Here is a 115525-nt window from a genome sequence, read left to right as displayed (position 1 = left end):
AACGAAAGGGTTATTCCTTTCAAGCTGGCCTGTAACTTTCAATCTGCAGTTCTTGCAACAGCAAAGCCAAGTGAATATCAGATTACTATCAGACTGTTTTCAGGTCTGCTTTAGCTCAATTCTGAATACGACCTTTATTGCATCGTGCACGTTCTGTCTCCTTGTTTCTTGCGAGGCTGCGCAGTCGTCCTAAGTACAGTAGCTAGAAGAAATGCAGCCCAAGAGGAAGGGCCACTTTGTTGGCATTTTCTTCTGCTGGTCCCAAGGACAGATGGTAGCCAGTATTTATGAGAAGCAATGATAGCTGACCTTAGAATAGTTCTACATTTGACTGGAAAATGGCAAGAGTTGAATGTTTGTACCATAAGACTTTGTGCTACTGTCAATTTTGGACTTCCAGGAGAAGATGATTTATCCCTGGTAGGTTAGCTTTGATATGGTGAAACGGTGAATAAAGAATTGATCTAGCTCCAATTCACTATATGGCGTATAGTTACTTTGACCATTTCATCCAGGACAAAGCTGTTGTGATCCGGTCTTGGGATTAACCTGATAAAAGGTCTACTTCTTCGGACCTGATGAAAAGTAAAAAATTCAACATGACGAGTATCAGCATTTCTTGAATCGGTCCTGAAATTGATCCAAGCTACGGCTTGTTCCTTAGTTGCATGCAAATTACTGCAGAAACTGGAGCTTTGATATTGTTTATAAATTGTATCTCCTTCGGATTTCCAACTAATGACAACAACTGCAATCACTTCATATTTGTGCAGCTCCTATTGAAATGTGAATCAAAGATTCATTAACCAACCAGCTTGCTATTAGGCGTTACTCTTCACCTTAGAAGAACTATGCTATGAATTATGAAATCAATCTGTCATCAGAAGCTTCGGCGCACGTCAACATTATTCAAGGAGTTGAATGAGTCGCTTGCGGTCTTTACGGGTTCTTTCATAGCGATGTTAGTTAATGAAGCTAATGCAAACCTTATGTGTGAAGTATGTCTCCTACTCTATAGTGATAACGACTATTGACACTATGAAAATGAGAATTATGAATTGATTTCGATATAGTGATACCTCCTGTCGATGACATAGGAACTAGGGGTCCCCGAGTCTCGAGGTCAGGATAGCAGAGTGCCACGTGGCGCCTTCCCTTAGAGATTATCTCCCCGAGGTCCGAGAAGATCAAGTTCCAGGAGAGCGTGCTCGTGGTTATGAACAGTGGTCCCCGAGCACCTGAGTTCCCCGATGGCCCGAGAATAGGGGTGGAAATGGATTGAATACGCATGGAATCGAATTCGAATAGTACGATTTACCACATTTTAATTCGAATGCGAATACAGATCCGGATACTCTCGGATGCGAATACAAAATGGATAGTCCGAATTCGAATTCGCATTCGGATATCTACTCAATCTTCGAAATTCATGTTTGGAATTTAAATTTTTGATAAAATTTGAATGAAATTTGGTAAAACTTGACTAAAATTTATTCTAATTTGATTGGGATAGAATTTTAGAAATTTGGTTCGAAATTCATGTCGAAAATTTAAACTTTTGACCAAATTTGACTGGAATTTGATCAAATTTGACTGAAATTTGTTCCAATTTGATTGGGCCAGAATTTCGCTTACCTCTAAAATTTCTAAAACTTTAGCAAAATTTGGTTCCCTGGTTGGCGGATACGGATACGAATCAGATATATCTCGAATTCGGATATCCACATTTGAATCTAAATCTCCATAAACGAATTTGGATGTATCCATTTTAGTATCCATTTCACAAACGAATACGGATATGGATATCCATATTCATATTTTAACGGATAAGGATATCAGATAATTCGGATACACAGCCATCCATTTCCACCCCTACCTGAGAAGACCAAGTTCCGGGAGAGGGCGCTCGGGGCCATGAACAGTGGTCCCCGAGCACCCGAGTTTCCCGATGACCCGAGCAGACACAGTTCCGGGAGAGGACGCTCGGGATCATGAACAGTGGTCCCCGAGTACCTGAGTTCCCCGAGGACCAAGAAAAGGAATATCCGGGAGAGAGTGCTCGGGACTATGAACAGTAGTCCCCGAGCACTCATAGTTCCCCGAGGACCTGAGAAGTCTTTCGTCGGTGGTCTCCACAAGGGCTTAGCGGCGAGGTGTCATTTGGTGAGAGGTCCGATGCTGCATTTAAGAGGGTGCGTGGCCTGTCACTTCCAACCACTCCTCCCACACCTGCTGTCAGTCCCTGCCACTGCCTGGAAGGGAGGCGTGGAGACATTTAATGCGGCGGGTCCCATCGCGCATCATTCAGCGCGTCTCAGGATAACGTTGCAGGGATCGAGGCATATTGGACGTGCACGCGGGGTTGCCGGTGGCTGCCCGGCGGGCCCTCCCCGCAGCACCCGCTGAAAAGCGGGATGATGACGACAAGACCGGACGGAGGCGCGTTCTCAACCCTCCCCGTAACATCAAGCTGCAACCTATGATGGTTGCTTTTCATTTATGGTGCATTGGAACTCGCGTCATCTTTTCTGAGCACGCTACCCGCCCCGACGAGGTATAAAAGAGGGACGGGCTCCCCGGAGAAGAACAACTCTGAAAAGGAGATCGAGTCCTAAAAGACACACAGAAGACAACGGCTTCTTCAAGACCGAGACAAGCTAATGAAGCTCTAGACTTAGACAAACATACTTGTAACATGAGGGATCCTCAGAGAGGCATTCCATGAGCATTTATAGCATACATATAGGAGTAGAGTATTACGCTCCGTGCGGCCCGAACTTATCTAAAATCCCCTGAGCATTTATTTCCTCCTGCATCCGATCATTCATTCCACCTGCATCTCATTTACTTACATTTATTTCACGTATGAGGTAGATTCAGAATCATCCTCCGGCCGAATCTCAAAGGGTCCCTCCAGATCCCCGCTTGTGGAGTTCATCCTCCGAAAAAAAAAAAACCACTATCTCCTTTTTCAAACACATGTATTCTTAACTTTCGAATATTATTCCAAATACATATCATTCTGCAAATCCATGAAGATTGCTATGCCACTTTTCATCCTTATATACCCCTTTCATTATCTACGTGTATTTGCAAGGCACTGTCTACATAGAATAATCCGCACGACCCAACACAAAAATTGAACCTAATGAAGGCTTTGAATGAGGATAATTTGGGCTTTGCAGATGTGATTTAGCTTCCATGATCCTTGCATTTGACTGTGATGTTCGTACTTTTGAAGGCATTAACTTGCTACCTCAGGTCACTTTTCTTCTATTAATTGAATCATCAGAACTCCTACCTTCAGTTCAAAAAAAGTACGCCAGAAAACCGCACCTTGAGACGTGAAGCTTCGACACGCTTGAAGGTTATAAATGAGGAGTTGGAAGGTTGATGCAGATCGCCTGCGGTCTTTCCAGGTTCCTTCAAAATTCAGAGTACACTTACTGAAGAGAGTTCATACAATCTCTTGGACAGCAATGCCTGCTATGCTATGCTCAAGAGAAGCTTCGACACCGCAACAATGTCAATGATTGTGTTGATTTGGAAATTCTGTGGTCATCTTGGGACCTTCTGGTCCTACAGGGACCAACCTAGGTGGCTTGTTCAAGAGCTTTTAATGCAGTACCATTTCCATTCTTCGTCAGTACCATTTCCATTCTCGAAGAAACAAGGTTGACGAATCTCAGAACAAACATAAGATCATCTAGGGCGGCTGAGATACATTTTGGGTGTGTTTGTTTCCTCGAATCACCCCGATCCTGACCTAGTAGATGTATAGAATTTTAAAAAGAAACCCATTTAGTTGCCTCCAGCTTAGCCGACGGGTGCAAATATACGATCTCATCATGGTCCGAGAGTTCGAATTTCACTCTGCAGTCAGAGTATACACCTGCTTATGCAGGCGGATCTACTTGTCAGTGTCACAAAATCTTCACACGAGTAACTAATTACAATTTTAACTCTTGTATCCGCTTATTAAGCCTCGACTCTACCTATCTAGACAGATACAACCAATTAAACACTCTTTTTTCAACAAATATAACTCCGTCCAGCCTATTTCTACAATACAACTCTACAAAACCTCATCCGCTCAACCTGTTTCTACAATACAGATCTACGAAACCTTATCCGAGAAACCAAACACATCCTTTCTTTCTGAATATGACATCTTGTGAGAAGCCTCAGTTCATTGCATCTTGTGAATGCTTTATAATTTCTCAACACATGCCAGCATATGACATGATTGCAATAGTCTACTACCCATAATAATGTATCCACACTGATTAGGACATGCATGCAGACAGTACGTACAAAAAATAACCCGACAAAATCATCTTAGAAGGGAGCACAACCAATTGCCACAACAGTTACCAGAGGTTCAAGAAATAGAGATGGAAGACAAGAATTGGATGCTGTGGGAAACATGGTTACTCTTTTCAATTGGCTCAACAGAACAAGACTACAAGTTACTTCAGTTCTGTAACTAGTATCTTTGTTAAGATCAAGGTACAATCAGCACAACATTTGTTAACAAAGGTGAAAACGAATTACTGTCTCATCCTTTCCTTCAGAAAAGTTACGATCACACAATGATCACCGCAAAATGAGCATCATTTCATTTGTATACTGACTAAAAGACGGAAGACCCGGACTTTCCTTTCCCCATCAGAATGTCCTTTGCCTCGTTTATCTTCAAGGCAACGTAATGGCTGCCACCAGCATCAGGATGGTTCGCTACCATGACCCTCTTGTGAGCCTCCTTGATCTTGTCCATTGCAGCACGTTCTCTGGAACAACCAGGGAAAAAAATATCGATGATTAGCGACAACGATAGAGAAACGCAGTACTTCTCCATCTCTCTTCTCCACAAAAATGACTAAAGATCATTTCAGTTGACAAGCACAGGCATTGAAGAAAAATATCACCTTACGCCAAGGATCAATGCTGCCTCTCTTCTAGTCATCTCGTTCTGAAATCCACCAGGATAGAATCGGCGCACTCGTGGCATTGCTGCCCGGGTCCGAAAGGCTTGCCATGCTTGAAACATGTATCTGCTACCCAATGCGGCAGCAGCTACTGACAATCCAGCAACCAAGGGAGTAGCCTGTTGGTATCAGAGAATGTTCCAGCACAGCTATCAGATGACAATACCAAATTCAGAGCTTACTGACGAAAACACGCACACAAAAGTATGCAGAGCTGAAGACACTTTCGAGAAGAAACTAAATGAGGAATTGGCATTAAGAATTAACATAATCATCTAGCAATGGCCTAAACTGCAGTTCATCTCTGCTTCCCAAAATCTCAGTCTGATAGGGAAACCAGAGACACCCTGTTACTAAAGTTTAACCTTCAGAGTTCAGACGCTACAAACACTAGGTGAATAAGTGTACGATTGTGTAAGAACAAGCCGGTGGATTCTTCTGGTTTATGTTAAATCAAGCATCATCCGAACAAAAGACAATGTAAAAATTCCATCTTGGCATCTTGCCATCCTCTCAACCGCACCCAGCCAATTAATTCGATAAAACCACACGGACACCCCTATTACTATCAGGCACCCTATCCGGCTATCCCCGAGCTCCTGGCCCCAGCGACAACAACAATATTCACGAACATTTAGCGATTAGGACAAGACTACCATTGCGCCACTGGTATTTGGACGGGACCAAGCACAGAGCAAGCATCATATATTGCAACAGCACGGAAGAGACGACAAGCCAGTTTCAAACTTCGGATTGGGTCGCGGTACTCCGAGTTTCCGATCATGCAAGTGCGGCCACAGCGCGAAATCGAAAGAGAGAAAACGAGAACGCCGCGGAGCGAGTAGAGCATCGTACCATATCGAAATCGCCGGATCGAGCCGCGCGCCGACCGGTGTCCAGTCCCAACACGCGGAGCAAGCGGGCAACAGGTGGATTGGACACCCGCCGGGATTCGGGGAAGGCGGCAGGAGGAGCAAAGCTGGAAGGGTGGCGGCACGCGGTGGACGGACTGATCCGCGGGCGGGCGGGCGGACGGCGGCGGTAGATAAAGCGGCGCGCGTTCTTGCGCGGCAAGAAAGGGGAGGATTGGAGAGCGAGGCGGGTCCCGGTTGCAAGTTGGGGTTGGTTTCGTATTCTTCTTCTTGGGGAGGAAGAAGAGGAGGCGAGAGAGAGCGGAGCGGGCCCAGCTACGTATCAGACCGGAATTGTGCCGTGCGCCGTGTGGACTCCAGACGGTTCTGGAGAAGACGGTGGGTTCCGTTCCGTTCCGTTCCGCCTCACGTGGTCCCGACCTAGTCGTTTTTGGGAGTCTAAGGCCCAGTTTGTACCGTTTGGGCCGCGCTGGAGTACGAAGCGAGACTACGAAATGTTCCGAATGGGCCGGGGAGGAAGGGGCCCATAGCGGGTTCCATGTTAGGATAATGCCCTCTGTAAGGTAAACCATGTTTGTTTTTTATTCAGATTTTAGATTCTAGCTAAAAACAAGTAAAAATAAATGAAATGTTTTTTAAGTAAAAAAATATGAAATGAGAATTTTATTTATATTATGGGATTATATGATAAATAAACGAGATGTTAATTATACATACCGCTAATGCAGCGTCCTCGTCTCAATACCCTGGGTAGGCTTCCGTAGTCAACGCGACGTGCTGACAGACAGTATCTGGAGTGTAGTTGACTTGTTTACGTGTACGCGGGACGTACCACCGTAGGTACTCTTCGAAGCTCGGCTCGATGAAAGGACGAGGCTCCTCAACGATATCCTCAAGGGCATAGGTCCACGCCGAGACGTATGGTGCCAAGCGATCTACCCAGAGGTGCCACCCGGCTGGTCCTTTCTTGTATACCTGCAAGTCAACCACATTATTTATTTGATTTTAGTTACCTGTGGACCTGGCCCGGAACCGTGCAAACGTTGACGAGAGGGAAAGCCTAGAAGCGTCCGAACTACCTCATTACGTGATGGGGTGATTACTCCTCGACGTAGATGTCAAAAATGAGTGGCTTCTTCATAAGTTAGTACTCCTCATCGCGGCTACACAACGGAGACAGACCGACACACGCACGGGCTTAGATGAACAAGTGGTTGTAGGGGGTCCAAACCACGTCGTCTGGACGTAGACGGTCGAACTATGACCTAAAAAGCTCGTACGCATTGTGGGCCTGCTCGTGCGCCCAGTGCGGCTGTGGAGAAAAATAGTAAGAAACCAGAACTAAAACATGTGGCAAGTGAAGCATAGCTATATTTCATACGTACCCCGTACCCGGCGTCGACACCACAGCGAACCCATGGTGGGCCTGTCCTCCTCGAGTTCGTCGTACCATTCCTCAGGGTACGAGGACTGGTCCACAATGGGCGGACCAATCGCAAACTGCTCTTAAGACCACAGTTGCAGTAGTAGTGGGCACCCAGCAAATGTGGCTAATGGCTCATTTTTTGTGTATGCGTCGCACAAGGCCCGATATGTCACAGCACGGACAGCGGAGGCCTTGCTCAACTTGGGGACATCATCAGGCTCCACATCTACGATCCACCTCGCGTACGGAACAAGGGTTCTCGACACCAGGTGGCCTTGGCCGCTGGTGAACATAACCCAGCCGAATAACCAAAGCAGATAGGCCTCCAAGTACCTCGAGATCTAGTATAAGACGACCTTCGGGTGGATATATGTAGGCTACAAGTAATGCAAATGATGATGAGTAAAATTTCTTTAAAATCGTAAAGTAAATGAGAAGGTATATTGCAAGGTACATGGAACTGGAGAATCCACTTCTTTGTGGGCCCTCACGTATCCGATAGGAACTCGAGCACGTAGGCAGGTGCGTCGTCCGTTCGCTGAACAGGAGCAAACCATTGATGCATGACGTTGATCCAGTCTACATCCACGTCAACAACTCCAACAGCAGCTCCGACGCAAGGTAAGCCTAATATGTAGGCTACGTCCTGCAACGTCGGAGCCATCTCGCTACAGGGTAGGTGCAAAGTGTGGGTCTCAGGTCTCCACCAGTCAACCAGTGCAGCGATCAGCGAGCGATCGAAATAGAATCTCCTCGCTGCTGCCTCAGGGTTCTCTGTCGCTCAAGCCTCCACCAAATGACACAGCGGTAGGAGTCTAGATGCCGCCAACCTACACTATTTGGAATATAAAGTGAATGTAGGGCATGCAATAAATAAATAAACTGGCACATACGTAGCTAATTAGCGACATACCGTTGCTTCCAACGACCGTCGATCGTAAGTAGCTCCCCAGGGCCACGTGGTTGAAAAACCGCTAACTCCATCTGGTGAACGGCAGACAAGAAGATGCGGTGCTTCTTGTCCACTGCAGGGTCAAGAAGCTCGGGGGTCGATAGGTGTGCCATATCTGCATTGAAACAAAATATAAACAGTCTGTTACATGAAAATATACGCACAGTTACGTGAACAATATATAACATACACATACACAAATTTACATAAATATATTACAACATGTAGGTACACAATCAAATACAAATTTAAGGTCCAAATGCAACGTACATAACTAAGGTAAATACCTCACAAATATAACATCAAGATACGTTAAATACATTCACACTTGACCGCCATCATGACCCCACCTACACACCAGGTACATTTTTTGGACGGTACTTGTATATGTAACATGTTTCATCACACTTGCTGCATCGCTTCACCCTTAGACCCGCTTTGGATTCATCCATATCGTTTCGAATCCGCCGAGTTTGTCGATGTCACGGTGTGTACTTCATCCTCTCAAAGTATGGCACATAAATTCGTGAGGGACCTAGATTACTTATAAATGTATTAACAATGTTGTAGCCGTATAGCTCATGTTTTCATATGTTCAGTATCTGATCTTTTATAAAGTACTTAGAAACATATTGTCTGGGTAGCCTATTGTGCTCCCCACATGCAGCTATGACGTGTGTATACGGCATGTGTAACAATTGTGGCTTCTGGCATGTACAGATGCATGTTCCAATCCTAAGCACGCACTTTTGCATATGATGCTCACGTCTGCCACCCATTTGACCCTTATTACGGCACAAGACACTAAACATGCGCTCCGCGGTTCCCTCCTGATTGGCGCGGTACATATGTGCCTTCTTTATGGCCTTCTCCATGTACTCACATAGCATCGATCCCTACAGCATACGGTTATCTTCTATTGCCTTCGAAGCAGCTGTGTAGAAAATCAATAAAATATCTACAAGTCTCATGCAATATGCCTTCAACAATTCCAATAAGTGGGAGGGACCTCATACCCTGCATGACCTAGTTGTATATCTCAGCAAGATCAATTATCATTATCTCATACCTTGGCCCTCCAATATCGTACATCAATGCACATTTCTCTCTTGGCTTATTTTCTATCCACTGCGAAAAGTTCCTAAGAGCTGATCCTGACCTCCTTACTATTTAGGGAGTATCTGTTGGGAGTGGTCCAAGAGCAATTGGGTCATCTCTTGTGGCTCCTAGCTCCGCTGTCTACTTCGTGGTTAGTTTATCTAGTCTTGCCTATAGGGCGTTGGACTTTTTTTACTGATTTTGGCTGCACAATTTCTTGAAAAGATTCATCATGTCCTTATTTTTGAATTATCTGTAAAAGTTTGCACCCATATGCCTCATGCACCACTTGCTCTTCAAGTCGGACCACTTTGCTGTAACACACTGTCGAACACTGTCATATTGCATATCCAGCAAAGCCTGCAACAACCCTGCATGTCTATCATGAATCAAACAAACATTAGGCCAGTTCAGAACAATAACATGCTTCACCTGCTCAAGGAACCAATATCAGCTGTCCCTGTTCTCACTCTCCACGAAGGCAATCCCTAGTGGCAGTACTTGGTTGTTCCCATCTATCTCAATTACAGACAATATCTGTCCTTTATACTTCTCAGTGAGGAGCGTCCCATCCAAGAAAATGATAAGTCGACAATGCCTAAATGCTTTGATGGTTGCCGCAAATGCAAAGAAAACACGCTGCAATACTCGCTTCCCGATATACTTCACATCAGTCGAGGGGTAATATTTGATGTTATAGTAACCTTAAGGGTTTCTCACACATATTGTGGCTAGTTGACGTGGTAGGTTGTCATATGAATCTTCGTATGTCTCAAACCTCATCTCAATATCCTTCTGTTTCGCCCTCCATACCTTGGCGTAGTTTATTGTGTACTAGAACCTTTCCTCAATAGCACGAATTATTGATCGTAGCTCATACTTTCGGTTGTCCACAATATCCTCGTACATAACATTGACAACGAAAGTAGATGACAGATTCTGGTGGGAGAACTCTATTTCCTCAATGTGATAATTATGCTCCATAACTATTAAGCACTCCCAATAGTCAACCCACTTCCCACTGAATGCGTGCACCCATCATGGACAATCAAACACCAAAGGCTTGGCATTGTACTCCCTTTTACTCGATTTCACAACCTTGAACTGCCTCCGAAGAGACAGCGATAAGAATTTTACTACATCAATAATAACCTCTTTACTATGGTATATAGCACCATAGGACACCTCATTCTCATAATATCCCCACGGTGTCCTATGAGCCTCACTGACCACTATCTTTGAAAATTCCTAATTCCTCCACTCTGTAAGAACAGGAGCATTTCCCTACTCGTCGAATGAATTCTCATCGGCAATAGCTTCCTCTAACTCTTGATCCTCCATCTCAGTCTCTTCAATTATGCTAGGGATGTGCTCCCCCTCATGCACATCCCAACATCTTGCTCGTCCCCCACATTTGTCGAGTCTGCTTCATCCACTACTGCCTGACTTGTTCCTGCTACTGCTTCCGTAAAGTTTATCTCTCTTGGATCCTTCTGGTATGTCTCAACTAGCAGCACAAGAAAAAGATCATGTTTACATGATATATCTACATAGTGCCTCCAAGTAGATATTGTATTAATCGAGACGAGCTCACCAAAGTACCCATACTTAGCACAACTCTCAACTTAAGCTCATGTTCCTAGGGATCCAGTTAAAAATGACGCATCAGCCACTTGCACATGCCCACTATGGTCCTCTTATTGGCTCTACTAAGTCCCTTGACGACATGCTGAAATCCAGATAAATCTGCACCGCTAGGATCATAACTAATTTGATCTTCACCATAATATATCTGAAAATATAATTTATCGAACATCCCTAGAAACATCCGAAAATATATCCAATGTTAATATCGAAAAACTATATTTCTGATTATCAAAACTCTAACAAAATTACCGACATCGATGATCACCTAACAATATATTTATTTAATATTACTCCTAAGCAAACTAACCAAATTAAACTAATTAATCATCTATCTATTTAATAAAGTTTCTAATTAGCAATAATTATTACTTATATCATTACTATGTAAAATCTAGATAATCAAAACTACCACACTCTAAATACTATTATGCATCTGATGGCTATTCTACCATGTCAAAATTGATCTTTATAATATACTACAAAATACAACATATCCTATTTTTTAAAACCCTAGATCGCATATAATATAACTACTGTTATGCTGCTAAATCCTAGATCTGGTAGTACTTTAATTACTAATAAAAACATAAGTCTAAAAAAATTATAGGAAAACGAGATCCAAAATCTACAGATAAAAATAGTAGAGCTTCACCGCGCTGCCTCCCTTTCCTCTCCTCTCCTCTCCTCTTCTCTCCCTCCTCTCCTCTCCTCTCCCTTTCTTTTTCTTTCCATATTATAATGGGCATTTTAGCTGATTTTCAGCCATTTTATAGTGGTGGAGGGGGGGTGAGGGCGGCCGCTAACCACCTCTTGAGAGAGTGATAAGGGGGGCTAACCGCTCTCTTAGAGAACGGTAAGGATGACGGGCACGGACAAGGTTCCTACCCGTCCTCTGAGAGAGCGGCAGAGGGCGGGTAAGGGGTGATGATGCCATCATGGCATCCTTACCAATGTCTGAGGTGGTAGACACCTAATTCTGTAAATCTTACCATAAAAATCTATTTATTTAAATATTTGATATAAAAATATATAAAAAAACTCCGAGACGGACATAGGTCTGATTTGGGCCGGAGGGAAGCTATCCCATATCCCCTCACAGACGAGATAGAAGCCGTCCATGGTGTCTAACCGTGCCAGCCAGCAGCTTCAGGTAAGTTGAAGCCTGCTATAGATTTTAAACTTTCGAACTCTGAATTCCATATCCTTATCTGACACAAATTCGATCGGCTTCAGCTATTCCCCAAGAAAATGATGTGATGCTACCAAACAAGAGTATTCCGTAGCTGCGCTTCTGAGCAAGCAGAAGTTAAGATTGAACTGAGAAACAATGCCCTCGATGGAATACTTGCATGAAAACCCTCCGTTTGATTTCAGGGGCAGATTAGTGGAGCTCAGGTTGCTGCAGGAAGCACACGACAGCCACAGACTAGAACGCTTGCTCAAAAGATCAAAAAAATTCAATGAAGTATCCACCATGAGGATATTCGGAAGGGCTAAACATTTGTCGAATGGTTTTTGCACATGAACCATGCATATGCATAGCCAGTTAGCGCCACTGGCAAAGAAACCAAAAGGATTCAGAAACGTTTCATGCCTTGGAGCAAAGATACCGGGTCTATCTCGGTCAAGAACGCCAGCACCGCGTCTATGTTGTCACGGTCGCTGCACCTCCGGAGCACGAGGGCCTTCTTTGTCGCAAGGTTGAGCTGGACGAGCCCAACCCTGTCTATCCAGAAGAGCACGGTGCCACTCCTCTCCCCGAACCCCACGAACCGGATCCTTTGGAATGCCTCCGGACCGGCGGTGAGCTGCCTGTCGATCTCTCGCCTGCGGATCACCACCTGCCGGCTCCATCTGTTTGCTCCCCCGTCCGGCGATAGCGTCCACATCGATATCTCAAGGATCTCCCCAACCACCAGGCTCAGCCTCGTCCCTTCTGCAGTGGCGGCCAGGATGAGCCCCTCGGCTGGGCTTACCAGCCTGGTGCAACTCTCCATGCTTGTAAGACAACCTTGCGGCAGCTCGATCGCCGTGGACTGTGCTGCGTTGGCGTGCAAGGCGAGGATGATCAATTCGTGATTGCGGTGGGACGCCGGCTCCAGTGCCGACAAGCAGAGCCAGTGCACCGCACGCCTGATGAAGACGGGGGCAGCAGACGTCGCCGAGATACGCCGATGGCCCTGGGGCAGGTGAACTTTACGGACATCGCCCCACTCACCTTCCTCTGATGAGAAGGTCTGGGTCCGGAAGTGCTGATCAATGAAAAGCATCTCTTCCATGACAAGCAGCTGGAAGGAGCGGCGGGCACCGTCCACCGTAAGCAAGGCGGGCCGGTGGATGCCTTGGGCACCACAATCTTGTGCGAGGTCCATGCGTGGAAGGGAGGTGACATGGCCGGTGAAGGTGTTGCAGACGCGTAGCTCAACGTCAAGTTCATCCCCCATGCCTGGGCCGTTGCGGAGTACCATATCCCGGCAGAGGACGAGGATCCCGTCGCGGAATGACGCGGGCTCGAACGACCGCAAGAGGCTGGTATCGAAGCGGAGGCGCCGGGATGGCTGGACAACGACGCTGCCGTGGTGGCCGAGCTGGTAGGAGACTGCCATGAGGAGAGCGGGGTTGAAGCCGTCGTTGGCCGTGGAGCGGAGGGCGAGGCGGCGGCGGAAGTCCGGGTCGAGGATGGCGCGGCGGAGGGGCTTGGAGGCTGCGGCGCAGCGGACCACGGTCGCGACGTCGTCCGAGCGAGCGGCGATCTCGAGCTGGAGATCTACCGGGAGGGGCTGCCGCGGCGGCGGCTCTATAGTCGGCGCACATACGAGCTTGCTTGACGCCGCCGGGTTGTTTGAACCCGTGAGGTCGTGCTCGCGTGCCGTGGACATGGCCGATTAGCTCATCTGCACGCAAATGCAAGTGGTTCAGTGATTCGAGCTCACGTGATTGCAGAAGGATTTGGCATTTCGGCTCACCTCCTGGATTCAAGCTCCTGCTCTGTTCCTGCACGGCGCACACCTCTTCCTGTTGGTGTTGACCACCGGCGCCACCGCACCGGCCTCTTGAGCTCAACGGCCGCGCGTGCGCTCAATGGTCTTCCTCTTCCCTTCCCGTTCCTTCCCGTTATGGAAATAAAATCAACTGGAAACAAAACTGGAAACGTTTCAAGTTACTCAGCCATCCTTCCTTGAGCTTCCCCATTTCTCGTTCCTTCCGGTTACAGCAATAAAATCAATCGGAAACAAAAATGAAAAAAATTCAAGCTGAATAATAAAGATTGACGTTGAAAAAAAATTCAAGCCAGTAGGAAAAAGCTTCAAGTTGGAGCAAGAGTCCCAAATAAAATTGAAAAAAAATCAAGATGGCAAAAGTTTGAAAAAAATCAATTTGAAAAAAAAACAAATAGAAAAACAAAAAAAGGAAACTAAGGTTAGGTACCGGCGACGGTGTGGCCTCCTCCTCCACCGATGGATGTGGTGATGTTGGCCTAGGATTCTCCGAAGAAGAAGAGCGGTAGCACTCCTCCGTGGTAGTGTGCAAGCAGTGGCACTGATGGTGGGAAGGTGAAATCAAGTGACAAGATCGAGAGAGACAGATCAACGGGGAAGATAGCGAAAAGGGAAAGGGAAGGAGAAAAATGGAATGCGGATTAGGTATAGTGGGATTCCATATTGGAAAATAAAAACATATCTAACCGCGTCACCTGAGCAGTCGAGCACACATCGAATAAGAGTTTTACTCTGAGCTGCCGACAGGCCCGTCCTTCAGATGTTGGTGGTGGGTGGTGACTTGAGAGGAAGAGAGAGATAGGAGTGAGAGTGAGAGTGAGTGTGAGAGGGGCAAGGGATTGAATTTGGAAAAGGGGAATTAGGGTTCGCTGATCGATTCAAAAGGGCTCTCGAGGCCTGACGTAATCACAAGGGACTCGAGGTTGGGTCTCTAGTGATTTGAATGGGCCGGTATAGGTGTTGGCCCAATGCTGATAGGAGCTAAGAAGTCGGCACACTTCTGTAGAAAGATTGGAGTGGCAGCGTTCCTCTCAAAGAAAAGAAGATTGAAGTGGTGGCGAGGAGGCAAAGGTCCACAACGAAGGATTATATAGTCCCGGCAACTAGGGTTATCGGTATCCTGGCCGTCTAGAGCTGTACCGAGATGTGAGCCAGATGTCATAAGGAAACAAATACACACAATAACCTATACTAATACGCGGGACCCACCATACATGTACTGGTTGGGTACAAAATAAAGGGACATACCCTCTCTCCTCTCACCCACTTTGACGATCTCGCTGTCCTCTCCATGGTGCTAAGCTCGCTGCCAGCGAGCTGGTATGGAGCCATGCAAGAAGAGGCGTGCTAGGGCTGAGGTACACCGTGCATGGCAGCAGAGGTCGAGAGGCTGCCCTCGGCCATGCGCGACGGTGGAGACCGGGAGGTCACCCCCGACCATGCGACAGCAGCGCAGCGTAGCGGGCGGACGGCGATGACGGTGTGCCTCACTGGCGCAAGCGACCAGATCCACCCCTCCCCTCGCGATGTGCCTTGCCGGATTCGTGCAGGACAGCCTCAAGATGGTTGGATCCATATGTCCCCTCACCAGATCTGTGCGGGACTGCCTCACGAGGGACGGATCCACTCCTCTCATCATTGGATCTGCACCTCCCCTCATCAGATCTGTGCGGGATGGCATCACAAGGGATGGATCCGCTTCCTCCTTGTTGGATCCATGCAGGACAGGATATCCACGGAGAGATCCTCCACCACAATGACTTTCCCCAGGATGAGCTCCTCCACCACAGCGACCTGCTCCACCATGACGATTGAATCTATGGTAGCTGGTTCCACTTCGACTATATCCATGGCGGTGGCCTGCAGGACAACAAGCTGCTCCACCATGGCTGCCTCCGCTTGCCGGGAGGGACCCAGGAGCCCCAGAAGAGGGGAACAAAAGTGAAACTTTGGTTCTTTCCTTTGCGCTGCTAGCTTCTCCTTGCTTGGGCTTGGTGACCTCCGCCCTCAGGACGAGGTCCCTTGCTAGTTTAGAGATGGGTGTTGATGGTAGGAACGACGGTGTGATGCAGTACATCAGATCCAAGGAGCCCAGGTGGACCGTCGAGTTCCACCGCAGCTTCCTGCAAGCCATAGATTTGGGTTATGTGTACCTTGTTAGTGCTCGATTTGAGTTAGGTGTACTTTGTTCCTAATGGTACCTAGGAGGTACAAGCCCCCAACATTCATTGATTTAGTAAGTTTTTGTATTTTTTATAAGTATTAATGGAGTGGCACCTAGGTGAAACTGGTACATAGTTGGTGCATAACCCATTTCTTTAAATATCAATAGGTGGTACATATCTCATTTCTTCAAATTTCAATAATTCAAGACATATTAGTATTATGTATTCAAATTCTTCATGCGCCATGTACCATGTACGTGTGAACCAAGACTTCATGCATCATGTAACAGAACAACTTAAATTTAAAAACTCATATGACAAAAAAAAAGATCAATAATAGGCTATTTGTTAATGGAAATAACGAGGCTTTTAGTTTTCTAGCGGTACAGATTGTGTTTGTTCCACTTTTGAACATTCATGTTTAAATAACTTTTTTATATGTACAATCTTGTTTGTTATGATCATGATCAATACATGTTCGTCTTATTTTAAATTTAAGCTTGGACATGTTTAATGACACGATTCTGTACCTAAATACAAGCTTGGACATGTTCAATGGCATGATTCTGTACCTGAACACAAGCTTGGACATGTTCAATGGCATGATTCTGTACCTGAACACAAGCTTGGACATGTTTAATGGCATGATTATGTACCTCAAAAATAGCTCTCTCCGGCAATAAATGATTTAAAATTCAAAAAATTATATAATCTATATGATAAAAGTACATCAGACATAGCATTATATCATAGGTTGGATAGTACTAGTGGAGAAAAAGATCAATAAAGACATGAGTGGTAAACTTGTCATGGTTGTGGTTCAAAATACAAAAGTGGATTGCCTAGTACCTTGATCCTCCTCAACCATCACAAGATAAAGAAGTATGACGCTCTGTGTCTGACTCTATTGGTCATAGTTCCTTGCTGTTGCGGCCGGTGCTCGTTTGCGCGCGTGTGAACCACCAGATCATAAGGAAAGATGCCTCTCGGGGCATCTGAGAATGATTCGAGCCGTTCAGACACATGGCAGCATCAGGTTCACATCTTCCATCTTTTCGTTACCCGTGTTAGGATGTGACTTTAATTTAAAATTCAAAAATGCATTGAATATCTTGATAAGAATCTCCCTGCTCTACTAATCTCCACCTACTCTCTGACATTCTCACCTCTTTTATGTCCTATCGTATCTGTTATGATACAGTTAAAAAAATACAATACAACCGAAATATAAAGTGCATAACTTAGCTGGAACTAATCTCAATATGGCTTGGACGGACAGTATACTAGGCACACGAGTTGTCAGGAACATAATTGATTTTTCGTCCACAACGTCCATGGTTTGCTAATCTGCCGGCTAGATTTGGGTAAGTTAAAGCCATAAATATTTTAAACCTTTTGAATTCAGAAATTTTTATATCCGTATCCATCGTTGGCCTGGTTACGGCACAAGAAAAATTATAAGTACTAACAAATTGCAGGGTTCTACGTGAACGAGCCAGAGGCTTGGTGGTAGCGCTGGCTGTTGCCCAGCCTACCCACCCGCACTCAAGTGTCGTACCGGACTATTTCCCAAATAGCATCCGGATTAGTCTGGTTTAGATTAAGATACACGTATGAGTATTTAGTGTTACTATGTGTTGCTGCACACCGGAGATATAGTGTCTCACAATTGCTTCCTTATCGTATATATGGATGTATACATGTGTATACATATGATGTGAGTACGAAGTATGTGTGTAATATATGTTCTCGTTATATGCTCTTAAAAAATTGCATGATTCTACAACAATATAAATTAAATAAGAAAAAGATAAATAGAGCTAAGAAATAGAAGCCACCTCCTACAAATTTTGTGACGTATGCAAGGCAAAAATAAGGTGGAAGTAAATTTTATAGTAACATGTCCTATGAAAGATCATTTTTTATATGATGATATATGTCCACTCTTTCCCTCTCCTTTTCAACACAACCATTAAATCACAGAATAGATAATATGGATAAAATTTTATAATAATTTTTCTAAATAAGATCGTATAAAATTTGCTTCCAAATCAGATGGTAACCCGTAGACTTGAATAATAGGGACCTGTATCCAGATATCCATACGCCTTTATCCATATGCGCAAAACCCCATGCCTGTATCCATATATTCGTACAAGTAGGGGCCTGGCCATGCTTGGCTATTAATTCACTTGTACGAATTGTCTTCCTCTCCATTTGTTCAGTGCCAATTAACTACTTTGGCCCCCTCAAGAATCCCTGGCTAATAATAGGCTCGAGAAGCTGAAGCGCAACAATTTTCAGCCTCTTGTTTTAGTTGGCCTAAGAGGAATAAAATAATTGATCGTTTTCTCAAAATGGTTGTTTCAAGCTCCAAGCCTACTGCTAAACTTTCTATTCAACCAATGTGCGTACATACTGATACAAGCAAAAAGGAGTGAGTAAATTTAAATAAACTCACATGTAACTTTCTTCTATGTTTGGGGCATTTGGAGAAAAAGATCTATGCTTCCATGTTTAGTTGTCCGTGCAATATTGGATCAAACTAACTAGGCATATTATTTTCCAACTTCCATTGCAATACATATGTCACAATACTTATTACATATTATATTAGTGTCGACATATATTCTACGACATCTCTTTCCAATTTTCCATCTACTTGGCTCTCCATCCTCAAATCTTGGCTCCGCCCCTCTCGAACACAAAGTTGCCACTTTTCCCTAAATTTGTATTTAACAGATATTAAGAGTACTTTGACTATAGTTGTTATATATATTAACTCCATTCTATGTCCATATCTTAATCTATAATGAATAATATTTTTAATTAAACATGTAACTATTAATAATTATGTATACTAGCTAGTAAGTGGCAATGTACTAATAGCCCACGCGACACAATACTCATAATTACACGAGCAACCGAGTCAGTAAGTTAATTACAGTGCACTTATCGCTTCACATAGCACATAAACCTGGAAACTATAGCACTGGAGTTATTATGGAAAGCACTTTAAAATATTTTTATATATCGAATTAAAGTACTCCTGTATTTGTTTATTGTTAATGTTGCTTAAGCTACGACTGTTTCAGACGATGTTTTCATTGGGTGCCCTTCAATGTCTCCACCGATGACTTCACCAGTTCGAGGTTAGAGATGCACTAGAGGGTGGGGTTAAGATTAGGGTTCAGGTTCACACGAGTCTAACCCTAAGATGAAGGGACGGGCAGCGAAGGTCCAAACGCTAGCCATAGGTTGTAGGAGGACAACAATGATAGCATTGAAGACGAAGGGGAAGGATGAGAGAGAGATCGACCACGCCAGAGAAGATGGAAGCGACAGTGGATGAGGAGGCTGACAAAGTAGTGCCATTGAGGCGATGAGTGGAGGACATGGGGGATGCAGCAGTGTCAGTGGTTAGAGGTTGGACTGTTGGAATTAGTTTTAGGGAGGATGGAATTTATATGAGATTGCAATAGTTGGATCTTGATCTATTGGTTAGAAGTGATTGAGTTTTTGCTTTCCATGAGGTGAAACATAGATTAACCCAGAAATCAGACAGCCATACTCATATATGGAATTGCACAAGTATATCTTTCTTAAATATTAATTTTGGTCATAAATATTTGTCGTTTTGATTAAGATCGGTCAAAATTTTAAAACTTTAACCTTTAAAAGGTTCTAAAATTTTAGTTTGGAAATATAAAGAGGGTGTTTGATTGAAGGAATATTTCTAGATAAAAGATGACTATCTATTTTTTTAAAATGTTTGGTTGAAAAACAAGATAGACGAGGTGACCACCCAGAGAAATATTGCAAACAGATCCTGCATGGATGAGCTTCGGATGAAGCCATCCACCAACTCCCACGCCTCCCCTGTTTCCTCTCACCTCCCCGCGTTTCCACCCAACACAGGTCCTCACCGCCCCCTACCACCTCGAGTTCCTGGCAGAGCAGCGGCGGCCGGAGCCGGACAGAGGGGAAGGGGAAGGAGGGGTTGAGCTGGTTGCGGAGGACTGGAGGCTGAGCCAGTTCTTGTACGACGAGCGCACCGCGCAGACGCTGGTGGAGGAGGTCATCCACCTCGTCTCCCCCTCCGACACGGGCTTGGCCACCGCTGCCTGTGCCGTGGCCCGCGTCGCGTGCCCGACGCTCTACGCCTACCTGAAGAAGCGCGACCCGGGCGTGCCCGCGCAGCTGCTGGAGTACGCGAGCAGTTCGGGCAGTACGGCGGCGACTTCACCTTCTACTACTACAGCCGGCCGGAGGAGCTGTCGCCGGCGATGAAGCACACCTACCGTGTCGTCATCGCCGACCCTCCTTACCTGGTATGGTTTCTACTTGAGGTTACTAATTACTGTTAATTAGTTCTTGATTTTTGAGATGAGAGTACAATTTGAGGAGAAACGGTGATTTGCTGGCTGTTGGTGCAGAGTAAGGAGTGCTTGGAGAAGGTTGCCAAGACGGTGTCTTTCCTCGCGTAGCCTGAAGGCTCATTCCTGCTGTTGCTCACAGGTAATTGGAGCTTGTGACAATTCTATGTCAAGTGAATGCAAGTGTCAAATCGTGAATTGTCGTTCTATCGAGTGTCAGATAACAAATTCTCCCATTACCCCCCGGCAGTGTTCTTTCGAAATGAAATAGAATTGCTGCATCATATTCCCTGTTTGATCCTTCATGAACTTGTAAGGCTTCTAGTAGTAAAAAAATGCTGCTTTGATAGTTCGAAGTTGTTTTTCGATCGATTGTAAGCGTTAGTGTCTAACTTTATGATCATTTCATCTTTAGTGTTGCCAGGAGGTCTTTTGGTTGATGACTGGAACTTAATACTGTTTTGTTGCTTTTGGTAGGATGATCCATCGGTATTAGTGTGTCTTAATTAGAGTAGAAATTGGACGCAAGGAATTGGAACTACTACAGCATTCACAATGACATCATCTGCTTCTACTTGTATGCAGCTGCAGATGCTCTAGCTTAAACAATTGTAGCATCAGCTGTGCAGTTGATTTAAATTTTATCGCAAATCTTCTTAGTCATGCCTGCTAAACATCATGATAGCAATATGTTGGACAGCATGTCTTCTTTCATGAGATCTTGTGATACTATACCGAAACGCATAATTTATCCCATGTTGTTTTTCTCTAACAAAATTCACATTATGCTCACTTCTATTGCCAAGGGAAATTCAAAAGGACAGGGCATTGGAGCTACTAAATGTTTGCCCCTGTGGTTTCAAGTCTCAACACTCGAATAAATCGGACAACGAGTTCAGATTGTTCACAAATCATTACATCTATTTTTATTCATCCAACCAAATAAAAAATCGATTCGTCTCATCTATCCAACCAAACAAAAAATTGAATCATCTCATAAAACAACAAGAATGACATTGTTCTATCTAACCTTGCCCTACAATAAAACACACCTATAAAACATATATGTAGATTTATCTTGAAAAATATTTTCATAATATTTTATTTTTATTATATATTATAACTATATTCTAATATAAAATAATAATCAAAATTGTATATCGAAGATTGTAAAAAATCAAAAGTGATAAATATTTATGATCAGAGAAAGTATCAGTGTACCACGATGATATTTTCGCTTGTAGACCATACATAGCCACAAATTTGTTTCATGCCTCTTGGAGCAAAGAAACCAAATCTATTTCATGCAAGCACGCCGGCGCGACCCCGCTCTTGTCACCTTCGTTGCACACGATGGCCTTCTTTGTTCCCAGGTTGAGCTGGACGAGCCCGACCCCCTCGATCCACAAGAGCATGGCGCCGCTCCACTCCGCGAACCCCACGAAGCAGACATCCATGCCGGGCGTGATCTGCCTGTTGACCTCCCGCTTGCTGATCACCACCTCTCGGCTCCACCCCTCCACCGATAGCGTCCACATCGATATCACTTCAGTCTCTGGGACGACCACGCTCAGCTTCCCGTCCGCTGTGGCAGCAAGGGTACAGCTCCCTATGCTGCCAAGACAGCCCTGCGGCAGCTCAATCGACGTGGCCGGTGCTGCGTCGGCATGCAGAGCGAGGATGAACATGTCGGCACTCCGCGTCGAGCGGGAGATCCAGTGGACGTTGCGCCCGATGACGGCAGGGGAGGTATGCATGGCCTGCTCGATGACGCACCAGTTGTTATGGTCCGGGGGCGGCTTTACAACACGGATAGGGCCCCACTCGCCGTTCTTTGACGAGAAGATGCGGGTCCGCAGACACACATCCATGACGAGCAGCTCGAAGGAGCGGCCGGCGCCGTCGACGGTGAGCAAGGCGGGATGGTAGATGCCGCCGTTGCCCCATTTTCCTTCGACGTCCATGCGAGGAAGGGAGGTGACATGGCCGGTGAAGGTGTTGCAGACGCGTAGCTCAGGCTCGGGTTCTTGCCGCCAGAGGACGAGGAGCCCGTTGCGCGAGGACACGGGCTCGAACGTCGAACGCAAGAGGCTGGTGTCAAAGCGGAGGCGCCGGGATGGCTGGACGATGCCGTCGCTTCCGTACTCTGTGGACGCGTGGGAGACGCCGAGGAGGAGGGCGAGGTCGAAGCCGGCGTTGACCGCGGCGCGGAGGGCGAAGCGGCGCCGGGGAAGGAAGCCCGAGCCGAAGATGGCTTTGCGGAGGGGCTTGGTGGCGGCGGCGCAGCGGAGGATGGTCGCGGCGTCGTCCAAGTGCGCGACGATCTCGACCTGGAGATCTACCGGAAGGGGTTCCCTTGGCAGCGGCGCCTCCATCGTCGGCTTGTCGCGTCGTCGGCGGCGGCGCCTGCGTTGGCTGCGGCACCCCACCATCGGCTCGTCGCGTGTGATAAACCCTAGCCGTGCGTAGGCGTGCGCTTGGCCAACGCGGTTGGTGGGTTTATTCGAGTCCATGATGAGATCGTGCTCGCGTTAGTTTCGGTGGACATGCCCGGTTAAGTGCGTATCGTGCCGTATATACGATAGCACGTGCAGGATCGGCATTGCAGGTGATCCCGGCTGGCTCCCCTCGTGTCCAACTCGTGGACCAACAGGACTCGTAAGCGACGAGCAAAATTACGCAACGTTCAAACGCGTCACGGCCTGGGCAAGTGCAGGGAGGCTGCTTGCTATAAGACCATCTTTAAACATATTCTTTTTATTTCGTTCACTTTTCAATTCTCTTCTCCATTTTTATTCTTTTTATTTTCTCTCATCTCTAACAGCTTACTTTCGAGGGAATCGTGAAGAAAAAGAAGAGAAAATCTCATCCTAAAGTGAATAATCTTGAAAATCCCTTCGTAACAGAAATCGTAAAAAAAATCGTTAAAGCACTAAAGAGAAAAAAAATTCCTTCATAACAAAAATTTCATTCCTGAAGAAAAAACCGTTGGCAGTGGCCTAAAGGCCGGGAAGAGGTAGCCGAGCAAACTGCCCCAACACAAACCCAGTTGGCATGGCATGCATTGCCGATTCGAAATTTGCCACCCACTTCATCTCACAGGCCCGTAGCCCAGCTTCCCACGGGCCTCAATTGGCGCCTCATCCCACAGCCCAGCGCCCCCACGGAATGCATGCGGCGCGATGCTTCCCACGTTGCTACGTGAGCTGATGGAATGGCAGGCGATGGCACCATGGGACTGCGTGGTTGCACCACAGCATCGGTCGCTCCCACAGCCCGGCGCTAGCAGCTGCCGTCAAGACCGAGCCGAGAGCTCGTCGTCGTTACTCGCTGAACAAGCCCCCGCTCGTAGTGGCGAAGCTTGAGCCGAATGTCAGTAGGGGCCGATGAAGTTAACTGGATTGCAGGGGCCGAGCTCAAAGAAATTCTCGAGAAAATTGATAGATTGAATTTAAAAAATGAACTACAAAATAAAAAAGCTATTGCACCAGAAAGGGTCACGGCCCACCTAGGTCACTAAGAAGCTTCGCCCCTGCCCGCTCGTGTTCTCTTCTTTTTTTTCCATTCCCATAATGTATCCTCCCATTTAAATTTCTATTTCTTTATTGCAATCATATGTACTACTCAATAATTTAAAAGATATAATACAACAATTGTTGAAACCTGATTTAACCACTGGGAAGACCTTACTTAACATTTTTTAGCCTATGCAACATTTTGAAAGACTTGGTGCATCAATTTGTAAAACTTAATCCGATACATGTGAGATTTTTTTTTGATCGGACAATACAATTGAGATTCACGCCACAGCAATAAACATGCGCATATTCAAAGATGGATCACGACGTCTTCAGCATCTTCTCTGAACGGAGATCAATCTCCTCTACATTATCTTCTGCATCAACATCGTGGAGTCTTCAGCATCTTCTCCAAAGTGAGGTTAATATACTCCTACAGCTTCTCCTTCTGCAAAAGATCGGTACACTCACTGCCATCATAATTTTTTTTTATGCCTCTCATGATCTGTTTTCTGTTATTCTTGTCATCGAGTATATTAGAGAGATATTTATGCAATATTGTTACATACATGTTTAGAGTATGCTCCTCCTATATGATCATGTTAGCTTATCTGTTCGAGTTCATGATTTATTTATAAATTAAATTAAACCTAAAAGTCCTGAATTTTCCAACAAAAGTATCTGTGTGATTTAGATTTGTATTTTCTAGTCTTTTGTCTGCCTTCAACCTATCGAAATACTCAATTCATCATTTTGGAATAACTCGTTCAGCTTTTGAATGTGAATTGTCGAAACAACATAATTGCATAGTTGAAACTGTGCATTCAAATTGTTGAATTTTTCAAATAAAAAGAGGCAAAATTACTCAATAAGCATTTTGAACAACACCATGCTTCCCCGTACAACGTGGCCGGTAAATTCTTCCTCGCAATGCGATACTTGGTGGCCCGGCTCTGAAATCTGGCTTCTTCATCGAAGCCGGAAAAAGCGGGCAGGGCAAACACTTCACGACTCACGCTTTGAATCTCGGCTTCAGGAAAGCCCGGCTCCTCTGTAGCACAAAGTGTGTATACTATACTAGCATGTGGTAGGTAATGTACTATTAGCCCATGCTACACAACTATACGTGCAATTGAGTCAGCTAGTTAATTAGAGTTACATGACACCCAGAAAACTGTATCATTTTAGAGTTGCTACCGAAAGTGGTACTTATGCAAATATTTATCTATTTCAAATTAAAACACTATTACAAAATTCGATGCTTACTAGCAATGACGGATCAAGCAGGGGCTGGGTGGGTTTAAGCCCCCTTACTGGCTTCTTCTCTCCATTGGATAGAAGTGGCGCGAAGGAGGAGAAGGAAGAGAAAAAAGAAGAAGGTGGAGGAAGATAAGAATGAGCCCCCTTACGATTTGAGTCTGCGTCCACCACTGACTAGAGATTGTTTATTGTCCAAATAGTCACGTATTCTCATTCTCATCGGTCGTCCTTGGATGTCTCCAGCATTGATATTACTTGTGGGCTCCGTAGCGGCAGGGTGAGATTAGGGCTGGGGTTCACACGAACCCTAACCTTAGGGAGTGAGAGGCGGTGGAGGCCCAACGATGGCGAGGCAATGGCAACTCCGCCGGCCATGGGTCAAAGGAGGATGGTGTGGAGTTATGAGGTAGTGGCGGTAGCTGATGCCGAAGATGAAGAGGGAAGGTGCTTGTGTGCCGTTAGGAAGTGTTCATGTCAGAGAAGTTGGAGGGTAGATGAGAACTGTTGGATATTGATCCATTGGCTCTAAGTGACCGAATTTTTGTAAATTTCAATCAAATGAAATATAAGACCCATGAGTTAATATATCTGAGCAACTAGTATATCAACCAACCAAAAGGATATTTGAACGCGGACCATGACAGGCAAAAAATTAAAATCCAAAAGAACTTCAAAACATTGATCAAATGGTCTTGGGCTCTAAGACGTAGCAAGATCTGAGGAGGTCCAAGTCCATGAGAAAATAGAGCCGGTCTCGTAGGATTTTTCTCCGCAAATTCCCTCTCGCGGCGCCAGCGCGATGCTTCCCAGGTTCCAACCAAAGTGATCATTCAGATGCACCACCGCATCCAAGCCCGGCCGGCCGGGCGGCGCTCGCTGCTGCACCGTCAAGACCGAGACTAGCAGCAGTCCACGACGAAAGCAAGCAACCTAGGGTAACCCACTCCAGACGCCAACCCACCACTGTTGCATTCTTCTTGTCGTGGATACGCGCATTGACCCCTCCGGCGCGTCAACGGCGAATCCCTACCCGCGCGATCCTATACCTTGGCCACTACGAAAACGAAACAGCCGTGAAATTTCCACAATCCCGCATCCATTCCCCGGCCGTCGACTCACGAGCTGTGATCCGATCGAGTTAGCTACAAGCCGGTTGCAGCGTCCGCGCCCCGCGGCCGTCGAGGACCGAGCAGGAGACGGCGATCACCACCGGCCATGTCCGGCGACACGTTGAGCAGCGAGGGCGACCAGCTGCGGGCGTTCCGTGAGGCGGCGCGGCGGCGGCTGCGCGAGCGCGTGGGGGCGATCCTGCGCGCCATCCGGACGCCGCTTGCCGACGTGATCCGGGAGCACGCGCTCGTGCACCTCCCGCCAGCCGCCGCTGCGCGCCTCCGCCTCGTGCACATGTCCTGGGCACGCACGATGGCTTCCCCTCTCTTCGCCGTCGCGCACGCCGCCGCCCCGCGCCAGATCTCGGGGCTCTTCGCGCCCTCTGTGGGGTTCCTCCCCTTCGACGGCACCGACACGGTGCGGTCGCCGAAGCTCTCCTTCGTGCCCGCGTCGTCGGCCCTCGCAGTGCTCTCCTCCTCACACGGGCTCGCGTGCTGCTTCTCGCCGGCCGACGACGAGTTCTTCGTCTGCAACCCGGCGACGGCGTCATGGGAGGGCGTCCCGTGCCCACCGCGCCGGACCTGGCCGCGCCCCGCGATTGTGGTCGTCTTCGACGCCGGCGTATACAACTTCCGCGGCGACTACACGCTCGTCTGCGCCTTCGAGTCGGCTCCGGGCTCCGGCACCTACTGCTTCGCGGTGTTCACATCGGGGACCGGCGCGTGGTGGGTCGCCGACGCGGTCGCGCCCGCCGAGGGGCTCGTCCCCGCGTCGGGCGTGGCGGCCGCCGGGACGGCGTGGTGGCGGACCAGCATCGGCACGGCGGTTGGGTACAACCCGGTCACGGGGAGCGTCGAGCTGGCGCTGTGCCCCGGCGACAGTGGCCAGTGGGAGATCGGCTCGGCCGCGGGCAGACTCCACTGCGCAGTGCGCGCCGACGGCGACGTCGTGGTGTTCCGGCTCGACAGGCACAGTGACTGGGAAGAGGCCGCGAGGGTGGCCGTTGCGGAGATAGTGCAATATCGGCAACCAGAGCCCGTCCACGAGCAGACCGAGGCAGAGGCTGAGGCCGACGACGAGGTGGAGGCGAACATAGTAAATGCGCCGGACGACGACGTGCGGCTGCTGCCGTTCCAGGGCTCGGAGGTGGAGGTGGTGGTGCTGTTCGGCAGGCGCGTGGTGGCGTTCGACACCGTAACGCGGCGGCGGCGCGAGGCCGCCCTGCCGGATCAGCCGGACACCGAGTGGAGCGCCGCGGAGTACGTCGCGCACACCAACACGCTCGCGATGGTCGCGCCCTCGGTGCTCACCCGAGAGCCGTCGCCGGTCATGGAGCCGCCGGACGATCGGGAGGTCGCGTTTTCTTGAGCGAATTTCAGTGCCTCGCGTGCGCTGCGCGCACACATGCTTTGCCATATTATTCGATCGAGAGAATAATCAAGCTTGTGCTTGTGCTTGTGCTTGTTTTCGTCGGAGAAACCAACTGTGTGAGCTATTTACTGTACATAATTATTCCGAACTTGCTTGTGCTAATTTTCGGGCAAATTCTAGGTAATCTTACTAGGATAATCTCACATTCTCACTAGGCAGTTAACAATTCATAATCTCACTAGGTGACTAGGATGGGGAAGCTCGTCGGTTCCTATGATTCGTTCAAAGAGACAAGATCGATGTGACATTTCTTTTTTTTAGGGTCAAAAAAAGACATTTCATTTTTTAAGATCGGTATGATCGACCGTCGACGAGACTTCACAAAAGCCCGTTGTGCCGTGAAAGACGGTTTCTACGACTTCCGACTTTCCGAGTCATGCTGCCGTTTCCTTGCATCGATTCTGCTAACACTCGCCGCGAAAAGAATGTGGGCACCGGATGTCACCGGTTGATGTTGCTATCACGAAACAACCACTGATTGGCACCAGCGGCCGCTACCAGTGTCAGGGTGGCCTCCTCTCATTTGTGGATAAAAATAGAATTCAAGGACTAAATAAGATTTTTTTATGATTCTTAATAGATACTCGTGAAAATATAACTCTGTAAAGACGTATGTCTTTACGCACATATATTTTATCTGAAACATCTATTCCTCACATCTTATATTTATTTATATGTTGACTTGTGATTTTTTTTTTCACAAAACAGGCTTTGTACCTGTCTATTGTCTCATCAGCGTTTCTCTTAATTTTATAGACCCATTTACCGTCAATAAGATTTCTTCTAGTCTTTGGTGGAACCAAGTGCCATGTCTTTTTTTTTTATAAGAGCACCAAACTCGTTATCCATAGCAACCTTCCAATTATCGTCACATAAAGCATCTTGCAAATTTTCAGGTTCACCAGTGATGGCTAAAGCACCATAACCATACCTTATCGTGCTGTCAGTATAGGTCTTAGGCTTGGTAATCTCCTTCTGCTACAGTGTCACTAGTCTCAGCACTGGTGATGGCGCTGGTGGTGTAGACGATCCAGGAGAGCCCTAAGGCACTGTCATGGTCTAGTCAACATGCCCCTCTCTGCCCAACACCGTGCCAGGCAGAGGAGAAGTAGTATCAATGAAACTCGATGAGAACCCGTCCGCGATATTCCTCGGATTGACATGCAAATCAGCCTGGGGATTGGCACCAAGCTGTATCCCGCTAGAGGGCATTATTGCGTGCAAACCACCACCAAATTCTCCAGGAAATTCACCGCTAGCAACAGGGTTAGCAGGAGTATTAGTAGTTGGTCATAAGAATGTTGCCCCCCCCCCCCCCCCGTGATCAATACTGCTGCTATTGGGATAAAAGGAGGTAAAAGAAGAAGTTGGGAACGGAGTTGGGTGTCGGCATTGGGATAAAGTTTGGAGAAGGGAAAAACATGTTCATCAAAAGTTACATCTCGAGAAATATAAACTTGGCCAGTGGGAACATCTAAACACTCGAAACATTTGTGCAAGTTGCTATAGCCAAGGAAGACGTATTGCTTAGAACGAAATTGAAGTTTTCGGGTGTTATAAGGACGGAGATTAGGCCAACACCCACTATGCATGGCCCCCAAGCGCCCTCTTCCCGGCACTTGATCTTCTCGGGTCATCGGGGAACCCGAGCACTCAGGGACCACCGCTCATGGCCCCGAGCACCCTCTCCCGGAACTTGGTCTTCTCGTACCTCGGGGAGATAACTCCCGAGGGAGGGCGCCACGTGGCACTCTGTTGTTCTGGCCTCTGAACTTGGGGACCCCCGGTTCCTGTGTCACCGACAGCGACGCTGTCGTGTCCACGCTGCCGCCGACCGCCCTTTCTCCCCCAACCATCATCGGCCATCCGTTTTGTCACGTGCAGTCGAGATTAGAAGCCCGGATACCCTTTCACGCTTTAAATCTCAGCCGTCCAATCTAGATCGTGTGTCTTAGATTTAAATAACCAAATCCCAATCGGCCTTGCCACGTGTGCGTGCCACGCGTGCACCTTCGTCCCACGTGGCACGGCCACATCACCCTTTTTAGCCCAGTCAGCATGCTGACACAATAATTAGGATTTTTAATATAAAAATAATTCATTTATTCTCTAAAATTAGGTAATTTTACATATAGCCCCCCAAACTTTTCTGTTTTCATAGTTATGCCCCTAGTTAGTACTGTTATTTTACTTTTAGCCCCCTGAACTTTTGTATATTTATAAATAGGTCCCTGAACTTTACAAATAAGTCTCTAAAACTTTCTATTTTTACAATTTAGCCCTTGTACTTTTTCAAAAAAGCCATTATAGCTTAAAACCCTCACAACTTTTTCATACGAGCTCCGATTTAGACGATTCTTGCACTCTCGCGATCGTAGCAACGAGTACTATCCGTTAGTAATCTTTTTATAGTGCCTTGCTACTATTTTGTGGACTGTTATTTGATATTTGTGTTTGTTTATTTTTAGTATGCACGATTGCAATAGGAGACGAGTAGTTTGTAAACCTGCAGGACCAGATGTTCGAGGAGTTTGAACAACCCGCGGTTGAAGGCAAGTGTCCTTGATCACTTTGATCTCATTGTAGGAAAGTGTAGGTTTTATTTTTCTAGATGCATGCTTATCAATATGAATCTCATGTTTAGGGTTTACTAGTACTTTCCCTATTGTCCTTGTCGCAACTAAGCGTGTTATAGTGTGAGTGTCAAGGGTATAAATGCTTAGTTGCGTTGTCAAGTCGGGTGGGTTAAGTGTTAATCTGAATAATGTTCTATACAACATGCACCGGTTTGGGTAATTTTTGTAGCAACTTTGATCATAAGGATCTAGGCAGGTTGGTTTGATTGGTATGGTTGTTGTGTGCGCATTGGGTGGTGTGCAAGTACCTACTGTAGATCCTAAGGACCGGTTTCTAAAGCTTGTAACCCGGTATAACAGCGCAACCACGAGGCTTATATGGGTACGGGCTGCCAATTAATTAGATGTCCTTCTTATTTTGTACGCACCAGTGGACGGTTGAGTGGCACTAGAGGGGGTCTCTGCAGTGGATGGAATTCCTGTATGCGGTGAAACCTTAGTGGGTGCATATGGATTTAGGGGTGCTTTTGTAAAGGCCTTGTAGTGAGACCCTGGCTCTACACCTCGGAAGTGTGAAGCCAAATGGGAATCACGACTCATGGGTAAAGTGTGTAACTCTGCATAGTGTAAAACTGATCGATCAGCCGTGCTCACGGTCAAGAACAGGCTTGGACTTTTCATAATTGGTGGGGATCTTGGATGGTTGGTTTTGGGTAGTCAGGTGGTAGAACCCCGATGAGTTAGTAGCCGGATATGGGATATCTGGTGAGTCTGTTAGTCAAATGGAATCCGATGAGCTATCCGTTTAATGTTGGTGTTGTCACACATAGTAAATAGGATTACTATGTCTTTTAAGTCCTAGATTAGATTGGCATAGTTACAGTCAACCTGAGTCAAGCCTTTCTTGCCTTAATCCTTCATGTCATGTTTTTCCACACTTGTTGAGTACTTCATGTACCCACGCTTGCTTTCTCCCAACCTCTTTATGCTGCTCAGAAGGTGAGGATTTCGAAGACATCCCGGCCGATGGAGCTGAGTTCTAGGCGAAAGAAGATGTCAATATGAAGACCATGTCGTAGGCTGGCGCTCCCCCGGACAACGCCTGTGGATGGATGGAAGACATGGTATCGCTGAAAGTTATCATACTGTTTTCTTTAAGACTTACGGGTCCTTTTGTAATGAACCTTATCGTTATGTAATGATACTGTTATGTTATCACTTATGAAGTCACCGTATGTATGGAAACTTGATACTGGTATACATGTGAAATGCATCTGTTCTTTTGAAAATCGGGTGTGACAGGCAAGCAAAGCCAACGAGCATGATGAGGACGAGAGCGAGCACGGCTTCATAGACATTGTCCCCTCCTCGGGGCGTGCTAAGACCATTGACAACGGCAAGACAGTGTGCATTGCTTGTGATGACGGAGACGCGTACGGGCACAACGCCGAGGTTAAGGCCACGGTCAGTGGCGGTGTGAAGGAGTGCCAGGACCCTGTTCGCTGTTTCTACAACTGTGACAACATTGATAGTCCTCCTGACTCAGCAGAGAGCAACTACGACATTGCTGATGACAGCCACAAGGTGTGCAGTTGAAATCCTGAGATTAAGGCCGCAACCAGCGGGGTCGAAGAAGAGCGCCTGAAACCCGTTCATCACAAGTATGATGACATTGATACTCCCGACACGGAAGAGAGCGACTGCGATGAGGACGATGCTGTTGGAGCATGTAATTCATTTCCTTAGCCAAGAAGTAGTTTTAGAGTTAACTAGTACATGTAGCCTTGTCTCAAAAGTCAAAAATCTAGTCCTGCTCTTATACATTCTAGCTAGTAGTTTTTACTGAGCTCATGCATGTTCTAGTGATAGTAGTAGATAAGAAAGGATGGGAGAGTTATGGAGCACTCTAGCTCCATAAATAGATCGGTTAGGAGTCCTATAAATATGAAGTACCTCATGCATGTAATGATGATTGTAGTATAACAAAGGAAGTTGTAAGCCGGTTAGCTAGCTTGTCCTCTGCTCTGCTCGTGAGCTCCTCTGTCCGTGAAAAACTTCTCTGTTCCTTGCTTCATTTTTGCTCTCTAACACTAACATCTGGTATCAAGAGCTCATGTTCGAGTCAGGTGTAGCGAAGTAGCACAGCGCATCAAAGCTGTTCGTCGGGGCCAAGGCAATGGCTTCAAGTTCGGGCGTCGGAATGGCGCAAACTATGGTGCCTGTGTTTGCAGGTGATAATTATGATATTTGGAGTATCAAGATGCGTACATTGCTACTATCGCAGGGATTATGGAATATTATGGAGGAGGGCTACAGGACGTATGGCGATGAAGATGTTCTTTCGACAGAGCAAAAGAAAGCTCTAGCGAAGGACCAAATGACAGATGCCAAAGCCTTGTTTCTAATTCAACAAGGTGTCACGGAAAGTTTATTTTCGCGAATTATTAGTGCCAAGACGTCAAAGGAGGCATGGGACAAGTTAAAGGAGGAGTTTCAAGGATCAGCAAAGGTACTTGCCGTGAAGCTACAAACCTTGCGAAGACAATTTCAGAATCTACAAATGAAGGAGACTGAGAAGGTAAAAGACTACTTCTCAAGAGTTATTGAGGTGGTAAACCAGATGCGTACTTATGGCGAGGATATCAATGATCAAAAGATAGTTGAGAAAATTCTGATTAGTTTGCCTGAAAAATATGAGTACATTGTTGCTGCCATTGAGGAATCGAAAGATTTGTCGACCCTCACTGTTCAGCAACTAATGAGCTCATTAGAGTCTCATGAAGAAAGGAAGCTGCAACGTCAAGAAAGCTCCATGGAGAGCGCATTTCAATCAAAACTGAGCTTCAGGCCAAAAAATCCAAAGTTTCATGGGAATTTTCAGAAGAAGGAAAATCCAAGGCAAGACATGCAAGAGGGGCCGGCCCAAGAAAAAAGAGAAAAAGGTACGTCCAATTCAAATATGTGGTGTGAAATTTGTGAAAAATCAAATCATACTACATATAGATGTTGGAAGAAGAAGACATGCAACAAATGCAAGAGGAAAGGTCATATTGCTAAATTTTGTAGAACTAGAGATGACAATCATGCAAATTTTTCTAAAGCAAATGATAAATCAGAAGAGTTGGCTTATTCTTGTCATACCGCATATGGAGAAAATGATGAGGTTTGGGTCATTGACAGTGGTTGCACTAACCACATGGCTGCTGACCCAAAAATATTTCGGGATGTTGATTCATCTCATCAAGCAAAGATTCGCATGGGAAATGGTTCTATAGAACAAGGAGAAGGTAAGGGCACGATTGCTATTCAAACTGAAGATGGTCCAAAATTTATTAAAGACGTACTGCTTGTACCTGATCTAAAGCAGAATTTGCTAAGTGTTGGGCAACTGCTAGAACATGGGTACGTAGTTTATTTTGAAGATTTTTTTTGCAAGATTTTGGACTATAAAAATGGAAATCATCTTGTTGCCAAAGTGAATATGGAGAAAAATAGGAACTTTTTGTTAAAAATAAATTATCCAACTCAGTTGGCTTACAAAAGTGAGGTCAGTTACAACTCAGATTTATGGCATAAGAGATTTTGGCCATCTCAATTTCAGAGCCTTGAAGTTGCTCAGAACAAAAGGTATGGTCCATGCCTTACCCTTTATTAATTTGAAGTCTGACACTTGTGAAGGCTGTATTTTTGGAAAACAAATCCGGTTATCTTTTCCACGTAGTGGAGCATGGAGAGCAAGTGCACCTTTGGAGTTGGTGCACAGTGATATAGTTGGTAAGCTACCAACAATGTCTGAAGGAAATCACAGGTATTTCATCACTTTTATTGATGATTATACAAGAATGATTTAGGTATATTTTCTAAAAGAGAGATCTGAAGCACTTGATGTCTTTAAGAAATATAAAGCTATGGTGGAAAATCAAAGCAATAAGAAAATTAAGGTGCTTCGTAGTGATCGAGGTGGAGAATATATTTCCCATGAATTTGAAAGCTACTGTGCAAATGTTGGAATTCAAAGGCAATTAACAACAGCCTATAGTGCTCAGCAAAATGGAGTTGCTAAGAGGAAAAATAGAACGATTGATGATATGGCTAACTCTATGCTCGAGGAAAAAGGTATGCCTAAATCTTTTTGGGCTGAAGTTGGTAATACTGCAGTTTATATTTTAAATAGAAGTCCAACCAAGGCTGTTCCAAATCGTACCCCTTTTGAAGCTTGGTATGGACAAAAGCCTGTCATCGGCCATATGAAGATATTTGGTTGTATTTGTTATGCCCAAGTGCTAGTTCAAAAGAGATTAAAATTTGATACTAAGAGTGAGCGATGCATATTTGTCGACTATGCTGATGGTACTAAAGGCTATCGACTTTATAATTTGGAGAAAAAGAAAATTATTATCAGCAGAGATGTTATTTTTTATGAGAAGGCTTCCTGGGACTGGAATAGTGCCAAGGTCCAAAAGGACCATTTAATGCCTACAAGTACCATCACAGTAGGCCAGCCACACGTTCAGGATGAGCACCAGGAGCAAAGTGATGTCCCAAGTCAAGATGGATCATACTTAAGTCCTAGTTCTAGCCCGAGTGCTAGTGAGCTGATACCTTCAACCCCGGTAAGGCTAAAACCTTTAGCTGAGATTTATGAGTCATGCAATTTCTCTGTTGTTGAACCACAACATTTTGAAGAAGCTATGAAACTTGATAATTGGGTAAAAGCCATGGAAGATGAAATTCACATGATTGAGAAAAATAATACTTGGGAATTGGTTGATCGTCCCAAGGACCGTGAAGTAATTGGAGTTAAATGGGTCTTTAAGACCAAACTAAATCCAGATGGCTCAGTTCAAAAATATAAAGCAAGGCTTGTTGCTAAAGGTTTCAAACAAAAGCTAGGTATTGACTATTATGAGACTTATGCTCCAGTTGCAAGACTTGAGACAATTCGTACAATAATTGCTCTAGCAGCTCAAAAGAAATGGAGGTTATTTCAACTTGATGTTAAATCAGCATTTCTTAATGGCTATCTTGAAGAAGAATTATATGTTGAGCAGCCTGAACGTTTTTCAGTTGAAGGGGGAGACAATAAGGTCTTCAAGCTTAAGAAGGCATTATACGGTCTCAAGCAGGCGCCAAGAGCGTGGTACAGTCAAATTGACAAATACTTCATGAAGAATGGATTCGAGAAGAGCAAGAGCGAGCCAACTTTATACATCAAGAAAAAAGGTACGAATATTCTAATAGTCTCTTTATATGTTGATGACTTAATATACACAAGCAATAGTGAAAAAATGATGCAAGACTTCAAAAAGGATATGATGAAGACATATGAGATGAGTGATCTTGGCTTGCTATATTATTTTCTTGTCATGGAGGTATATCAAAGTGATAAAGGTATTTTCATATCTCAAAAGAAATATGCAGAAAGTATACTGAAGAAATTTAAAATGCATGATTGCAAATCAGTTACAACCCCCTTAATGCCTAATGAGAAACAAAAGATATGTGACGGAGCAAGTAAGGCTGATCCAACAATTTATAGAAGTCTGGTTGGAAGCTTATTATATTTGACCGCTACACGACCAGATATTATGTTTGCAGCCAGTTTGTTATCAAGATACATGAGTAGTCCAAGTCAACTGAATTATTCCACTGCAAAAAGAGTTCTACGTTATATTAAAGGGACTACAGATTTTGGGATTTATTATAAGCCAGTTCAAGACTCAAGATTGATTGTGTCAGTGTATCAGGAACCGGGGGTCCCTGAGTCCCGAGGCCAGGCCAGCCGTCCGCCAAGTGTCATCATCCCACGAGGTCCCTCTTGCGAAGTGAGGAAAGTCTAAGTTCCGGGAGAAGGTGCTCGGGGCCACAGTCCCTGGTCCCCAAACACCCCAGTTCCCCGATGACCCGCAGAGTCTAAGTACCGGGAAGAAAGTGCTCGGGGAGGTGCCCGGTCACCCCCGAGCACCCTAGTCCCCCGACGATCAGAAGAGCTAAGTTCCGGGAGAGAGTGCTCGGGACTGCGTGCAGCAGCCCCCGAGCGCACGGTTCCCCGAGGGCCAGTGTGAGAGTACTCGGGAGAGAGTGCTCGGGGACTGCGCGCCGCAGTCCCCTAGCTCTTGGTTCCCCGAAAGATCTGTGCAAAAGTGCTCGGGAGAGAGTGCTCGGGGTTGCACGTGGCAGGCCTCGGGCTTTCGGTTCCCTGAAGGTTCGTACAAGGATAAGCATTCTCGGGAGAGAGTGCTCGGGGATGTGAACAGTACCCCCGAGCACCCGGTACCCCGAAGACAAAGATAGGCATTCCCGGGAGAGAGTGCTCGGGGATGTGAACAGTACCCCCGAGCACCCGGTACCCCGAAGACAAAGATAGGCATTCCCGGGAGAGAATGCCCGGGGAGGTGAACAGTACCCCCTAGCACTCGGTTCCCCGACGACCCAGAAAGGCCCCTGAGGGGCCCACCGATGAGGTGTCCGCCAGTCAGAGGCCGAAGTCGCATTTAATGAGCGTGCGTGGCCTGACACATCCAACTGCTCCCACCGCAGCGTCAGTCCCTGTCATGCTTTGGCAGAGGGGCGTGGGGCTATTAATTGCACGGGTCCCATCCCGTATCGCCGGTCTCATCGCGAGGATCGCGTTCCGTCTACCGCCCTACTGTGGCAGAGGAACAAGACAGGGCGGGCACGCCGGGTTGCTCTGCGGCTGCCCGGTGGGCCCCTTCCATGGCGCCCGTTGCCAGGGCGTCCGCAGTGACAGGTGACTGGGCGGGCGGCGTTTTTCCACCCTCCGGTCACTTCGCCCAGAGAAATGATGACGCCTTTCCCAGTGATGGTGTCTTGGAATTTGTGCCCCCCTCCTTCCCGTTCGGGGCATGGCGTAGCCGGCAAGTGTTTAAAAGAGCCGGCAACACAGAAGCAAAAAGAGAGAGCTCTGGGCTGGACGCGAGTTGACTGACGAAGAAGACCAACCCCACAACGAACCAAGTCAACAAAGAGAGACATTGTGAGCAAGCTTGAGGACAGCTCCAGCCGAAGAACAAGGGGCCTCAAGCTCTTAGTTAGACACAATATTCTTGTAATCAGCAACATCCTTGAGGGACTTCCTCAAGACAGTTATTACATCCACACAGGAGTAGGGTATTACGCCCCCGTGCGGCTCGAACCTGTCTAAACTCCGGTGCATTTACTTCTTTCTGCACTAGGTCATCATCCCCCACCACCGGCCGTTGCATTTACTCTCATTCATTTCTCCGACGAACTTATTCAGGATCATCCCCCCGGCCGAATCTCTAAAAAGGGATCTCTCGGGATCCCTGCGACATGAGTTAATCCTCCGACAGATTGGCTTCACAGACAGTGATTGGGCTGGATGTCTTGATGATATGAAAAGCACATCAGGCTATGCTTTCTCGCTTGGATCAGGTATGTGCTCTTGGTCTACAAAGAAACAAATATTGTTGCTCTATCTTCAGCAGAAGCAGAATATGTAGCAGCAACATGAGCCGTTTCACAAGCAGTATGGCTGAGAAGAATAATTGAAGACATAGGCGAGAAGCAAGATGAGCCAACTACAATTTATTGTGATAGCAGGTCTGCTATTGCAATAAGTGAGAATCCAGTCAATCATGAACGGACCAAGCATATTGCAATCAAGTATCATTATATCAAAGAAGTAGTGGAGCACCGTGAAATTAAAATGGAATTTTGCCGAACAAATCAACAATTGGCAGACATATTTACGAAGGCATTGCCAAGAGAGAAATTCATACATAACAGGAAGATGATCGGTGTCACAAGGAAATGAATTAAGGGGGAGTTTGTTGGAGCATGTAATTCATTTCCTTAGCCAAGAAGTAGTTCTAGAGTTAACTAGTACATGTAGCCTTGTCTCAAAAGTCAAAAAACTAGTCCTGCTCTTGTACATTCTAGCTAGTAGTTTTTACTGAGCTCATGCATGTTCTAGTGATAGCAGTAGACAAGAAAGGATGGGAGAGTTATGGAGAACACTAGCTCCATAAATAGATCGGTTAGGAGTCCTATAAATATGAAGTACCTCATGCATGTAATGATGATTGTAGTATAACAAAGGAAGTTGTAAGCCAGTTAGCTAGCTTGTCCTCTGCTCTGCTCGTGAGCTCCTGTGTCCGTGAAAAACTTCTCTGTTCCTTGCTTCATTTTTGCTCTCTAACACTAACAGATGCATGGTAATTCTAAGGCAGAAGATAGTTTTGACGTGGAAGAGAGTGACTATGATGACAATTCCGATATGGAAGAGAGCGACTATGATGAGGAAGATGACATTGATAGTTTCGATGCGGAAGAGAGCGATTGTGTCGAGGAAGACAATGGTGAAAGTTCTGAGGCGAAAGAGAGTGACAATGAGGTTGCTTACAATGTCAATGTGGCATATGAACATAACGCTCAACGGAGGGCCACAACCAGCGGGTCCAAAATGAGCATACGAAGTTCGTTGGTCGCAACTTCAAGTACAACAACATTGACTCTTCCGACATGGAAGAGAGCGACTCTGATGTGAATGACAATGATGATAGTTTCGAGGCAGAAGATAGTTCCGACAACAGCATGGAAGAGAGTGACTGCGATGAGGACGATGGCACTGACAGTGGAGACGATGAAGAGAGCGACTATGAGGTTCCTTATGATGCCAGTGTGCCCGATGATCATAACGCGGAGCCGAGGGCCACAACTAGCAGCGTCGAAAAGGATCGCGTGAAGTCCGTTGGTCTCAAGTACGACAACATTGATAGCTTCGACGATGAAAAGAGCAACTACAACAACGTCACTAGTGCTGAAGCGGAAGAGAGCATCGACGACGCTATCTATGATATTTGCGGGGTGTGCGGGCACATTCTTGAACTGAAGGCCGGCGGCGGCGCCCGGAGGCGCCCCCTGTGTTCGGCAGTGGCAACTACGAAGGATTCTTTGACCCTCTAGCCGTCGTGAGGCAAGCGGAGATCATCTGCAAGAAGGGCAAGGCAATGTGCATCGCTTATGACGAATTGACGACGACAAGCTGTACGTCTACATCCCCAGGCCAGAGGCCTCAGCCAGCGGCGTAGCGATGGAGCACGTGGGGCCCTTTTGTACCACGTACGACGACATCGACACGGACATAGAAGAGGCTGCTGGCGATGTATATAGCTTGCGCAGACTGCGGAATCCCAGTTCACGGCGTAGGCAGTACGGGAGAAGGAGCAGGAGCTGGCGCTGGAGGAGATGGAGCGGAGGGAGATAGCACTGGACCACGAGCTGGTGCGAGTGGCTGCAGAGGCGTTCGAGGGGGCGCTCCAGAAGTACGACGACATGGATACGTCAGAGAGTGACTACGCCGTCTTTTCCGATGGCAGCGAGGTATGCGGCCGCAATGCCGAGTTGAATGCAATGGCCAGCGACATAGAAGAGGCGTCCGACGTGTCCGACACGGCCGACACAAAGAGCCCGAGGGATCCGGCAGGGAGCTGTGCACTGACGGCGTAGGTGGCGTGGGAGAAGGAGCAGGTGCTATCACCGGAGGAGATGAAGTGGCAGGAGGTTGCGCAAGTGACGCTTGACCAAGCGCTGGCGGGAGTGGCGGCAGCAGCGGCCAAGGCGTTGGAGTCGGTGCTGGACGGCACGTCTGCCACCACCCCACAGGCCGCACCCGAGCCCAGTGGCGTAATGCGGCGCGTCGTGGCCGCGCCCAGTGCCATCGCCAATGCGGGCGCGGCCCTGAGCGATGCGGCGCCAGCCTCGCCGGCACACGTCCAGGAGCGCTGCGGCCAACGCGGTGGCTCGCGGGCGACCGACTCGACGGCCTTTGACTTCATCGTTTATGTGCTCGTATTTCTTATTGTTTCATATCTGTTTTCTTGGATGTACATATTTTGCAGTAGTAACGTGGGAGCGTGTGCTGCCAGCAAGCGGTAGAACGTGGGTTGCAGGCCCACGGGGGAGTGCGGGAGCACATGCGGCAGCGCACGGGAGCGAGGGTGCGGCAGCACGCGACGCGGGCACACTCGGGGAGCGGAGTGGAACGCAGGGGCGAGCGGGATTTTCGGAAGCGGAATGTTGGGCGAGCGGAACATGAACCCGTAGACGTTTTTTAAGTAGTACAGATTTCATATAGCTAAATTTAGAGATTTTGATTAAAAAAAAACACCTTTCAATAGCTTCCCAATCAGGATCCTTATTTTTACCAATTCTATAAACATACCTCATCCTAGCTAGAAATAGAGAACCTTTCTCAGACTCCCAATCCTATTGGACCCACGTGGATTACTCATGGGTACGGTGGATGTGGTTCTCCCACTCTGTCATCCACTCTGACTCCAGCAGGGAGCAGTTCGACGCGTTTGTCAAGCAGTTCAACCGCGGCGCGTGGCAGGCAGGCTGAAAGATTGTGCAAAAAGTTGGCAGAGGCACAGGTGTACGACTGCAACGAGTAGTGCGCGGCTCTGACCGCCTTTCGTGCCATGCTTGCATGCTTGCTAGCTAGAGCAGTCACCGGTTCTGGCCGCTGCGCAATGTTGTCCACTCAATGTTTCTCAAAAACTTGCACGAGGCAATGGGAGCTGGAGCCCAAATTGGTCTTCATGTAGCTCCGCCGTTGGCGTCGGGCAAGCTGAAACAAAGGAAAGAGAGATGATAGGTGGGGTCTATTTGTCGGTGAGTAGATGATATATAGGGAATAGGATATTGAGAGTCTATTGGAGATGAAGGAGATTGAGAGAGGGAATATTATTAAAAAGATTCTCTATATAAGGTATAGAAAACGAGTTTTAGAGAGTCTCTTGAAGATGCTTTTAGTCATCACAGTCCGAAACAATGAATATTCTTTATGTCAATCGATGATGCCCTATTATGAGTTTGTTTTCGTTGTGGTTCAGAAAATTATCAGAAGTGTTATCTCATCAATTGTTATGCAACTCGATGCTACGATATTGTTACAATCGATCAAGCTATGGTGAATTAATTTGGCTCATTGTTAGTTAGGGTATGTTATTAATTTATTCACGCTTCCTGCATTTCAAGTGTGTGAACAGTCGCCGCTGGATTAGGGAAGGGGTTTTTCATAATGGAGTGGTTCGGAGTGCCGGATTTAGAGGGAGGCTAGGGCAGTGGGCGGTAAGGCGACGGCAGCGGTGCCGGTGCTGGTGCTGGTGGCGGTAGGCGGGTGGTGAGCAGGGTTGGCGGTGGGGGAGCCCGACGGTGATGGACGGTGGGCGTGGATCTAGTGACGGGAGAGTCGCCAGAGATGGATGGAGGCGGGTGGGGTGGGGGAGCACTACAGCCGGTGCAGGGCGAGCGGGAGGAGGAAGAACCGGTGGCCGGAGGAGAAAGAAATAAGCACACCTGTTTGATCATTTGATGGTTGATATTGATCGTCTGAAAAAAAAAAAGGTGTATAATAAATAGCATCACCCTAATTTATCATGATGGGTTTACTTGTATATTTGATGATTAATTATCCTATATTCAAGCCGGAAAAAGGGCCCGATATACACTCTAGCTAACCAGCAACAACCTACAGTAGGAGATAAAGACGACAACTTACTCTATGCAAACCGTACGATAAATTTGCTCGCTGGAGAGGGACTTAAGCCTGGAGAAAGTCCAACTCATGGACGAGTGGGTCCTCGTCGGCGACAGCGACCACGATGGCGACGTGGTGCGCGTCCTCGACGGCAGCGACACTGCCTCCAGTGACATGGAAGGCGAGGGCGGACGGTGCAGATCGGCGGAGGTGATGCTGCCGGCCTCATCGAGAGGGCTCGTTCCAAGCGATTATGTCAAGGGAGACGGCCACAACGGCATGCTGCCAGCGACGCCGAGGAGGAGCCCCCGGTCGCGGAGGCAAGTGCGTCGACACTGAGAGCTCTGATGCGGCCGAGAACGAGACCGGTAGTGAGGACGTCAACGTGCACGGCCACAACGCCGAGCTGAACGGCACGGCCAGCGAAACCGAAGAGGCGTCCGACGCGTCTGCCATTGCAACGAGCCCTAGAAGTTCAGCGAGGAGCTATGCGCATCCGATGGAAGCCCAGTTCAGGGCGCCCGCGGCTCCGGAGGGGAAGCTGGCACTGGAGGAGATGGAGCGGCTGGTGATGGCGTAGCTGGGGAGCTGAAGCGGAAGATGGTGCGGCCGGCGGAGGCCGCCGTAAGGGCAGCCAAGGCATCGGAGGTCCCAGTGGCAGCCAAAGAATCCGAGGCGGCGTCGCACAGCACCGTCAGGCAGCGCCGGACCGTGGCCTTGTCCACTGGGGCCATGCAGGCCGGCGCGGCGTTGCAGGGCAACGCCAACGCGGCGCCGTCACTCGCCGTGCCACGTCCGCGCCCAGTGCCACCGCCCATGCCGGACGCGTAGGCGATCGCGGCGCGGGCCCAGCTGCGCTGGCGTGCGCCGAGGCACCACCCGAGCCACGGCGTTGCTCGGAGTCGACGGACCTGGCAGACTTAGCAATAGCATTCCTGTTCGTCGTCTCGTGCATGGTCCCCGGTATTCTGCTTGCTCCTTTCTTCTACTTGTCAGTCGGCGACAGGGTTTGAAACAATAGTAATGTTCTTTACTACTGCTGCTTTTGTACTTTGCCTTGCAGTAGGGTGTTTGCATCAGTGATTCAGCCATACCAGTGTAATGTTTATGGTTTGGTAATGTCTCATTATTATGTAATTGAATGGTAAAAAACAATTGGAAATTTCAAGAAGATATAAACACTGGAGAAAATCTAAACCTGCTTTCAGAGTGGTACAATCTCGGCATTGCAGTATTCCATGCTGTAAATGAAAGTATGAAACCTGATGGTTTCCAGTGATTCTGGGAGCTCCAGACTCCAGTATAGGTTTCACAAATCCAGCCCAGCCACAAAAGAGTTACAGCCAAGTCTATTGATGACCAAATCTGTTGTCAGTTTCATAATTTCAAATACCGTCGTTTCAGCCAACGACGCAAGTGTGAGTGACAGTGACCATCTTCTCTACTGATAACCATACGTAAAATGCTGATGTCCAATGGAAAAAAGGGCCCGCTTAAGAGTAATGACAAGTGTAAGCTATGTACATATGTAAACGAATCGGTGGCCGTCAAATTCGGTCAACTGTATACAAGTCCCCTTAGCACCACCTAGTCATCTGCACGCAGGATCTCACCCATCATGATACGGTTGCTCAGAACCTTGAACCCCAAAACTGATGAGCCCACCTTTTCCCGTTTGTTCCCTTTCTTCTTCCCTCCATCACCCTGCTCGATCCCAGTCATTCCAGGCCCTGCACTATCCGCGTGCGGTTTACCGGAAATAGGACCTCGGAAGGCCATGTCAATGACATCTGCTGACAGAAAGGCCTTGTAGCTAAGGAACTTGTCAATAAAGTTGTGACTGTGGTCACGAGAGCCAATGTTCTCCATGAGGAGCATTTCTGCTTCTGAAGCTGGCTGCTTTATGCAGAACTCCAGAAAACTTATATCTGTGTAGGGAAATAGAATGAAAATTAGTGCTAGTTAAAAGGGAGCTCCACACCTCGCTGCAAGAGATTCTAAAAGGGAAAAAATGTTGAGAATTTACAAGACAGCAATAATAAAGTTCACTACCGTTTGTTCCAGTGAGTTTGGCCCACTCATTTTCACACCATTCCCTGAAGTCCATTGCCTCTGCGGAACAAGATTCATTAGAAACAAATATTGAAAGAAAGGAAAATTCTGAGAAATGGTAAATCAAAAGATAAAACTAAAAATGAGAAAAAAATCAAATGTTTATGTTAATTTGGTACGCAAATCAAAAGTTTATAGCATGATTGCACCTCTTTGAGATAGACCACTTGACTGAGATGGAAATACGTATTTTTCTCGCTGGACCTGCTTGCCAGGTTTTCCCTTTTCGATAGCCACAGACATCACTGAAGGATCAAACAAACCAAGTGGTGCTGGAGCTTTAATTGCAGAACCTTTTGATTTATCTGCCTTATTCCTTTTCTTCTTGGAGTCCTTAACCTCAATGAAATCACTATCATCAAGAGATTTAGCATCAGACTGAGCAAGGTAAGGTGCCAGAGGAGGAAAAGATGAACAATCGGCATTATCTATGATAGCAGCATCTATATCATTCGACTTTGCCAGTACTTCCCCCGACAAATTATGCAGCTGACTTCTCCTGCTCCTTGATATATTGACATTTTCCTGATCACCCATGGATTTAGCGACATCATCAAATTGTTGCTCAGAATTTTTTGCCAAGCTAGTCCAAGGAATAGATGACACTGGAGAGGCTGCTGTAGTTGCCAGTTTCCCATGTGTTTTCAGTTGTTCCTCAGCTTGAATTTCCAACAGTGATATAGGCTTAACACCTGGAGCAGGTTTCCATGGATGAGGTTTGGTCGAGGAAATTTCCATTTCATGGACTTGACTGGAGATATGAGACAATATATTTTCAGTAGATCCAGAACTCAGAGTTTTCTTAAATGGTGAATCTGCAGTACTTTCTTTTCCTGAAGGAGCAACAACGTTTGCAAAGCCTTTTCCCTGTTGTGCAAGGCTAGCAGAACATTTTTTCCAAGGTGTATGGCCAGTCATTTCATGGGGCAATGGTAGAGCAGCAGCCTGACTTTCTAAGAAACCAATGACCTCTGTGCCTCTTAATTTTGCGCTTGCATGGCTAGGTAGTTGTATCTCATGCATACCATGACCAGGTAACTTCCGAGCAACTTCAAGAATCTCTTGTGTTCTTTGAAGACAAAGCTTCAAAGAATCACCCGATGACAATGAACTATGCTTTGGCCGATAAGAAGCATCATCAAGTTGCTGGGTGGAACGACAATGAGGTAGAACCTGAGAAAGATGTTCTTGCTGATGCTGCTGTTGCTGCTCCTGCTGCCTGGGCTGTAGCATGTTGTTCGATAGAGAGCGTTGAGATTGACACTGTAGCTGTGATACCGGATACTGTTGTTGCAATATATTTAACGACTGAGGATCCTGAGATATTTCACCGAGAAACTTCTCTGGCTGCATGATTTCTGAATTCAAACAAGCCAAAGTTGATTGATTCTGTGTTATGGAGTAACGTTGTTGAACATCAATACATACTTGCTGAGGATTATGCAGGTTGTGGTGCACATTTAGTACCCCTGGAGTGAGATCACTGCACACACCAGCATGCAGATTTCCAGACTCGACGCTATTTGACCAAAGTGACAATCCAGAATTAGCAACAGGTGCATGATATTTTTCTGCGGAAAGCAGCATTGAGAGAAGGTCAGCATTCTGAGATTCGAGAGCTTCACTTGATGGGTCAACCATTTGAGGGAACAATGTTGAGTGTGAAGTAGACTGGACTGTATCCTTCTTTTGTGCTTGTGCAACTGATACTACATCACCTTCTGTTTGCAAAGGATTTTCTCTCTCTAACAGTCCTTTTTCTGCTACAAGATAATTTATGCCATTCCCATTCTCACCGCCACAAACAAAAATGTTGCCAAATGTATTGTTGCTCCATTCATTTATACCTGAATTTAAAAGAAAATGGCATCAAGTTATGACTGTCACAACATATACAGATAGAGATGAAAATGTCATGAAATACACAAAGAACGATCTTGCTGAGAAACAAACCTCCAGTAACAGTGTTAGTTTCTGCTCTGGGATTCTGGGTGCTACTAGACATAGGAGACTCCAGAAAGCAGTTTTCAGCTTCAGTTACATTATCGTTCCTGTCTGCGGACACATAATCAGATATCCCAAGATAAGCTGATCCTAAATGTGAGGGCTCTGGCATACTACTTGATTTGACAGTGCTGAATCCTGGAGGCGGCCTTGCCTTTGCTCGTAAGTGTGGCATGATATCCCCAAGTAATAAGAAAGGAGCATCAAGGGGAGCACTTGCAACACGGACTAGCAAATCAATACCAAAAAAACCAGTGTCAAACCAACCAATGATGTCAGATCCAGGAAAAGGACCTTGGGTTTGCCCTTGTGGATCTTTGTAGTATAAAGAAAGGTTTTCTGGATGAGGTTGCATAGGACTGACAATGTCACCTACACCAACCATTCCACCAATTTTACTTCCTTGATCCAAGACATTGTACTGCTGTCTGAATTCAGTAGTTGGTCCATGGATACGTTCCCCAATAGGCTGAGAATTTTGTGGAGCAGTGTAGGTAGATTTATCAGGCTTCAAGGGCTCACACAAATCAGCATACCTGGGAATTCCTAGAAAAAAGAACAACAGATAGTAGATTTAACAAATAGGGGACAACAAAACTATGTGATAACACTACTGCATAACACCATGGCTACGATTTCAAAGGCGCCAAGGATCAGAGATGCAGGCAAAATGCACCAAAATGAATAATAATAATATAGGCTAAAGCTGAAACTTCAGAACAAATAAATTGAAGGAAACAAATTCACTAGATTTGGGTACTATCCACGGATACAATCTTAAGTATATCAAAGCCGAGGAGGGCTACAAGACATGTGCGTCCTCTCCTCTCCCGTCCCTTCCTCTCCCCCTGATGCACCCCTTTCCACCAGCCCCACACCGGCGGCAACTCCTGCCCCGGCGGCAACTCCTGCCGGTGCCTTCCAGGCCGGCAACTTGCTCCCCTCTTGCGTCAGTTTCCTCACCACCCTTGTTTCCTTCCTGTGGCCGCTCCAAGTCCCAGCGATGGCGTGAGTCGAGCCCGCCGTCCGGTGATCCAGAGCCGTTGTCCTACAAGGAAGTCCTTCTGTCGGCGGCGAACACCCTTATCCCAGCAGCGCCTTCCCCTGCAGCCTCTGCGGCGACGTCGGTGCTGCCCTCGTCGGTGGCACCGGTGGTGGCCTCGCCGGTGGCCACCAAGTCGATTGACGGGTTCAGTGGGCAAATACCTGTCGACGAGGGCTGGGTTCGTGTGGGAGCTAGGAAGTCGCCTCGCCGTCGGCAGCCGCGTCAGCCCAGGCCTGTGCCGGTCGACCTGCGGGGGCGCTGCTTCAACTGTTTTTCCATGCTCCACCGCGCGGCAGATTGCCGGCGCGGCCCTCGCTGTTTCATCTGCCAGAACATCGGCCACCGCTCTTACAGCTGCCCGCGACGTCTCAGGCCAGCGCAACCTTGTCTGCCTCTTCAAAAGGGATCGGTGTGGCTTCACCTGGGTGGGATGCCGGCTTCCTTGGAAGCCGCCCCCTCCATGGCTGATGCAACCACCGGTAGCCTGGCCGGAGGCAATAGCGGTGGCCAGGATGGAAGGTCTCAACGTTGGGTACGCAAGAGGCAAGCCGCTGGGGACGGCGGTGGAGGTGATGGTCCTCGTCGGCCGTTTGTGGAGGGTTTTGGCCATGATGCCCCTTCGGTGCAAACAGCTGGCTCTCAGGCCACTAACAGCTCCGGCAGCCGACCGCCCAGACCAAGGTGTGTCATCGAAAGGACGCACAACATTACACGCATGGAGGATGACCTGCGACGCGCCCTGTCGGTGGTAGTGGTTGGCACCTTGCCTCCTAACCCCGACGAGGCAATTGTCCAGGAGGTGTGCAGAGCTCATGATTTTCAGCCAAGTTCAATGGAGCTGCTACGATGTGGGATGGAAGGCTTCCTTCTTGTTCTACCAGATGTAGCGGCAGCGGAAAGGGTGTTTGATAGTGGCTGCCCTATCATCTCAACATCCTTCAGGCTTTTCTTCAAGAAATGGACCAGGTTCGTTGCCTCGTCAGGGGCAGTAACGATGCACGCGGTCGACATCAGTGTTCGTGGAATTCCCCCGCATGCGTGGGATTTGGAGACGGTGAAACATCTGCTAGACGATAGCTGTTGGATTCAGGAGGTTCATGGTGCCACGGCTAATCGACGGGATGTGTTCCAGCTGACGGCGTGGTGTGTTGACCCCAATCTCGTTCCGCCGGCGATGGACCTCCTTATTGTGGAGCCGCCAGTGGACGTAGAGGAGATGCCGTGGGTTAGGCGGGCACTGGCGTACCCTATCAAGATCGACGTTGTGGCAATCCCCCAGCCGTCGATGGACGAGAAGTCCCCTCCTTCTCCTCCTCCGGCTGGTGACAGTGATGGCCGCCGCAAAAGACGGCGACGGCGACGCAGAAACGCCGCTCGTAATGATAGAGATGATGATGAAGGTCGAGGAGGGGCGCCTCGGCTCTCGGTGCATGCGCGACTGGGGCCAATGTTAGGCGGACAAGTGGCGGCCAGATGCGAAGAAGCGGAGCTCGTGCCGTCAAAGGAGTGCCCCGAGACATCGCTGCATGGTGACGTTTGTGTTTCCCCATCAAGTTTGCATGCCACTGTTCCCGATTCCCAGGAGACGGTTGGCGAGACGGCGCCACTAGAAGCGGCGAGTATTCCCTCTACTCCCCTTCCTGGTTGCGACATGGGCCTAGCTCCTGCTTTGGGCCGGCTTCACGGCTCGGTGGAGTTTGGTGTGGATAAGGCAGATACGACCCAGTCTCCGGATGTTGGACACGTGACGGATGTTCTCCTGGATCACGTAGGTGGGCCGGATGTTGAGCCCGTCACGGATGAACTCCTGGAACAGGAAGCACTTACAACTCAGAGGGATGCAGATCGTCCACTTCTGTTCGTCTATGCTCGGCGACAAGGTCGTCGTGGGGTGTTCGACACCCTGCTGCGGTCAGCTTCTTCACAAACATCGGGATCGATGCATCCGCCTGGGGCGTTGCCCTTGGTAAACAAGGGGCAGCGCTGCCCGGTGGCAACGTTACAGCCGGCAGCAACACAAGACTCCCCGGCGGCGACGCAGCTTGCTTTGGCGGCATCGGCTCAGTCAGCGGCGACGCTGCAGCTGACGGTGCAACCTTTCGCTGCCAGACTAGTCAGGAATGTCACACTCCTCTTCCGCAACACAAGAGAAGGTTGAAGGCGCCCCCACAGGGATCCCTTCCTCGCCGCAGCCGCTGCCTCGCGGGAGCTAATCCATGTTCGCCGGAACCGGTCATCAATGATGCTCAAAAAAGGGTGATGCGCTGTTTGGGCTTTGCGACTGAGAACGAGAGAATTTCCCAACAAGCACAAGACAGTTATAGCAAGCTTTTTGACAAACCACTCGTGGAAGGACATCTAGCTGCCTTGGCTGCAATTTTTGGGTGGAGTTGGGATGACGGTAGCCAAACTTTTGCAGAGGGTGGTTCTGTATCAGTTTAATTTGTTGTTTGTTTTGGTCGTTCGTCTCTCTTGTTATCAATGAATCCTTCCAATATTTTGATTTGGAACGCCCGAGGGCTGAATAGCACCGACAGGCGTAATTCCGTTCGTGATGTGATCCTTTCTTCGAATGCGGACATTGTGTGCTTGCAGGAGACTAAGGTGGCTAACATGACAAGACAGTTGTTCCTTTCAGTTTTTGGGTCCAATTTTGATAAACATGTGGTCCTGCCAGCAGTGGGGACAAGAGGGGGTATTCTTGTGGCTTGGAAGAGCTCGGTTTGTCAGGCTTTGACTAGCAGGGTGGATCTCTACTCTGTGTCTGTTCAGTTTATTCAACAAGAGGGTCGTAATTGGTGGTTCTCAGGGGTTTATGGTCCACAGGAGGATGAAGACAAGGTTGCTTTCTTGCAGGATTTGAGAGATATTCGGGCCGTGTGTACCGGTCCTTGGTTGATTACTGGGGATTTTAACCTCATTTATCAGGCAGCGGATAAAAACAACTGCAATCTGAACAGGGCTATGATGGGCCGCTTCAGGAGGTTCCTGGATGATGTCGGTCTTGTGGAGATTCCGCTGCATGGTCGTAAATATACTTGGTCAAATGAGCGTGTTTCTCCTACGTTGGTACGACTGGATAGAGTTTTCTGTTGTCCGGATTGGGAGGATATCTTTCCTGATTCTCTTCTTCAGAGTTCGGCTTCGATTGTCTCAGACCCTTGCCCTTTATTGTTAGGGCTGCGGGCGAACATTCGGGGAAAGAGGAGGTTCCATTTTGAAAGTTTTTGGCCCAAAGTGCAGGGGTTTCAGGAAGCAGTGCAACACAGCTGGGATGCCCCATTACATTGCTCTTGCCCAGGGGAGCGGCTCTTTCTAAAACTCCAGCGTTTGAGTAAAGGGTTGCATAGTTGGAGTCAAAAAACAGTGGGTAATGTTAAAGTTCAGCTCGCCATGGCCAAAGAGATTCTTCACCGCATTGAGATTGCCAGGGATTGTAGGTCTCTTTCTGTGGGGGAAAATTGGTTAAGGATGAAATTGAAGTTGCATTGTCTAGGCTTGGCTTCTCTGGAGCGCACTATTGCGCGATCACGGTCTCGAATTACTTATCTTAGGGAAGGTGATGCTAATACTTCCTTTTTTCATCATCATTCTCGATATCGCAAGAGGAAGAACTTCATTGCTAAACTTATGGTGGATGATCGGGTCATCACTTCACAAGAGGAGAAGCAGGAGGTGGTGTTTGATTTTTTCTATGATCTTCTTGGGTCGGCTCATGAGAGGAACTTCTCGTTGGATCTCTCAGTTTTTCATAATCATCAGTATGATCTCTTGGCTCTTGATGAGCCCTTCACTGAAGATGAGGTTTGGGCCACCATTAAGGCCTTGCCGTCTGACAAGGCCCCAGGGCCAGATGGGTTTACAGGCCGCTTTTACCAGACTTGTTGGGGGATTATCAAAGGAGATATCTTGTTAGCTCTTTCGGCAGTTCAGCAAGGGCGTGTTTCCAAATTTAAGCTTTTGAATTCGGCTTTCATAACCCTGCTGCCCAAGAAAGTGGATGCGTGTCGGGTCAAAGATTTTCGCCCGATAAGTCTCATTCATAGCTTTGCGAAATTGGTCACGAAGATGCTAGCCAATCGTCTTGCTCCGCTTCTGCCTAACATGGTTTCAGTCAATCAGAGTGCCTTTATTAAAGGAAGAAGTATTCATGATAATTTCTTCCTAGTGCAGCAAATGGCCAAGTGTTTACATGCAAAGAAGGAACCTCATGTTCTGCTTAAGCTGGATATTTCGAAGGCGTTTGATTCGGTCTCCTGGCCTTTCCTTTTGGAAGTTATGAAGCATTTGGGCTTTGGTCGCCATTGGTGCAACCTTCTATGCACGATTTTTTCTACCTCTTCTACTCGGGTTTTAGTTAATGGTGTGCCAGGAGAGGTGATCTTTCACAGGCGGGGACTTCGGCAAGGAGATCCGCTTTCGCCAATGCTATTTATTTTGGTCATGGATGTGCTGAACTCGCTTGTCAGCCAAGTGGGTAATGAGGGTTGGTTGCAGCCACTAGCAGTCCGACAGACACAACAGCGGTGTTCTTTCTATGCAGATGATGTGGTCCTTTTCTCTAGACCAACAGTTAATGACCTTTCGGTCATCAGGAATATTTTGGATATCTTTGGTCATGCTTCAGGGTTAGTTACAAATATGCAGAAGAGCTCGGTTACTCCCATTGGGTGTTCTGATGATGAGCTACAAGTGATTGCTAACTCGTTGCCTTGTGAGTTGAAGGAGTTCCCTTGCTCTTATTTGGGTCTTCCTTTAAGTGTTAAGAAGCCATCTAAAGCGGATTTTCTAGTCCTCATTGACAGAGTAGCAGATGATCTCCCTTTGTGGAAGGCCTAGCTCATGAATAGGGCCGATCGTCTAATATCGGTGCGAGTAGTGCTTTCAACTATACCGATTTATCTCATGATCGCAATGGATCTCCCAAAATGGGTGGTCAAAGCTATTGACAAAAAAAGGAGAGGTTTCTTATGGTCTGGGCAGGAAAAGGCTAATGGTGGCAACTGTATGGTCGCTTGGAATAGAGTGTGTCGGCCTCTTGCTTATGGCGGCTTGGGAGTGCTTAATTTGGAGTATATGAGTTGGGCACTTCGGATACGTTGGCTCTGGCTTCAGAGGACAGATAGTGCTCGGGCTTTGCAAGGTCTACCCGTGCGGGTGCCTGGCAGGGCTTGGGAGTTATTCAGTATGACGATGGAGTCACGTGTTGGGGATGGGCAATCTATTTTGTTCTGGAAGGACAGATGGTTACAGGGGAAATCTGTCAGTGAGATAGCCCCTAATTTATATAACATGATTGCCAAAAGGATTGTTAGGCAGTGTACGGTGGCCCAAGCCTTAGCTAATCAAAAATGGATCACAGACATTAAAGGGCCGTTGACGGTGCAGGTTATTGTAGAGTATCTTCGGGTTTGGGACTTAATGGATGGGGTGGTCCTTCAGGTTGATATTCCTGATCAGCAGGTTTGGAAACTCTCAAACTCTGGAGTGTATTCCACTAAGTCTGCTTATGAGGCCTTCTTTGTTGGGACAGTAAAGTTTGCCCCTTGGAGGAAAATTTGGAAGAGCTGGGCGCCTTTGAAGTGCAAATTTTTTATTTGGCTTGCAACCCAGAATCGCTGTTGGACAGCGGAACGGCTTGCCAAACGTGGGTTACAACACCCGGCTGCATGCCCCCTTTGTGATCAAACCGAGGAGACTATTAATCACATCCTATTAACTTGTGTGTTCAGCCGGCAAGTTTGGTATTTGGTTCTCCAACAGCTTGGGTTTTCTTCAAATTTGCCAAGCCAAGACACTACTAGTTTTATTAGATGGTGGTCAAGGACGGTGGGAGGACTGTCTAAGAACGAGAAGAAGGGTCTCAATTCTTTAGTTATCTTGGTTGCATGGGAGATTTGGAAGCATAGAAACAACTGTGTGTTTAATGGTGCTACCCCGAGCGTGGCTGATGTTCTTCAAGCTATTGCTAGCGAGGGTGCCCTTTGGTGCTTAGCAGGAGCTTCCAAACTTCATGAGTTCTTGGCTAGGGTGATAGTGCTGGCACATTAGTGTGTTCAGGGTGGGTGAGTTTGGGCGGTGTTTGTGTTTTTGTCTTGTAAGACCCGGGTGTTTTGGGTGTTGAGGTTTTTTCCCTAACACCCTGCACCTTTTTATTCTCTCTCTTAATGAAATGATACGCAGATCTCCTGCGTGTTCGAAAAAAAAAAGTATATCAAAGCCTGCATAAATATTATTCCTTTTGACTATTTCTATAAGGATACATGTGGTTATCAGCTATCAGGTTTAACTGGTCGTAACAGCCAAGGAACCTGATAAAATGTTCTGCTGACTGCTGGGTACATTCAGAAAGGTATTTTTTGTTAGTAATTTTTTAGGAGTCAACTACTCTCGAGCATGAATATATGGCTGTTGATACGAATACACCTAAGTTCCATGAAACGGTTGAATATAGAACTCATCAAATTAAAATTGTTATGCAGTACTGGGAAAAACATCAAATGGGAAGATGATACTAACTAAATATTAAATTCACAATTGCCTGCACGAGGTGCTCTACTACATACCTCTGATATTGTCACTCATTTCACAATTGTAATCTTCATTGCTTCCTGCCTGATCTCTTCCACCTGGATAAAGAGAGCAAAAAGAATCAACAATTGAAGAGCTTCTGCAGATTTGATAACAAAAGTCATGAGTAGTTTTTCACCTAATTTCGATTGCTCTGATGGTATCATATCTTGATTACTTTCTCCAACAGAGCCATCTTTGCAAGCTTGTACCCCACTGTTTGTGATATCTCCTCTGTCAATTCCTTTCAAAAGAGCCTATTAGCACAAGGAAAATTGAAAGATTAGGGGATCTTATTATATCAAGATCTTCCTATGCCAGTTGAGACAAAATATTAGTAAAAATTACCGCTTCTTCAGCATTAGGAGCAACAAGAGCTAAAGGCTCCACAGGGTCTTCTTGCCACAGTGAAGAGATTTCCTCCGTGTCATTTAACAGAATTACGAAGTTTCTAACATCAGTTGTTCTGTAAATTTCAAGCAATTTCATCCTACTATATCGCACAGAAAGATCTCTACATGAACCACCAGGCCTGTCGGAAAATATACCAATGTGGAATGGACGTGAAGATCCATTATTGACTCTGCTTGCACCAGGTGTAAACCTTCCACGAGAACTTGTAAAGTTTGTGTTCTCACTTTCATGCCTCACTCTACTGTATCCAAATGAATCAAATGGCTTATGTGGAGCACGGGAAAGATGATGAGATGTACCTCCTGTGCCATAGTTCGCAAAATAGCTGGAGTTCCATGATCGAGAAATATTACCATCCCTCACAGTCTCCTTCTCAGTACTGTTACCATCTTGTCCATGACCTGTATTGTGAGAGAAACCTTTTTCACAGGAAGCATCATTCCATTTACCTGAATCTGTCAACCTATCACGCCAATTTTCAGAACCTTTGCCACTGGGACCCCAGTGAGGATTCCACTTGTTATCACGGCGTTGGTCATAACCCTCCTTATTAGTGGAACTGTGTTCCTTCTCCGTTTCCCTCCATCGATTTCGGTTGAAATCTGAATTTGGTTCCATGTCGTCATTGCACCAACGATCATGGTGGCCAGCTTCTCTGCCAAACACAGAAGGCCTGAAAACATCTCTTTTCTTGGCAGCATTGTTCCTTTCTTCACAATTCCCTGATGTGCTGACAGAATCAGAGTGGATACCATGTGAACCAGGCTCCTGCAACAAACAAATGAACATCAAATATAGAATGCATCATTAAACAGCAACATCTATCTGAGGGTAGGATCTATCTAGAGTAAATTCTATAACTCTACGATCCACTATTGATAGTGTTATAAAGGGCAGAGCCAGCAAAAGGAACTGGTATGGACCTACAGAAATTTACCTAGCTAGGCTCCATAAGATCTTTGTAAGAAAGGAAGAGAGACTGCAACTCAAAAACTCCATTGAATAATGGATAATTAAAATTTGAGCTGTAACAAGAACCCCTACCCAAGAGTGCACACAGTGAGTAGGGATGCAATTCAACTTTTTTTTGTGTAAAACCCACGCCAACCAACTAGGAATGTACTTCCACCTAATTGCTAGTTCATTTTCTTGCTTAGATTTAAAGGCCAAATGAACTAGAGTGGGTCGGTGGGTACCCATTGGTTGACCCACTTGCATATCCTAAGTGTGAGTGCCATGCTAATTGCTAACTCTACTGTAGCAGTGTAACTATCCTCCGCTGCTTATACTGATTGATACCTAGATGATAGAGATTAAAAGAATATGTGATGTCCAAGAACTCATGTCTACTTGTCTAGTGACTGGCCTAACCTTACTTTCCCCCAGTTTTGGCTGAAGCGGCTGAGGAGAGAGTGACCTGTTGCTATCCAGGCCTGATTTGTCTGCAAAAACAAAATAATATCATAAACAAGGGCAAAATCATTGTGGTGTTCAGAAATATCAGAAAATAAATACCAATATTCCGTCAGCAAACAGTTCGCTTATGCACAAACAAGGAAGGCCGTTCCGTAGCAAAACAGAAATATCATAAGTACAAAAAAAAAAACCAGAGAATTCACGCATCTGTAACTGTAACAGAATTACAGAGGGTCGAGGTTACATCATCTTTTATGCAATACTGCGAGATTGTGATCACACTAAAGCAAATATTTAGTGTGATGTTGTGGGTTTCATCTCTAGCCTACCCCAACTTGCTTGGGACAAAGGCTGTTGTTGTTGTTGCGATCACACTAAAAATCAAGCTTGTAGCAAGTAACTAAAGCAAATATTTACCAACTTTGTCGTTTTGAAGGAAGAAACACGTGAACTTCTGACAGTAGTTTCATCACAAGCTCTCTTCGCTATAAATCAGTAACTGTAGCTTAAGCTATCTTGGTCACAACATCATGATTAGTAAACAGTGGATCTAACGAAAATGGTATTCCGAAACACTGCAGTGACCAGCATCACTGAAGGATTCCATAGCACAGATTGCTGCAGCATAACAAGGACGTAAGTAGACGGTGATACCATGCTTGCAACTTAAAAGCAAAAGCATTGGCAAGTCACAACAAAGTCACTCGAATCACTGTGCTGGAAATGCATTTAGACATATCTTCAATGTATGCAAACGACAACAAACAGAAGACATTTGACTAATGAAACAGCAACGAAGAATGTGACCATCACAAGCAGAGCAGGTACAAATGTACAACAGAGTTGATCTATCAATAAACAGTTAATGACCTACCAAAAGAGCACCTGATAGTGATTACCAACGAAATCTAACATCTCCATGAAACAGCTCCTAAAGACCAAACAATCTAGATTATATCAAATGCCACTGAGCAGTCAACACTAACGCTCCGTATGTAACCATCAACAGCGATCGATGCTTGGCAAACAAAATTATAAATACCGAGAAAACTAGCATGATAGCATTGCATCAATTCTAACCAATTCAAAGCACAACGGAGTGGCTTTACTACTGACACACCTGTTCGGCAAACTAAAACACAAGTGATCAGTCGATCACCCACAAGCGATCAACGCAAACTCCTTTTGAGTATGACACAAACCACAAGCGCTAATCTACGAAACAACAGAAAACCCCAACCGGCATCGCATGCTCACCACTTTGCTCCACGTCCACGCCACCCAAACCCCGCAAAACCCACAAGCCCCAGAAACGGCGCGCAAACCGGGACACACGGAGGCGCACGCCGGTCGCAGAGATCGACCAACAAGCCGATAAAGGAAAATCAAACCAACCCACCAAGCTAGGGCTAGCGTCAGCGCTTCAGCAAAAGCGCCTGATCGAGACGACGCGGCGAGTAGGGCAAGTGCGGTGGAGGGGTGGGGTGGGGCGGGGAGTGGAGTGGAGGATACCTTTGGTGTCATGGGGAGGTGGAGGCGCGTCGACGGAGATGCAGTGGGGCGGGTCGGCATTATCGCGGTCGTCGGCGTCGGCGTCGACGGCCATGGATGCGGCGACGGCGGTGCAAAATCCTAGTAGTGGTTGGGGTCTTCGAGGGGGCGGAGGAGGGGGAGAGGAAGCGAGAGCAAAGTGGAAGAGGAGGCAGGCGGTGGGTTAACGAGCTCAACGAGGCGGCTGCAAGAACGGAGACGTGGGAAGTGGGATCGCGTACAACGCGCTGCTTCTCCCGTGAAGTGGCACCTTTTGCAAACAGCCCTTGGATTATTTTCTATTTCCTAGTCAGCCGATGAGGAAACTTTACACAACCCCAGTTTCAGCGAAAATGCACAGTAATATGAGTCTGTATAAATAGGATCCTGCAATTATTTACGGTAGTAAAATGCTGCAGCGATTTACTGTTTATAAGGCTCTGTAGCAGATAATTTAGTACGTCCGTTACTAATCTAACAATTCAGAAGGCTAATATCACGACACTATTATCCTCTAACTTTAGAAAAGTCAGAGGATAAGATTTATTTCACTTTTTAAAGTAAGAGGATATGATTCTGTTTCACTTACTATATTTGACTACAGGTCAAAAATAAGTATAGCTCGCATAAACAATGCTACGTACTTAAGAAAAGAGAGTGCGAAGTATCTATATAAAAAATGTAAATTTCAATATAAATACAGATAAATATTATCTTGTTCTGACCGATAGAGCCGTCGTCCAACCCTTCCTCATCATTGTTGTTGCCATTTTTAGATTCTCCATCTAGATCATCTCCTTCGCCATCCACATATGCAGTTGATCAGCTACCGCTGTTGCAGCGGTATGAAGAAGGGCTATCGTTGAATTGCTTTCCTTGAGAATACATAAAGGATTGAGAATCTAAAGGATATTGCGGCTGTGTGCAGATCTCAGGAGTTTCCATTGCAAAGTAGGAAGAGTTCAACAGATCAATGAAGCTATGACCTCAACCAGAATCCCTCGCATGGAAGAGTAGTGGAAGTTGTGCCTTCTTCCATATGCTATGTGTTACATATATACATATCATTTGTTGGCAAGGAACTTGTTCTAGCTGTAATTTGTTGCATGTACGTTGGACCTATCCCTCAGCCTTCCGGATAAGAAGTACCAAATAATCTTGCTGCGTGTAACGTTGGACCTATTCATTAGCTCACCGGATAAAAACTTGTATGTGGTTGCTAGCAATTTAAGCACTGCATGTGCGCTACATGTGTTAGGTCTTGCAAGCGCTGGCCAACCAAATAACCTATACAGCCATAAATAATATAGAGTAAATTTAAAAAATCTGTAAAATTTTAATATATATTACAGAAAACTACAACTTCTGATACTTATTTTAAAAACATACAAACATTTTGATACATGTTAAAAAAACTATAATTTTTTCACTGTGTACATACCTATAATCCTTTATGGTATGTAATATAGGAGGATTAATTATGGATTCACCTGTTGCTAAAGGATGACAGGTGGACCTATGCTGATAAAGTTATAGCTTTTTATAATATATGCCAAAATAATTGTAAGTTTTTTAAATGAACACTAGAAGTTGTAATTTTTTGCAATATGTCAAAATAGTTATAGATTTTTAAAATTTATTCAATAATATAGGACGATTAGCCTTGCCGTAAGGTTCAAAAATTCGTTTGAGCCCTGAAATGCTGAGGTCACCGAATTTCCGGTATTTGCAATATTCGGAAAATTCGATCAAAATTCGACGAGAATTTTGCCGAATTCACTTGGTCAAACTGGTTTGATCACGGTAAAAATGACTAAATTGGGTATTTAGTAACCGGACAATTTCATCGATTAATCGCTAGTTTTCGTCGGTATTCGATCGCATTTTCCGCATTTGGTTTATGGTCAAAAACCACTCGAATTTCATCGAAAACCGTTCAGTTTTATCAAATTTCAGTAAAGTTTAAGAAAAAACATAAAATAGCTCAATCTTGTAAAATTGATAACTAATTCATCTGAGCTTCAAATCAAGTGAAACAAATTTTATTGATTTGTTTGTAACATGATCTACATGATAAAAGTATTATAATCATAAAAGGTTGAATATTTTCTATGAGAAAAATATTTTTTAAACCTCGTTAAATGCATAGTTAATTTTTTGCTAATGCAAAAATCATGAAACAGATTTTGTTAATCTTCTTACATAATATTATGTCTTTTAAAAATACATAAACTCATGAAATGGTTATTGTAACATGCAGGATTGTGTAAATGTATTGCACATAGATTAATTCATAAGTAACCCATCACACCTCTAAAATTAGTGAAACCACTTTTATTAGTTTACTGTAGAAAAAATAATGGTAGACATTAAAATGTTAATTACAGTGATGTTTATTAACATGTTCATTTTATGCTTGTGAACTTTATAAAAATCATGGAGAAATTAATAAAAATCTAAATGAAGTAAAACTAATTTTATAGATCCTCTTAAGGTACACCCTACAAACACCAAATATGTGTTTATATGTTAATATTTTCCTTAACGTGAACCCTAGTAAATGAGTTGCACGCTTTTAAAGCACACTTTTTTCTTTTTTTTCAAACTTTCTCTCATGAAATATGATGCAAAGGACATTATTTTTAAAAAAAAAATCACATAAGGTCTTAGAATTATCTCTAGTATTTTTAGATTTTTATTTTTTGAATTTTTTGAATTCAAATTCAAAAACCGGTCAAATTCAGAATTTGGTTTGGACCGAATTGACCGGTTTTCGCAAATATTGACCGGTTTTCAATGAATTTTAAAACCCTTCCCTTCCATCAATTGTGCTATCTACTGCTCTTTGCGGTAACTAATTAGCTATAACTATGCGAGTGAATAGTTAGGTATGAATTGTGTGATTAGCTATCACTTGACTGGATATGTGAAGCATCGGTGGAGTTAACTGTCAACAATTTAAGTACCGGTTCAGCGTCTTGTGGCCAACTGATAGCAAACCTCCTGCCTAAGCAACGGTGCTTAAGTAAGCATAATGCTCTTCGCGTAAGCACCTGAGCCAGTGCAGTTGAGAACATTTTTTTCTTCATAAGCACCTCCTCTAAATATCACATCGTACATGCTCTTAGGGTACTTAGAGTAGAATTTGTTCATCTAGGTTTGAGTCCTAGGTACATACACATGTGAGTACGTTCAGTGGTCAAAACACATACTTGTGCTACATGAGGTTATGCTTATTTTGTTTAGACATGTGCTAAGACGCAACCATATAGATATGTATGGGTGTGAGAGTTTGGTGTGTGTGTGTGAATGTGTACGTCTAACTTGTATAAGAAAAATAACCAACCCCTGAGCGTAAAAAGGTAGGCAGATAGATCCAGATAATAATCACATTTGGGGTTACTATGGTCAGAAAGTAACAATAAATCTTTGTAATTATCTCCATGAACATTAGCTTACTTAAAGGTTAAGCTAGATGGTAATCTGCTTCTGAAGCTAGGGCCAAGACAGCAGCACAACAGCAAAGAAAAACATGGGATGGCGGAGAGGAGATGCAAGGTGAGAAGGTGGAGCTGCAAAACAAGGAGAGGAAGAGGCACGTGCAACAAGCAAGTGACAGTGACCGTGCAAGGCTAAGATGTGTGAGGTAGTGAAAGTGTGACGATTCTCTTTCTGACTATAGGAGAACATATCTAGTGCTCTAACTTATTTGGGTGGTGAAAGCCACTCACAGCCATTGAATGAAGAATGACATATGTAACCCCATCACATGGGGGAGTGGTATAGAGAAAAATTGTTGTACATTTTACAAATCAACCTTTTACATTCTAGTCTGATGGCCGATTAGCACGTGGACCATTTGACCACTAAATAGTTTGTATCACTAGATATGTTTTCCAGATATAAAGATACGACGAGCGATTGTAGATAACGACAATATAAAGAAGCGATAGCATCAATGTAAGGATAAGGAAAATGAAGTAGGGGAGGAGAAGACGGCGAGATACGAAGGAGGATGAGAGAAGTGGTAACGGAGGCCTAAGACTAGTGAATATAAATCTCTTTGTCTTAAGGTCAAAATTTGGATATTTTCAATTAGTACACGTGGCAACTAATCATAGGTGTCATGCATGAACACAAGGTCAAAAATATCATTTGGGTCATATGGCCACTTGTGTTGCTTTACGGGGAGAGGAGGGATGAGCAGTGCTTGTGCCATAGAGGGTGTAGAGGATCAATTGTGGGGGGAGAGAGCACGTGGGAACAAACTACAACGTCTCAATATGGTGTTTTACATCTTGTATGGCTCAACCAGCTAGTTTCTTTCATAAAAAATAAGATCATTCTCTCTCCTCTTTAAATGGTTTGTCACATCAGCTTTTTGCTTAGATAGACATCAAATTAATGTCTAAGAAACTGGCACATTGGAGCACTTGGAGAGGTCTAACCGTGTGTTTGGTTGGGCGTACGAGCCTAAGCCTGGATGAGATTGTCCAGGATGAGATCTTGTCCTCGCGTTTGATTGATTGAATCGAACCAAATCATATTAGACGGAGTGATACAGATTCTAGGAATATTCCATACAAATGCTAAACGGTCTTGTGCATGAAAATCGGCTGAACGACCCGTACATGTTATGTCATAATTAGTGACTATTAGTGGTTATTAAGGATTTTTAGTTAAACATTAGTTACAATTAGATGCTATTAACCATAACTTATTATTATTATTATAGGTATTTGATGATGATTCTTGATAACTTAAGTTATGATTAACTGGAATTAATAATAATTAATACTCATTAGTATAGTTTATTGATAATAATAAATATTAATGATTATTATTTTTTAAAATAATTAAGTTATATATTAATATAATACATAACTTTTAAACAACTAAACACGTTCTCGTATCATCTCATATATCCAATCAAACGGACTTCCGTATAATCATATATATTTAACAAAATAATCTACTTGTACCACCTCATTCAGGACCATCACATCCTATTTAACTTCGTTCAACCAACCAAATACTATCAAGAGTCTATACGCATTCAAGACGTATGTAAACTTTTAATACCTAGTTTATTGGAAGAGTTATCCATAAATGACATAGATAATTTTAATAGTTAATGATTGACTATATTGTTAGAAACTGTATAAAACAGTTGGCTAGTCATCCGACGTGTGGCCCCACAGTTTGCATGCATTCCGCAGCCTCACAACCGACGGCCTGCAGATGAGGCAAACACCAACCACCCGCCAAGATCGGGCCGGCACGCTGCTGAACCGAACAGAACGCAGAAGAAACAGGGGAGCAAGCAGGGATCCGCGTCTCCCTTCCCCTGCTATTTTTCGCCCCACGTGAGATGGCGGCGGGATGAAATGCCCCGACATGCACACGCCCGGGGGACGGACGCGTCAGGGCTGACCGCTGCTGCTGCTCGGTGTCGTGCCCGGGAGGGGAGGAGCCACCACGCCGTGGCTTCTTCCGCGGCAGTCGTAGGGGAGGCGCCGACGTGACGCGAGCGTGTCTACGCGTTCTTGCGATTTGTGCAAATCTTCCCGTAGCACGTCATGTCGTCCAACTCTTCCACCGCCCCGCCGGCTGCTCCGTCGCCGCCGAAGAGCACCCCTCCTCCTTCAGCCGCTCCGCCGCCGTCGCCGGACTCGTCGTCCCCACCGTCGCCGCCGACAGCTTCGTCCTCCGCTCCGGCACCATCGAACCCCGGTGACTCCTCGCCTCCGCCGGCGCCGGCCAGGTCCCATGGCGCTCCGTCGTCACCGTCCAAGACTCACTCTCCACCAGAGCAATCGTCTAGAAGCTTCCTTGATGGTGGCAAGTCGCCACCGGCTTCCGTGCACCGCGGCGGGCCCACCACGGTGGAAATCGTTTTCGCTGCTGCCGGCGCGGCGGCGCTCCTCGTCATTCTCATCGCCGCTTGCATCTGCTGCTCGAGTAAGACGGCGCCGAGGAGGAGGAAGAGGCCTCACAATCCCATGCGTTTCTACGCAGATTCCTCTGTGTACAAAGGTAAAGCACACTGCTCACAGCATCTCCATTGCCATCGCCATGACGCCATCTACTTGTGTTTCTTGCTTGCTCTTCGATCTTGATGTGCTTCATGAAAGAAGCATCAGAGCTAAGCAGATTGGACTTGCATGCCGTTAAACGTTCCGCAAATGCCGTGGCAACCACAGGCAACAACACGTACTACACGAGCGGGCCGCAGCCGCAATGGCAGAGCGAAACCGGCTCGCCGGCGACGATGAGCACATTCGGTCCGCCGGGGGGTGGCTGGTATGCGCCGCCGCCAAACATGACCTCCGGCGTGTACTCCGGTTCGCACGGGCCGCCGCTACCGCCGCAGTCCCCGCACGAGGCGCTGGGGCTCCGCAAGGGCACCTTCACCTACGATGAGCTGGCGGCGGCCACGGGCAACTTCTCGCCGGCGAACCTGCTCGGGCAGGGCGGGTTCGGGTACGTACACAAGGGAGTGCTTCCCGGCGGCAGGACGGTGGCCGTGAAGCAGCTCAAGTCCGGGAGCGGGCAGGGGGAGCGCGAGTTCCAGGCCGAGGTGGACATCATCAGCCGGGTGCACCACCGCCACCTCGTGTCCCTCGTCGGCTACTGCATCTCCGGCGCTCGGCGCGTGCTCGTCTACGACTTCGTGCCCAACAAAACCCTCGAGTTCCACCTCCACGGTCAGTGGTGACAGCCACTGCAGAACGTTTTGGCTTCATTGCAATAAGCCATGGCTTGACGTGTCGGTGTTGCAGGGAAAGGGCAGCCAGTGATGGAGTGGGCGACGAGGTTGCGCATCGCTCTCGGGTCGGCGAAAGGGCTTGCCTACCTGCACGAAGACTGTGAGCATCCCTAGCTAGTTTCAGCGTCTACCTTGTTAGTAACAACAGCTCCGTTTATGCTGTGATGATGATGATGTCTGAACTCAACTTTTTTCTGTCACGTGATCACCAAGGTCATCCTCGGATCATTCACCGTGACATCAAATCGGCGAACATTCTCCTAGACAACAAATTCGAAGCAATGGTAGACCGATCACACATCACACCGTTGGCAGTTCTGACCCTTTAACGATTCCCTTTCTGCGGCATCTGATTGGTGGTGCCGCTGCTCTGTCCTTCAGGTCGCGGACTTCGGGCTGGCCAAGCTGACGTCCGACAACAACACGCACGTCTCGACCCGTGTCATGGGGACGTTCGGGTACCTGGCGCCGGAGTACGCGTCGAGCGGGAAGCTGACGGAGAAGTCTGACGTGTTCTCCTACGGCGTGATGCTGCTCGAGCTCCTGACGGGGCGGCGGCCCATCGACACCGGCACAGCCCACTCGTTCCTCGAGGACAGCCTCGTCGACTGGGCAAGTCCTTCACCGTGACACACCACACCGTTTGTGCAGTGCCTGAACTCGCACGAACTGATCTGACTGGGGCTTGCTCTACTGTATCCGTCCGCAGGCGAGGCCGGCCCTGTCGCGCGCGCTGGCCGACGGCGACTACGACGGCGTCGCCGACCCGAGGCTGAAGGGCAACTACGACCCGGTGGAGATGGCGCGCGTTGTTGCCAGCGCAGCGGCCTCCGTGCGCCACTCGGCCAAGAAGCGCCCCAAAATGAGCCAGGTACTCGCCGTCGCACGGTCACCGCAAGTTCACAACCGCTTGCCACCACTTCACCAACCGTGCTGCAGATAGCTCACGCGCTGGCAATGGCAACGGTGTTTTGGCTGCAGATCGTGAGGGCGCTGGAGGGGGACATGTCGCTGGAGGACCTGAACGAGGGGGTGCGGCCCGGCCAGAGCATGACGTTCGGCACGTCGGCGGCGGGGGCGGGGTACAAGGCCACGGCTCCCGGAGATTACACGTCCGACATGGAGCGGATCAGGCAGGTGCCCATGGCGACCCCGGAGTGCAGCGGCGCTGTCGCCGAGTTCGGCCGTCCCTCGCCGATCGGCAGCGAGGGCTCCTTCTCGGACGATATGAGCCCGGTGAAGAGGCAGCCGCACCGGGCGTGTCGGTAGCATCAGCAGCAGCAGGTCTGAATTGCTATGCCATGTATGCATTCGTTGCCTGTGATGCTGGACCGCTGCCATCCATGCTCGTCACCCCGTTGTTGATTGCGCATTCAGGTTGCCTTGGCGCCTGCGAGCTGCCTGTAACACGCCGTGGATTCTGTACATATTGACCTTATCCTCACGGAGACGTATGTAGATGAACACATACCCATACGCTTGTTTACTGCCAAACAGAACAGAACACGCAAGAACGTTCCCAACAGAAATGGCGGAAGGCTTTGCACAAAGGTACACGATATGCGAATTGCACGGAGTAGGAAAGAACACAGTTTCGAATGGGGCGGCACTTGCCAGCGGCAACAGGTTGCGAGTTCGATCCTCTGGTGCATTTGTAAAGACATCGAAATCACTGCAGCGACAGCATACACATACTATCCTGCTACAAACAAAAGATATGTCTGGCATTACCACTGCAACTGAATTTACATCAGTTTATTCCACGACTCCCGTGATACAGAGTACCCAAAAACTCGAGAAGCACAGTTCGCCAGTTTCATCATGCTGCCTCAAGTCAATTTGTTTTTTATTTCATGGTATTATCCCTTTTCTTTTCGTCTCCTAGGAGTACATAAAACCTCAAAATTACAGCAATGCCAAACTGGTTGTGACAACTCCCAAAAGGAACAAAGACTTAAGCTCAACTTTGCCAACCAAGACATTAGCATGTCAATCATCTCATGTTACACTTTCGGCAGCACGGTAGCGTCATATGGGGTGGATGGCTTGACCTACAAAAAGAAATAAACCCAAGTGTAAGTGCTTCCAAATTTTCCTTTGGATATGCTGTCAAGAACTTTTAGAATTTTAATATGATCAGAATAGTAAATGATGACATATAGGCAAACTAGCAAAAGGGCGTACAGCGAGATATCGCGCTAGCAAACTTGAAGTACTGTGGTTAAAGCCCACAACAGGCTTCCCTTCCATCCGGGATCCATGCAGCTGTTTCCTCACTTGAGAAGCCAGTGACTGAAACATCAAATTCCAGGAATAACATAATCAAAACCAGGTGTTAAGAAGACCACAACAAAATACAAACACACGAGCAGGGGAAGAAAATTATGTGGCACTTGCCAGATGATGGCTCAAAACAACTGAACCTTTGAATAAAATGAAAACATAGGGGCAAAACACAGAACATCATGCACATACCTTGCCTAGCTCCACTCCCCACTGATCAAATGAGTTAATTCCCCATATAAAACCCTGAACTGCAATCCGGTGCTCATAGATGGCTAAAAGCTGAAAATATAGACATTATTAGTACATTTGAGAAAAAAACAAAAGTGATGCAATAATATGAAATACACCAAAGAATCTTGCAAAGGACAAACAATGGAAAGTTACGTGTACATAGGGACATAATTGCTGATCCTAATCATACACAATCATTTAAGCATACTAGCAGAATGCCCGTGCGATGCCACGGTTAAAACTAAATTCTGTTACTTGCTTTGAAGACCAATAATTTTTTTTTGTTTCAGCTAACATATATTGGTCTACTCCTTACATATCTACATATTCCATTTAAGTCTGAACATTTATTTTGAGAACCCAAAAAAAAATACAACCATACCCCCAGTCCATAATCTTTATCGTTTGATACTGATGAGTCATCGCATGAGGTATTATTCACCTGTAGCAAATTGACTCTACCATTTGGAGACGGATAATTCAGAGTTGCTATTAACCTCACGAACCGTAGCAATGTCACTTCAAGCGTTCAGTTAAGCATGGCTGAAAACAGTACACATTCACTATATAATTTCACACGTGGCATATGTTACATGTAACCGCGCAGAGACACAAGTTACAAATTATTATTATTTTAAATGTTCCCTAAACATGGCCTGAGCATATTCAAATCCCTAGCAATGGAGGGTGTGCACTATTATTTCCTTTTTTTGTAACTGCAATACTACAATATGAACAGCAGATGCTCCTAATTTTTAAGGTCTTTTGGAAGGCAAGAATGCAAAACAAAGGAATGAGAAAAGTAGAGCAAAGACATAGGAATGTAATGCAAAAACAGATGATTTAAAAGGACCGAAAATATTTATAAGAACAGGTGTCTGAAACAAAGGAATGGAAACATATAACCTTTTTGAGAGAAAGGAACGGAAATATATAATTTCCATTTCAACTAACCGACAATGGTCCCAAAATACACGGTCATCACATCTAGGCCTATCAGAGAACCCAAATTCTTCCACCGAGCCACTGGCTGATGGGCCCAATAAACCGAAGGTCTCACCGATCATAAATCCTCTCGGCTTATCCCTTCCCCCCCCCCCCCTGTTGAAGCAAGATACGCTGGACACAGATCGAGATCCAAGCCGATCTAATTTCGCCCCTCCCGGAGTGCATCCACCTATGGAGTGTGCCGTGCCTCAATCTAGTCCATGGCTGCGACGAGCTTCCGACCATGGCGGTGGTGGTACATGGCTTGCAGGAGAGCAAACCTCTCTCCACATGTGGCTTTCCTTGGGCCTCTGCAAAAACTTGAGCTCTGATTGGATTTTTTATTTCCTGTGTTTTGAGAGGAAAGGGACCCTTTCATGTGGAATTGGAAGGTGCATTCCTCCATTCCAAATGGCATTTTTCGAAACTTCCTCCGGAACGCAATTGCTTCGTTTTACTTGTGGTTTTCCTGCGTTCAAAACGACCCCTGAGTGGATTTTTCCGTTCCTGTGAAATCTCGCAAGGCACCATCAGTTGAAAATAGGAATCAGATCGGCCTTTCTTCATTCCAAACGGCAAAATGGGGCCATTCCGCAGGGCGATGGGGCTCTGGGAGGTGATTTTTCGCGCATGCGACAGGATCCAGGAGGCGGCAGCGCAACTCGCATGCTTGGTGGGGGTGAAAGGATGGGGAGCTGGTCCACGAGAGGCGTTGAGTGATGGAGCGAGGCGAGGAAACACACGTTTGGTATGGGCCCATCTGTCAGCATGAGCTGTCTCTGAGCAAGGGAGGTGGGGTGGTGACAGACAACCACCATCACCGCCACTAACTTAGATTTTAAAAGTAGTGAAGAAACTATGCATACTATACGGTTGCACAAAGGCAAATAACAGCTATTGCTGTCACAATTCCACCACATGACCACAATCAAGAAAGAAGATGAGGCAGCATAGTGCATGTGTGTGGCAGGGGAGGGGGCACTGAATATCAGCTGCACACATGCAGTTCCAGCAGAACCATGCATGTCCACCAGCAAAGTACCTCCCAGGTACATGTTCAGCTGAAATGGTTTTTCTTAAGATACTTAATATATTTACTAGAGCAAAATATCACAACAACATTATGTTTTAAAGCAGCATTAGCCCAAATGGTAAGGTGGTGCATTCTTCACACAGAATATAACACCTCATAATACAAGACAAGAATCCTGTTGAAGATTGAACGACTTGAAACTTTAAGATAGTGTTTGGTTAGTTGAACGAAGTTGAATGGGATGTGATCGTCCTGAAAAGGATGGGACTGGATGTGATGGTCCTAGATGAGGTGGTACAAGTAGGTTGTTTAATTAGATGTATGTGATGGTACGGGAATGTATTTAGTTGGTTGTATAGAATGAGACGACTTGGTACAATATTATGTTTGGTTGTCTGGATGGGTTGATCCTGGACGAACTATATAGGATGATAAAAAATACATATAAATATAGCATTACAAAGGAACTCACTTTTTCACCATACAACCTAGAGCTGGAAATAATTTCAGAAATTAATCCATCACATAAAAAGAATATTAGTGCATTTTTTCATATTTTTGGAAATTTATTTGAGTCTCTAACAATTGTTGGAAGTTATAAAAATGACCTTTTTTGAAAAAATTTAGTTTAAATTCTACACATGCTTTTTGGGTGAATCCAATTAAAATGGATTACACATAGATTATGGAACACATATAAAAAGTTCTAGAATTTTTAGTACAATAGAAGACCACTATTTTGATTTTTGGAGCATCAGACGAACATGTACAAAAAAAACAAGTACTGTTCACACGGACGACTCTTCCTGGACGGAATGGTTCGGCCGATTTTCTCGTATCGCCTGGTACGATACAAGCAACCAAACGCCTGGACGATCCCTCGTCTTGGACAATTCCGTCCAGGACGGGGCTCGTACGCCCATCCAAACACGTCCTAAATGAGGTATCAGTATCACTAATGTACTTGGCATACCTGTCCAATCTCATATGCAGATAATGTAGGAAGCAACAAACTTAGTGATGGTCGGTTGCCCTGAAAAGTCTGTTAAAAAGGAGAGGCAAGAATGCCCAATCAGAAAAACTACATCTATATCTGTAAGCACAGTGCATCAGTTTAAGCAATAAGCTAATTATCATCACCTTATGAGGGATAAGATTTTCCGGAACTTTCTCGCTGTGCAATTGTTCAGGGGTCTGAAAAGAAGCAATCAATTTCGGTAAGCAAAACAAAACACTTTGTGAAATGTGCGTACACCCAAAATATATCTAGCCATTCAGTATTTACCTTTCCATAAGCAAGTGCATCAGGCTGAGCAAAGAAATTGGACATCAGTTCATCATGATTACTCACAGTTTCCCCTATAGAAGATGTATAGTGTAAGAGTTTGAAAAGGCATTTGAAGAATCACGATGTCAACAAGAGCATCAAAAGTTATCCCAACAGATGTATCAGGCAATACCTTTCAAGTAAACAGGCTGCTGACTTTTTACTACGCCAATAAAATCGCAAGGGATGACCCTTCCCTGGATGTTGTGGTATGACCATGGTCAGCAAATATACATATTCACAATAAATGCAAAGACAAATCCTCTATTTTCCACAATTTTTATAAGCCTGAACAAATCGGCCATTTGGTTATATCACATTAAAGTAATCAATAATCCTGTACGGACACATGTACAATGCGAAGCTTGTAACATTAAACAATTACGAAAAACACAAAACAGACAGGAAGATTACAGAATAAATCAATCATATGATAATCAGGAAAGCAAGGGCACAGTTGAATGCCATCAATATCTAATAGAATGGTTGATTTCAACAATTCCGAGCTTATGAAGTAAAAATTCCCTATGGCATATTCTCAAACATGATATAAGTACTGAGTGTGTCAGCCACATCATAATATATATCAAGCGGTACAAATTACAAGTGCTACAACTTGGCAACATTGCCACAGGTATGGAAATAATATTATTACCTGATGGATTAATTGATAGAAGCTGTGTTGCCCATTAGTTCCAGGTTCACCAAAATCAATTTCACCAGTCTCAAAGGGAAGTTGAACACCATCAATGGAAACACCCTTTCCATTACTCTCCATGCTAAGCTTTATAACATAATAATCATATGTCATGATTAAAAATAACCAAAAGAGAATGTCCAGAAGGTAATTGCTAAAAAACATAGTAGAGTACCTGTTGTATATGTGGTGCGAATTTCTCAAGTGCTTGGGAATATGGCAATATTGCCTATAACACACATCCATTAGACAAAAAACTAAGTACTCAGAGTGTATAATAATAACTAATTCATAACCGGAAACAGGACAGAATGGAATAGAATTGCTTACTCTAGCCGGATAACCAAGAAATGAAACATTCCACACACTCAGCAAACCAAGGAGTACCTGCCCACAAATGATAGAACCTGTTACAACTTACCAGTGTGGTTAACATACTAATCACCATAAGAAAGCCACTTACAGGTATATTTTTCTCAAATGAAGATGAGTAGAAGTGGTTGTCGATGCTGGAAGCACCCTCCAAAAATCTTCAAAAGTTAAAAAAGAAATGTTAAGAGTATTTTGGCGATTTTTTATCTTACTCTGAAAATGATCTTTTCTGGCTTCCAGCATTATCATTAATATTGCGACATAAAACATAGTTATCGGACTTTGAGGTATTTGATGATTAATTTAGGTTCTGTTTGGAGGTACTTGACTTATCCTAAAAACAACCAAAGCCAACCTAAAGACATGTGAGAGGGGCTTGAGGTTCAAATTTAAGGATTAACCCTCCCAAACTTGACACCTTTCAGATGGTTTGACTGGGGGTTACTTGTCATAACCACAAGATGAAATCCCACATCATGTATTGATTTCAGATCCTACATTAATTCCCACATCACAATGTTTATTCATTTTGCCGCACAAAAAGGGATCAGCTGTTCATCTACCATCATGAATGCTACAGAGAGAGCAAGTTCTTTTTGAAAGCACATTTCTAAACTATATAAATTCTCATATATGCTTATCGCAAATTTCTAACTTGTCTTTTTTCAACTTGCAAGGTTTAGTCAATAGTGGTAGACATAGACCATAGATGTGTTTTAACTTGAACCTCATTTCAGTGCTTCTTCTAGTTTTGTTTTTGAGGATGCCATTAATATTTAAACAACAATACTGCTCTTTTTAACATGTATGTCTTGTGTTCTTACCTGACACAGCATTAAAGGATTCCAATTTAAGTTAATGGGGACCACAATAGCATTTAACCAAGTACATCAAGGTTAGGCCTGGCAACGGGACCGGTGCAGCAAAAATGCACCCGACCCGAAACCCGGATAAAAAAAACCTAACCCGAGCCCGAAACACCTAACGGGTGAAAAATCACCCACGGCCCCGAACCCGGCAAAGACCCGAAACCCGATAGGGACCCTGCGGGTGGGAGCTGGGAGCTGAGCCCAGGTGAGCGGCGGCCTGGGGCGAGCGGCAACGCACCGCCAAAACAAGCGGGCAGCAGCGCGGCGTTGAGGCTAGGGTTAGGGTTAGGTGGGGTGGGCTGGGGCACTGGTCAGTGGGCTAGGCTGGGTGCATGGGCCGCCAGTTGTGCACCCCTTTTTAGGCGCCCGACCTGCGACCCTCGCCAAGGCAAATTTTGCACCCACCCCACCCCCGTCATGTCTAAAACCCGCAGGGGCCCAATCCGCCTCGACCCATTGCTAGGCCTAATCAAGGTTGTGAGTTTGTGACACATTTGCCCCAAGCAACAACACACCAACACTAGGAGCACTAGCATCCAATAAATTCTTGCAAAAAAGTGTCTTATATGTTTAGAGCCATGATCTGTCATCAAATTTGGTATGCATGTGTTCTAAACACAAAAAGGGCAGAAGAACAAAAGCTCATTCAGTAATCAGTAGTCGTGAACTTGAACCTATGTTATTAAGTTCAAATCATACTGTGTTGTATTGGCTATTTAGGAAAAATAAATCATGTTATTCACTTAAGGATGTAAAAAACTAAATATAAGTTCAGAAAACATACTTCTGAACAATTGGAAAGCCATACTGAAGAGATAATGGAAGAACACCAACGGCACTGCAAACTGCACAATTGAACTACAGTTATGGCATGTAACACAAGCTATACTGGTAATTTTCATAAAGAAAACCATTCTCACCACTGTAGCGGCCGCCAACCCAGTCCCAGAATGCAAAAGCATTGTTTGGGTCGATTCCAAACTCCTCCACAAGCTTTGTAAACAGAAAGGTACAGTTGGAAATTGATCACATCAGAATCAAAATCTTTGAGGAATAATGTGAAATTTGGAATGTGCTACTGGATTAGACAAACATGATAAATAAGAAATAGTACATACATCTCAATTCCAAATTTAAATATGATGAATCTTGAAAAAGAATAAGTTCAGTAAAATTTGAGTGGAAAAATAGAAGATTCCGAAGTACCTTAAGATTAGTACTGACGGCAATCATATGTTTCGCAACAGCTTGCGGCCTGAATCAATGAATTTTCTATAACTCAATCACAATAAGGAGATATAACGGTGAAAAAAGATCTTCATGCTAGTACTAACCCAAGAGAAGAGATGATCCACTCCTTAAGAGTTCGAGCATTTAGCATTGTTTCAGCTGTCGTGAAGGTCTTCGATACAACCACCACTGTACAGTTGTTAGATGAGAACAATAAAAAACTTCAGCAGACATACAAAGAACCTATGTTGAAAGTGAGGTACTAGAGGCATGGGGATTACCAAGAGTAGTTTTAGGATCCAAATCTTTGATGCTTCGTGCAACGTCAACTGGATCAACATTTGCAAGACTACATGATAATCAAAATTGAACATAAATTACTAGATGAATAGCATATAGATTGCATGCATATTAGAATGGTACAAAACATAGACACTAAATCATAAACACAGTTAAACCACATTAAGTTCCATGTAAATGGAAGATTTCAACATGGATGAAAGGAGCTCTCACAGGAGATGTTAATGAAATCTGAAAGTAATACTCAGTAATCAGCCTGTTAACAATTTAACATAAACACAATATGCTTATGTGAAGACTTATATATCTCTGCAAGTGTGGTGCAACAGGCACAGACAAGCTAACCTCTCAACTTTCATCAAATTAATGCCCAATAAGACAGATATTATAAATATTCACCTAGACCATGCACCAAATGCACACAACACGATACATAATCATGCTTCAAACACACACTTACAATCTCAGTTGTCGGCCTTTCGCACATTCTGCTGCTTCTAGATCTGAAAATGAGCAATATTTTCTGGGCATGTCAGTTGAAAATGCATAAAAGTTTCTAGAGAACCTGGGAGTGAAGAGCTTAATAGTTTACCAGTCTGGAGAGCAGTATGCACGAATAGAGGCCCAAGAAAGCTGCCGCCTATTCCAACTGACACAACATTTGTCAATGCCTTTCCAGTTGCCCCAACCTGCAGTACAAGCAGTTGCACAGTGATCAGTCTTGAAGTTTCTGTCAAATATAATGAGTCCCATAATTGTCTGAAAGTTTACCCATGATCCACTTCTAAAAGTTTCTGAAAACTGCTTGATTTTATCTTTAACACTCCAAACCTCGGGGACCACATTCACCCCATCACTATTTATGACCGCATCTCTTGGAGCCCTTAGAGCTACATGAAGCACTGACCTGTTCTCTGTGCTATTTATCTGACAGAATCAATCAACTTAAGTTAGGAATTTATCCAAGTAATTTAACTGGACAAATAAAAATGTTACGAACGTTAGTCCAAAATTATGCATCGGAATAAAATGGCAAGTTTTATAAAGTAATTACATGCAAGCCAAAAAATTAATAAAAAGTACCCAATGTTCCATGGCAAGCGCACTTTACATAGAACTATATACTGAACAAACATTTTCTATGGAATAGTTGAATAACAGTTTCAGATCATCAGACAAACCTTGTCACCTTTAAACATCTTCCCAATCTTCTCCTTGAGCTTTGCAGCCTATAACAAACCAAACAGATCCCAAATTACCACACAAGCGCAATCCCCACCTCTAAATACTGCCAAAAAGTATCGAACAGGCGTCACCTCAGCCAATTTGAGCAGCTTCTCCACGGTTTCCCCAGTCGCCCGCTGCCTTGAGTAATCCAGAAATATCCCTTCGAACTCCCTGCGAACCAACAATCGGTCAGCTCAGCAGCACACACGAAGAGCACAACAAACTTCGCAGGCACAGGCTGGGAGTCCCTACGCCGTCATTGCCTTGCAGCGGTCGTCATCGGCCATCAGGTTCCGCAGGTGCGTCTTCTGAATCGCGCCGACGTGCGCCTGCTCCCACCACGCGTGAAAGCAGAAGCCAACAGTGAGACTACCAGCCTAACCAGAACATAAAACTCGCAGAAATGTGAGCGAGATGGCAGTGTTGCCACGAGCTCACGCACCTGGAGGGCCTTCCACTGCTCGGTGTTGCAGATGAGCGCCGACGACGCCATGGCTACCACAGCGGCAAAAAACACCAAACCAAATCAGCAACCACGAAACCAATAAAACGATCAGCAAGATCGCAAACGATTGCCTCCCAAACCAGAATCCGACGAAACCGAAGAGCCAGGCACCGGATCGAGCCTTGCGAGCGACGGGCTGCGGATCGAGGCGACCCGGCTGGGATACCAAAAGAAAACCGCAAACAAAACGAGGAGAGGACTGGGAGATCGAAGGGGGGTTTGGGGGCGGGATTAATACCCACCGGGGAAGGGGCAATCGCTGGACGAGGAAGCGGATCTGCTCTTCGCCTCCTGCGATTTTCTCCGGATTTTGTATTGCTTCGTCGGTCTCCGTGGGCTGGAGCTGTGGAGCAGACGAGATGGTGATGGTGGTGGTACACGTACGCTCCCGGCCCTTTGAATTGGATACTCTGTTGATATGGTTGATGCGAACGCCCACGGGCTGCCAAAACCGCGGACCGCAGTCCTGCAAGGGCGGCCGAAACGACCGCCGAGCCCGGGCAGCCTCGAGCTGCCTGATTTCGTGTAGCTCGGCTATAGCTTGCCCTTGGCCAGTTGGCCATGGCCCTCCAAAATCGCTTTATACGTGTTTCCCCTATGTTAAAAGGGGAAAAAATGTCTACATGATCACAGGATCAAAAGTTAAAGTTATATACTTTCTTTATAAAAAATATTAGGTAAGAAATGTTATATCATGTGGCTCATGACACGGTTAAATTTAATGTATATAAAATGTGTAACATATTTAAATATCGTATAGTAGTTTAGGTTTAGAAAACCAAACTCATACTATTTTCAACGAGCTCGACCCCTTGTTCCACCGTCAAACATAACTAATGATAAATTTTTTTACTAAGTGTGATTGTGACCTTAACAAATTATAGAAGATAAATGGTGTGGTTGCTATGGGTTACATCATCTTTTTTAATCGAACAATTGGATCTTCCCTCTTGTTTCTTGTACGGCATCCGTTGCGCCTTCTTGAGTAGCTTAATTATTTTTCGATACAACTGTATGTATGTTTCTACCTTTATACCGATGTGCGGGTCTGACTTCGACCACTTATGTAGCCTACTTGAAAGTTTTAAGAGGTGTTACCGGTGACATTGATATGTGCACATGAAAATGTAGTAATAACAACATCACCGGTTTTGTTTCCAATAATTAGAGGCATTTATTTATCTTATCGTCTCATTCCAATAAAGTGCAAAACAAAAAGCTACGTCTTGGTTGATTCTCCGAGTAAAAATACAAGAGCATTTACAATGTAGTGTTTAGAGGAGATGTTTATAGAAAAAATGATTTTTTTTCATAACTACAATAGCATATGTGCTTAGACGTAGGGCAATATACTTATTTAAGCACTGCTGCTTATATTAGTGCTAATAAGATAGTTAAACATATTCCAATTGTTGTCATGGTCTTTGCCTAGTTTGCCTCCATGGTTCTCTTTTCAGATGATCAAAATGTAAAACTCATTGTGCATGTAAAGAAAATTTAGTAGTCCTGTAGGAGATGCATAAGGCTCACAGCCTTTCCTAGATGGCTAAAATCCTGGACTTTGATCTACGCTGGTTAATGATGATGCGTGTTTTTTGGGGGTCGTGTATTGCTGGAGAATGTTCTATGAGTTTTAGTTGTGCACTATTAACACAGACGGTTGCGGGGAGGTATAAATGCTGATTTTGGCAACATGTCTGAAGATGACTGGAGATGGCATATGTATGATACAGTCAAAGGAAGTGACTGGCTGGGTAAGTTGCTATAGAAAGACATTTTTCAAGGCACTCATGAGTCATTATGATGTTTTAAGAACTTGGATCTGTGTAGATTACTTTCATTTGATTTTGGAAGCACACATCATTTTCTCATGTCATATCTAAATGTATTATCCACTTTGGTATGCTCTTTTCTTTGACCCCTTTGGCATATTATTATTCTTCATCTAGGTGACCAAGATTCTATTCAGTATATGTGCAGAGAGGCACCGAAAGCTGTTATAGAGCTTGAGAACTACGGCTTACCGTTTTCCAGAACTGAAGATGGAAAAATATATCAACGCGCTTTTGGTGGCCAAAGCTTGGTTTCGGAAAAGGTTTTTTTTTTTTTCATTATTAGCTTGAGACCTGAAGTATGCAGTTGCCACGCCTTTCTTATTCTTGTTCCTTTTTTTTCTATATGTAATCTTCAGGTGGGCAGGCCTATCGATGCGCATGTGCAGCTGATAGAACAGGGCATGCTATGCTACACACACTTTATGGCCAAGCAATGAAGCACAACATTCAATTTTTTGTTGAATATTTTGCGTTGGACCTTATCATGACAATGAGGGTATATAATTCTAATATCTTTTTTATTGCTATGTTTTTTGGTTTGTTGTGTTCTGGTACCATGGAAGACCCAAGATGTGTGGCTAAACAGAAAGAAGGGTTTTGAAATGCGATGCATTGCTCTCCTTTTTACAACTATATTTGCCTTATGTTCATGTGGTGGCAACCTGACATTGGCTTTATACAGGAAACCTGGTACTGATGTTTTTTTTTTCTGTTTTCAAAGCTGCCATTAGTGCCATAATAGTTTTGCTTTCTGCTAAACGTGCAGCCGAATTCATCATTTAATCATTTCTTCCCTTTTTTGTTTAATTTTTTGTGGTTGTTCAGTTCTACAGCTTTCACATTGTTAATTAATTAATCTTCAAGTGGCTCTAACTTCTAAGCTGGTTTCTTTGATTGGTTTTAACTTACTATAACTTGTAGCTTTATGTTGTTGGAAACAATTGGTTAACGATCCCTTTTTAATATCTACGGTTGGGATTATCATCTCATTGGTTTTCTTTTGTGGGTTTGCTGCTTCTTGTGGTAGTCATTGCTTCGTTCACTGCATGGTTACAGCTCTGTTAATTAATGCAGACTCATTTTTCAGGCACCTGCCAAGGGGTAATTACAGTAAACATGGAGGATGGTACTCTTCATCGTTTCCGTTCTACAAATACAATTCTAGCCACAGGAGTAATAACGTCTTTTTGTTAAGTACTGATTGTTTGTTTTCGATTTACTAAATATTTATAGCCATGTCTTTGTTTTTATCTAAACAGGGTTATGGTAGAGCCTACTTCTCAGCTACTTCAGCCCACACATGTACTGGCGATGGTAATGCTATGGTTGCACGTGCTGGATTACCCCTTCAGGTTAGTCTTCTGGCCTAAATCTGATTTTTTTTTTAATTACTTACAGTATACTCTGACTAACATGTCTGTTGACTTGGACTGCAGGATCTTGAGTTTGTGCAGTTCCATCCTACGGGCATTTACGGTGTGGGATGCCTGATAACAGAAGGTTTTGCTATACTGCAACTTGGGTTTTCTTTTGGACACATAAATTACGTGCTTACAAACTCTTGTTTGTGCATGATTTATGTCTTCAGTTGGATCCTGAAATTCCTATCCCATCATTTGTTTCTCAGGTTCCAGGGGTGAAGGTGGTATTCTTAGGAACAGTGAAGGTGAGAGGTTTATGGAACGATATGCTCCAACTGCTAGAGATCTTGCATCTCGTGATGTTGTTTCAAGATCGGTGACGATGGAAATTAGGGAGGGCCGTGGCGTAGGTGTGTGTGTGTGTTCTCATTTTATGCTATATAAACAAGACCATGAACATTCTTATCATTTCATGTAAATGGAGTATTACAAAGGAGTTCACTTTTTCATCATATAACCTAGGGTCGTTACAAATTTGAATTTCTATTTGACAGTACAGTAGCACTTTCATTTGGGGAGAGCAGCAGCCATGTCAATCTCTTGCACCAGAAGCTTTCGGTTGGGTCGAGTGGGAGGATTGACTTGGAAGAGTCACACATCCATGACATGACCTGGCTGCACTTGCATCCGCAGTTCACCCCTTCACAAGCAAAGCAGAAACAGAGACATGGAATTTGCATTTGGATTCTCTCTAGGATCGGTTGTAGCTTTTGTTTAGGTGACGATCTCTTTTGACCATGGTGTGGATTTGTAGAAAACGTAAAGCACCTTACTGTGACATTGTGGTGGCAAGTGTAGGTCATGACATTTGTTTTTTTTTTCTTGAATGAATTTAATATTTTTCCAAAAAGTTACCAAGAGAAGATACGTTAAATGCAGACCAACTTGTACTTAGCAAGCATTCCCAGTACTGCAAAAGGCTTGTTTTTTTTTTGGGGGGGGGGGGAGGGGGGTTTGTCTAGCAGCATGATCAAATGCAGTTATACCAGTTTCAGTACCAACTACCAAGGGCCTACAAGGATCACTTAAAAATAATATTCTCCAAATTCTTCATGCACGGCTCTGGATTACCACTGGTATATATTATTGTTACAAAACAACAAAAAAGAATTGAGTTATGAACTCCAGGTCTATAAGCAGGACTAACTTGCATATAAAAAGATCTAGGAAAAAAAATAACACAAGATCTATTCTGAAGACAAACCTAACAGGTGATCACACTACAGGTGCATCCACAAGAGATGCATTGCGCAAAATCTGGAAAAGCTAAAAAAAACATGACACAAATAACTGGGTCACCTAATCGAGTTCTATGTACAAAATGACACCGGAAATGCAAGTCTTTATAGACTTGTGTACACATAGCTTATTTCAGTCGTTCATTTATCCCACTTAATATTCATTCATCCGTTAATTCTTCCCACCTACTTCATGATTTTTTTATCTACTTCAGCACGAATCTCAATATAAATGAATGATAAATCATGTGTACTCAAGGACTAGTGAAAATTTCACTTATGACATGTGACTTCCAACATTTTTTAGGTGTAACATCTCCATCACACCACACAACAACTGTCGGTCACTTAAGTTCATCAACACATTTAATTCCGGACACCAGAATCCAGAGAGAACCATTTGATGCTCACAGTAACAGCAAATGACTCCACTCTTATTTTGACTCGACTCGTATTTACATTGCAGGGGGCAAAAATGATTGGCATTGCAATCAAGAAAGCATCAGATACAAGAGTGACTGCATAAAGGGAAGAACAAAAAGCCGCACTCATCTATGACTAGCATGGACAGGGAAGGTGGACAGTTAGCTTCCTACAAGAGCAAGGTAAATACACATCTACATTCAGGGGGTCATTTGGCCATCAGGGCAGTCGCCGCCTGAAGTTCCTGCTGGTGCTTTGGTATGTACGGACCAGAAGGCCGACACCCAATCCAATACCTACACAAACGCCAAGGCCGATGCCAACTCCAACACGGACACCGGCATTAAACCATGAAAGCTCACCATCCTCACCCTCTAGAATGTCCTGCCTTGAGTACAAACTGTTGTAGTCAACATCCACATCCGTCTCAGCTTTGGAATCCTGGAATTTTGATACCTGAAAAGAGTAACAGGAAAGAAAAGGATACTATCACTTATCTGTGCCATAAATCTGATCCTCATGCTATGCATAGGATATATAAGATCAATCGGTTTGAAGAATTCGTCACATGAACTGGCCTAGAAATAAGGAAAGCATAAATTAAGGTACTGTGCTATATCCATGATATACTGAATGTTTTCTTCATGCTGCACAGAAGTGGTAACAATCTTCACTGGAGATTAGTGTCCTGAGTGTTATATCCATATTCAGTGGAGAATTTCTATTGAGCAATCAAGTTCCCATCATAAACATAGCAGTTAAGCTGGTGATTCTAGTAATGAAACAACTTCTCAGAAGAGCTAACGATCTTCCTTCACACCTTCTATCCCTATGCAATTACAGTGAAACTCACTAGTCGAGCTGCAGTAGACAACGGTAGCATCTCTGCAAACATGCAGATGAGATTCCATTGTTAATGATCCAAACTGATAAGTTGTCCAACATTGAGCATTGGGTGTTCTCATTGGAGATAGGACACCAATACACCGTGTCTTATGTTACAACACAAATCAGCTACCTAAGCTCCTATTCTTAACAAGCATACATATCTATGAGTGTGCCAGGGACATGTGCACATTGGAATATTCGGCCGCTTCTACAGTCCATTTTATCAGATGGGTATTTACACCAGGAATAAGATGTATATGAATCTGCCCGATGAAAAATTGATGGAAAGACCTACTTGTCCATATGGGCTCCTCAACAAGAGCTCTCAATGCGAGATAGGTATTGAACTTATGTAATGCCTGTAATCAGGTTTATTACTATCTCCTAGTAATCCTTGTAAAATGGTAACCATGCAGCAAGACAGCAACAACATTCAGATTTACTTTCTAGGAGCAAATGCACGCTACCACCAATCAACTATGACACCAATATCAGGTAAACTTTCTTTCAGCTTCTATAAATGAGAATAAGTTTGAAATAGTTTTCATATGAAAGCTATGTATAAACTGGGTTGTGTGGGCATCAACATGAAAAATGATGCAAATACGTTGATATGTCATTAGATTTAAATAATAGCATCTTAACAACACAAATATACATAGGAAAAATAGGAATTCTATGCTTTTTAAATTGAAATTTCATTGTTCGTATTTGCAGGAATGATTCTTTTTGTCTGCACGTAGGTTGAGCATGGTCAAATTGCCTAGACCAGCAAGAAATTAACACCAAACTAGTTACATTTCGTTGCTGCTTCTTATGAACATTCCACAGTTGTCTCATAACTGTAGTTGGATAAAAACAATTGAGGATGGTCACTATACATCTGGTTAGTACCTTCAAAGAGTCTTTGGCTGAATCTTCTTTCTGTTGTTCAGTTGCTTCATTCTCAGGGATGGAATCGAGCTTTAGTTTCATTTCAGACTTCCTCCGTGATATAAGCTGGATTGTCTTTGTTAATATAATAGGTGTGCCAGAGAAAGTGCCAGCAACATAAACCTCAATCACAGGATGTACATATTCTGAGCCTGTGGACAGCTTTCCCTTCAAGAAGCCATTACATGATGTTGATTGACACTTCATATTCCATTTCTTGTTGCTGTTCTTCGATTCCCCAAGTACTCCATTGGCATTGCATAAATCTAGGTCTCCTGTGAGCAATAGATTGTTCTTATCAAACACCTGGAACCTCACACTCCCTGTCACCCTTATATTATCTGTGCTGATAAATGTAGCTTCTTCGGTCTTTTTGTCGACCCTGTCCCTTCTGAGGGACGAAGAGATGAATTCAGTATGCATGCTGCTCCGCTGGCCATTCACCTCAATAACCGTATCTGGTGACAATGGGATATGGTTCAGCGTGAGATGCCCTGGTGCAGACTCATCCACCACGCAGTTGCTCACCCTAACATAAAACACCTTCAAGTCAAGCCAAGGTGAAGACTTAGGCGCATAAAGCGGGTGCATGATGATCTTCCTGGCAGCCTCAAAAGCCACCCCATCACCCATCTTTTGGTACCAAATCAACACAAATCCTTATCGCATTGAAACGGATGTCAATATGCAGACTCTTATTGCAGCCTCTAGGAAAGTTCAAATTCCACAATCTGAAAATGGATCAGTACAGAACGTTTAGTACAAGGGATATCAACAAAAGAGTGTTTTGTGGATTCTCGCGACAGAATCTCAAAGCATGCTATCTTGGTCACAAATTTATCTACCCAGCCATCCCACATGCTAATTTGCGGTGGATTTCTTCCGAAAGCCCAATTGATCACAAATACAACAGTCAATTCCAATATTTCATATATATAACAATTGGAACTTCAATACTAATAACTACGAGTAAACAGAACACAAGAATCATCAAACTGACTGCTCCAATCAAATCATCAGAAGACTGGTCGCTAGCACGCACATATAAACCAGACAAAGAAAAAAATCATTTCTTTCAGCAAGGAGCACAATAAAGAATTTCGTGGCAGTCGAAACAAACATCAAATCGAATCCCAAAAGGGGCGAACTTGACGTGGGGCATGGGGATTCACTTGAACCTCCAAAAAAAATTTAGAAAACAACCCATCCAAGCAAGCTAGGGGTTCCTTACCGCAACGAAGAAATCAATCCAAGCCCGGACGGATCGGCACATCCAGTGCAAGTAGCGGGGCGAGGAGGAGGAGGCAGGCAACGGCTGCGAGAGAAGAATTCGAGGCTACGTGCTCCGATGGCAGGAGGCCTGGAGATGGCGGCGCGGTCAGGCGGAAAGGGCTGGCTCGTTCGACGATGGCAGAAGCCGGGATGAAGCAGGCGCACGCGGAGCCGCGGAGGAGGGGAAGAACAAGGTCAGGAGCAATCGGTGATGGGAACAGATTTAATCAAAATTATTAATTTTTTCGGTCACTTTATTTCCGTTAAAAGTTTCATCTCTTTATTCTGTATGATAATTAAACCCTATAAAAAATTTTATTCGTCTAAAAAACCTGTAAATGTTTTTCTATCCAAAAAATAGTAGCCAGATACAGAACGGGGGTGAATAGCGTCTGCACAAAACTTGAGCTCACATATACCAGCTAAGTGTCTATACATTAAAAAAAAATATAAATAATAGGCATGATAATATTAAGTGTAAACTCAGATATAAAGATGTTGACACGTTACAAAGCACAGTTAATGAATAAGGCCCTGTTGGTTCAGCTTCTGCTAGTTTTTGCTAATCAAAAGTAGAAAGCTAAACTAAACAGTTTGATTCTTAAAATAGTTTTTAAGAGGCAAAAATTGTTATTATTATAGAAGCCAGAAACAAATCTAGAAAAGATTTTATAGCTTGCGAAGGATAATATTATGAGAGATATTACATATATTATACAATTCATCTACATTAAAAACCAGTTCAAAAGCAAATTTTAAACAATAACTTTTAAAAACAGTTTTTGAAAAAGTTTCAGCCCCAGCAAATAAGTCCTACGATATCGTAGTTTGATTTTAAATAGGATAAAAAGTTTATCCGCTAATTTCTCTTATAAATTCTTTATTTATTTTTATTAATAAAATAGGTCATATATCTGTAGCTGATAATCAGATACGAAGGTTGAAGGATGAGTGATAAAAATAATAAATTATTTAATGTTTAAGATTTATTATTAGATATAAGGAAAAAAGGGAAGATACGACATGAAAAGTCACTTGTGTTATATACAGTAAAGAGAAGATATTTTCTCAGTTCAGATTGATTAGGCGGTCATGCATGGTAGCTTAACAACTACAGAAGATCTACAGCTTTCGCCATCCGTATCCTGGATCCAACGGACGAGATTTTTTGCCGACATCCATGCCTAGGACACGTGGAGTGGGGATGTGGCCACTACCAATTCACGGCTCCATTCGTCGTCTCAAGCCTCGAAAATATCTCGTTCGCCATCCGGCCTAGATTTTAATTAATTGAGGCAGGAGTTTATTTGAGATTTTTTTCCTCTTCGAAAGCTCGCGTCTACAAGGTTGCCCGATAGGATTCATTTGCCACGCCAGCAGCGATGGAGTGGTACGAAATGCTTATTTTTGATAAATTTTGGAGATGTTTTTGCTTTTAGTTTGCCAAAAAGGTTTGAATGGAGATTCTTCTCGATTTCTTAGTCATTGGTGAACAAAAGGTGAAGAAGTCTTCTCTCAAAACTATCCAATTTCTTCTCCGGTATGAATGAAAACACACCGATTATTCTCCTTTTTATCCCCTTAGAGACATGATGATCTTAGATGCGAATCATGTGCAGATAAAAATGATGGAATGATTCTAGCCAATGTACCCACTACCACCTATGCTTTGTGACATCATTTTCATTGCATGCTTAATTGTACTCTCCATGATCAGATTTCTCCTAAAAAGAAAGATATGCCATTTATGTATCTGTTAGGAGAAGGTGCATATGATGGCTACTCTAACCCTCAATTATTTGCCATAATTAACATGAGTTTTTTTTCTTCATTTCTACCAGACAACAGAGAAGAAAAATAAATAAAAACAGAGTATTTGATGCAAAATTTCCATCTGAAGAGGAAGAGACGACCGACAAGTTATCGCATTGGTGATTGGTCCATGCCAGCAAGTTCCAGATGGATGAATTCCCGTAATGTTTTGAATCAGGACACAGGCAACATATTGGGACACAGGTATGCATGGCCAATCCAAACATAACAACACAAAATTTCTTATAGTAACATTACTATGGAGGCTGCAGAGAGCACCACACGGTTCCTCTTCTTGTGAGTTATTTAAAAAATGATAGCAAATAATGGAGCCGTTGATCAAAAGTTCAACATGACGCCATATTACAAAGAACAGATTTCACTTCCTGTGTCATCAACAGAATTCCAGTAATTAGAACTGAACATGACGTGTACAGATTTGGCTTATGATCAACAGAGATCCAGTAGATCAGGATTGCACAACGTACTACCGTCCCTCGTTTCAGATAACGATATTACATAAGAAGGCACACACGAACTATGGTGATATTATGGGTTGGATTTCATACACCTTAAAAGGCAAAACGAATGGCTCAGGGTAGTTGATTATACACGACCTGATACAACATAATGTCATCATACAGGGCAAAGCACAACATGCATGATTATTACTGTACAACATGCAGGTTGTGAGGCAGCATGGACAAGTTAATGTGAAAATGGATCAATGATCATTGGAGCATAGGCACTCATCAACCAACTGGCGCAGGTTGGGGTTCTCCAAGGCTGCTGCAACTCTCTCCTTGTCATTCAGTTGTTTGTTTACTGTCATTTGAAACCCATCACATGTTAATATCACAAATACTAAAGTATCCCAGCTGCAATTCTATTTTATGCTATTGATATTCTGCTGATTGACAAAGTGTCTGGTAAGGTTGGCCTACTATGGCAGAATGTGATGTGTTTTGAAATTATTCAGCAATATATTCTGGTGTAGGAAACAAAGAAAAAAAATGAAAACAAATGCTATGATTTCACACAAATCAGTTTGATACTTTGATAAGCTAGTATGAGAAAAAAATATGGGGCAGTCGATGGAAACAAAAATGATTGAAAGAAGAAACTTTAATAAAAGAATTACATGTTAATCTGAACAGAATGGCATCTTTGTTGATAGGCTGCAACATAGCATCTATATGTTTACCAAATAATGCTCAGTTTGACATTCAAGAATAGGAACAAAGAGTGGCCATCACATTTGATGCATGAGCCAGACTTATGGACGAAATCTATATTTATATGAATAGGCACATAATATTCTATTCATACTCACCTGATTCTTCATTAGCAAGAGATCCTGGAGCAACTTTAATGTCAACCTGCAAAGTAATCCAAACGGTAGGATTACAGAAAAACTTGATAGCTGAAACCAACATAAAATCAGAACAATTATGCGTGGTACTGGGGTGTTATGTTGAATTAATGGTGATAGAACACATTCGAGGAAACCAGTGTCATGAAGATTATAAGGTGGAGTCTGCCATATTTTGTAAGATAAGTTTGTAGTAGAGTTATCTAGTATGTCCGATATAGAAGATCAATTGAGAATCTGATAAAATAAAATGAGTAAATTTTAAAAACCTACAACTATTTTGACATATGTTGCAAAAAACTATAACTTCTGATGCTCATTTCAAAAACCTACAACTATTTTGGTACGTGTTGCAAAAAACTACAACTTTCTCACTGTGGGCTCACCTGTCATCTTCTATGGCATGTAATAGAAGGATTAACTATGAGCCCACCTATTACCAGAGGATGACAGGTGGACTCATGGTAAGAAAGTTATAGTTTTTTGCAACATGTGTCAAAATAGTTGTAGGTTTTTGAAATTTACTCAAATAAAAAAGAACAACTTGAGGCTCAGTTGCAACATAGTCATATGCATTTAAGACAAGTGAAGGAACCAACGAAATGACTTGTCAAATAGATAAGAAATATAAATCCATGAAGGCCACTGTACCGAAAGCCGATCAGCCAATGGAGTTTCATGGGATAGGCAAAGCCAATATAAGGTGTAATTTTATGGGCGCTTACCCGACGTCACTGTAGCAGCACGCTACTGTAGGATCTATCTATCTTTAGATTTGATTAGGTTCTTGGATCTTAAGTTAGACGTAAGATAAGCTTCCAGGATCAGTCCTTTTTTTATTGCATTCGCAAAGGGATAAAATTTGTTAGTTTATTATTTGTTAGCACGTATATCTTAGGGGCTTCTTGATATAAAGAGAAGGTCACGTCCTTTGGAGATTAAGCAAGAAAGAAATAAACAAAATCCCCATTCCGCCGGCTGTTCAGAGCCTCCAGGTTCGCCTGGAGGGCGAATTTGCCTCCACCCCAGTCCTCAGACCCTAAATTTCCATGTAATACAGCTACTCCGAGCCTCCTTCTTGGATGGAACGAGTCCAGCTGAGTTGAGAGGACAAGCACACTGCCGCCAGTTATCTAAACCAGATCATTTAAATATCGTATTGCACCAATCTTGCCAATCACCATCCTATGCCAGGTCAAAATAAATTGTCTCCATTGTTAACAATGACAATTACCCTTAAATTTTGAGGTTCAAAAGTACAGAATTACGGTGTCCTGATGGTAGATAGGTTAATGAAAATATTCCAAAATGCATCCGCATATGAGCTTCTAAGATCATGAATGTTATATTGCAGCCTTGCAAGGTTTGGCTTGTTTGGTTCTCTTGGTATAATCGTGTTCATGCCTTCATGGAATTTCAAATATGCACAATTGCACATATGGTCATATGCACATGTTGTAGGTTCTTGATCAATGAATCTTGCAATTCCGTGTGTCTCATATTTCATAACACATAATGACAGAAGAAATTGAAGCAATCGCATAGCATAAGCTTAGGTCTAAAGTGTTGGATAAGCATAACATTAAGTATAAAGCATCTCAGCTTGTCACCATAATAAGGATTCCAGAAGTGTAGAAACATATTAAGCACCTTGAAATGCGGAGGGAAGTTCTGCATCAACTTAAGTCGGAGACACAGACCAATGACTGTGGCCATACTACAGTGCTGAACAGTTGGAGTGAAGGTTATCCTAAAAGAAATTGCAAGATTTAAGCAATCTTGAAAAAGCAAAGCTATTATTTCTACAATCAGGCAGTTCAGTTTTTCTTCAAGGCCAGGATGAAGTTAACTGACGATGCTCCCAAATAAGCAAATCCATCCTCACACCCAGAGACCGCGTATTATGAATGGATATGATCAGCAAGGTCAGGGCAACTGGCTAAAGCACGTGCATACTCTAAGGTGGAACCAAACTCAGAAGGTGCAAAAATGTTTTAAAAAAACAGCGAGGCGGCTCAGGACTACACCTTCTCGCAGACCCACTAGCAAGTATAGGCAATTCCCGCATACCCTATTCGAACGATCCTACTCCAATCTCAATCAGGAGACAGTAGAGAAACCCTACATTTGGCTGCTTGTTCCCTTATTTCTCTTTTCAAGAAAGGAATTCCAGATCCAGAAAGCTGGATCGTGCACGTGTTCTACAATTCAACCACAGACCCACAAGGACTCTGAGACTTCAAAGAAATCTCAGAGGCATAACAACACAGTCCGCTTTTCTTTTTTCTTTCTTTTGAGTCGGGTTCTTAAGACAGGACATCAAGAAGATGTCTTAATCGCTACAGGAACACAGACATTAAGCACGACCTCCCTATCCCCAACCCCTATGGTGGCGTTTGGATTCTTGGAAATGGCAGGTGGGAAACGAAAATAGGGAGGGAAGGATATCTTTTGCCATGTTTGGTTGGCGGGAATGGGAAAAGAGGTGGGTTTGGGATTGGGGAAAGAGAGGTTCATTTCCCACCGATCCAAACCCAGTGGGGAGGGTGGGTTATGATCAGGAAGCTTCCTTTTGGTTGAAATTGCTCTTGCCTTCTTTCACTAGCTTCATCCCAAAGCAATGGCGCCAAACAAGGAACTGGATTAAAACTTCATAACCCTAACCCAACCCTACCCCATCATATCTAATCTGATTTCCTTAACCCAAACGCACCAGCTATCCAAACGCCACCTAATGCAATACCCTAGTCACAAGATTCGACAGCTCGTTCCGCAGCAACATTTTTTTAGGACAGTACAAGGGCAACAATGGAGTGCCCAGATTTGAATTGGTGACACGAGGATTTTCAGTCCTCTGCTCTACCAACTGAGCTATCCTGACCCTGCGAGGATATGCACACAGTATACAGTATGCGTAATTACGTACTGGATGCGCCCGAGCTTCTCGTCGACGGAGACGGATTCCTGCGAGAGCACGCTGAGCTGCTCCAGCGAGTACGGGTGCTCCGGGTCCTTGATGTCCCGCACCGTATCTGGCACACGACACCACCGCACGCGCATCAGCCCCACCCTCGAAGCTCGCTGGCTACGCAACAAGGAAGTGAAGGAAACGATCGAAGGGGTTCTCGGGAGTGCCGTACCGAAGACGTCGAGCGCATCGAGCGCATGGGCGGCGTGGTGGTGAGCGGCGCGCTCCGGCCGCTCGTGCACCACCGGGTTCGCGTTGATCATGCCCAATGTCATCTTCCGCCCAACTTTTTCTTGGACGCGGCGGTGCGAATTGTTGTTCCCCCCTTTTTTTCAGAGGATGGTGCGAAACTGCGAATTGATTTGGGAGAGGAGAGTGGAAGAGAAGAGAAGAAGACGATGAGGGGAAAAAAGATTTTTTTTTTGTCGGGTCTTTAATCATTGGGCGCGGCGGTGCGAATTGTTTTCCCCCCTTTTTCCATAGGATGGTGCGAAATTGCGAATTGATTTGGGAGAGGGGAATGGAAGAGAAGAGAAGAAGACGATGGCTCGGGTTTTTAAATTATGAAAATTTTGATGATTTACCATTCAAAATTTGAGCCTATTTAATTATAATACCACTCAAGTCAGTGATATATGGAATCGTCTAAGTCTATAACTACAAGTTAAGATGGCATATAATCAAAACCCATTTTTAATGATGGCAAATAATCAATCATTGGTGTGCTCCCCTGAGCTACGGGAAAGTGTCAAGTGGGCCGGACCGTATTGATCATTCGGCCTGTGGGCATCCCACGTGACTACTTGACCTTTTTTATATTTCAAAAATTAAAAAAATTAAAATAGATGTTTTTTAAAAAAATTGCAAAACTAGACCACTGTCGTCTGTTAGAAAGGAGAAAAGGGCAGGCGACAGGTTTAAAAATAAAAATGTTGTGTTTCATTGATCTCAAAATTCAAAATTCTATCAAAATAGTAAAAAAAATTCTAAAAAAACTTGGTGGTGTAGAATATGTTATGATCTAGAAAAAAATTCAGACAAAACTATGATTTGTATAATGAGAAAAAAATTATTTTACAAGTAGTTATTTGAGTTGATTTTTTTTAAGAACTAGATTATAGCATCTCTATGCTATATATATATTTTAGAATTTTTTATGACTATTTCAATACTATTTTGAATTTTAAGAGCAATAAAATATAGTCTTTTTATTTTTAAATCTTTTATCTGTTGATAGAGCGGCATGTGTCTGTCACCCTTTCCTTATGCGAATAGTCTAGTTCTGCAATTTTTTAAACGGACTCTATTTTTGAAAATTTTATTTTCGAAATAAAAAAATAAAAAAATCGTGACTACTCGGACGGTCTAGATCATGTGACCCATGGGCTTTTCGCCTGGTCCACACCGAAGTGGCTGCCTCTTCGACGACATGCAAAATGTCGCCTTGGAGGGGCGGCCGGCGATGGCAGCGGCCGCTGCCAGCGACCACTGCGCGCGGCTCCTGCAGCTCTACCAGACCGCCGCGAACCCTTCGTCCGGACGCGCCGTCCACGCGCACGCCGTCAAGGCCGGCCTCCTACTCAGCGCCTACCTCTGCAACAACCTCCTCTCCTACTACGCCGGCGGTGGCGCCGGGGGTGGATCCTTCCGGGACGCGCGCCGACTGTTCGACGAGATCCCCGTGGCGCGGCGGAACGTGTTCACCTGGAACTCGCTCATGTCGATGTACGCCAAGTCCGGCCGCCTCGCCGACGCCCGGGCCGTGTTCGCCGAAATGCCCGAGCGGGACGCCGTCTCCTGGACCGTCATGGTCGTCGGGCTCAACCGCGCTGGCCGCTACGGGGAGGCCGTCAGGACGTTCTTGGACATGGTCGGCGAAGGGCTGGCGCCGACGCAGTTCACGCTCACGAACGTGCTCTCGTCGTGCGCCACCACATTGACCGGCGGGGTTGGGAGGAAGGTTCACTCCTTCGCCGTCAAGCTCGGGCTGAGTGGATTCGTGTCCGTCGCCAATTCGGTGCTCAACATGTATGGCAAGTGTGGAGATGCTGAGACAGCGAGAGCTGTGTTCGAAAGGATGTGGGTGCGGAGCGGGTCAAGCTGGAATGCCATGGTGTCGCTGTACGCGCGCCAGGGGAGGATGGACTATGCTGTATCGATGTTTGAGAACATGCCAGAACGTAGCATCGTTTCATGGAACGCCATCATTGCCGGCTACAACCAGAATGGGCTTGATGCCATGGCATTGAAGTTCTTCTCGCGAATGCTGAGCGATTCTTCACTGGAGCCCGATGAATTCACAATCACCAGTGTCCTATCGGCTTGCGCTAACCTCCGCATGCTGGAGATGGGGAAGCAGATGCACTCCTACATCTTGAGAACTGGAATCCCCTACAGCGGTCAGGTCATAAATGCTCTCATCTCAATGTATGCAAAGTCTGGCAGTGTTGAGAATGCCCAGAGGATCATGGACCAGGCAGTGGTTGCCGATCTAAATGTGATCTCCTTCACTGCTCTCCTGGAAGGCTATGTCAAGCTCGGGGACATGAAGCGGGCAAGGGAAATCTTCGATGTTATGAATAACAGGGATGTTGTTGCCTGGACTGCAACGATTGTCGGCTATGAGCAGAATGGTCAAAATGATGAAGCCATTGATCTCTTCAGGTCAATGATCAAAAGTGGCCCAGAACCAAACAGCTATACGCTTGCTGCTGTTCTTAGTGTTTGCGCAAGCCTGGCATGTCTTGATTATGGCAAGCAGATCCACTGCAAGGCTATCAGATCATTGCAAGAGCAATCTGTTTCCGTCAGCAATGCCATCATCACAATGTATGCGAGGTCCGGCAGCCTGCCATGGGCGAGGAGGGTGTTTGGTCGCATTTGCTGGCACAAGGAGACAGTCACATGGACATCGATGATTGTGGCTCTAGCACAACATGGCTTGGGAGAAGAAGCTGTTGGCCTCTTTGAAGAAATGCTTCGTGTTGGTGTGAAACCAGATCGCGTTACTTATGTTGGCGTGCTTTCAGCGTGCACGCATGCTGGTTTTGTAGACAAAGGAAAGAGGTACTACGAGCAGATGCAGAAGGAGCATTGCATTCTACCAGAAATGAGCCATTACGCATGCATGGTCGACCTCCTTGCCCGCGCCGGCCTGCTCACAGAAGCTCAGGAATTCATCCAACGGATGCCTGTCGAACCAGATGCAATAGCCTGGGGATCACTCCTTTCAGCTTGCAGGGTGCACAAAAATGCAGACTTAGCAGAACTCGCAGCAGAGAAGCTGCTGTCAATTGATCCTGACAACAGTGGTGCCTACTCCGCCATTGCCAACGTCTATTCTGCCTGTGGGAGGTGGAATGACGCGGCAAGGATCTGGAAGCTGAGGAAGGACAAAGCAGTGAAGAAGGAGACCGGTTTCAGCTGGACTCATATACACAACAAAGCCCACATCTTCGGTGCAGACGATGTACTGCATCCACAGAGGGATGCAATCTACAAGAAGGCCGCGGAAATGTGGGAGGAGATCAAGAAGGCCGGCTTTGTCCCCGATCTCAATTCTGTTCTGCATGACGTCGACGACGAGCTGAAGGAGGAGATGCTGAGCCGCCACAGCGAGAAGCTTGCCATCGTGTTCGGCCTCATCAGCACACCTGAGAAGACGACGCTGCGGATCATGAAGAACCTGCGGGTGTGCAATGACTGCCACACTGCCATCAAGTTCATCTCCAAGGTCGTGGACAGGGAGATCATAGTACGAGACGCGACGAGGTTTCATCATTTCAGAGATGGGTTCTGCTCGTGTAAAGATTATTGGTAGGACACCTTTGTCCTAAGTTGAATGCGAGATTTTTTTTCTTTTTCATGTAGCCGTGGCCAGTGTGCAAAAACAACCGCCTCTGCAATCCATGATTGATATTTGTTAACCATTCAGGTTAGATAACAATGTAGTTTAGTATTCTTTCATGCTAACCTTGAGTGAGATCTTTTCATTGTCATATATGAGAAATATGTTAAAGCTTAGCATTGGTGCATAAAATACGTAGTATATGTGCATCCTGGTTCATTCATTCATTATTTCGTAAATGCAGAGTAACAATGGTATCGTTAATGTAAAATATTGCTCGTCTTTCCTCATCAGTTTCAGCCTTTTGGTGAAATAGTTAGTGCACTAAGATTTAAAGGAAATGTACATTATTTTTCGTCCATGCCAACATGCTTTCCATGAAGGATCTGCCCTCTGCTGTTTCATGGTGCCGATGATTTGGATTTATCGGCTACAGAGACCAATTCAGAGAATCATAGTCATCATTGAAGGAAATTTTGGTATTTCAGCACAGATTGCAAAAGTTGAATCCTCAAAGGAACTTGCAAGCCCAAGCAAAATCATAACGCATAAGGTGATTTACTGATATTGCACAGCACAATTGATACACGCCCAGCGATGGGAAATCGAGATAGGAAGCAAAAAAACCCAGAACAGCAATGCACTTGTTATGATACTGGCATGTCAACTTATCTCCAATCTTTGACAAAAGCATAATTGTATCATGTCAACTCACCAAAACTGTGTCAGTAATAGTTCTCAACATAGTGAAATGCTATATTGCCTAGCTACAGTATCCAAAAAATAACCTATTTTCTAAGGAACAGAAAGGTGATCCTTCAAAGGGTCATGAATATTAATCACTGAATTGACCTCACTTAGAGCCTACATCAACACCCTTCTTTCCTAAGAATTCCTTTGCCTCCACAATATCCTGCAAGTAAGTCAGGCTCAAGAAGTGAGAATAAACCGAGTAAGTTAGGCTAAAAAAAAGACGAATATCAGTTCGCATGGATTTCTTTCTAATGGTCAGTATGAAGATCCATGTGTGATACTGCAAAGAGGGCTCAAAGAGTTTCCAAGGTTCCTCGGTTTATTCATGGATAGTTTAAAAAAAAAATTAGCCCCTGGGAGTAAAACAGCTAACCTGTTGTAGTAGTATAGCTTCTTGAGGACAAGTTGGGAAGAACATAAGTCCAAATCCAACCATAAAAAGGCCATAGCATCCAAGAGCCACTACCAGGTAGATGGGAAGCTAAAACAACAACAAAACATAAAGAAACTTGCAATATATTTTTAAGAAATTAACAAGTGAAAATCGATGACACTGACCAACCAAGTATAACTTCGAGGAACAGTTGACGTTTCAAGGAGAGAAATCCAGATGGCTGAGATTGCTACCAGCATTGCAACAATCTTGAATATGTGCTTCATTTGGGAAATGTGGTGTTTTCCTGGCATAAAAGAAAAAATAAGGATGACAAAATAAAACATAGCTGAATGCTATGGACAATTGATTATTTTTCCTAAGACCCAAGCTGTTGCAACACAGCTCAATTTGATCCATGTTCATCCTGGCAGTGGTGGGTTTAGTCCCACACGGTTACTCTGGTTAGATTTAAGTCGGGCATCAAGTATAAAACCTTGGAGAACCATCCATGCAACCATGTTGAACCTTTCAAGGAAAGTGGGGAGGGAACCTTAAATGCTAGTACCTAGAACACTACAGTTGTGGTCCATCGGGGTAATGAATAGGTATCAAGAAGGCTCAAATACATCTACAGTGGATTGAGTAGCAACCTGATGCACCTTCTGGTTGAACGGCACCTAAGCATGTGGATTGTTGTGGGAATTTGTGATTTCATCAATAGATCGAACTCACTCTAGAGCATCAATTGAAAATGTGACTCTGCACATGCTTATCAGCACTTGATTCAGGTTCATGGGGCGATAAATTGGTTCCTGGAGAACTAATGGAATGGTGCTCCCTGAGAATTTTCTTTTTGTCGTAGGGATAAAGAATAATCGAAAATAAGTAGTGAAAAAGCTACCAGAGGGAGTGCATTAGCATCAACTCAATATTGAATCAAACTTCTTTTTAAATTCAATGATAAATAAGAGACCTTATTGCTGGACAACGCATAGTGCAGCTATGCCCTATTCCATCGTGCAATTTGTTGCATAGGGCAGTTGAGTAAAGATTGTTCTGGATCTAACCGCAAGTAGAGATTCCTTCATTTACCCATTCTTTTGAGATGAATGCACGTACTTGTTGTTTAACAACAAGCACAATGGTACAACTCGGTGAAATATTCTCTTTTAGAATATTCTAACTGATGTAGTAGTTTTCTGACAAAGGGCACAACGCAGTACGACGTCACTTAAACAGAAACATTAGCACAACCGGAACATAAAGCAATCGATCTATAATAAGGAATTGAAGCGTGAACCGAAGCATAACCGGCCGGAAATTGTTCAGATCAATTTAGCAGTTGATTCTGTGTTTATCTGGAGGACCAAGAATAATCAGATACCGCCGCCCTAGAGCAATTGCCAGCCACTTTGCCGGGCAATCGCCAACCACTTTGTCAAGCACAACTAGCACGATCCTCCTAATACTGCTGCACAACTAGGAGTTAATACCCTAGACCAACCTAGAGAGCCAAGAGCCCAAGAAACAGGCTGTTTACCTCGGATCTTTGAGACAGTTGGCGCACGGAGGCAGGACGGGTGCTCGATAGCGTCGTGTCGGCGGGAGGGCGGCGCGGCGGCGACGAGGATGACGTCGTGGCAGCGGGGGGGGGGGGGGGGGGCGAGTGGGTTGGGCCGGCGGCGGGAAGCGACGACAGCGGTGGAAGCGGCGTTGGGGAGGACGCCGCTGCCGTGATGCGCCCGCGTCGCTGTTGTGACTCGCGCCGGTACCGTCCCCTGTCCTCCGATCCCTTGGTCTGGTTCGCTGGCCCTAACTGAAGAATGCAGGGGCAATTTCGGTACCTGACCTTAGAAAAGGCGGAAAAGAAACGGATGTGAAAACAGGGGGAAGGAAAATACGGTCACAAATACTTGCGTTTTGAATCACATCTAAGATATTTAATATAAAACATATATAATTTATCTTCGAATATACTTTTATAACTCCTAAATTAATTGAATATTAAATATATTTTAATTAAAAATAGTGATCAAATATATATATCGAAGACCCTATCATATCTAAAACGTCAAGCTTGTTTTAACCGGTAGGAGTAGTGTCTAAGTACTTCCTCACATACCACATATAAATCCATCGCAAGTCCAATGTACCTCTTGGCTTCATCATTCCATGTATGTCCACGCTTAATCATTGTAGTAAACTTGTCACATATTTTTAACTATAGCAATAATTAATTGATATAATACCATTGTACTACTCACTTCAATTCTTGTGCCAAGTCCAAATGCACTTGTATATTTGGGATCGTGGAGAGTAGCATTTAGAGCAAAATGGATTCTCAGCGTCGTTCTACAGATGCCCTCTCGTCAGTTTCTGATTGCTCTGCTCCCAGCCTCTCACCCCGCCTTTAATCAAGAGAAAGGACGATGCTGCGATTTTCTCAAAAAAAAAAAAACGATGCTGGAAGTGTTCTAAAGGGTAGGATTATGAATGATTTCCGACTTCGCAACATTTCATGACATCGTACTATCATAATCATCCCGGCATGCTTCGATGCAGCAAGGTCTCCGATGCTAGTAGTCACAGTGACCGGGCAGAACAAAAGCATCCCATCAATAGCGAAGAAATTTTTACTGCTTTACAAACACCAACGTGTCACAAAAAAACTAGATGCTGTAAAAAATATGTTGATTCAGAAACTACATAGTTTACATTACTAATCCAGAATTGGAATGATTGGCACAACACAAACACACACAAAAAAATGATACGGAACTTTCCAAAATTTTGGCTTCCAAAATGTAGTAGTTCCATGGCTTTGCAAGAAGACTGATCCAAAACCGAGATAGCTGTAAGATTATTTTTTCAGGGCTGCAGCTCCATGGCGCCTTTCCTTCTTGTAACGAGATTGATCCGGATCGAAGCCACCTTCCTCCGCACCATAGACAGCCCATGAAGGCGTCATGGCCATGTAATCTTGGCTCTTGAAAGGTTTTCCAGATGTCACCTGTATTGGTGAATGAGTGTGTTAGTTAATTCAGAGATAGGATTATCTTCTTGGGTGTGCCACATACTAGTTATTCAGTAAAGCTCACCAGTTCATGGAATCGGTCATAATCTATCCAAGTATGCCATTTGCCATTTATCTTGAACTTATCCACCTTCGCGAGTAGGACACAGCATGAATGAGCATGCTCACATGCTACTTCGTACACACCGCCGCTTTTTGATGCCAAAACCTCAGAGAATTTCTGTACATCGGAGTGCCAAGGTACATTTTCCATTGTCAACTTCGAAGTTGCTGACCTGTATGCATTATCATAACATATAACATGAGAAAACCAGCAACCCACCAGCAACCCGTAAGGCCAAGCCATAATTAAAAGGCACTTACGAGCCACAGTATGTTACACCCTTGATTTCAATGAAATCGGGTTGGCCAAGGTTTAGCAATTTTGCATATGCATCAATCTCTTCTGCATTCCAGCCTTTAACCAGTGTCAGTCGGTAAACTGTTCGTTGATCTTTCTCATGCAGGAACTTGAGTGAATCCTAGTGAGGTGACAAAGTAGAAGACACAAAGAAAAACAGTTAGTATTTGTAGACCTTGCATTCATGATGTGCATCTGGAAATCTTCTACATCTATACCAGGAAACGCTCCCAGAAGTCTGAAAACAGTGGCCTATCAACAGCCTTCAAGCTTTCCTTTGTAGCTGCATCCACACTGACATACAGCTGCAAACATATTGACATTGTCAGTATTCTTTAGAAGTTGCGTTGAACATTCAAATACAAAAATCTGAGACTTAGTTCGACGCTATTGAGAATATGACCTGAGTGATTGCTTTCAACATCTTAATCTTTTCAGGAAATTGAGCATTTGTAACCAGAAAGGTCGATATATGTCTGCGGTGTAGCTCATCAACCAGAGCATTTATCTCAGGGTACATTATTGGTTCACCAACCAGAGATAATGCACAATGTCTAGGTGATAGACCCTCTTCTAGTTTTTCTGGCTTTACTCCTGAAAATGCAAGAAGCAGACAAGCAGTATTCTTAGCCAATAAAGACTGCAGTGAGGTTGCTTGATAATGGCATAATGCAAAAGTTTGGAACTGGACAACATAATGTCCAATATCTAGGTTGCTTGATGTAAAACCTAAGCACAGTCGAGCTAAAAAAATATTAAAGAAGGCTGCACATTTGATGGTTCTTATAATCTCTTAAGTGAGCAATTTTACCAGGATGTAAACTTTCTTTAAGCTGTTTCCAGTTCAGGCAAGGAAATTTTACAGGCATTTGAAATGACTGCCCTAGAGTTTTTGATTGAGCAGTAGGATATGCAGTGCATTGTACAAATGACCACTCACATATAATTCATATGGAGAACTTACACACCTGGTACACCTTTCATTTGCTTAACCATCTTAGTGTGCTGGTCAACTGCGGCATTTACAATGTCAAGAGGATCATCCATCTTCCATTTCCAACTCTTTCCAACAGGATTTGTGTGATGCCTCCAGCAAAATACACACTTATTTGCACAAGCCAAACTTGGAGTTGCCTCCATGCATCTGCCAAATGAGCATATAAACAGAAAGCAAGCAATCAAGGTCGTCAAACACATAGTATCATATGTTTTTTAATACAACTTAATTATGGTTTTTGCAATACAATACCTAAGCAGCAAATATTTAAGAATTACGTTTAAAAATAGGATTAATTGCACATCCAAGCCATCTATTGTACAAGTACTCCAAATACGCTGTTGCATAAACAAAAGATTTCACCTGTGACTTTCTATGCCATAAAATGAGTGCTTATAACACCCTCCACGTCCTCGGAGCTGTGACTTAGTCCATCTACAAATCTTCACTCCACTATGCGAACCAATTATTTTGTAGCCCTGTCATACAAACACAAACACACACATGCACGATGGATTAGTATACTGTAAAATATAGTGGAAGTATAGAACAGACCCCAACTTTATGCAGAATGAAAATACATAAACCTAACACATCAGCTACAGGCAATAATTATAAAAATATCAAACATCCATCAAAGTACACTTTCCACTTCATGCAAGAACATAATTGCGCAACAGCAACAGCAACCATAGTGTTCACCAACAAGAGTCTGGTATCACTATGAGAATGTCCTAAGTCTTAATCAGAAGCATCTGAATGATGCTTGGTTGCTTACCTGCTTCTCCAATCTCACTATACTGAAAATCACTAACAATTCTACAGAAAACATTTTTACTCTGTTAGAATTAGCAAGATAGTTGGATGGATTCTTGAAGGGAACTACTTCCATAGTTATGGCTGTAATTAATAATCTCCATCAATCCTCAACTTTCCTAAAAATATAATTGCTCTAATTCCTAATTTGTGCAATCAATGCCAGGCACATAACTACATATAGATCACGCATGACAAAAATAATACTCCATTTTCCTTTCAATACAAGCTGGAGATTCTTAAGTGCCCTATAGCTCCAACTACAAATGTGTAATTTGCATAATAAAATGTAAGAAATGCTCACTTGTTTCTCTAAGCTCGTCCTGATGATTGGTGTGACCATCTCCTTCACACCGTTCTCCCCTCCATTCGCCAAACCACCCTCCACCTTCCCATTCTGCCTCCTTGACGGCACCTTCCCAGCAATGTCTTCCATGTCAACCTCCCCTCCTGCCACCTCATCCTCCTCATCGTCATCGGACTCCTCCCCTTCCAAATCTAACTCATCAAGCCCATTGCTCTCTGCATTAACCCCCTCGCCCACCTCCTCCCCCTTCACCACACTCAACACCCTCCCACTCCACTCCTCGAACACCGCCTCGAGATCCCCGCCATCCACGTCGCCCTTCCCGAGGGGGACCACCTCGACGGCGCCGAGCGAGCGCAGCCACCGCGAAAAGCTCCTGGCGGCGGCGTTGAAGGTCTCCCCGTAGGCCCGGGACCCGACCCCGAAGACGGCGAAGCGGAGGCCGGATAGGAGCAGTGCCCCCGCGCGGAAGTCTGCAGCGGACTCCTCGAGCCAGCGCGCGAGGAAAGCGGCGGCGGGCGGGGGCGCGCCGCCGTCGTGGGTGGAGACGACGAGGAGGAGGAGAGGGACGGAGGGGAGGTCGTCGGGTTCGAAGGCGGCGGCGTCGGTGGCACGGGCGGGGACGCCGGCTTCGGAGGCCAGGCGGACGGAGAGGCGCGCGGCGAGGGCCTGGGAGGTCCCAGTGGCGGAGGCGTATAGGAGGGTCGGGGCCGGGGTGGCGGGGGCCGGGGAGGGTTTGCGGCGGAGGCGGAGGGATTTGTAGAGGAAGAAGAGGGTGGAAGAGGAGAGGACCAGGAGGAGGGCGAGGTGGGAGGTGGCGGAGGCGGAGGCGGTGGTCGCCGTCGGGAAGGGAGGCATCGCGGCGGCTGTGTGTGTGGGAGGGTGCCGACTTGCCGGTTCGGCCAGGGCTTTGCGGGGTTTGGAAGCTTAGCTTTGGGCCTTAGTGGACTGGGCCTCATGCATCAGCTCGGTATGCAAGTGTTCTTTTTAATCTAATCCCATCTCAACAATATAAACACAAAAATTGATTCTCACGTCATGTCTTCTCTTACTTTCCTCCTATCTAATTAAAATCTCTAAAATTTAAATAATCTATCCAATTTTGTCATCTACCCTCGTCCTCCAGTCTTTCCGTCTTGTTACTAGCTAAAAATATAGAACTCGTTTTACTAATAAAAATAAATAAATAAATTAGATGAGAAATTAACAGATAATTTTCTTCTTATTTTTCGGATTTTATCTAAAATTAAACTATGGTATCGCTCCCGATATATTCATTTGGCGGCACTCTCACAGTGCATAATATCTCTATACCTAAATTTGTACTCGATATTATCCAGTCCAATATTTATATTTTCGTAGTAACACACGTACATTTAGCTAGTCTATTAAAAAAAAACTGCTGAAACTGATGTGAAATTATGGTGATCATGCAAATTCAAACTTGGATGTTTTATTTTGAGTGGAATTCTTATGCAAAGGATCTACACTTTTAGTCTTCACATCCTTCAAATTTATTTGATGTCTCTGAGTTGTGGGAACTCGTTGAGTTGTAGTCCTGAACAATTCTGAGCTAGGAGTTACTCTGACAACTGAATATCACCAGGCATCTAGCATGGTCGTGTTATGAGAACTTCTTAAGGTACATGTGGCAAATTGCTGATTTCTCTGGTACAAATGCAAGGCTAGAAGCCTAGAACAGCTCAAAATGAGAGAGCAAACTACGCATCATAAAACTTAGATGTTTATTCACATGTTACACTCTGCAAAAGTTTGGGTTCTGGGATCTTTGCACATTGTTGCAACTTGCAACTTACAGCAACACCAAGCAGTGGATTCAGTGCTACAGTCTTTACATATTGTTACATTTTGAAACAACAAGCAATCTTGAATTTTGTACAAATCCATTTCCAGAACCCAGGGAGTCCTTTCACCGAACCAAGAGCGGGCGTCCTGGATGCAGCTTCCAACGAACTTATCAATGTAACGCTAACCACAACCAATCATCGCTTTGGACCTAAACTTGCCAACAGATAGTGATAGATGGCTAGCAACTTGTGGTAGGCAATGAATGAAGAAATCATATACATCTATCCCAGATTCACAACTGATGATATCACAGAACCGGGGGAATCAACAAAAGTATCGCTCAAAAATTGGTATGCTGCAAACCTTGTAATTCAAATATTAGCTTATGGCCGCCACGTTGTTTTCCTTACAGACATGATGCCCTCCTTGTCCTTTCTGAAGGTCATGACAATTTCCCAGTGCAGTGATTTCAAAATTGTCTCCAGTGGGTCAAGGATCTCGAGTTTATCCCTGATGATGGCCCAACCCCCAGGCCTCAAAATCCGATCCATCTCAACCACAATTGCAACAGGTTGCTTACATCTATATAATACAAGAATGGCGTATCAAGAGTTGCACATAGCTACGGTATAATAGGCTTTTTCTGGTAATAGGCATAAAGCTCATGCACAGACGTGTCTAAGATATAAAGTTGGTTACTTAACAATTCATTGTAAAGTAAATGTTGTGTTACAAGAAAAGCATGAAATCCAGAGGAAATAAGCAGAATACCAGAACAAGACAATGAATTCCCTATTTTGAGTACAGAAACCATACCAAAATTATATGATATCCAAGTAAGGCTAGTTTTTTCAATAACATACCTGATCTTCAAGCGTGAGAATAAATGGTCAGCATGTAAAAGATCGTAGGACCTTGGATATGTGCTAAATGGTTCACACCAATCATGATAGACACCGATCAGGCCGCGCTCATAGATAATGGGTAGGCTGTCAGAAGCATGCACAGGAACAACATTCATGACCCAAACTTTTTTAGAAGCCAATGCAGCTGCAAATCTGCGAGAAAAAAATCATCAGCTGTTTCAATACATGTAATTTGAAATACAGTGCATATTATTGAGACTGGGTAATTTGAGAATTAGAAAAGGATATTTGTACCCTCCATATAGAGCCTTCATATCCATTACATTTCGGATATTTGACCAGTTGATTCCCAACCCATCCAGATATGATTTCTCAACAACAGCCTTCCAATGGTTATGGTCAGCAGCCACCCTTGTTTGCAAGTCCCCAAGCCAGTCAGGGAAAGTCTCAAGCCTCTTGGGCCACTCCTCAGGCCAGTCACTGCCTCTTTCTTCAATACCAACAGGTGCTTTGTGCAGGCAATGTTTGATGTGAATATACCTAAAATAGAAAAATGAACTTATTGGTGTATGAATCCAAAGTGAATTATCTGGTAAAACATAGATGTACTCATCGGACAACAGCATAGTGATGTAGCCCAAGTATCCAAGATCCAAAGTACCATGTAGTAGCTTTGTTCTGGTCTTCCTTGCAAAATGGAGGATCTTTTATTGCTCTCAGATCATATATCTCATTTGAGGCTGGTCGCTGAAATATCTTTACTCCAACCTCACTGACATCATCGCTATTGTAAGCTATTGCGTTCCAACAAAGCGCAGTCATTGATTTTGATATTCCTGAAAACGTAGAAAGAAATGGGGAAATGTAAATGGACAGAAAGAAATTTGAACCAGTTGTCTGGAAAATAAGATAGAACAAGACAAGTACTAGCACTTTAGAGCATAATCTATATGACATCAACGTTTATAATATTTCATCGCTTTTCTATGTACATATTACATCATTGCACTATGGCATACCTTCTTCACTCTCCAGGTCAGCACTTTTGCTTGATATAATGAAGTATCCTCCTGGACGAAGAATTCTATTTATCTCTAGGAGAAGTTTTCCACCTAAGCCATATACACAATCGTTCAACATGTGAGTAGATAGTCAAATTCTGGATCTAAATAAAGGAATGAAGCAGCACAGACATACCATTAGAATGCCATGGTATGTTGCATTCACCACAGTGGATAGCATCAAATACACCACTGGGGAAGGGTAACCTTCGTGATCCTAGACTTCCAACTGTTGCAGGGATGCCACGTTCAAGGGCAACTTGCGCAAGGTCTGTTTGATCATTTGTAAGGCCTAAAGATAGCGTTATCACATCTTTCTCAAGTAGAGCAACACCAAAGGCAGCACTTTTGCATCCGATGTCCAATACTATGTGAATATTTTTACCCCAGTCAATGTCAGGTGCCATCTAAATGACAAACAAAGTTGTACAGATTGCGTTAAGAATTATAAGACATGTGAGAATGCCTAGAAGACTCGTTGGTCAAACTACATGCAGATGCAGTTCAAAAATCAAATAATGTTCAATCTTAAATTTTAGCCGACGTCCATTAAGTTCATCTTGTGTTGGCATAGGAAAATTAAACCTAGGGATTCAAACATTTTCACAGGACACTGCATTACTGAATGCAGTATCATGGTAAGTGACCTCAAGATGATGAGGCCACCTAGCAAACACCATTCAGGAATCAGGGCATGATTGGAACGTTAATTGTGAGGGGAAAAACTAGGCCAATGAGAAGTAAGCATGGCTTTCTGAGCTATATCCTCCTATAGTGAAGACGATCACCGCATGTCACAACTAGCTATTGACCGCATCCACGCAGCATGGACAATCTTAGACAAGCGCCAACAATGTACATCCGTGCACTATTTCCTAAACATTGCTTGTATATTTTCATTTCTAATCCCACACATTTGCCAAAAATAGGTCCACTTAATAAAATTAATTTACAATGCAAGCTATCAGGAAATGTGCAGAACCTTATTTACCAGCGCTCTTTCTGCATACAACTATTGCATCTGATCCAAATGTGAACATCCAGCAATTTTTTTTAGGAAAAAGATCCAACAACTTTTACCTCGTCAATTGATTCAACATAGTGTCTCGCACCTCCTTTGAACTCCCATTCATCCGGTGGGAACATCAAGTACTCGCCGGTGCGGTTAAGCCAATTGTGACCCTTAACATAACTTGACAACCTAGGATGTCCAACATTCCCATACCAAACCTGCAAGCACAACGATTCACCACAAGAATGACCTCAGCAATAATCAAATCACGGTTATTCACGTCCAATTATGTTCAATTCCTTTCTCCAGAACAAGTATTATGGTAATCTCCTCACCTTGTCCTTCCTCTCCGGCCATGGAGCAGGCTGTTTATACTCATTGGGCAGTGACACCAGGCACGTCACCGGGGACCTCGGGCAGCTGCGCTCATGGTGCCTCTGACTCCCATCCCCATCGAAATCCACACAAGGGCTATAGTGGTGGCCGCTCTTGGCACTGCAATGCTTCCAGTGGTAATGCACCCCCGGGCTGAACAAAGGGGGGAGCTTTCTCTTCTTCGTTGTAGACTTCCTCTTTGCCGCCTCGGGATCCTCCTCCTCGCCGTCACCCTCATTAGACTCCTCTTCCAATTCCAGCTCCGGTGGCTTCTCCTCCTCTTCCTCAGGCGCTTTCCCCCCGTTGTCCGTGTTTTCCTCGGGCATGGGCAGCTCCGCCTCCTGTTCCGGCTCCCACTCCATATCTGACTCCGGCTCGAGCTCCTGCTCCGGCTTTTTCTCCTCGGGTTCTTGGTCAATTATTGGAGACGGCTCGGCACGATCAGCCTTTGCCGCCGCGGCATCCCGCGAGGCGGTGGCATTGGGGCGGTGGGAATGTGAGTGGGATCCGGACGGAGAAGGGTGGCGCTTCTTGTGGCCGTGGGGGGCAGAGCGGGGATTCCTATGAGTGTGCCCGCCCCCGCCGCCGCTGGTGGTGCGGTTGTGGGAGGCGGGGGGCGGGGCGGCGACGTCGGCAGCGAAGGAGGAACGCTCGGTGGAGATCTGCTGGGAGGAGGAGGTCGGGGAGAGTGAGGTCCAGATGATGGCGAAGGAGAGGCCGAGCGTGATGGCGAGAGCGACCTTGGCGCCAAAGCCCAGCGGCGGGCGCCGGCGCCAGCAGCCCAGGAGCGCGGAGGAGGGGCGGCCGGGCAGGCCGCGGGCCACCGTCATGCGGCGGCGGCGGCGGCGGTGGGCGGGTGGGTGGATTGGTGGGACGAGGCTGTCGGTGGGAGTGGTTGGCGTGGACTCTGGAAAGGAGGAGGGGGAAGGCGGAAGCCAAGAGAAGCGGAGTGTGGCAGAGTGCGGTAGTTGGTTATTGCTGTTACTGGCTTTGTTTCCCTTCAGTGACTTCACACTCCAAGCAACATAAATGGTGAATGTATTAGCATACTACGGCTACTTTTTATTTTCCCTTCTTATCTGATAATCAACAACTAAAGTGGTTTTTTATGCATAAACATAAAAATACGTAGTAACTTTGGACATTATCATGCTCTCCAATACTTAACTTTGACCACTAATATCTGTTGCAATTTATTTATAAGTATACCAAAACTATAATATTATAAAACTATTTTTTGATAATCTACTGATACCAATTTCAAATGCTCAGTCCAAAAACATTACTAGCATGAAACAAAACTAAGAGTATAAGCAACACGATGTTTTACTATATGCTTGATTGGAGCCTTTGCAAGTACATGAACAACAAATGATATCAACCCATTTTAGAACAAGGAGCACAAGTCTAGTCTGACTGGATCGTTGAGTTCGTAACCGAGAACTGAAATTTGATTAAAAGAACTAACTCTAATCAAGAACTAATGCTGTTTTGTTTCTTGTTTGGTTGAGTAATTAAGAAGGGAAGTAGGGGAGGTGTCATTCTTATTTTTTTTAGAGATGTTGTCACTCAGTGAGCTGGACATGCCACCAACAGGTAGGTGGACGGGGATCATCTCTCCAACTCTGTTCGATTTTCCCAATCGAGAATCGACCCCAGGACGCGAAGACGAACATCTTGGTGCACCAATCAGTCAGCTGACACGAAGAAATCACAGTGAATTTGCAGCTGAAATCTTTTGTCCCCAGATTCCTCACTTTCCTTCTGTAAGTCTATACGCCAGTTCCCTCTTTCTCTGTGGTTCTGATCTGATAATTCTCGAGTTTTCTAACAAAGTGCCGATGATAGAAATTGATATCTTGTGAGAGTTTTGGATCTAAAAGTTTTTAACTGGTTGTAACTTTCAATACCAAAATCGGAAATTCCAATTTAACAGATCGGAACATCCGATGGTATCATCGGAACATCCGATTAAATATTTTGATCCAGTCCGAAAGGTTCTATATTTGAAAAAATCGGGCATTCCAACATGATCGGAACATCCGATCGAGGGCATCGGAACATCCGATTAAATATTTTGATCCAACCCGAAAAGTCTATGTTTGAAAAAATCATACATTCTGATATGATCCGAACATTCAATCAAGGGCATCAGAACATCCCATTCAAATCAGATCGGAATTTTTGGAAATAGATTGAGTCGAATTTGAAGGCGTGTTTTGATAGATTCTAACTCAAAACGGGGCAAGACTGACCCACTTATAAATATAAAGGGTCACGGCTGATTGAGATTATCTAACAACCAATCGATCAAATATAATTTACTATATCTTCTGTTTTTACCTCTTTTTTCTTAATTCTCTTTTTCAATCTACAGTGCTTCATGCTTTTGATCTCCACAACTAAGGACAAGCTACTGATCACATGTGCTCTGACGAGTCTCTCCCGAGTGTGGAAGACGACGAAGGTCTAACGGCGTAGCGCCACGACTAGGGTTTCCTGGTGCTGCACATCGGATACATAGATCAGAACATCCGATTCTGACATGAAGTTTCGGTCAATTTTGCACACGAGATACTCAGTGTTTGGCGTGTGGCACTTTTACGCATCAACACACTTTTTGACGACTCAACTATGGAAGGAGATTTTGGCTATCTTCTAGCCAAATTCTAAAGCCCTAGATATGTCTACTTCAGAGATTGATAAAGACAATATCATCGTCATATCCTATGATGAGTTGCCGGAAGAAGCGTGATTGGCATTTGAGGCTGACTTGGAGCAACGTTGGCAGCAACTCCTCTCGTGTCATGTGAAGACTCGGCAAGGCATGTTCAAGAAGTAAGATTCTCTATCGCCTGCCGTCCAAAACCCTAAGGTACCAACCAATGTAAGCACTCAACTCTCTATCTCTCATGAAGATGTTGCTAATGTGATTAATCAATTTGTTAGTGCAACCATGGCTAATAGTGTTCAAAAGTTGGTTGAGGATGCATTGGTTGATAGGATTCGACCTCTAGATTTACAAATACATGAAGAACAAAATGTGAAAAAAAAACTTATACTACTAATGTCAATGCTTCAATTTTTCCTAATGTTAAAATATTACCTAGTGCTTCTTATGCGTACTTGAATAATCCTCATGATGGTTAGAATTATATGGGTAGTGTTGCACCTAGTCATATTACCGTTCATGCTATTAAAACTGATGTAACACAAAACTCGTATCAAATGTTACATGTTAAACACCATGCTTCAACTTTGGCTCAAGCCTATAGACATGTGTAAACATCTTGTTATCAAACCGTAGCATATAGTGTTCTACCTATACCGCTATAAAGGTTGGGATCCCTTATGTACTGACACTTGAGGAAAATTTCACCACGTCACCTCCTATTACATCCTATATGTCGAATGTGTCTACACCATAGTTGGAGTCAGTATTTAACCCTATTCGGTCCGTGGTCGATTAAATTATGTGAGAATAAGTAGTTACTGTATTAAGGGAATAATTCGGTGTGGAGGTTAAAAGAAAAGCTCATGTATACTAGAATCCATATCCCGAGCACTATGACACAATTTTATACCCTCGCGATTTCAAAGTTCCTAATTTTATGAAATTTATCAGAGAAGGTAATAGAATAATTAGGGAGCATGTAGGTCAATTTCTTGCGCAATTAGGTGAGGCTAATTCCAACGATATCCTAAAAATTAGATTATTTTCTTTGTCATTGTTTGGAACTGCTTTTACATGGTTTACATCTCTTGCTCTCAATTCTGTACATGTGTGGTCTCAATTAGAAGAAAAATTTTATGAATATTTTTATAGTGCTGATACTGAACTGAGATTTTCGTATTTAACATCAGTTAAACAAAAATACAATGAATCTATTGCTGATTTTATTAGGAGGTTTAGAGATACAAAGAACTGATGTTTTAACTTGACGTTTTTTGAAAAAGACTTGACTGAATTAGCTTATTTGGACTTATTATCTTATCTTAAGGAAAAGCTAGAAGGTTATGATTTTTAAGATATTGGTCAAGTCTTGCAAAGAGCTCTAGCACAAGAGAGTCGGACTAAAGAGTCTAAAAATTTTTAGATGTCAAGTGATAAAGTGAGAGTCGATCGTCCTAATATTCACATGCTTGAATACGAATCCAAAAACTCAGACGACGACGATGTTGATGTGTGTGTGGCTGAATGAGCTTGGTCTTCTAAGTCTAAACTATTCATTTGCACTGCTCTTAAGCTAATACCTTCTAAGAATCGACAAGAGAAAATTAAATTTATTTTTGATATAGCAAAATGTGATAGGATTTTTTATTACTTGCTACAAGAAAAATAAATTAAGTTGTCTTATGATCATGTAATTCCACCATTAGATAAATTAAAGAGACGAGCTCATTACAAATGGTATAATTCTTATTCTCATGCAACTAACGATTGCAATATTTTTCATCGATATATTCAATCAGCCATTAATGAGGGATAATTGAAATTTGCGAAGATGCAAGTGGACAGGCAATCGTTCCCTGTTAATATGGTTGATTTTCAAGACAATAGCATCCCAATTCGGCTAATTCAAGTTGAATCAACTAAAGGGAATAATGTAATCGTTGGTGAAAAAATATCTAAACCTTTTGGGGAGAACAAAACCTTGTTAGGACAAGTGTTACTTGAGAGAACTTTCGAAGGCAAAGAATCAATCAAGATTATGGTGAACACTTCAACCGCCGGGAGGTATGACCATGCTAAGCCAAGAATGATCAAACCAAAACATCTGAAGATTGGCAAGTGGAAGCTTAATGAAACAAGGAGACATGACAAGGTTGAGAAATTCAAGCCCATATTTAAGCAACTCTTGTCTAAATATGAGAAAGATAAGACCGTCCCAACTCATATAAGTTGGTCAAATGGGCTCAAGTGACCAAATCACATTTAAGGCAAGGAGTGCATGATCGTCATCAACTAAGGGAAGACCATGCTACCACCATTTACCCACCACTTAGTCCATTAGTGCCATGGCCATGGGCGCCCCCTCCTATGACATTCCCTCCTTACCCGATGTGGGGTTATAACGTTATGTGGATGCCTCCTCCTCCTCCTATGCAATTTCCTTCTTTTCATCCGAGATGGGCAGCACCACGGAGGCTGGTATTTGATAGAGTATCACGTCATGTCCATGACCGATTGGGGTATATAAATCGATCTAGTGATGTTCAACATGCTAAGGTTGTGAAGCGAGTATACCAAGCCAAAGAGGGTGGGGTTTCTACTCAAATTTCAAATTCTAATGTTGATAAAACAATGATTGTTGATGCTGATATTATTGAGATCGGTTCAATAAAAATGGTTCCTGAAGAACTTGGCAAATGACCGATTGTCTTTGGTAATAATACGATCAAGTCTAAACATGTTCCTATTGTTGTCCAAGTTGCTCCAAAGGTTAATGATCATGAAGCAAGCAGCAGCAAGCTGCTTTCTAAGTACCTACAGCTAAGATGGTGTCCCTCGGGTTTGTCCAATAAAAGAAGATAATATTGCAGCAGCTACGCAAGCAAGAATTAATAGAGCAATAGGCTAAAAAAAATTATGAGATGCTACTTTCAATGAGGTTAAACCGATGCAACTCATGAAGCAAATGTGGAGACCAAAGCTATATGCCATAACAGCCCCTACAATAACCCTTTCGCCAACAATAACACTGGCGCTTTATGCGAGATGATAAGGAAGATGAAGAATTAATTGATCATGGTGATTCGCCAATACACGTTAATAATGCTTCACCAGTCGAAGGTATGAATATCAGTATGGTTTTTATGTTACCTTCGGAATTTCGTGCTATGGATGGAGGTGAAGTGGCTCAATTGGACTTAGGGTCAAAAGAAGCTATTTTTGAGAAGCCAAAGGAGACAGGTTGGCATTTGAAGCTTTTGTATATTAAATGCCATATTAATGGGAAGCCGATTTGAGAATGCTTGTTGATGGTAGAGTTACGGTTAATTTGGTGTCATACTCAATTTTCAAGAAGCTTGGTAGAGACGATGATGAATTAATGAAGACTAACTTGATGCTTCGTGGATTTGTGGGTGATTCTAATGAGGCCAAATATGTTATCTCTATGGAGCTTACTATTGGAAGCAAAACATTATCCACTGTCTTCTTCGTAGTTGAGGTGCAAGATAACTATAGTGTTATTCTTGGACACGATTGATTCATGCAAATAGTTGTGTTCTATCTACCTTATATCAATTTTTAATTCAATGGGTGGATGATGATGTGGAAATAATACATGTGGATACTTCGGCCTATGTTGCTTTGACTGATGTTTTAACCGATTGGAGATACGGCAATGCTAAGTGCTTATCAGGTCTTTACCTTTCAAATTATGATTTTCTTAGTATCTCCAATGGTGTATTTGTGCATGTGGTTATAAAGCCAACTTGTGATAATCAGTTGAACAATGTAGTGCATCAATGAGTAGGGATATACATTTAGAATAGCTACAAAAGCGTATGGAGCAATATCGTCAAATAAGAACGATATTGGTGAAGCCATTGAGGACTTAGATAAGTTAGATCAAGGTTTTTCATAGGTTGATCCATTAGAAGATGTTGATATAGGTGATTGTACTATACCAAGGCCGACGTCTGTAAACAAGAATATAAAAGTTGATTACAAAGCTTAAGCAATCGAGTTGCTTAAAGAATATGTCGACTGTTTTGCTTGGGAGTATCATGAGATGTCAGGGCTTGAGCGAGAGTTGGTGGAGCATTGATTGCCTATTTAAACAAGATTTAGGCATTATAAACAGCCACCTAGAAGGTTTAATCCTAAGTTGTATGATCGGATTAAAGAAGAGATAGATTGATTATTGAAAACTAGATTTATTAGATCATGCAAGTATGCAGATTGGATCTCTAATATCGTCCCGGTTAAAAAGAAGAGTAGCGGTAAGTTGCGAGTTTGCATTGATTTTAGAGATTTAAATAAAGCTACTACTAAAAATGAGTATGCTATGCCTATAGCTGACATGTTAATTAATGATACTTTAGCACATAAATAATTAGTTTTCTTGATGGTAATATTGACTGTAATAATTTTTTTTATGGCCAAAGAAGATATGTCTAAAATGACTTTTCGTTGTCCTGATTTTGTTGGTTTATTCGAATGGGTGGTCATAACATTTGGATTGAAAAACTCCGAAGCTACTTATCAAAGTATTATGAATTTGATTTTTCATGAGTTGCTTGGTGTTATACTGGATGTATATATTGATGACATGGTCATTAAATCGGATGGTGATGATTCTCATTTAGCCGATTTATTATTATCCTTTGAAAGGATGCATCGGTATGGTCTGAAAATAAATCCACTCAAATGCGCTTTTGGTTTGTGGGCTGGAAAGTTTTTAGGTTTTATAATACATAAGAAGGGCGTAGAGATATATCCTACTAAAATAGAGTTTATACAAAAGGTTCATGTACTTGCATGTAAAAAGGGTATGTAGAAATTTTGGGTAAGATAAACTACTTGAGAAGATTTATATCACATTTGTTCGGAAAAGTTAGTGCTTTTATGCCTATACTTTGGATAAAGAATGACACTGAATTTACTTGGGGGGCAGAACAACAACTTGCGTAAATCAAAATATATTTGTCTACTCCTTCGATGTATTGCTACGGGAGAGAATGTGATTGGTGTTGTTTTGACATAAAAGATTGATGGCAAGGAGCATGTAATTACCTACTTGAGCCGACGTCTTTTGGAAGTGAAGACAATATATGTCTTTACTGAAAAATTATGTTTATCGCTATATTATATTTGAACAAAGTTAATGCATTATTTGCTATCTAACACTTATGTAGTAATATGTCAAGCTGATGCGGTCAAATATGTGTTGCAAAGGTCAATTTCAAGTGATAGAATTGGTAAATAGGCTTATGCACTTATAGAATATGATTTGTATTATGAGTTTTTGAAATCTATGAAAGGCTAGATTGTAGCTAATTTTATTGTTAACTATCAGATTGATGATAAGTATAATTTAGAAGTCGACTATATATCTATTAAACTATAGAGGCTTTATTTTGATGGTTCAGCTTGTGGAATGGGATAAGGTGTTGATCTTGTTTTTATTCCATCTAGAGGTGTTGTTTTTAAAATATCTTGTCGTTTAGAGTATTTTTTACTAATAACCAAACCGAATATAAAGCTCTCGTATTAGAATTAAAAAATTTGAGTTCCATGGGTGTGAAAAATATAGAAGTTTTTGGTAATTCGTTGCTAGTCGTGCGTCAAGTTTCTAGTAATTATCAATATTTTGACGTATTACTAAATAGCTATCTTAACAAATGTCTAGACATCATTTCTATCTTAGATGATTTTGCTATCAGTCATGTGTCTATAAATGGTAATTTAAGAGCTAATGACTTAGCACAATAAACATCTGGTTATTAAGTTGATAGAGGAAAATTATATGTGATTGAAAGACCGATATTTGGAGATGTTGATCTTTGTATAGCTGAACATGAATTATTGGGTTTGGTTACGTCTTCTCCAGCGGGAGAAAAGGTCAAAGTGGCTTAATTTAAGGATTGGAGAAGACCTTTAATTGATTATTTGAAGGGTCCAAGCAAAAGTATTGATAGAAAGATTCGGTGACAAGCCTTCAAATATATGTTATTAAATGATGATCTATATCGTTGAGTCGTAAATGGTTTGCTTCTCAAGTGTTTAGATTCGGATCAAGCAAGAATTGCTATGGAAGAGGCACATGAAGATATATGTGGCACATATCAATCAGCATGCAATATCAAGTGATTATTGAGAAGAGCTGAATTTTATAGGTTACTATACTTAATGATTGCTTCGGGTATTATAAAGGATACAATGCATGCCAAAAGTTTGATGATATTCAATTGGTTTATGTTAAAGGTGGCCAAGTGAGCCGGGTCAAATGGGTCAACACGAGGCACGACCATTTTGGCCCGATCTAGGCACGGCACGACGGCTAACGGGCTGGGCCGATATGGCACGGCCCGTTTAACTTTTTCTATTTTTTAATATCTTATATAATTTGTTTAGATCTAATACCATATAGGATATGTAGTGTAATGGTAGTGTGTTTGACTCCCAAGCATAAGGTCATGTGTTCAATTCTGGGTGAAAGCAAATTTTTGTGATTTTTTCCAATTTTTTACGGGCTAACGGGCCAAAAAGGTCATCAGGCCTACCATACCGCGGACCGACACGACACGGCCCGGTCTTAAGTGGACCGTGCCTGGGTTGGAGTCACGACACGTGGGCCGGCACGACACGGTCTGTTTAGCTAATGGGCCTAAACAGGTCATGCCTAAATGGGTCGGCACGTACGCTGATAGGATCCCTCCCGAGTATAGGTGATGACGAAGGTCCAACGACGTAACGTCACGACTAGGGTTTCCTAGTGCTGCCTATCGGCTACATAGATCGAAATATCCGATCAGATGATTGAAACATCCAATCCTGATAGGAAGTTTTGGTCCAATTTTGCATACGAGTTGCTCAATGTTTGAAGTGTGACACTTTTAGGCGTCAACACAAAGCTGTACAAGAAACTTTCCGTCTAAAATCCAACATGTGCACACACAGAATCCCATCACATGCAATCGCTAAGTGGGCCTTAAACAATCCCAAGTCGCATGCTGTCGGAGAGTGAACTCCTGTCGCAGGGATCCCGAGAGACCCCTTTTTAGAGATTCGGCCGGGGGGATGATCCTGGAAAAGCTTGTTTGGGAAATAAGCGGGAACGGAAATAAATGCGATGGCTGGCGGGAGACGATCACCCTAATGCAAGAAAAAGTGGGTACGCCGGGTTTTAGACAGGTTCGGGCCGCACGGAGGCGTAACACCCTACTCCTGTATGAACACTATATTTATCCTTGAAGAGAATTCTTCAAGGAGGTATCTGGTTCTAAGGGGAGAGCTGTTTACAAAGAGCTTGAGGCTCTTATGTTCTAGCTTAACTCGAGCTGGTTCGAGTGTCTGTCGATCTATCTTTGGCCTGGTTCGTCGGAGATTGTTGGTCGTCTGGTGGTCGAAGGCTTTCTCCCTCCTTTTTTAGTGTTCTCCATCCTTTCCTTTTATAGGCGCGCCGACCTCAACATATCCTGAATGGGAAAGAGGGGACACGAATGCCAAGGTGCTACGGAGAAAGGCGTAATCATTTCATTTTGGCGAAGTGACAGGGGCGATGGAGAAATGCGGCGCGCATTCGACCACCAGCCGCTGCGGAAGCCTCGGGGCGCCCTAAAAGGGGCCCACTGGTCAGCCTCAGAGGTGCCCAGTGCGCCCACCCTGTCTTGTTCTTCTGCCAGGGCAGGGTGGCAGGCGGAGTGCTTCGATTCTGGCAACGTTATCCCGAGGCACCTGGATAAAAACGGGACGGGACCCGTGCATTTAATGGACCCACGGCCCCCTGCTAGTGCATGGCAGGGTCTGACACTGGGGCGTGGGCAGCTGAGAATGTCAGGATGTCAGGATGTCAGACCGCGCGTGCCTATTAAATGCGGCATTGGGCCTTTGACTGGATGACACCCTGACGACGGGACCCTTCGGGTCGTTGAATGATCTTGCGCGAACCTTCGGGGCACCGAGTCCTCGGGGGCTGCCACGTGCAGCCCCGAGCACTCTCTCCCGAGCACTTCGGTGGGACCTTCGGGGCACCGAGTCCTCGGGGGCTGCCACGTGCAGCCCCGAGCACTCTCTCCCGAGCACTTCGGTGGGACCTTCGGGGCACCGAGTCCTCGGGGGCTGCCACGTGCAGCCCCGAGCACTCTCTCCCGAGCACTTCGGTGGGACC

The 115525-nt window shown here is 44.5% G+C and overlaps 11 protein-coding genes, 1 long non-coding RNA gene and 1 pseudogene across 25 annotated transcripts; 6 read left to right on the top strand and 7 right to left on the bottom strand.

Moving 5' to 3' along the window:
* Positions 1–4408: 4408 nt before the first annotated feature.
* On the bottom strand, positions 4409–9113 carry LOC133910786 (uncharacterized). Its single transcript, XM_062353056.1, has 8 exons — positions 9005–9113; positions 8200–8353; positions 7469–7568; positions 7253–7360; positions 6643–6835; positions 5844–6175; positions 4929–5107; positions 4409–4790 (listed from the first exon to the last, which is right to left on the bottom strand). The coding sequence occupies exons 1-8, from the start codon at positions 9111–9113 to the stop codon at positions 4634–4636; spliced, it is 1332 nt and encodes a 443-aa protein (XP_062209040.1). The 3' UTR covers positions 4409–4633.
* A 10429-nt stretch (positions 9114–19542) lies between these two features.
* On the top strand, positions 19543–21197 carry LOC133910785 (uncharacterized; annotated as a pseudogene).
* Positions 21198–26264: 5067 nt separating this feature from the next.
* Positions 26265–27868, top strand: LOC133913441 (uncharacterized). 2 transcript variants are annotated; one of them, XM_062356603.1, is made up of 2 exons: positions 26272–27416; positions 27498–27868. In XM_062356603.1, exons 1-2 carry the CDS (start codon positions 26517–26519, stop codon positions 27777–27779), a joined length of 1182 nt encoding a protein of 393 aa, XP_062212587.1. In that variant the 5' UTR covers positions 26272–26516; the 3' UTR covers positions 27780–27868. The 2 variants fall into 2 exon arrangements, with proteins under 2 accessions (XP_062212586.1, XP_062212587.1); XM_062356602.1 differs by having other exon boundaries at positions 26265–27868.
* Positions 27869–43360: 15492 nt separating this feature from the next.
* On the bottom strand, positions 43361–57112 carry LOC133910784 (protein ESSENTIAL FOR POTEXVIRUS ACCUMULATION 1-like). The gene is made up of 9 exons (XM_062353055.1): positions 57019–57112; positions 55462–55532; positions 54025–54858; positions 53816–53933; positions 53673–53735; positions 46011–46607; positions 44207–45904; positions 43998–44057; positions 43361–43873 (listed from the first exon to the last, which is right to left on the bottom strand). The coding sequence occupies exons 1-9, from the start codon at positions 57110–57112 to the stop codon at positions 43533–43535; spliced, it is 3876 nt and encodes a 1291-aa protein (XP_062209039.1). The 3' UTR covers positions 43361–43532.
* Positions 57113–62323: 5211 nt separating this feature from the next.
* On the top strand, positions 62324–65281 carry LOC133913439 (proline-rich receptor-like protein kinase PERK4). Its single transcript, XM_062356597.1, has 7 exons — positions 62324–63072; positions 63240–63743; positions 63819–63905; positions 64019–64089; positions 64187–64417; positions 64515–64676; positions 64787–65281. Exons 1-7 carry the CDS (start codon positions 62616–62618, stop codon positions 65072–65074), a joined length of 1800 nt encoding a protein of 599 aa, XP_062212581.1. The 5' UTR covers positions 62324–62615; the 3' UTR covers positions 65075–65281.
* Positions 65282–65508: 227 nt separating this feature from the next.
* LOC133913440 (glucose-6-phosphate isomerase, cytosolic) lies at positions 65509–75361 on the bottom strand. Of its 4 annotated transcripts, none has more exons than XM_062356599.1 (24): positions 75113–75344; positions 74807–74881; positions 74617–74693; positions 74454–74535; positions 74319–74366; positions 73909–74064; positions 73730–73826; positions 73598–73640; positions 73119–73186; positions 72942–73026; positions 72814–72862; positions 72528–72600; positions 72392–72452; positions 70830–70896; positions 70697–70753; positions 70542–70595; positions 70325–70453; positions 69803–69866; positions 69628–69701; positions 69483–69536; positions 69316–69384; positions 66281–66370; positions 65990–66097; positions 65509–65856 (listed from the first exon to the last, which is right to left on the bottom strand). In XM_062356599.1, exons 2-24 carry the CDS (start codon positions 74855–74857, stop codon positions 65809–65811), a joined length of 1704 nt encoding a protein of 567 aa, XP_062212583.1. In that variant the 5' UTR covers positions 74858–74881; positions 75113–75344; the 3' UTR covers positions 65509–65808. The 4 variants fall into 4 exon arrangements, with proteins under 4 accessions (XP_062212583.1, XP_062212582.1, XP_062212584.1 ...); XM_062356598.1 differs by having other exon boundaries at positions 74807–74859; positions 75112–75342; XM_062356600.1 differs by lacking the exon at positions 75113–75344 and adding an exon at positions 74950–75103 and having other exon boundaries at positions 74807–74859.
* A 915-nt stretch (positions 75362–76276) lies between these two features.
* Positions 76277–79003, top strand: LOC133913437 (succinate dehydrogenase [ubiquinone] flavoprotein subunit, mitochondrial-like). Of its 7 annotated transcripts, none has more exons than XM_062356591.1 (8): positions 76277–76623; positions 76839–76964; positions 77061–77200; positions 77792–77877; positions 77964–78056; positions 78141–78204; positions 78332–78475; positions 78625–79003. In XM_062356591.1, exons 4-8 carry the CDS (start codon positions 77821–77823, stop codon positions 78858–78860), a joined length of 594 nt encoding a protein of 197 aa, XP_062212575.1. In that variant the 5' UTR covers positions 76277–76623; positions 76839–76964; positions 77061–77200; positions 77792–77820; the 3' UTR covers positions 78861–79003. The 7 variants fall into 7 exon arrangements, with proteins under 7 accessions (XP_062212575.1, XP_062212576.1, XP_062212577.1 ...); XM_062356592.1 differs by having other exon boundaries at positions 76819–76964; positions 77069–77200; XM_062356593.1 differs by having other exon boundaries at positions 76819–76964; positions 77792–77830.
* A 735-nt stretch (positions 79004–79738) lies between these two features.
* Positions 79739–83127, bottom strand: LOC133913436 (uncharacterized protein At1g01500-like). Its single transcript, XM_062356588.1, has 3 exons — positions 82839–83127; positions 81569–82338; positions 79739–80242 (listed from the first exon to the last, which is right to left on the bottom strand). Exons 2-3 carry the CDS (start codon positions 82238–82240, stop codon positions 80006–80008), a joined length of 909 nt encoding a protein of 302 aa, XP_062212572.1. The 5' UTR covers positions 82241–82338; positions 82839–83127; the 3' UTR covers positions 79739–80005.
* Positions 83128–83998: 871 nt separating this feature from the next.
* LOC133913435 (uncharacterized) lies at positions 83999–85605 on the top strand. 3 transcript variants are annotated; one of them, XR_009909029.1, is made up of 3 exons: positions 84104–84269; positions 84721–84895; positions 85378–85605. It is a non-coding gene; the product is annotated as an uncharacterized LOC133913435 (long non-coding RNA). The 3 variants fall into 3 exon arrangements; XR_009909028.1 differs by having other exon boundaries at positions 83999–84269; positions 84721–85605; XR_009909030.1 differs by having other exon boundaries at positions 83999–84378; positions 84721–85605.
* On the bottom strand, positions 85279–89537 carry LOC133913434 (protein AE7-like 1). Of its 2 annotated transcripts, none has more exons than XM_062356586.1 (5): positions 89204–89534; positions 88990–89095; positions 87714–87813; positions 86025–86070; positions 85279–85516 (listed from the first exon to the last, which is right to left on the bottom strand). In XM_062356586.1, the coding sequence occupies exons 1-5, from the start codon at positions 89304–89306 to the stop codon at positions 85416–85418; spliced, it is 456 nt and encodes a 151-aa protein (XP_062212570.1). In that variant the 5' UTR covers positions 89307–89534; the 3' UTR covers positions 85279–85415. The 2 variants fall into 2 exon arrangements, with proteins under 2 accessions (XP_062212570.1, XP_062212571.1); XM_062356587.1 differs by having other exon boundaries at positions 85469–85516; positions 86025–86114; positions 89204–89537.
* Positions 89538–90405: 868 nt separating this feature from the next.
* On the top strand, positions 90406–93086 carry LOC133913433 (pentatricopeptide repeat-containing protein At2g22070-like). The gene has a single exon (XM_062356585.1). The coding sequence runs from the start codon at positions 90413–90415 to the stop codon at positions 92849–92851; it is 2439 nt and encodes an 812-aa protein (XP_062212569.1). The 5' UTR covers positions 90406–90412; the 3' UTR covers positions 92852–93086.
* A 417-nt stretch (positions 93087–93503) lies between these two features.
* LOC133913432 (dolichol-phosphate mannose synthase subunit 3-like) lies at positions 93504–95839 on the bottom strand. Its single transcript, XM_062356584.1, has 4 exons — positions 95548–95839; positions 94190–94311; positions 94005–94112; positions 93504–93791 (listed from the first exon to the last, which is right to left on the bottom strand). The coding sequence occupies exons 2-4, from the start codon at positions 94289–94291 to the stop codon at positions 93732–93734; spliced, it is 270 nt and encodes an 89-aa protein (XP_062212568.1). The 5' UTR covers positions 94292–94311; positions 95548–95839; the 3' UTR covers positions 93504–93731.
* A 766-nt stretch (positions 95840–96605) lies between these two features.
* On the bottom strand, positions 96606–105700 carry LOC133910783 (probable methyltransferase PMT28). The gene is made up of 16 exons (XM_062353054.1): positions 104645–105700; positions 104378–104527; positions 103434–103704; positions 103256–103348; positions 102898–103072; positions 102531–102776; positions 102234–102428; positions 101756–101952; positions 99559–100469; positions 98802–98917; positions 98410–98585; positions 97845–98035; positions 97660–97746; positions 97405–97562; positions 97106–97316; positions 96606–97017 (listed from the first exon to the last, which is right to left on the bottom strand). Exons 1-16 carry the CDS (start codon positions 105512–105514, stop codon positions 96868–96870), a joined length of 4197 nt encoding a protein of 1398 aa, XP_062209038.1. The 5' UTR covers positions 105515–105700; the 3' UTR covers positions 96606–96867.
* Positions 105701–115525: the final 9825 nt, after the last annotated feature.

Source organism: Phragmites australis, chromosome 3, assembly GCF_958298935.1.
Source record: "Phragmites australis chromosome 3, lpPhrAust1.1, whole genome shotgun sequence".
NCBI lineage: Eukaryota > Viridiplantae > Streptophyta > Magnoliopsida > Poales > Poaceae > Phragmites > Phragmites australis.
This window is presented reverse-complemented; position numbering and strand designations above follow the sequence as displayed.

What these genes read in the sequence shown, in the direction of transcription:
- LOC133910786 (XM_062353056.1), bottom strand. Translation starts at nt 9,113, where the DNA reads ATGGAGAAGGCCATAAAGAAGGCACATATGTACCGCGCCAATCAGGAG. An exon ending in AGTTGAGCAAGGCCTCCGCT is followed by an intron (nt 7,361 to 7,468) that starts GTCCGTGCTGTG and finishes TCTTAAGAGCAG; the next exon opens with TTTGCGATTGGTCCGCCCAT. An exon ending in CGCTGTGGTGTCGACGCCGG is followed by an intron (nt 6,836 to 7,252) that starts GTACGGGGTACG and finishes GTTGACTTGCAG; the next exon opens with GTATACAAGAAAGGACCAGC.
- LOC133913441 (XM_062356602.1), top strand. Translation starts at nt 26,517, where the DNA reads ATGTCCGGCGACACGTTGAGCAGCGAGGGCGACCAGCTGCGGGCGTTC.
- LOC133910784 (XM_062353055.1), bottom strand. Translation starts at nt 57,112, where the DNA reads ATGGCCGTCGACGCCGACGCCGACGACCGCGATAATGCCGACCCGCCC. An exon ending in ATCAGAGCAATCGAAATTAG is followed by an intron (nt 53,736 to 53,815) that starts GTGAAAAACTAC and finishes CTCTTTATCCAG; the next exon opens with GTGGAAGAGATCAGGCAGGA. An exon ending in AACTAACACTGTTACTGGAG is followed by an intron (nt 45,905 to 46,010) that starts GTTTGTTTCTCA and finishes TTTTAAATTCAG; the next exon opens with GTATAAATGAATGGAGCAAC.
- LOC133913439 (XM_062356597.1), top strand. Translation starts at nt 62,616, where the DNA reads ATGTCGTCCAACTCTTCCACCGCCCCGCCGGCTGCTCCGTCGCCGCCG. An exon ending in CCTCGAGTTCCACCTCCACG is followed by an intron (nt 63,744 to 63,818) that starts GTCAGTGGTGAC and finishes TCGGTGTTGCAG; the next exon opens with GGAAAGGGCAGCCAGTGATG. An exon ending in ACAACAAATTCGAAGCAATG is followed by an intron (nt 64,090 to 64,186) that starts GTAGACCGATCA and finishes TCTGTCCTTCAG; the next exon opens with GTCGCGGACTTCGGGCTGGC.
- LOC133913440 (XM_062356599.1), bottom strand. Translation starts at nt 74,857, where the DNA reads ATGGCGTCGTCGGCGCTCATCTGCAACACCGAGCAGTGGAAGGCCCTC. An exon ending in CTTTTAGAAGTGGATCATGG is followed by an intron (nt 73,827 to 73,908) that starts GTAAACTTTCAG and finishes CTTGTACTGCAG; the next exon opens with GTTGGGGCAACTGGAAAGGC. An exon ending in TTCTTGGTTATCCGGCTAGA is followed by an intron (nt 70,596 to 70,696) that starts GTAAGCAATTCT and finishes TGTGTGTTATAG; the next exon opens with GCAATATTGCCATATTCCCA.
- LOC133913437 (XM_062356589.1), top strand. Translation starts at nt 77,773, where the DNA reads ATGCAGACTCATTTTTCAGGCACCTGCCAAGGGGTAATTACAGTAAAC. An exon ending in GGGATGCCTGATAACAGAAG is followed by an intron (nt 78,205 to 78,331) that starts GTTTTGCTATAC and finishes TTTGTTTCTCAG; the next exon opens with GTTCCAGGGGTGAAGGTGGT. An exon ending in TAGGGAGGGCCGTGGCGTAG is followed by an intron (nt 78,476 to 78,624) that starts GTGTGTGTGTGT and finishes TTGACAGTACAG; the next exon opens with TAGCACTTTCATTTGGGGAG.
- LOC133913436 (XM_062356588.1), bottom strand. Translation starts at nt 82,240, where the DNA reads ATGGGTGATGGGGTGGCTTTTGAGGCTGCCAGGAAGATCATCATGCAC. An exon ending in CAGCCAAAGACTCTTTGAAG is followed by an intron (nt 80,243 to 81,568) that starts GTACTAACCAGA and finishes TACTCTTTTCAG; the next exon opens with GTATCAAAATTCCAGGATTC.
- LOC133913434 (XM_062356586.1), bottom strand. Translation starts at nt 89,306, where the DNA reads ATGACATTGGGCATGATCAACGCGAACCCGGTGGTGCACGAGCGGCCG. An exon ending in CGATGCGCTCGACGTCTTCG is followed by an intron (nt 89,096 to 89,203) that starts GTACGGCACTCC and finishes GTCGTGTGCCAG; the next exon opens with ATACGGTGCGGGACATCAAG. An exon ending in ACTTCCCTCCGCATTTCAAG is followed by an intron (nt 86,071 to 87,713) that starts GTGCTTAATATG and finishes ATTACTTTGCAG; the next exon opens with GTTGACATTAAAGTTGCTCC.
- LOC133913433 (XM_062356585.1), top strand. Translation starts at nt 90,413, where the DNA reads ATGGGCTTTTCGCCTGGTCCACACCGAAGTGGCTGCCTCTTCGACGAC.
- LOC133913432 (XM_062356584.1), bottom strand. Translation starts at nt 94,291, where the DNA reads ATGAAGCACATATTCAAGATTGTTGCAATGCTGGTAGCAATCTCAGCC. An exon ending in CTCGAAGTTATACTTGGTTG is followed by an intron (nt 94,113 to 94,189) that starts GTCAGTGTCATC and finishes TTGTTGTTTTAG; the next exon opens with CTTCCCATCTACCTGGTAGT. An exon ending in AAGCTATACTACTACAACAG is followed by an intron (nt 93,792 to 94,004) that starts GTTAGCTGTTTT and finishes ACTTACTTGCAG; the next exon opens with GATATTGTGGAGGCAAAGGA.
- LOC133910783 (XM_062353054.1), bottom strand. Translation starts at nt 105,514, where the DNA reads ATGACGGTGGCCCGCGGCCTGCCCGGCCGCCCCTCCTCCGCGCTCCTG. An exon ending in GGACGAGCTTAGAGAAACAA is followed by an intron (nt 98,918 to 99,558) that starts GTGAGCATTTCT and finishes TTTGTATGACAG; the next exon opens with GGCTACAAAATAATTGGTTC. An exon ending in TATGGCATAGAAAGTCACAG is followed by an intron (nt 98,586 to 98,801) that starts GTGAAATCTTTT and finishes CTCATTTGGCAG; the next exon opens with ATGCATGGAGGCAACTCCAA.